Source organism: Panthera tigris, chromosome D2, assembly GCF_018350195.1.
Source record: "Panthera tigris isolate Pti1 chromosome D2, P.tigris_Pti1_mat1.1, whole genome shotgun sequence".
Taxonomy (NCBI): domain Eukaryota; kingdom Metazoa; phylum Chordata; class Mammalia; order Carnivora; family Felidae; genus Panthera; species Panthera tigris.
This window is the reverse complement of record NC_056670.1, coordinates 77,403,599-77,538,018: the sequence shown is the minus strand read 5'-3', so window position 1 is coordinate 77,538,018 and position 134,420 is coordinate 77,403,599. Positions and strand designations below refer to the sequence as shown.

The 134,420-nt window shown below is 49.9% G+C and overlaps 1 protein-coding gene and 1 long non-coding RNA gene across 2 annotated transcripts; one reads left to right on the top strand and one right to left on the bottom strand.

Moving 5' to 3' along the window:
• Positions 1-21,187: 21,187 nt before the first annotated feature.
• On the top strand, positions 21,188-27,893 carry LOC122232112. The gene is made up of 3 exons (XR_006209473.1): positions 21,188-21,243; positions 24,627-24,786; positions 26,349-27,893. It is a non-coding gene; the product is annotated as an uncharacterized LOC122232112 (long non-coding RNA).
• A 38,910-nt stretch (positions 27,894-66,803) lies between these two features.
• HTRA1 (HtrA serine peptidase 1) lies at positions 66,804-118,276 on the bottom strand. The gene is made up of 9 exons (XM_042960478.1): positions 117,790-118,276; positions 90,893-90,992; positions 90,324-90,528; positions 74,357-74,551; positions 73,136-73,168; positions 71,643-71,757; positions 70,446-70,503; positions 68,874-68,969; positions 66,804-67,520 (listed from the first exon to the last, which is right to left on the bottom strand). The coding sequence occupies exons 1-9, from the start codon at positions 118,274-118,276 to the stop codon at positions 67,352-67,354; spliced, it is 1,458 nt and encodes a 485-aa protein (XP_042816412.1). The 3' UTR covers positions 66,804-67,351.
• Between the last annotated feature and the right edge of the window lie 16,144 nt (positions 118,277-134,420).

Genomic DNA, 134,420 nt, shown 5'->3' with positions numbered 1-134,420 from the left:
GTTCTCTGAGTTTGCCTCACTGATGACCCAACATAATTTGACCGCAAAGGGGTGAAGGTGGTTCGTTTTCCAACCACACACAAGATGTGTGCCTTGAGAAAGATCGTCCTGGGAAATTGGTGGTGTACTGATTGGTGGTGTCTTTCTTATTGTACATCAGTTGCCTGCTGTCTCCAGGAAACCTTAGGAGCACAGGATATCTCAGAGAGGGTTGGATGTGGGCCTTGTAGTATGCAGTGTGTTTGTTCCCATCAAAGACCACTTCAAGAGAGAGCCAGGAATATTTGTTTCCCACCTGAACAGATGACACTGGCATCCTCCCCATGGCCACAGTTGTGTGAGTTCAGCCATTGCGGGGGCAGCTCCACGGGTAGGACTCATGCCTCGAGCAGTGCACATTGTCCAAGACAATTGGCCTTGAGCCTTGACCAGACTGGGCATTTCCTGGGGCTGACATGGCCCAGCCACAGCCCAGCTGCCTACAGACCATATTGGCATCATTGGTGTCCCAGTCATCATCACACACAGTGCCCCAAGAGCCTCAGTACAGGACCTCCACGTGGCCCTGACACCAGTCACCTCTACTCACCAGCCTTAAGACCAAACCAAATTCAGTCCCTAAATGAAGGCATAACATTTCTCTTACATGTTGCCACAAATGACAAAGTCTTAGGACTCTATCATATTCATAGTGCTTCACAGTAGGTGAAGGTCACTGAGAGTTTTAACTAGGCTGGACTCTTAGAGTATCATGAGTTAGAATTCTTCAAGGTTAAAAGGACAGTGACTTCTCTCCCCAATCTAAGCCACTAGAACTTCAAGGGGAAGTAAATGCACCTTAGTTTGTAGCCTTGAGAGGGCTTAAAGACTATCCACAAGTTTTTTGTCTGAGCAAAACAGGGACACAGCTCGACCCATGACTGTCCCATGCTGAAGAGAATTCTCGTCTGATGACACCAGGATGTCTTGTGAGTTCTCATACATATCTTGGGCTCTGAGGTTGGCTTAGAAAACATTTTTCACATGCTCCTTCTGGCTCCATATTCAAGTCTTTGGGGCTAGAATGGCTGGGACCAGTGCATATTTGTGGGATGAAACAGGTAACTCTGTAGTCTAGAGACTGATTCCACTGGTCTCTGACCCAAGGCTCCTAGAGATCCCATATTTCAACTGATTCCTCCCCACCCACTAGGGATGGACAATGAAGGAAGCTCCAACTCAAGCTGGGCCCTGTGTCACAAGGGACCTTCCTTTGTGTTATATGCATACAACACTCTTTCTCACCCCAGTTCCTAGAATTCTTCCTGAATAAGAGTGACACCCATGTATATATTTGGCATCATTACCCACCAAAAAGGAGCCAAATAAAATTAATCATTACCTATTGCACCAGTAGTCCCAGTATCCTCTGTAGTGCTATCTGCATAGATAGATTATAGAAGGAGGGGGGAAAAACATAAAATGTAAAATTAGGTCCCTTCTGAGGAGAATCAATAACTGGAAGTAAAATAGAACCTGCTAAGGAAACATCATTTCTGACCTTGATTTCATCTTGCTATGTGACTTTAGAAAAGGGAACAAACCTGTCTAGCCTCAAGCTCTTTCATTCTAAAAGACTATTTTGGAAGAAATCTCTCTTCATTAACCTACTGACCTTGATTCTGACCATCCCACATGTGACCTATGCAGGGCTCCAGGGGACAGATGTAAAAATAACTTTTCTAATCCTTATGCTTCTAACTGATTTCTCTTGTCTAATTGCATTGGCTAGTATCTCTTGCACAGTGTTAAATGACAGGGGTCCCAAAGGCCATCTTGCCTTGTTTTCTACTCTAGTGAAAATGCTTCTGATGTTTACCCATTAAGTAAGATTATGGCTTTAAACCTATCATTTTCACACTGTTTCAAGGAACTGTGGTGTTCGTCCAAGGCCCCAGCAAGATCCTACCTGGTGCTGGGACCTGAAGAAGAGATGACCTGATTACTCCTCTTAACCCACTCTCACTAAAGCACTCATTTTGTTTCTGAATTCCCTATTGGACTTCTATCTGAGGTCTTTTTGGATCTAGAGAAAGTTGACTCCCACATCTACCCCACACTGGAGGTCCTGACAAGAGTAGGTCTATGTAAGTCCTATATGCAGTCTTGTGTCATAGTCAGATATTTAAGCCCCTGAGTTCCTCACCTGCACCCCTGGGTGGACCAGTTGTACCAAAGAACTTGTCAGGCCCAGCTGTTACTCCTAATACATAGTCAGAGGAAACCACTCTAGAGAGGAGCAGGTTCTCCTCTTACACCTGCTACAAGTAAGAATCTTGGGAAGACATGGCTAAATTTAACAAAGCCAGTGTCCTCCTCAGCTCTGGTGACATCTGTGTCCTTAATCATAGGGAAGAGAAAGAGGTAAAGTCAGACTTCACCCCATGGCCTTTAGGGACAGGAAAGCATAATGCCTGAGGAACACAAATGCCGGACATGTGTACCATTAAGATTCCCAGCTGATCCATGCTGACTCCTAGTCAGGGGCCTTCATGTGAAGGCTCTCCTTCTTTTCTCCTAGGGTCAACATTTCCCATGTGATATGGCAGTGACTTTCCTTCCCAAAGCCCAGGTTGCCAGAAACTCGAGCTGTATTGACTACCTCCCAGCTGTTTCATTGGAGGTGCCCCCAGGGGGGTGCATGGGACCTCTGATGCCCATAAGCTGAAGGACCATGGTTACTTTATACTGAGAAGGAACCAAGTTGGTCTGATATGGGCTCAGGAAAATGCACAAGCACGCAAGGATGCTACCCCAACAGGTTTGCACTTGCCTCTCCAGGCCCTGCAGCCAGAGACCCAGCACCCCAGCCTGGCCAGGCACCAACGTGCAGCGGTGAGGACCACAGGGGTAGGCCCTGAGCATGAGCAACAGGGCCTTCCTGGAGACAAGACGCCAAGCTCCACCTTGGAACTCCTTGGAAGTGCCTGTGCAGGTCAATCCCTCCCCAATCTCAGGGACATGGTCCCTTTGAGGCCTGAGGCCTTGTTCAGAGGTTCCCTCTTTGTTGCTGAGCACCCCTATCTCTTACACCTTTTGCACCTCTTCTGGATCAGAGATGGCCCTGTGAGTACAGTGAGGTAATGAGCCCATAGTGATCCCATATAACAAATGTTACCTTCTACCGCAGCTGTTGCCAGGGATGCCTCCGTGGGAGACAAAGAAGCTAGAGTGGAGAAAGGAAGAGGTAATCAGTATTGGCTCTCATTTGAGAAGGGGTGGACTTCTGTTTCCTTAGCTCTGAAATAAGGGCTGTATGCAGTGATCTGGAAACCCCACCCACTGCTGACAGGCTCCATTTCTTCCTTACAAAACAGAATTCCTCTCTCTGTCATTTCATCAGCCCTTATTCAATGCTGGAATGCCACCAGAGATCTTCTTTGTTCCTACCACCAACCCCCGCCTCCGCCTCCACTGTCTCCATCCAAAAAATAACCCAGTTGACTCACAGCCCCACCTGATTTACAAGGTCGCATTTCCAATACAAACTGCCTATTTCTATAGCTTACCCACACCCTTAAATGACAAGTATCTACCATCACTGAGATATTCCTGAGGAGGTGGCCCCAACTAAGAATAAAGGCAGTTTTTTCAAAGATGCATCCCCAAATGCTGAAATAAACCACTCCAAAGTGACTGCTTGGAGGCCCACACTTTCTGGGGGAAGCCATTCTCAAGTGATGGATTATCTGGGTCACATCCCATGCACGGGGGCATGTGCACACACCAGTCTACATAGCAAATGCCAGAGGTCACTCTAAAGATGGATAATTTATGTAGGAATCCCCCTTTGGGGGACACATTGAGTGTTATCCTCAGGGTTTCTTTGTGGATTAAAAGACCACTTGGTGCTTGAACACCCACCAGCATTGTGTGAACAAGGAGAAACTCAGCATTGGCGTGTGCTAGGTTGAGCCAAGGAGAAGTTCTCTCTTCCACTGTGAGTGTAAATATCTTTTGCTTGTCATTTAATCCCCAGTAAAGAGAATATACTGGTTACTTCCGTGTTTGATTTTGGTATAGATTTAAGTTTTAAGGACCAGAAGTCCCTAGTCCTTTTCTCCTGACTTTAAAAGGAGGAGATAGGGCCACATAGGAAGGCATTTGGTCATCCCAGGCCAGGGATCATCAGAACGATACCACTGGGTGTTGCATTGACAAACTCTGGGGGAGCCTGTGACTGAAACCCACCTGCACCGCTTCCCAGCTTTAGGACTCCAGGCAAGTCACTTGCCTTCTCTGAGCCTGGGATCTCACCCTTTCTGAGTGAAAAGGAACCTGCCCTCTGACATCAAATAAGACATGGCTTAGAGTAAAGCAGGTAAACTGCAAAGTGCTGTGGGCATGCACCGTGATGTAGAGGTCAGCAGGAGCCTCTGCCATCCAAGGGGCACAGGCGACCACACGAGGCGAGGTCAGCTCTACCTGAGCACACAACTCCAGCGTCTTCCCTGTGGCCACATTCATGGTTGTACCACCCGCTGTGGGAGCAGCTCGACAGGTAGGGCTCCCATCCTGAGCAGTATACGGAGCCCAAGAGAATGTTCCCCGAGCCCTGACCAAAGTAGGCCCCGCCCGGGGCCAACACCGCAAGGCCACAGCCGAGCTGCCGACAGACAACATCTGCATCCTGGGTGTCCCAGTCATCGTCACACACGGTGCCCCAGTAGCCTTGGTACAGGACCTCCACGCGGCCCTGACACCGGTCACCTCCGCTCACCAGCCTCAGAGGCAAACCTGCATTGAAAGAGTGGAAAGCTCTCGTCCTCTCTCTGCCCCCTTGGCTTTCACTCACCAGTACCCCCTGTTCCCCTCCTCCTTCTGACCACTTCCCCGTCTCCTTCACCCCTGTTTCTCCTCTCCCAGCACCTTACATATTGCTGCTCTGCCACACGCTGTCTTAGCCCTCTTCTCATGCTATCTTCCCCCTGAATGAGCTCATGTGCTCTGAGAGCTTTCCAGGAGGAGGGACCCCCAAAGCCACCTCTCCAGTGCTGATCAACCCCTACAAGCCCAGCCAAGCTCTAGACCAATATTCCCAGTGACCTTCTGGATAGCCGGGCCCTGCTGTCTGGTACCCAACACAGTCTCTTTTGTCTACTTCAATCATGGAGTCACCATGCTCCACATGAGCGGTGTTGGAAATCTGGTTGCTATATTGGATTCCCCCTCTTCTGTACCTCTTGTATCCAACGTATCAACAGGGTTGTCTTTCCTTTTATTCTCACTGCCATTTTGCTAGATCTTCCTTCTCCTGAACCTGGCCTACTCCAGGGCCCTGTCAGTGGACTTTCCTGCCCTCTGCCCCTCTCTCTTGAATCCATCCCATTGATGGATTCCATAAGCATTTATGGAGAGCTTACTCTATGCCCCCTCCTCTGCTGATGGGATTGATCTGTTTCCCCCTGGAATGTCCCAAGTTTTATTTTCATAAATTGTGAATATGTTCAACTCATTTTCCTGCTCAAAGCACCTCACTGTATTCTCCACTTGATCAGGGTCAAGTCTTGGACGGCATTCATCCAAGAGTGGGCCTCAGGTCACCTTTCAAGCCTCCTGACAGAGCCGGGGTGCCACCGTCATGGGCACCTTGCTCCTGCCTGACATGATCCTGCTGAACCACCTGTGCTATGGGAGGAAAACAGGCAGCAGGGTCTGAGGAATCCAGCCCAACACTGTGACAGCAGGAGCTGGGTCTAAGGTATGCTTTTCAATGGTTGGTTTGTGGTTATGAGAAATTTATGGGGGGGGGGACCAGAGAGGGTGGGATGGGATGGAAGATAAGGGGGCAGGTGGTTGCTATGGTCTTTATAAAGGAAGGAATCAGAGAAAGAGAGAGGAAATGCCAATCGGGCTGTTTCTAGAGTATTCTAGAGGTGCATTCCAGGCCTCCTCAGTCTTTCCTGCTGCCCCTTCACTGCTGTGAATGTCTCTGCAGAAGATCTCTCAGTCTCCCTACCCTCAGATGCCCTTTACTGGTGGTCAATCACCAAAAAACTCCCCTCCAGCCCCTCCAAGGCCACATTTGGACCCTCAGGGCAGCTTCTGAAAGGACAGAGATTGGTCTCAACAGAGCCAAGAACCCCATGGTAGGATCCACTGTCCTAAGTGGTCACATCAAGGACTCTGACATATCAAATTCAGTGGAAAGTGTGCACAGATGCTCAGAGGTTGAGGAAAGATGGATAGATTTAGTAAGAATAGTGAACAGAGAACAGGCACCTGTTCTGGGTTCAAATTTCTGCCCAGACACTTCCCCACCCTGTGGCCTTAGACATATAACTATTGACAAGTGACCAATCTGTGCCCCAGTTTCCTCATCTGCAACTTGGGGGTAATAATACCACTTACCTCAAAGTGTTGGAAAGATTTCATGATAATAGCACTTACTGTGTGCATTAGCTGAGCACATACTACGTGCCAAGCAATATTTTTAAATGATTTTTTTATACATTAACTCATTTGGTGTATGAAACTGATTTTGTGCAAGGTACATAGAAAGTGCTTCAGAGATGTAAGTTATCATCAAGATAACTATCACTAAGAAGAGGCACTGGCTTTTTTTCACCTATCTCTCCTGACACCAAGCTGAAGCTAATCTCACGCAACGAATGAGCGAGAAGCAGAGAGAAGGAAGGAGAATGACAGGTGAGACTGGCTGAGTGCGGATCTGGGACACGCCTAGGGTCTCAGCATCCACTGATCCTTCCCTCTCCATCCCTGCGTTCTAAAGGACAGGTGCTAGCCCTGTGGCCAAGACTGCACTCAGCCTCAACTAGCCAACAGCAGCAGCAACAGCAGCAGAACTGGCTGGCTCAGCCAGTGAGCAAAACCCCAGGAAGACAAGTAAAGAAAAAATGTCTTACCGTAGTCTGTAGTCAAGGGGTTCCACAGACCTAGACAGAAACAAAATTCACCTTGAAACAGAGGTTCTGCTGTTTATAAATGATGTACAGTCACAGAAATTGGCTTGAGCGTTACCTTACAACCATGCCAGGGGGCGCTGTGGCTCACTCTTGGGTCTCTGTGCCGACAGTGTTCTTGCAGTGTTTGGGGTTTTGCAAGAATAGATTACAAGTGGGCTGGATATGGAGTGTTTGATAATTTTAGATGTAATGAAGTACATGCCTCTTTACGCTGCCCACTTACGCTACAGTTTATAGCGTAATCTGTTCGCAGAAAGAAAGGCTAGACAAGAAAAGGCAGCGTAGACGGGTTTCTAGGATTCTGGATGCCAGTTGAATCCTCCTTCCAGTCTGAAATTTGAGTGGAGTCAGCACTCAGAATAGCCACTCAGAGGCCCCCTAAAAAAGTATTTATTCTGGCAGCAGATGACCTCTTCCTTCTGATCCATACCCTGTGAAATTTCTAGTCTATCTTGAAGAAAACCGACATCTAGAGAACCCTGGATCTTTATCATCAGTGAGGCCACTCTAAAGCTCTCCATGCCCTTCGACTTCAGATTAACCCTAAGGACACCTTCAGGGGCCATCAGGCTTAATTTTAGTTTTTGAGTTTCTTTTTTTGAGCAAATCGCATTCTATTTGTGAGGATTGATAGGTCATGACCTTTCTATGTTTTTAGAGGTCTTCCAAAGGACAAAAAGAATATTTATTCATTAGAAGAAAATACGATAGGGGCGCCTGGTGGCTCAGTCGGTTAAGCATCCGACTTCAGCTCAGGTCATGATCTCACAGTTCGTGAGTTTGAGCCCCGCGTCAGGCTCTGTGCTGACAGCTTGGATTCTGCTTCGGTTCTGTGTCTCCCTCTGTCTTTGCCCCTCCCCACTCATGCTCTGTCTTTCTCTCTCTCTCTCAAAAATAAACTTATAAAAAAACTTTAATAAAAGAAAAGAAAACAGAATAAAACTCATTCTTATAGTCACTATATGGGTTCACTGGATCCTTTTAGAAGTCCAAGATACATTATGGGCTCTCAGTGATCCCCTTTTTCCTATATCTTGAGACATTTTGCTATTTCATCATGTGAGAAATTGGTTCATCATTACTCATTAATTATTAACTATCATTAAAAAAGAGTTCTATAATAAAGACAAAGAGAGAATGGTGGCATTATCTAGAAGAAAAAAATGGAATGGTAGGCTTTATCTAGAAGACAAATGGAATGGGTCACCATTTCTCAGTGACCCAAATATCACCGTAGCTTTCAAGAGGGTATTTTTTTAAAGACTGGAGACACTGTCTTTGTAGGATGCTTTTGGCTTTCATTGAATTAAATTAAGAATTCAGAACGTTTCATTACTTGTTATCAATGATAAAGAGAAGAAAATTGACAAAGGAAGATGTTTCACAATAACTAGATGAGTCAGAAGAGGAACATAAAGAGATAGAGAGCAGTCCTGTAGATGCTAAGAGTAATGGTGAAAATGCTTGTACAATTGAAATCTCAGACTCTGAGCCTTCAAATTATGATAACCTAGAGGAACTTCCATAAATGCAAGAATCAAAGAGTCAGTAATATAATTCTAAGTACAAAAACAAAATATAGTGCGCTCACTCACTTCAGTGGAAAGGATTTCATCAGTGATATTTCTCAGCAAGAACTTGGACCATCTCATTTTGCTAAAAGGACATGTGATGGTAACACTTTTACTTTTTCTAATGCTAATGTGCCAAAATCTACTTCATACAGGAGATCTGCTATGTTTAAATTCTTATTATAAATTTTAATAAATTTTCTTTCACGATCCCTTTTTTCTTAACTTCCTGGTACAGGGAAAGTTAAGGCATTTGACAAACTTCTCCAGATTCTTTATAAATGTGAGTCCTGCTGGGAGCAGAACTCAGGGGTTCAGAGATTTGTCTCTCTCTAGCAAAACCAACAGACCAGAGAGGGGACTGGATGCCAGAGAACCACCCCATTTGTCTCAACACTTTGAATGGGGGTTCCACACTGGACTTCTCCAGCTGCCCTGCTTCATATTGTTGATGACCCAGTAACAGGGCCAGTGAGGCCATGTAGCTGCACGCCCCTGAGGATGGAGAAGCAATCCAAAATGGAAACAAGAAGCTAGAGCATTCTTTCAACAGAGGCCACACACCTAGGAAATGTCTGCACCAGAACATCCCCACCTCATTTCTGACATGCCATCCCTGCTCCCACACTCAAGGACATGATGACAGACATGCCTGAGAGAGTCCTCTGTTGAAAACTCTGACATTTAAACACAGTACAGATGACACCACACAATTCTTATTTTCTTGTTCCAGGTATCTTTGCTTAGTCACATGGCAGTCAATAAACATCCAACTCAGAAGCTCTGAGATCCAGAGTCCTGACAACATCCAGCCATAGCACCAAACAGAACACTAAGGTTGTCTCTGGGCTATTTGTGCACAGTCTGAACAGACACTTTTCCACAAATGTACTGAGACCCACTTGCTTTCTTCCAGCAAGCAACCACAGAGCTGTAGATGATGTCAGCTGCCATTTTGGGAATGATGGTAAATCACTTGGAAAGAACAGCTCCCACTTCTTTGTTTTCCAGGAACAGAAATAGTCTGGTCTCTACTGCTGGGTACCATGTCCAAGACAGTTGAACCATCAGAATGAACCAACCGGGAAAAGCTACAAAGAGATCTCAAAAGACATTCCCCCCAAAGACCTAGTCACTTTCCAAGGGAGCTGGTCCCTTTCCATCTAGACTCAACCATTGCCCCAAATCTTCTGGAGTAATTATTGTGTACATTTGAACATGGCATACATTATTGTTCTAGTGGGGGTGAAGAGGGCCTGAAGAAGAGCTTGAGTATAAAAACAAACCGGTGTCATCAAACCAGCCCATATCTACTGGCTAGACCACTCCAGTTATTCTAGAAGGGAAGCCTAAGGGGACTGTGTGGTGACTCCAATAGCCCTCTGGAAAGTGCTCTGGACCTTAAACACATTTACTGAAGAAGTATTACATCTTCATAGTTGAGAACAACACCATGTTTTACTATTTATATGTACTATCTCAGTTCATCTTTACCCCAACCCAGTATCCCCACTTATAGACAAGGACACGGAGTCACAAACATTGAACAAATGAGTCCAAGGACATACAGACTCCACCTCTATTGTCAAGGCTTTCAGCTATCATCCTGCACTGACTTTTGTCACAGCCACTGCCTGCTACCAACCCACTCCTTGTGGTTCTTGCAAGGAAAGTGGTCCACACCAACCTACTTTCCATAAACTCAACAAAATGAGGTTTTCAATATGAAGTCACTCAGCAGCCTTGACTAAATTTCCATATTGTTTTTGTGTAGCACCACTCCAGGATAAGAGTGCTTTCAATTATTGTGGTTTTCATCTTTAAGAAGGCTTTCATCTTACATCTGTCACAAGCCCCCAGATTAGTTCATCCTCTCAGGTACCATCTACTCTGCCGTATAGTCTGCGTCTATCTCAGTGGAGTTAAGGACGTTGTGGATGGAAGCTGTGTATAAGCCCTCTTCATTAAGTCTCACTATCTCCAAGAAAATGGCCAACTTAAGGGGTTGGTACAGGGGGGATAGGATGACACAAAGCAGAGATCGTGCTACACTGCTCATCTTTAATATGTCAGTTCAAGATATGATCGAAGGATGAGCTTCCCAGGGATTTGCTCATGAACGCATCTCTGGCTTTGCCTTCCACCAACTCCATCCATATTTAGACAAGAATTTAGAAGGCAAACAAGAATCAAGTCCAGCTGTGGCTCTTAACCCATTTGCTCCAAAAGACAAATGGTATTCTACCACCAATGGCAGGCAACACTTCAAAAACTCTATTAACTGTAAGTCTCTCTCTCTCTCTCTCTCTCTCTCTCTCTCTCTCTCTCTTTTTTTTTTGTTAGAGCTTTGGAAAATGTGTCAAGGGCAGTTTGGAAAATGGAACCTAGAGATAACCTCCCATCAGGGCAGTACCCTGGCTAGATGGCTAAGCATGGAGGAGGGGAGTATCTAAAGGCAGAAACAGGGTGGCTATCGTCCCTCTGAGTCTGTACCTGTTCCTTCACATTCCTGACAGCAAATGCAGTGAAGAACAGAAAACCACTCTTCCTTCGTGCTCTGTCTGGTGAATTCCTGCACTAGCTCCAGACCTGAGTTCACCTGTGACTATCTTGGAGCTGGTCTCTTTCTCATAGCCTGATCACATCTCTCTCGCCATGTACCTCTTGCTCCAGAATTTCCCACAGCTGTACTTGTAACTGTATGATTACTGTCTATCTTGCCATTAGACCATAAGTCCCTGAGATCGGGAGACACATTCTCCTGAAACACCACACAGAGAGCCCACACTGTAGTCTCTCCTGCATAGAAGGGTCCATGGCAGGACTGGTTCTCGCCAAATGAGGTAGCAAAGATATTGAGGCCATTTGGAAAGGGGTGTAAACGTTCAATGTTAGCAATGCACTTGTTGAAAAGCCTTGATATCAATCAGTCAGACTTATGATGCCGCCATGAACCACTTGGGAAAATGTTACCAACTTAAATGTACTCGACATTGAGCAAAATACAGACATTAAGAAAAAAATAAGTAAAAACAGATAGAACTTAAAATACATATATACGTATCTCTGCCACTGTCTTTGGAAATTCTTAGCAATGTCATGCTTCTGGAATTACACTCCAAACATAAAAACTTAATTCAGTACTGGGCCATGCAGCATGGTTGCTCAAAGTGCGGTCTACGGACCATCTTCATTTTCAGTTACTTTGAAACTGAAGTTTCAAACTGAAACTGAAACTGAAGGAATCAGAGTTCAGATTCCTGAGCCTCAAACCGGACCCTCCAAATCAGGGTCTCTGAAGGGAAGGAAGGTAGATCCCAAGAACTGGCATTCAAAAAATATCCTCATTGATTCTGATGTACATAAAAGTTTGAGGCAAAGGCAAAATAAAATTGAAGAAGAACATAACAGTATAACTACTTGGTCCATTTATTCTATAACTGAAAGAAGCTTCTATTGTCTTTGTATTTCTATAAAGGACACAAGTCATGCTTTTGTGTAGACCTCATACCATTCACTAAAGGCAGTGTTTGTGCTTAAGATGTAAATAACTGTATAGGATAATAATTAAGTTCTAAACCAAATTCAGACATTGTTTTGACAGTACTCACCAGGTGTTGTGAGAAGATCTGATTGGGAAACTACAAAGCAATAAAAGAAAAATCAGACATGAGTGTGTTTCATCTACAGGGATCCTGACCAAGAAATCCACATGTGAACCATTGGTTTTCTTCTGGTTGACTCCGAAGTAGAGTTATAGCCACTGCATGTGGATCAACGTCAACAGATCTGTAATCTGTCTTTGAAACTTCATTCAAATTGATAAAGACTTCTTGCGTCTCTGGTGTGTGGAGAACAAAATGCTAAGCTAGTCCCAAGAGACATGGTGACTTAAAAAAAAAATGGCTTTTTACATCTGAAGAATAAATTCACTGTAACACTCTTTAATAATGTGGGCACTTGTTTCTGCATACTTCCTGTTGCAGATATTTCTGTATTTCATTAAAATAGAAATGAACGTTTCATCCCTGAAGAAAAGCAAATTAGGCTTGTACCTAATTTCGTACAAATGTGGGACCCCTTCCTTTTCTTATTTCTTTGAGGGAACGTAGCCTGGCCGGCTCGTATGAATGGGCATGAGGAGCTGAGAAGGCGGGCTTTGGCTTCTCGGTTCTTGACCGGCTGAAATCACTAAAAGCATAGATTGGCAACTGTTGGGTCCAAAGAACAGTCAAGTGGCTTTGTGTTGACAAAGACAGTGGGGAGGTGAAAATGTCTTTCCTTTCTCATAAAATGACAGAGGTGGTCACTTACTGAGACTTACTGACGCTCGATTAAATTCTCATTTAATCGGGAGAATTAAACGAGAGACGTAGATCGAATGTGTATCAGACTGGCTGGCGTGTTGTCGGCACACAACGGATGTCAGCCACCATTACAGTAAGAATTACAATGATGATAATTCTACAATTTCCAACACTCACTGTCTTTAAGTACGTCACCCACATTGTCTCATTTGGTCCTCATGGCAACCCATGATGGTAGGATTCCCTCCTCTTAGAGAGAAGTAAACTGAAGTTGACTTAGCGGTAAAATAAGTTGGTCAAAGCACTCCATTGTTTGCACTTTCCTGATGGACAAATCAGTTTGGAGAGGAAGAGAGGTCATTGCTATCATGATTCTGCCTTGAGCTATGTAATATGCATTATCTCTTGGAGGCCCCCCTGAGCAGATGGCCCATGTCTTCCCCATGGCCACAGTCATGTGCGTTGTGGGGGCAGTGCCACAGGTAGGATCTGTTTCCTGAGCAGCACACATCGTCCAGGACAACCTGTGCTGAGCCCTGACCAAACCACGCAGTTGCTCAGATGCTATTCAAGAGCTTTCCATGTATCATCCTGGTTAGTCCTCAAAACAACCCATGGAAAAACGGAGGCTCTGGAAGGTGACCCAAGACCAACTGGCTGGTAGGCAATAAGGGGCAGGACTTGTACTCAGGCCAGTTGCTCTTACCCATGGCACAGTTTTGCCTCTTGGCATCTATATATTTAACATTGAACTATGTGACCCAAATCATAAGGTCTGCACTTTTGCACAGGCAGGCACACCCGTGCACACACAGGGCTAGAAGAAGATAAAGAAACAGCAGAAGAAGTTACTATTTAAAGCATCAACCAAGGCAGAGGTATTCACTGTTTTCCCAACACTTGATAAAAATTCTAGAAAAGAAGAGAAATCATAACTGATTATATCCAGAGTCTTAGTCAGATCCTCCTGTCCACACCTGCCTCTGCTGCCTCTCTGAGTGGCTGCAACCCCCAGGGAACACCCTGAGGGGGGAGAGATCTTAGGAAAGGGGTGTCACTGGGCAGAGGCCAGCATGAAGACTCAGGACCTATCTTCTGGTCAGTGTGGAACCTTACGAGGAAGAGGCCCGGGCCCTGGTAGACCCCATCAGAAGAGGCCCTTCCTTGTCCTACATCTAAAACCCAGCAAGAATCTCCATAGCAGGCCCTCCTGAGTCCTTGGGGTGGCTTTGGGCCCCACAACCACCCAATCCCAGAGTTCAGTTACCACCTGCTATCTGTGCCTCTTCAGAAGTGGCTTCTATGGTTGATTCTGTCACTGATATTGCTGAAAAATACAAAGAAAAAGGGCCAAATGAGAACTCTTCTGAAAACCAGCGTTAAATCTCACCTCCCTGCTAATTCACGCAGAGGAGGGGGTGGCATCACACTTTACTTTGGAGGGTTAGCTGGGCCTCACTCATTAAATAATTCACTCAGCAAACATGGACTGATCTCTCACTGCCCATGAGGCACTGCACTGAAAGTTGGGGAGAAGGGAGGACTCCATCACACAGGACAAGACTCCATTCTCTGGAGCTTAGAGACGACTCAGCATCCAGTCTCGGTAGCCAGTAATCCAGTCTTACCCTTGAGAGGAAAACAGAGCACAGGGTGGGAATCTCAAAGTGAACGATTTATGGGCTTAGAAGGAGGGCAGGAAAATTCCAGAGAGGAGCAGATATTTCATCTAGACTTGAAAAAAGGCAACAAATGTCAAGAAAATATGGAGCAGAAGTAGGATTGCCAGACAAAAGTTACAGGAGTCCCAGTTAAGTTGGGTTTTCAAATAAACAAGCATATTTTGTAATGTAAGTATATCCCAAATACTGTATGGGACATACTATACTAAAAAATTGTCTTAAAAAAAGTTTTATTTGAATTTCAGATAAACAATGGGTACTTCTTTAGTGTAAGTATGTCCCAAATAAATTTGCATGGGACACACTTACACGCACACACACACACACACACACAAACCAAAAATATTTTTTTATAAATCTGAAGTTCAAATTTAACTAGGTGCATTGTATTTTTATTTGCAATATCTGAATACTCTGGTGGAAAGGCATCCTGTAGGTGGCAGTAAACACATTCTCTTCACTGACCTTTTTTTTTTAATTTTTTTTTTATTTTTTACATTTATTTATTTTTGCGAGACAGAGAGAGACCAAGCACAAGCAGGGGATGGGCAGAAAGAGAAGGAGACACAGAATCCGAAGCAGGCTCCAGGCTCCGAGCCGTCAGCACAGAGCCCGACACGGGGCTCGAACTCACAAACCGCGAGATCATGACCTGAGCTGAAGTTGGCCGCTCAACCGACTGACCCACCCAGGCACCCCTTCACTGACCTTTATTTAACCCCCTCTCCAAGTGAACTGATGCCCTCCATCCTCCCTGTAAACCTACCAATCACTAGGGCTGGTGCACTGTTTCCTAGCATCCTGGCAACTTCAGTCCTAACCAGCTTAGTTGTACGATCAGCTAGAGGCAGGTATGAACCTCAACCTTGATTACGCCAGTCGTCCTTGGATTAAATTCAATTAAATATTAAGTACATCGATGAAATGTGGGTAAAAAGAAAACGATGGCTTTCTATAAAAATGAGGCTGAAGGCTTTGGAAATAAAATCAAGGTACTAAAAAGAAATCAGACTAGAGAGACACTGAAGAATATAAGAAAGACGTACAACCACAGGAAAGACGTACAACCACATGAGAATGTCTGTGTTCATACCGCTTTGCAAGTGTCTTTCATTTCACACTTCACTTTAGAGAAATGAAGGCTAGAAATTTCAGATATGCAAAATTGGTTTGGTTTATGCAAGAAAGACATTGGAGAACCACCGGAGATCCCTACTGGGAGAAAGTCCTAAGGCAGCAAATTGGTGAGTCAAAGTGTATTTATGCGTCTTAAGTTAAAGCGAAACACTTAAAATATGTATCCTAGCTTATGGTTCCCCATTTTAAACAACATTTTTGAGTAACCAACAAACTCCCTGTTCCAGCTCCATAAGAACAAGTTCTTTTGGAGCAACGGTTCTTCAAGCAGGGGCCACGAGTCAGCAGCAGCAGCCAGCACCCGGAATGTGTTAAAAATGCAAATTGTTAGGGCTCCCCCAGACTTACGCATCAGGAGTTCTGGAAGTGGTGCCCAAATATGTGTGTTTACTAAGCACTCCAGGTGACTCTGACACATGGGAAAACCACTGTGCAACAGCATATGTAAAGGAAACGTAACAGCGAGTTCAACAGTATGGTGAGATACACTTCCTTAGACAACCACTTACGCAGCCCCTATGGGACGCTGGACCCCTCAGGCAGGGGATGTATTGACATTGCGTGATGCCTCCACTGTCCTTTGTAAATTTGCTCTAGCAGGTGAGGCGTCCAGGTAAGCAACTGGTGAACAGGAAACTAAGGGCTCCAGTTGAGGGATGTCCAGGAGTCTAGCGGAGATCATATGTGATTCCCCGGCACAATTCCAGGAAGTACAAACAGATGTGAGCCAGGCAGAGGGGAAGACGTGGGGCAAAATGGGCTCTGAGGAGGTAGGGACACTACTTCTACACTAACTAAAGGGCTCCTTCGAAACAGTCTAATAAGAATAAGAATAAAAAACAGTATTTACAAGAATAAAATACAAACTCTAGGGGCACCTTGGTGGCTCAGTAGGTTAAGCATCCAACTCTTGGTTTCGGCCCAGGTCATGATCTCACAGTTCGTGGGTTCGAGTCCCACGTTGGGCTCTGGGCTGACAGCTGTGGAGCCTGCTTGGGATTCTCTGTCTCCCTCTCTTTCTGCCCCTCCCCCACTTACACACACATACTCTCTCTCTCTCTCTCTCTCTCTCAAAAATAGAATAAGTAAACAAACACACACACACACACACACACACACACACACACACACAAAATACAAACTCTATGCAAAGCTTCTTGGCCGTCTCCTGCAGAGGGAGAGATAGACGAATTAGGTTTCTGGCTGGAAGGACTGAATACAGAAGTGTCATTCACTGTAAACCAATTTGGGTTTACTATCATTCCCATCCAAAGATTCTTCTTTGAGAGGTTCTTTTAAAAAAGGGTTCTGAGTTCATTAGGAAACATTAACAGCCTAAAACTAAGTTCTTGAAAAGGAAAGATCCTGATGGGGCAAAGTGGGGGTGCTGGGAGTGGGACCTGTACACCCAGGAGCTTGGGGGACACAGGAACGTAGGTTTAAATTCTAGTGCTGCTGCTCCTTTGCCCTCTAAACGTGAGCAATCATTAACCTCACTCTCCGTCTCCTTATCTGTATGAGGATAATTACACGAACTACTTCATTAGGTTATTGTGAAGACAAAACCAGAAAAAAAAATACACCAAGTGTTTAAAACAGTGTCTGTCATGTAGCTGGCATTCAAAAAATTAGCTTTGAAATATTCAAAATACTAGCTATATTAGCTATATTCAAAATATAGCTATACGAATTAAATATATAGGGGGAAAAAAACCCTTATTCTAAAATAAAATACTGACTTCGCACCAGAAAGCAACATAATTTTCAGAATGAAAGAACTAGATATTTAAACACACAAAAATAAGAAACTCATTAGAGACCAGAGACGCTGTTAAACATCTTAAACGCTATTAAACGTCTTAAAATACACAGGCCAGAGCCCCACAACAACACTTCAACCTGATCTGAAATGTAAGTACTGCTGAGGTGGAGAAACCCTGGGGTTGGACTAGAAAAAAATGACTTTTCTCTGAGTTCCCATTTCCAAAATACACGTCCTCATTTTATAGATTAGGAAACCGAGGTTCAGAGATGTTAAGTCATTTACCAAAGTCACAGCTAATAGCTCCCCTTCCTTGCCCTATACCATCGATTTCAACTTACAGAAATTGCAAAGTATTTGATTCTTTCCTTTGAATGTTTATTTGTGTATTTTTGAGGGGGGGTGTAAAAAGGGCTGAGAGAGAGGGAGACAGAGAATCCCAAGAAGGCTCGGCGCTCTCAGCACAGAGCCTGATGTGGGGCTTCAACTCACGAACTGTGAAGTTAACAGCCTGAGCTGAAATCAAGAGTCAGATGCTCAACGGACTGAACCACGCAGGCGCCCCGCAAAGTATTTTATTCTTAAACACTACTGTTCAAAGAACACCATATATATATATACGTATATAGTCTGCCAGAAATTATATTTTCTGCTTATTTGTGAGATTTAAATTTCAGCCGACACTTTCACTGGTTCACACATTCTCACACCTTCAAACATCAGTCGGGCTGATGGCATCCACATTTCTGTATCCATCCTGCTTTTTACCCTTTGCATAGGAAAGAATGTATAAGACATAAAAAGAAATAAACCCCATAAATCTTAACAAACGTATACTGTTGTTTCCTTATCACACTTCTGGCCCGGGGACGTGTCTCGTAAGAAAATGCCAAGGCCGATATCAAAAAGGTGGTTGCCTGTGTTCTCCTCTATGATTTTGATGGCTTCCCGTCTCGCATTTAGGTCTTTTCATCCATTTTTAATTTAGCGTCCCAGAAACTATATACAAGGAAACAGAAATCCTGCTCAGGACCTGGCATGAAGTCGTGCCTTTGGGGACGGCTCACAGGCACAATGGCTCTGGCCCAGCTGGCCCCGCACTGGAGCATTCAGGCTGCATCACTATGTTCAGCATGAGCCAGGCACTCGGTCAGGCTCTTGGAAATGCAAGATGTGGAGCCAGGTCCTAAATGAGCAAGACGCTGCCCTCCAGCGCCTCCCAGCATAGCAGGATCCCTAGAAAAATCCACAGATAATTTGGTGCAAGATGCCATGGAAAAATAAGAGTGATAACCATAGGGATGATACACTCTGTGTGTGTATCTGTATATGTGCCTGTTTGTGAGTGTGTGTGTGTGTGTGTTAAGAGTATATGCCAGGGAAAGATTCCTGGACAGGACAGGTATGTCTGCGGTATTTAAAATAGCAGCTAAGGGTGCCTGGGTGGTCAGTCGGTTAAGCATCTGACTTCAGCCCAGGTCACAATCTCGGGTTTGCAAGTTTGAGCCCCGCATTGGGCTCTGTGCTGACAGCTCAGAGCCTGGAGCTTGCTTTGAGTTCTGTGTCTCCCTCTCTTTCTCCCCTTCCCTGCTCATGCTCTGTCTCTCTCTTTCTCTCTCTCTCTCTCTCTCAAAAATGAATAAACATTAAAAAATAAATAAATAAAATAAAATTGAGATGAAATGGACAAATTACTTGAAAAAGTAATTTACCAAAACTGACACAAGAAAGAGAAAATGTGAACAGTCCTGTATCTACTGAGTAAACTGAATTTTGAATTAAAAACTTTCAACACAGGGCACCTGGGTGGCTCAATCGGTTGAGTGCCCAACTTCGGCTCAGGTCATGATCTCGCGGTTCATGAGTTTGAACCCCGCGTCGGGCTCTGTGCTGACAGCTCGGAGCCTGGAGCCTGCTTCTGATTCTGTGTCTTCCTCTCTCTCTGCCCCTCCCCTACTCTCACTGTGTGTCTCTCTCTTTCAAAAATAAACATTAAAAGATTAAAAAAAATTTTTTTAAATAAAATAAGAATAGCAGCTAGATTTAGCCAGGTGAAGGCAAGGGAGAGTGGGAAGAAGACTGTAACCAGATAAAGGGAACAGCATGAGTGTTGTCAACATGGCAGAGAAACAGCATTACTGGAGTGTGGCCACGGACTTTCTCCTTGTTCCAGAACATTGTGCACCTCAACCAGACTGAGTCACATAACTTTCACTGGTGAGTTTGTGCAACAATCGTGCTCTGAAGAAAGGAGAGCTGTTCAGGATGGTGATTCAGGAGTGCCTCCCCATGTCCCACATCCGCCCCCCCCCCCCGCCCCGCCCCCTGTCCAGATGTCACCCACATTAAACACCTTCTCATAATGTCTGAAAACCCCTTCATTCGTTTTCTCCTTATTTCAGGCATCAGTCATTGCTAAATCCCTTGCGAAGCTGTGGAAAGGGTACACACAAGGCTCAGCAACCTGCTGGAATTCATTTGTAAGCAGTTATTACTTCCTCGTTTTGCAAAACGTTGGCCTTCAAGAAATGGGACCAAAGGAAGTTACATGAAAAATTTTCTTGCAGGGGCGCCTGGGTGGCTCAGTCGGTTAAGCATCCAACTTCAGCTCAAGTCATGATCTCACGGTCTGTGAGTTCGAGCCCCGCGTCAGGCTCTGTGCTGACAGCTTGGAGCCTGGAGCCTGCTTCGGATTCTGGGTCTCCCTCTCTCTCTGCCCCTCCCCCGCTCATGCTCTGTCTCTCTCTGTCTCAAAAATAAATAAAAACATTTAAAAAATTTAAAAAAATTTTTCTTTCAATAACTGTAGGCTTCTAGAAAAAGTTGCAGGGCTAATACGGAGATCCCACACACCCTGACCCAACTCCTCTGATGCTACCCAAAACTACCGGGGTGCATTTGTCCTGACTACCAAATCAGTGCTGGTACGTTCCCACTCACTAAACTCCAGGGTTTATTTGGATGTCACTTGCTTTTGCTTTTTCTCTCCCAGGATCCAATCCAAGACACCACTGGCCCTTAGGTAGTTAGGTTTGGATAAAACGTTAGGACAGCGTCTAGAGGCTTAAAAGTGAGCAGTTCCAAGGCGCCCTCTATGGGCCGGACACTGGGCGGTGACTTCCCGTCGATGTGACCCTAGGAGGTTGGAACACGGTCGCATATCACAAACGAGTAAAGGGAGGCTTGCAGAGGCCCCAGAGCTGGCAAACGGCAGCGCCAAAGACGTGGCTAGGAGAGGCAGGGGTTCCACGGCCCCTCCAGCCCCGCACAAACCTGGGGGCACTGAATTTTTCTCAGGAGTTTGTGCGAGGACCAAAGCTGAGGACGGTGCCCGCTGCCATGGCCGGCGGGCACCCAGCTCCCCCACGGGGGCTCCAGCCCCGAGCCAAATGCCGAGGTTTGTCTCCTGGGCTCTTTTCGAGAAGCAGCAAGAGTCGTCGGGCCAAGACGGCTCCCTGAATGCCAGCGGACCGCCTCCAGGGTTCAAACCCCGGCCCAGCCGCTCACCCGCTGCTGACCCGGCCCAAACCGCGTAACCTTTCTGAACCTCAGTTTCCTCGTCTGCAATGCGCCAGTGGTGATGCTTAACTGTGGGGCTGTTGGCAGGTTTAGATCGGAAAACACAGGCACGCTCTCCACCCGAGCACCTGGTACAGAGGGAGCACGTTGCAGAGGGTCATCCCCCACGTCTAAACAGCAAGCACCGGCGCGCGTGCGTGCGCGCACACGCGTTTGCGCATGCGCATGACTATAACACCCGCTAGTAAAACCACGAGTTGCCGCAATCCGCGATCCCTGCGGCCGTAAGCCCCTCTGCAGGTAACAATGGGGGGAACTCGCACCTTGTCCCTCAGGGGCTGACGTGGATCTCGTGTCCCTGCTCAGCCAGTCCAAGTCCAGGGATTAATGTCCTCTAGATAAAAGCCAGAGCTAACAACACCCCCCCCACACCACCATTTGCAAGTATTTTGATGGAGACGAAGTTTCCAGCCCCCAGACTGCCCAGAGCCAGTACCCACTGCCCGGAGCCAGTATCCACTGACGTCCTCCTGACAAGAAAAGAAGGTGGGCGCCCTCGGTCACCATGTAGTCAGTACCCCGTTGACGTAGAACTGGCCCGCCCCCCCATCACCAGCGCGGCGAGGGCCTCATCACGGGGGTGCTGCTTTCACGAAGGCCCTTTCCCAAATGAACCTCTAGCTTGGGAGCTTCCCCTACAAAGCCTGGGGGTAGGCGTGAGAGTTCTAGAAGTTCTCTGGGAATTAGGGTTCTTTGGCCCCGTCTTCTGAAATTCACGAATGGAGCAAAAAGGTGACACCAAAGAAAGGGGGAGGGAGATAGAAGAGAAAAAGGAAGGAAGAGACGAAGGGAGGGAGGGAGAGAAGGAAGGAGGAAAGGGAAGCAAGGGAAAACGGAAGGGAGGAACTGAGGGAGAGACAGAGACAATGGGAAAAGGGAGAGAGATGGAGAGATAGCTAACAGGCAGACTGGCTAACCGGCCTGTTCACGTACGATCTCATACATGGACACCGAGATTCCACAGTCACACTGATTTGCCTGTGGCTCTTTTGTGTCCATTTGACCACCTGACACTCTAAGAACACAAAGATACCCATGAGTTGTTGAGCTTCTAAAGCGGTGAGTGACAGACACAAATTTCGAGTCTTAATGATCTTGTCTGTGCTCAGCTCTTTGGCCTGTAAATATTACCAAGCCAGATATACCTGCAGAAATAAGTCACGTAATGAGCATTTTCAGGGGCAGTCTTACTGCCCGTTTTTATAGTACACAAACCATGTCCTCAACCAACGATCAAAATTTTAGGGCCTCTTAATAATACACACACACTTTTCCGTAACACCAAGGATTTTTCTAAGGCCAATCAATCATTTCCTTAGTTGAGCTACTCGCTGAAAACACTGACATAATGATCGACTTTTTCTAAGTACAACTATTGTATTTCTCAGCCAGAAACAAAAGGGGGGAAAAAAGAGCCATTCCTTCTAAGTACTCGCAATGACAATTATCAGCAAAGACTTGCCTCCTCCTTGATACAAAACTCCCCTCGAGATGGAAAGTCTAACACCAGGGAATAAGTAGATACAATTTGCTATGATTTGGATTTGCAGGAGCGAAATTAATGAATATAATAATTAGATATAATACCTGTAGGTAGAACTGGACCCAGTAAAAGACATATTTGGAAGATGACCGTGGAGATCCCCATTTTGCTGGGTTCTTCTCAACTGGAAGAAAAATACCTTGACATTTATAGGTTCCCAGCTGAAAGGAGGCGTGCCCACTAGGGTGGTATATTTCTATTGCTGCCATAAATCAGTGTAAAGGAAGTGAGGACTTTTGCTAACAGTTGATGGTTAATCTGTGGGAACAACTTAGGTGTGTTAGATTGATTGCTCTGTGAACGATCTGGCCATTCTCCAACTGCAGACACACTGACAGTGATACAATTCCCAACTTCCTTTTAGGTGAACCTGTAAGACTCTCAGGTGCTCTCTGAATACAGGCTTAAGTTTAATCTTGGAGAATTTGAATAAACTTTGGGGAAGTCAGCCCCAAGAGTGGGGCATAGCAGGATGTGGGCTGCTGGGCAAACATAGAGCGTGGTGCCAAAGGGAAATCATCTCTTTGGGATGATTTGTTCTGGCAGTGCATGCCCTTGTTGGCCCCTTGCTTTGGAGAACAACATGATTGGAAAGTAGAAGGTACGAGGGGTGAGTTCATAGATTCCGTGGGCTCGACCTAGCTTCCACCATCTTCTGGCTCTCACACTAATCCCATAGCACGGGAGCTGAGAAACCAAACCTCAGACCAAACCCCCTCCGACCATCTCACAGGCTCTGATTTCTTGGCCCTTGACGTTCACTTTGTGTAACTCTGGGAGCTTGGCAAACCCACAAAGCCTGCCCCTGACCTCCTCCTACCTTACAAACGGTCCCTCTCCTTGGCTTTGTCATGTAGGTATCACTTTTCCCTTTGGGACCCCCAGTCTTTATCACCAGACTTTGGTAAACCCCCCACTCTCCCCAAGGTTGCCTGTCTTGTATTTTGATCAAAGTGCTCTTGGTGGTTGGTAACCCTTGGTAGAAGCATTTGCAGGACTTGCCTGTCATGCTGACCTGGAGGAGCAGTGCCCCGCTTCTCAGCTGAGACACCGAGGCTATCAGATGACACCTTGGTTTCCTTGCCATGAGCCGATAACCTGTGGTCTCCTGCTGTGTCATTCTGGAAGGATACCATGAACTCACGCCAGTCAGGATTCAAGGCTGGGCGTCTACACTTCGCTTCATTCAGATAGAAGATACATTCACCCCGGGGATTTTGTTTTTAATCCTACACCTCTTCCCAAGTTCTACTTCTCCCCTTGATGAAAGTAGGCACGTTTCTGCAGGATAGCCTCATTGATTTTCATTCTCCTGCTGTCAGTCCAAGAATTGGTAGGTCTCAGGGGACTAGAGGGCAAGGATACACATCTCCTAGGGATGCCTAAGACCAGACAGCACATCGGATTCCTCTGCCAGGGGTTATGCTAGTTTGGATCCTGGTGGGCTGGGCCGAGGATGGTCATGAAGCCAGGTCTGGGATCATCAAAACAGGGGAGCTCTTACAGCTTAGTGATGTGTGCCTTGAGCACAGCAGAGAATAGTGGTGGTCGGAGTAAGAAATATCTGTGAGGGAGAAAGAGGGTAAATGTATCCTTCCCTCACCGAACAAAGCACACTGCCTGGTCGTAGAGACAGATGCACATGCTGACAATTACAACAGGGGGCAGTAAGTATTAATACAAGTTGTGATGGGAACGTACAGAAAATGTATCTAAACCAGATGGCAGAGGCAGTTTCTCGGAAAAGGGGACACCTAAACGTAGTGCCGAAGTATAAACAAGGGTCATCCAGTGACCACCAGTGGGAAGACCCAGCGAAGAACAAGGCATGACTTTCTGGACTGCGTGAGACGGGAAGCAGGAGGGTATCCTGCCAGGAGCCTGGGAAGCAAGCTTCATCGATAGCTCTGCCCAGACCGGGAGCATCCTTCTTGAGAGCTTAGTGTGATTTTCCCAATGGCACAGTATCCCCATTTTCGTTATTTTGGTGACTCTGTTCTTCTTCCTCTTTGATCAGTAGTAAAGAGCCAAAAAAAAAAGCAACAAGGGCATGTGTGCTTTTTTTTTTTTTTTTTTCCAGAAGACTCCAGGGAGAGGGAAGTGGAGGGGACCTACCTGTCATTTCAAAGCCACTTGGGGATGTGTCCCAGGTGGGAAAATGGCTAATGTCAGCGGAGCAGGAAGAAGGTGGACGTCCCTAACGTGCAGGATGGACACAATGGGGTTGAGGGCACCACCAGGTAGGTCCTTCATCACCAGAAACCCGCCTTGTCCCAAGGCCCTTTGTTGGTTATAAGACCCTGTTCAGAGAGGCCTTCCTGTGTGTAGAGGAGGGTTCTGGGGGAACCCAGCCCTCCAGCAGCATCTGCTCCCTCTCCCTTTCCCCTGCCCACTGGCTTAGAAGCACCTGCGTGAACAGCACATCTGGATGGAAGACTGGAGCTACGGAGCTGCCATTAAGAACAACAGAACAGGGGCGCCTGGCTGGCTCGGGGGGTTAAGCCAACTCTTGATTTTGGCTCATCATCTCACAGTTCATGGGTAGAGCCCAGTTCATGCATCGGGCTCTGTGACATCAGTGCGGAGCCTGCCTGGGATCCTCTCTCCCCCCCTCTCTGTCCCTTCCTCGCTCGCTCTCTAAATAAATAAATAATTGAAAAAAGAAAAACAGGACAGAGCAGCTCATGAAAGCTCCGAGGCTCGGCACGCAGGCCCCACGTGGGAAGGGCCTTCCCCAGGCAAACCATACTGATGGCCACCTGCCTGCAGACTCCGGAGGTGGAACCAAGCTCCCCACCTCCGTCCCAGAGGGATGGCCCTCACTGGAACCCTGGAGGCGTGCACATGGCTTTTACTTTTTTTTCGGCGCTAGAAACCTTTCCTAAATTGAAATTCGTGGGAAGCCCCCAAATGTAAAACGGAGGAGGAGGGGTCCGTGCCAGTTCAGACAGCTCCTCCTCCTTCCTGTGCTCACCGTCCTCCAGCTTACCACCCCCCCCCCCCACCACCCCCCTTTCCTCCTGCAGGCAGCCTGGGGCAGAGCTGGGAATCCCTTGAGGGAGCTCTGCCCTTCCTTTTACGGAACGGACAACTAGAGGCCCAGTGAGGCTCCGGGCATTGCCAGAGGCAGTGCCCCGATGCTGAGCTGGGGTTCCAGGCAGATTCCCCAGGGCAGGCAACTGCCCTCAGCTTACGTGGCCTCAGCCCCGCTTTCTTTCAAAGATTGGCTCCACCCACAGGCAAGTGCCCTGCCTGCCCCTCTGGGGGGCTGGAGGCAACACAGGTTCCCATCGCCTCTGCAGGGTGTCTGATCTCTGAGCCCAGGGGCCCTGTGACTGGGACGGACCAGGGTCGCTGAGCTAAGGGTGCAAGCAGAAGGCTGGGGAGCCTGGGTGGGAAGGGGTGGGCGTCTTCAGATATTGCTGTTTGTTTCTGGCCACTGGGTCCCAGAAGTCTGTGTGACCACGGCTCACCTTCGGGTGTCAGGCTGACCTCCAAAATCTGATTTTGCCCTTGCTAAGTAACACAGCAGAACTGCTAGCCATTGTTACCATTCTAATAACCCTTCGTGCACAATGTGTATGATGCATACAGTCAGCTTTGATCTCAGAAAGCCCGTCTTCCCAACCAGGCTACAAGGGACCCCCGCCCCATCCAGCCCCACCACGATCTGAAGAGCAAGCTGTCTCAGCGTTTCCTGCTGCTCCTCTGTAATCACGGTGCCTCAAGCAGAGCAGGTGCTCAGCAGGCATTGGCTGTTGAAGGTGGGTTATCAAGAGCAGTCCTCGCTCCTGTTTTCCAGGGTCACCAACATGCGGCCTCGAGCTGGGGACTCTGTGATCCAGAGAGAGGAAGTGACACACAGAGCCAGGCCGGTGTCCAGGACATCTCCCAACAGAAACTGCCTCCCATCAGAAGAATGGAGAGTAGGAGGATTGATACAGCTTGCTGTCCATCAGGACACAATCCAACTGCAGAATCTTCCAGAAAGAAACACTCTAATGACCCTTGAAAAATAGAAGTCTGATCATCTTACTCTCATCTTTCTCAAAATAATGCTGCAAGCCCTGGCATGGTTTATAAGCCCCACAGAGCCAGCCCCCATAGCCTCTCCTCTCAGCACACTCCAGTGATAGTCCAGCCTCAGGGCCTTTGCACTTGCTGTTTTCGCTGCCTGGAAGATTTTCCCCCACAAATCTGTGAGTTCACTCCCTTCCATCCTTCAGATTTTTTCTGATACATATTTCCCCCTTGCAGCCTTTCCTAACCACCCCTATTTAGGCCTCCCTAACCCCTTCCTGGCTCACCATTCTCCACAGTGCTTCTCACCATCTGGCCTCCTTATATTTTATGTCTTTACTGTTTTGCCTATCTGCCCCCACTACAATACAAGCTCTACCAGGCAAGGATTCGTGTCTGCTATATCCCCAGAATCTAGAACAATGCTTAGCACATAGTAGGTATCAAGAAATATCAAGAAATATTTGCAGATGGAATTGACTGAATGGACATGAGCAGATCCGAAAGAAGGAGACCAGGACTGTTCACACAGAGTGACTTCTACGTTAACTGGGTACTGAGTACATGTAAAAGATAATACTGTTTATTCATCTGCTTACTTAGCAAATATGTCCTGAGTACTTACGATGTGCCAGGCACTGCTCTAGGTAATGGGGCTAAAGTCCAAAGCCAGGGAGACATAATCCCTGCCCTCATGGGCTTTATAAACTAGAGCAACACAGACAATAGACAAGAAATGAGTAAGTAGAAAGAAGCATTTCAGATTGTGATAAGAATTATGAAGGAAATGAAAAAGGTGATAGAATAGAGTATCAGTGGTAGGAAGAACTACTTTGAATGAGGTGCCCAAAATAGCACACTAGCTCGGTAACTGCTTCAGAGGAATCTGAGTCTCCGAGAGGTTAGGTAACTTACTCAAATCACACCACTAGAAAATGGCAGAACCAGAGCTTGAGTCAAAAGTGGGACTCCAGGGCCCGGTATTTTTCCACTAAACCCCAAAGCCCTCCCCACCTACCCCTAAGCGATTGTATTTCCAACCAAATGGTGGGTCTTGGGTTTGAGTGCTATCCACCAAAGGACATCTTGATATTCGGAAACATTCAAAGGAATGGGTAGAGAAAGAAAACAAGCTCTGAGGTCCTCGGGACAGGTGCAGAATTTTTTGACACAGGTCCTATGAAAGACACTAAGTGGCCTGTCCCCAAAAGAGTGAAGGGAGAATATTTTTAAGGACAACATGAGATCTAGACCAACACAACTGGAAGCCTCATAGGCAGCTGCTGTCCAGAGTCGGCTCACAACAAAATGGGAAAATAAAAGGAAATCAAACCTGTGGCTTCCCAGTTCCTCTCTGCTACCTGTCTTTCCCTTTCTCTCCCTCCCCTTAGACACCCAGGAGCCATCTCTCCTTCACCAACGATCACCATCTTCCCCAGAGTTATTTCCAACTCTTTCCCACTGAGGCACAGGTTAGTGAAGCCCAATGCACTGCCTCTCCAGGGGGGGGGGGGGGGGGGGGTTATACCTGAACAGGGAACCCCTGAGGGCAAAAGTCCAAGGACAAAGTGAAGGAAGCAGGGGGAAGGAGCCTGGGGGACAGTGGGAGCACCCACACACAGGATGGCAGCATCATGGAGTGTTAGCCTTTTCAAGTTCAATTCGCCCCAGGGCGATCAGATTCTAGTAAATCCAGTTACACTAATTATACTCACCAGACACTAATTGGTAAGCCAGGGGCCAATTCATTCATTTACAATAGGAGTATACTTTGGCTCCAGAACCAGTCTGCTTGAAAGACCAAATTATATACCAAGAGTTTGTTTGGTGAGCAAAGAATGGGAACAAGGAAACTGGATGGTATCCAAAAGAAACTCTTATCAAGATAATGGAACCTGTCATTGTCCTTGGGAAGTTTCTGCACAAAGAACTATTCTGGGCACCTCTAAATGCTTGTGGTTAGGAGTGCGCCCGCAATTCCCCAACGTGAAGCCCCTGCTATGGAAGAAATACGGGAGACTCTTCAGTAGGCCACCTCCAGCCAGAGCATGCGAGAACCGGGGCCACAGCCAATTTGGTTCATGCCATTATTTGTGTTCAATCCAAGTTGCATTGGTGGTCGTTTTGCTAAATTAAAAGGCTGAGATTTAGTTATTTTAGGAGAAGTCTTGGGATCCAAAGGGGCTGATGATTGGTCAGTGTCTACCCAGAGGGCATCCTGCACCATAAGATAGTCCCTCATCCTCGTCTCCTTCAACACCTCTACCCGTGGCTGGGAAAAGACATATAAAGAGGGATGAACACAAACCAAAGATACCACCGGTATGCACAACAATCTAAAAAGACTGAGCAGCTGGTGAAGCTAAACATGATTAAATGCAGCACAAATCAGACTTGTCCTTGAGTCTAAAAATCAACTGCACCAGTCCTGGATGGCGGGATTTTCACCAGGCATCTGTAAGGATAACTGCAGTGTTAGAACGGACTGGAAAGGTAGTAGGAATCCAGTGGAATGAGGCACCACTGAAAGCAAAGCATCTAGGTTCATCCTAGTTGCTGCTTGGGGCCCTGAAGGAGGAAGGACCCGGTTCCCTCCGGATGGATCAGGACATACCTTGAACACTCCAGACATTGATGCACTGAACCACTGGTTCTCAAAGTGTGGTTCCTGAACCCACATCAGCATCACCTGAGGACTGGTCAGAACTGCAACATCTTAGGCTGCAGAGCAGGTCCTAGTAATCCGTGCTTCAGCAAGCCCTCCAGCTCGCTCACAGGCGAGCTGCACAAAACAAACCTCAAGGTGCACCCGCACATGCCTGGCTCGCATCCCCAACCAGGGGCACACATTTGAGTAAAGCACGGCCCTGCCCTGCAGGAATGTGGCAGGGCCAGTGGCAGTGGGGAAGATTTCAGGGGGAACAGGAACTGAAGCCAGGATCTACTGGATGCCGGGGGAATAAGGCAAAGGAGGTGGGGAACCCAGAATGTCCGGCTCTGCTTTGAGTCAATGGGCCACCAACTAAAGGAGCCACTGCCTGAGACAGGGAACTCAGGAGGAAGGGGGGCACTGGGGACAATGGGTGCTTTTCTGGGCTCTACATCAGCCCCCTGCTCTCCCGCCTCCTGATGGACTCCATCTACACCCATGGCTTTGCACCTTTGACCCTGATTCTCTACCCGGCCCCTGCTTCCCCCGTCTTTTGCTACCTGCTGGCCATCTCCACCTGCGCAAAAGCCTAATCTGCACATTCAGTTGATTTAAGCCTGTAGGGGATGGGGGAGGGGCCCTGGAAAAGATGCACTGAAGGTCTAACAAGCAGCCAGTGTGGCTGAGATTGAGCCACAAATCAGAGGGGCCCAGGCCCAGGGGAGGGTGGAGAAAACTGTCCGGTGGTTTCAGGGGTCTGGAAGGTGAAGGTCATGGGTGTGATGAAAGGAAAGAAGTGAAGCCGGGGTGGGGTAGCCAATGAACTTGGGGGGCGGGGGGGCACAGGGGTGCCAGTGAGGTGAGGTCTGGGTCTGTCACATCTGTGTGGAGCTAAGGACAGGAGAAGGTGAAGGCTCTATGCCAGTACTGGGGTCTGGCAGCAACAGGCTGAGGTTCTGGAAGTTTCTAAGGCCCAGGGCATGGCCGTGGGGAATAAAGAAAGGTCACTGGGAAGAGGGTCCAAGAACGGAGAGACTGCTGGGTGCCACGCTTTAGGCAGGAGGTAGGCCTGTTGTCTCCAAACCTTCGCTGTAACGGGCCCGTCCATTTTCAGACAAATTTTATTTTGGGACTAACACAATGCTGCCATCTTTTATTGGCAAATGAAAATGTTTTTAAAGCCCAATTTTCACCACCACCATTTCATAAACTAATGGACATTTAACCACAAAGAGACAAGAGTGACAGAAGCTCAGATTTAAGGACGGTCCTTCCCGAGAAGAGGCCTTGTTTTCCTGCTTTGCCTTGGGCCAGTACATCTTCAGTCTGGTGGTGCCATCCCTGGTCCAGTGGCAGAGACCCACAAGGGCGTCCCCAGCGAAGAAGGGCCAGGGCCCTGGCTGGTGAAGGCTACTCGCTCCACTGCACAGCCCCAGGGCCATCCCCCCCCACCCCGCCTTCAAACCTGGACTGGCCCCACAGTCCCTTTGCCCCCTTCCAATCTGGACTCCATCCAGAAGCTACAGTGACCTTTAAACAACACAGGATGGATCCATTGTTCTGCTGAAGGCTTCAGGGCAATCCTCATGTGTTCTACATTAAGACCAGGCTCACTAGCAGGGCCCAGGCTCACATAGGGACCATGTGTCTAGTTGTCCTGAGGGTCCTGCTTCTTACTTCTTATCCCAGGGCCTTGACTGCTGGAACCCACCTCTGCTCCCACCAGTGTTCTGGTTGGGGTGGTTTGATGTGGGCGTCTACCCTCTGCCCACCACCCTCTTTCACCTTTAACAAGGCGTGTGAGCCTCGGGGCACCTGGGTGGCTCAGTTGGTTAAGCGTCCGACTCTTGATGATTTCAGCTCAGGTCATGATCTCTCTGCCCTGAGCATAGAGTCTGCTTGGGATTCTCTCTCTCTCTCTCTCTCTCTCTCTCTCTCTCTCTCTCTCTCTCTCAAAATAAGTAAATAAACATTTAAAAACAACAACAACAAGGAGTGGGAGCCTTTCAAGCCAGTGAGGCAACACGGGGCAGGGAGGGCAGAGGAGCGAAAGGGAACAAGGAAGAGAGCAGTGTTGGCTCACAGGAGTGGGCGATGCTGGTTCTAAAGGATCCAGATTCAAACCCAGCATGACTATTCCCAGTGCTGCCCGTCTTCATGCTTCACCCCCAGGATTGGAGGTTCAACATGAGGGGAGGCTAGCAGGGCCCCCATTGGGCCCAAGCCGCCTGCCCTCCAGGCTCAGAGATGCTGCCTCTGTCTGGCTCTCATTCTGACTCTGAGGAAGGAGGCAGTGGCTCTGACCTCCAAGCAAAGTGGGCCAAGGGGAGCAGCTCAAAGGACACACATCACCCAAGAGGAAAGCTTTTTATTTAAAAAGGGGATCATCTGTTGCCCACATGGGCTGGAGTCCTGAGTGAGCTCAGGGGACAAGGGTGGCCCTGGAGACAAGGAAACCATCACCTCGGCCCCTCCACTCTGGAGAACTGGTTCACACTGGGTTTAAGGCAGTGGTTCAAATCCACTGCTTTGCTCGCCAACAATCATCAGGTCAGTTTTGGTCGTGGCCTTGACAGGTGGTGTTGAAAACCACAACAAGTCCTATACCTCCAAGGAAATTGGAACAAAGGAAGAGCCTTAAATGCATACGGGGTAATGACAAGCACACGACAGCCAGCCAAACCAAAGAAACAAAAGTGCTGCTGGTGTCACCAGAGCTTAAGAGCAGCACAGCCATAATGGACTTCTTATGCGTGTCCAGTGAAGAAGGAAACCACGGTTGATGGCCTCCACAAAGCTGCCTCTGACTCTCAAGCTAGTTCCTGGAGTGAGAAATGTTTCATTCATATTTCCTTCTTCCTTATTACAACATGAAGCCCAGAGAGCCAGTGCAAGTGTGTGTGTGTGTGTGTGTGTGTGTGTGCACATGTGAGCATGCATGTGTGTGCACAGGCAGTATCCCTAGGAGACCGCTGACCCACCATTTCATTGGATATAATCGGGCGAACACATTTTTTCCATGGCCTTATAGGGTGGTTTTGATCAGGCTGAGATTAGAGCCAGGGGTCCGGCTCTGCAGGGAGCTGGCCCCAGGCCAGAGAGAACCAGCCCTGTGGGAGGAACCGCTCTTACCCAAGGCTGGGGTGGAGCAGCTGAGCCCTCCATCACATCTGGGGTCACTCCCAGCGTGGCTTGGGCTCTGCGGAGGGGCTCCAGACTGGGAGGCGTGCCAGGGTTCAACCTTTTCTTCACGTCAAAAGTCCCAGGGCATGGGATGGGCGGTTAAAACCGTTTCTCATTCCTCCCGGAGAGATTTATTCAAGTTCTCCTTCCTTCTCTGTCGTGGCCCCACCATGTCTCAGAAAACCCGATGAATCTCTCTTGCTTCCCTCCACGAAGACTTTTCTCTCTGATGGCCGCCAGGGTCGCCACCCTCACAGTGGGTCTCTTGCTCACGCGCCGTGTTGGGCTGGGCCCTTGCTCCAAAACAATTTCATGCCATTTTCAAAACCGCATACAGAGTCCCAGCAAAAAAGAAATGTTTGAGAGCACGTATATGGAAAACTAACGGTAAGCTAGGAAAGCAAAGCCAGGATAAAATCACAAACCATAACCAGAAATACGATAAGGCCCTCCACCAGGGGACCGGATTTGCTCCACGTCAACTGAAATTGGGGCCCTGTGCTTCCTAGCGTCAAAGCAAAGAAGGAAACAAGATCAGCACGAGACTGAGCCCATTTGTTGCTCTGAGACGCATTACTTTTCTTATTCCTGAGGCCTGAAAAGAAGTGTCTCCCTGAAAAGAATGGCCTCAGGGACAGATTACCTCGGTGAAGGACAGTGGCTTTCCAACCAAGAGTCCCACATGCCAGAGGTGACAGGGGTGTGACAAGGAGGTTGAGGGATTGGTTGTGCTCCCGTGCCCCCTTCCTCCCCTCCAGCATCAGCTCCAACGAGTGGCTCCTCTCTGGGGGGCCCTTGGAACGCTGAGGTGGCCTGTGCAGCCCAGAGATAGGTTTCTGCTGCCTTTCACTTCCTGCCTGACAGGAATGTTGCCTTGGACTTGATTAAAACCATCCATCCCGCTCTATTTTCTAGCACCCAAAACTCTCGGGAGGCTCTCACTTTTATATGCAGACAGATGTGCAAGAATCTGTCTCATACGAGAGGCCCCACATCTGGATCCCCTACTCCCTTCCTCCTCCTCCTCCTCGTCTTCACCGCTGGCTGCCCAGGTACTGTGTTCAAGCCCTACTTGGGCTAACAAACCTCCTCTGGGAAGGGTAGTTTTTCTTCTAACATTGTTATTCCCTCAAGAATTCTATAGAACAGTCTCTTCTCTCCTCAGAAACCAAGAAGAAGTGGGGGGGGGGGGAAGCCATATATTCGACAAAGAGAGAAAGGCGGCGTCCGCCACATAAAATACGCAGAATATCCTCCCTCACCGTGTGTCACGGGTTCTGTGTAAGTCTTGCCATTGGATGAAGTGACCACGTCGAGAGAGGAAGAGTATAAAATACATTAAAAGTGTATCTCAACTGCAGATAATTCCCAATTTGAGACATGTTAAAAACGGGGCAAAACACATATATGTTAGAATCAACAAAATAGGGGCGTCTGGGTGGCTCAGTCGGTTGGGCGTCCGACTTCAGCTCAGGTCATGATCTCGCGGTCTGTGAGTTCGAGTCCCGCGTCGGGCACTGTGCTGACAGCTCCGAGCCTGGAGCCTGTTTCAGATTCTGTGTCTCCCTCTCTCTCTGCTCCTCCCCCGCTCGTGCTCTGTCTCTGTCTCTCTCTCTCTCTTCCTCTCTCAAAAATAAATAAACATTAAAAAAAATTTTTTTAAAGAAATCAACAAAATAGATAGGTTAGAAAAGGCTGTTTTCTGACATATCTTCCCAAGACAAAAAGAGAATTTAGGGGCGCCTGGGTGGCTCAGTCAGTTGAGCATCCAACTTCGGCTCAGTTCATGATCTCACAGTTCGTGAGTTCAAGCCCTGCCTCCGGCTCTCTGCTATCAGCACAGAGCTTGCTTGAGATCCTCTGTCCCCTTCTCTCTGTCCCTTCCCTGCTTTCTCTCTCTCTCAAAAATAAAAATGAAACATTTTAAAAGAGAGAGAGAATTTCGAGATCGCTTAATCAATGCCCCTTATTTTCCAGGGAGGAAATTGAGCCCCCAGAAGGTGATGTGTCTTGCCCAAGCCGCCTGAGTCTGGAACCCAGTCTCCTGACCCCCTCTAGTCAAGCGTCTTCCCAGTCCGTATGCTGCCTCTTTACAGATTTCTAATGGCCTGTCGCCTTGCTACTTTTCAATAATGCACTGCCAACCCATAGCAAGCTGCAAAGAGAGCTGCTCGATAAAAGTAAAGATAAGAGAGCCAGATTTTTCCAAGTTGGCTTCCTGGTTGATTGAACCAGAAACCACCTTGCCTCCTATTGCCTTGTGGCCTTGTGTCCTGGGGACAGAAAAACAACAAGCTACTTTCTCCAGGTCCTCTGGAAGCTGTCTTAATTGAACCATAGAAACTTACACAGGGCAGGGGCTTGCTCCATTTCCGTTTTGGCTTTTTCTGTAAAAGCTACACACAGTGGCAGGCGGCCGTGGCTACTCATTCTAAGATCGGGGTCACAGAGCTGTGCTGGGTCGCGTAGAAGATAAAACTAGTTTAAAACACAGACGCCTTGGCCCCACACCCTGACGCTCTGACACACTGACTCTGGTGTTGGGCCTGGAGATTCTTCTGTTCAGACTTCCCAGATGATTCTGGGGCACACCCAGAGAGACACTCTGAGCAGGGCCAGGAGGAAATTCGGATTCATTTGAGAAGAGCAGAAAAGCGGTTTGGGCCGCACGGTGAGGGTCTTCAATAACTCCTGAAGGACTCGGTGTCTAATTCAGTGCAAAATGGGGAGCCCTGGCAGGGTCTTGAGGAGGAGAGTGGTGAGAGATGAGTTTTACAAAGACAGACGGAGGAACAAGAGAGGGCAGTGTGCCTGCGTTGGGATGCTTGGAGGCGCACGCATATTTAGAGTGTGTAATCATACCCAGTGCTGTGCCAGGGGTCTGGAAAGCTACTAGGAAGAAGAAAATGATCCCTGCCTGAAGGAACTTACAATCCAGCCGTGGAGAAAGGTCACTGGCACATCGGAAAATAACCCATGAAAACCACTTGGCCCCTTAAAGGCCTCTGCCCCAGAACTGGCACTGGAGACGTGGGCTGGAGCCCTCGGGAGGCATGGGGCTTTAAGAAAATGGACTTGAGTGAAATTAAAGACCTTTCTAAGCTTGGATCTGGGGAATAGATAAGAGTTAAATCTATGCTAGAAAAAGATTTATGAGGTGGCACCTGGCAGTGCCTAGGCATCTACGAATTCAGGCCTTCATCTACGTTACCTATCTGCTTTTGATAAATAGAAAGTCACTGGTTGTTTTGAACTATTATCTTACAAATATTTTTTTATGTAAAAGGTACAAGTGGAATCACTAAGAGCACAGAGGCTGGCTGTGCCGTGTCTGGGGGCGGTATGTGCCAGGGGGCTCTTGGAAGCCAAGTCCACGGGTTTGAGGGACCTATCCAGACCTCACAGAGCAGTTTAGGGCTTCAGCTGGGCCTTGGGGATGCCATCCATCCAGAAGATCCTGGACATTTCTGGGAAAGGTAGCATCAGATCTTGTAAGTGTCTGATCACAAACTACTACTTTAGATAATTCTTGTGTGTTAACAGAACAGCAGCCAGGGTGAGTTAAAATGAGGTACAATTTGAGTCTTGGGCTGTCATTTCTGCACAGATTTAAAAGTCCCCTCAAAGACGAAAATTAAAAAAAAAACAAAACAGTCTTGTCAACAAATGGCTGCACTAAGTGATCAAAATTTAATTTCCAGAGCACTTCCAATTTTTTAAAAAGGAGAAAACGTTCCCTCATTCCATTAGCTGCCTTTTAGTTTTGTTGATTGTTTCCTTCGCGGTGCAGCGTTTTAGCTTGATGAAGTCCCAATAGCTCACTTTTGCTTTTATTTTCCTTGCCTTCGGAAACACGTGGAGTAAGAAGTTGCTGTGGCTGAGGTCAAAGAGGTTGTTGCCTGTCTAGGATTTTGATGGTTTTCTGTCTCACATTTAAGCCCTTCATCCATTTTGAATTTATTTTTGTGTCTGGTGTAAGAAAGTGGTCCAGGTTCATTCTTCTGCATGTCGCTGTTCAGTTTTCCCAGCACCACTTGCTAAAGAGCCTGTCTTTTTTTCACTGGATGCTCTTTCCTGCTTTGTCAAAGATTAGTTGGTCGTACATTTGTGGGTCCAGTTCTGGATTCTCTATTTTGTTTCATTGGTCTACGTGTCTGTCTTTGTGCCAATACCATACTGTCTTGAGGATGACGGCTTCGTAGTAGAGGCTAAAGTCCGGGATTGTGATACCTCCAGCTTTGGTTTTCTTTATCAACATCACTTTGGCTATTTGGGGTCTTTTGTGGTTCCATACAAATTTTAGGATTGTTTGTCCTAGCTCTGAGAAGAATGCTGGTGCTGTTTTGATTGGGGTTGCAGTGAATGTGTAGATTGCTTTGGGTAGTATCACATTTTAACAATATTTTTTCTTCCAATCCATGAGCATGGAATGTTTTCCCATTTCTTTGTGTCTTCTTTAAATTCTTTCAGAAGTTTTCTATGGTTTTCAGCATACAGATCTTTTACCTCTTTGGTTAGGTTTATTCCTAAATACTTTATGGTTCTTAATGCAATTGTAAATGGGATCGATTCTCTTTCTGTTGCTTCATTATTGATGTATAGAAATGCAACCAATTTCCATACATTGATTTTATATCCTGTGACTTTGCTGAATTCATGTATCCATTCTAGAAGTTTTTTGGTGGAGTCTTTCAGGTTTCCCATGTAGAGTATCATGTCATCTGTGAAAAGTGGAAATTTGATTTCTTTGCCAATTTGGATGCCTTTTATTTCATGTTGTTGTCTGATTGCTGAGGCTGACTTCCAACACTATGTTAAACAACAGTGGTGAGAGTAGACATCCCTGTCATGTTCCTGATCTCAGGGGGAAACTCTTGGTTTTTCCCCATTGAGGATGATATTAGCTGTGGGCCTTTCATATATGGCTTTTATGATGTTAAGGTATTTTCCCTCTATTCTGAATTTTTGAGGGTTTTTATTAAGAACTGATGCTGTATTTTGTCAAATGCTTTTTTCGTAACTATTGATAGGATCATATGGTTCTTTTCCTTTCTTCTATTAATGTGATGTATCACACTGATTGATTTGCAGATATTGAACCAGCCCTATAGTCCATGAATGAATCCCACTTGATCATGGTGAATAATTCTTTTAATATACTGTTGACCTAGCATAATACCCTCCAGTTCCATCCACATTGCTGCCAATGGCCAGATTTCATTCTTTCTCATTGCCAAGTAGTATTCCCTTATATACATAAACCACATCTTTTTTACCCATTTGTCACTCGATGGGCATTTAGGCTCTTTCCATAATTTGGCTATTGTTGAAAGTGCTGCTATAAACGTTAGGGTATATGTGCTCCTATGCATCAGCACTCCTGTATCCTTTGGGTAGACTCCTAGCAGTGCTGTTGCTGGGTCATAGGGTAGTTCTATTTTTAATTTTTTGAGGCACCTCCACACTGTTTTCCAGAGCGGCTGCACCAGTTTGCATTCCCACCAGCAGTGCAAGTGGGTTCCCATTTCTCCACATCCTCGCCAGCATCTATAGTCTCCTGAGTTGTTAATTTTAGTCACTCTGACCAGCATGAGGTGGTATCTCATTGTAGTTTTGATTTGTATTTCCCTAACGATGAGTGACGTTGAGCATCTTTCATGTGTCTATTGGCCATCTGGATGTCTTTTTTGGAAAAGTGTCTATTCATGTCTTCTGCTCATTTCTTCACTGGATTATTTGTTTTTCGGGTGTGGAGTTTGGTGAGTTTGTTATAGATTTTAGATACTAGCCCTTCATCCAATATGTCATTTGCAAATATCTTTTCCCATTCCATTGGTTGCCTTTTAGTTTTGTTGATTGTTTCCTTCTCAGTGCAGAAGCTTTTTATCTTGATGAGGTCCCAATAGTTCATTTTTGCTTTTAATTCCCTTGCCTTTGGAGATGTGTCAAGTAAGAAATTGCTGCGTCAGAAAAACACAGATACCATATGTTTTCACTCATATGTGGATTTTGAGAAACTTACCGGAAGACCATGGGGGAGGGGAAGGTGGAAAAAAGTTACAGAGAGGGAGGGAGGCAAACCATAAGAGACTCTTAAGGACTGAGAACAAACTAAGGGTAGATGGGGGGTGGGGAAGAGGGGAAAGTGGGTGACGGGCAGGGAGGAGGGCATTTGTTGGGATGAGCACTGGGTGCTGTATGGAAACCAATTTGACAATAAATTATATTTTAAAAATAAAAAAATAAAAATAGGAGTTCTAAAATTAAAAATATATATATACTGTTGAATTGAATTTGCTAGTATCTTTTTGAGAATTTTTGCATCTGTATTCATCAGGGATATTGGCCTATAATTCTCCTTTTGAGTGGGGTCTTTGTCTGGTTTGGGAATCAAGGTAATACTGGCTTCAGAGAATGCATCCAGAAGCTTTCCTTCTGTTTCTGTTTTTTGGAACAGCTTGAGAAGAATAGGTATTAACTCTGCTTTAAATGTCTGAAAGAATTCCTCTGGGAAGCCATCTGGCCCAGGACTCTTATTCATTGGGAGATTTTTGATAACTGATTCAATTTCAAATGACATATTGGATAAAGGGTTAGTATCCAGAATCTATAAAGAATTTACCAAACTCAATACCCAAAAAACACATAATCCAGTGAAGAAATGGGCAGAAGACATGAACAGACACTTTTCCAAAGAAGATATCCAGATGGCTAACAGACACATGAAAAGATGCTTAACATCGCTCATCATCAGGGAAACACAAATCAAAACCACATAGAGATACCACCCACACCGGTCAGAGGGGCTAAAATTAACAACTCAGGAGACAACAGATGTTGGCGAGGATGAGGAGAAAGAGGAGCCCTCTTGTACTGTTGGTGGGAATGCAAACTGGTGCAGCCGCTCTGGAAAACAGTGTGGGGGTGCCTCAAAAAATGAAAAATAGATCTACCCTATGACCCAGCAATAGCACTGCTAGGAATTTACCCAAGGGATACAGGAGTGCTGATGCATAAGGGCACTTGTACCCCAATGTTTATAGCGGCACTTTCAACAATAGCCAAATTATGGAAAAAGCCAAATGCCCATCAATTGATGACTGGATAAAGAAGATGTAGTATATTTACACAATGGAATACTACTCGGCAATGAAAAAGAATGAAATCTTGCCATTTGCAACAATGTGGATGGTACTCGAGGGTATTATGCTAACAGAAATAAGTCAGTCAGAGAAGTACAGATATCATATGTTCTCACCCATAGGTGGAATTTGAGAAACTCAACAGAAAACCCGGGGGGAAGGGAAGGAAAAAAACATAGTTACAAACTGAGAAGAAGTCAAACCGTAAGGGACTGTTAAATACAGAGAACAAACTGAGGATGGCAGGGGGACTGAGGGAAGGGGGAAATGGGTGATGGGCATTGAGGAGAGCACTTGTTCGTAGGAGCACTGGGTGTTGTATGTAAGTGATGAATCATGGGAATCTACTCCTGAGGCTGAGAGCACACTATATACTCAGTATGTTAGCTAACTTGACAACAAATTATATATTTTTTAAAAGGATAAAATGCTTTATTTTATTTAAAAGAGCAAAATGTATCCCTGTCTTTCACTTTACTTTGTGTAAAATGCACTTCCCTAATAAATGTGTTTAAGAAGGATAATACATTTGTATCTTCAGCACATGCAATGGTGATAAATTGCCCCATAATATTCAGATGGAAGAAATTCCATAGTAATTTTCCTAATCTAATCAAATCCTTACACAAGCCTAGCGTTCACCAATGCTGATGAAAAGCTCAATACTTACCATTCTTCAGGGGCCCTCCTGTCCCCTAGATTGGTCCTAGGCTCTCCCTGAGTGATTGGTTGATACTGTGTTAAGCCCATCCACCCACCACAATAGCTTGTTGAGGCATGTCTTAGTGTATCTACTTCCTGCCCAGGCCAGCTTGCTCACATAGTGGTGGATGACCCTTGTGTCCAAGCCCCTAAGCTGAGTACCCGGGCCTTTACTGACCCACAGGCTACCGGCCCCAAAACTCTGGTTTGTGATTAAAAGCGACCATAACACTCAATTTCTGAAGAAGGTCCAGACCGAGTTTTCTTACTGGAACAGGGAAAGAGATCCTCAATGAAAAAACATTTAAGGGACAAAGACAAAAAGTAAACTTGTGTTTTGATGACGTCATGGGTTACGCTCATTTAATGTATCACACGAGCAAATTTCTAAAGGACAAATACAATTTTTAAATAAATTATAAAATAAAAAAAAAAGGAATGGTTTCCCATCATACACAGGCTCCCACCTGTTCTCAAAGGATTTATGAGTCACAAACCAGCCCCAGAAGGAATCTTAACTACATTTGTCTTTACCCAATGGAACTGCTCTTTGAACTTCATGAAAAACCATTGTGTGAATGGAACCCTATTTATACGGCACCTGGGGAAGTTGGTTAGTTAAGGCAATCCATCAGGACCCTTCTAATACCTTAAAATATCACTTCCTAGTGATTTGGGGAGGGGGGAATCAGACTTTTTTTCCCAGTTTTATAGGGATAGCAGACACGCAGCACTTGTAAGTAAGGTATATGGCATAATGACGTGACTTACCATATAGCATGGAAAAACTATAGTTAAGTTTAGATACTAGCCATCCTCTCATATGGGTGTAAAACCAAAGAGAAAGAAGAAGAAGGAATGTAGTTTTTACTCTCTGAGCAGCTTTCATATCTCCCACACAGCACTAGTGACTGTCACTGTCATGCTGTGTGTTCCATCCCTGCTACTTGTTTATTTTATAACTGGAGCTGGGGTGGTTTTTTTTTTTAGTTTTTTCTTCTTATTTATTTATTTGAGAAAGAGGGCGGGGGGGGGGGGACAGAGAGAGATAGGGAGACAGAATCCCAAGCAGGCTCCACACTCAGCGAGGAGCCCAACGGGGGCTCGATCTCACCAACCGTGAGATCATGACCTGAACTGAAATCAAGAGTCAGTGGCTTAACCGACTGAAACCACCCAGGCGCCCCAGAAGCTGGGCTTCTTAAGTGTCAGGTCACTCAGAGGTTTAGTTTACTTCTCTTTACTTTTTTACTTTAGTTAAATTTTTCTTTCATTTCGGCTGAGAAATGGGAATTAAAGAGGCCAGCTGATTGGCCTTGTAACCAAAGAGCAGGAACACACAAGCTCCAAGGACCTCTTTGCTTCTCTGCTTATGAGCTCCCACCCAGCAGCTGAAGATCCGAGGACCAACAAGGACTCAGGGAACATTCAGGCCCAGTCCTTCCTCTCCTCCCCTCCATTTCACAGACGAGACAACAGAGCTTCGGGGAGGTCAATGGAGTAGACCCAACCCCTCCTCCTCCCACTGGCCCACTCTGCCTGCGAACAGGCCTCATGAGGAAGGGCTGCTGTGGGCAGGGGCAGAGGGCTGCTTGTCCTCCACAGCAGACAGGAGGGCCACCAGGGCGAGGGAGGAGCATCTCAGGCAGCTTCTGCTCTATGCAGGTGCCACTGGCCGTTAGTGTGTTCCGGAAGGACTGAGCAAAGTCTCTATTAATGAGTACCCACCTCGGCCCCCAGTGTGCCCCAGAAGCCCTTGTACAAGGGGCAGATTATCTTAGCGCGCTTTGTGTGGCAGCGGCTATGGCAGAGGTCGCCGAGGAATCAGGGGGCAGCTTCCTGTTCGTGCTGCCAACACGGATTGCCCAACTCCCCTCTGTCACCTCCGCTCGGTCACCTTGTGCCTGTTTTTCCACGCTGCGGGTCCTTAATCTTTTCCAACCTCTTCCTGGTCAGTCTCCCTCCTTCTCTTTTGACGTGCCCTTCTGGAGCCAAAGCAGCACATGTCCTAGCTTCTCCTTTGCTTTGCTGGTTTTCAGGGCCTTCTTCTTCCTCACCCTCTGCCCAGCCTACTCTGTGGCTGGGCAGCCGCATCTCAGAACTCGGACTTGGTCCTGCCAGAGGGCCTTGGGTTTCTTGACCCTGGCCTGGCTGCCAGGCCGGAGACTCTCCCACTGCATTGGTACCTGCCCGTCTCCCTCCTGATTGACTTCCTGTTGGCTTGTGCATGGAACAGTGTTCCTCCCAGCTGTCTCCTTCACAGCCTTCCTATACCAGTCCCTCTCTGTTTTTCTTTGCCTCAGGTTGTGTCCAGAGTGTTGCGGCCATCTGTCATCATGAGCTTGTGAGGTGACACCCAAAGCATCAGGGTGAGCATTTAGGTGTCCTCTGTCAGGGCATTTGGCCAGGATTTGCTGGCTGCACCGTGTTTATCACAGAACATGCAGATGTCATATCTGGGGATCTCTGGCCAAGAAGGGACTCGCTAAGAAGCCAACCTATTCACCCGTCTTCTAGTTAGAATACGTCTCTGAACCAGCCCCAGGTGGTGAAACCTACATATTGTGCAAGGTGCTCAAAAGCCGAGGCCCCGCTACCCTTGGGCACACTTTCTCATGAAAAATAAATTGTACAGCCATGAGAATAAAAGTTGTTCAACACTGCCCAAAATAAGGAAGAGAAAACACCCATTTCCCTTTGTCCCACCGCTGCTGGGACAATAATTTTCTTCCCATCCTCCTGGGAAGCCTGCAGAAACAGGAATGGGCCGGACTGGCCTGCGTTCATGCCTCTCTACCACTTACCTGGCCGGCACGTATCCTCTGCCCTCCATAAGCAGGCATGCACGCGTGTACGTGCACAAATCCGCACAGAGAACCAAAAGAGATTCAGGTAGGAGTCGTATATTAAACCAAGCCCGTCACTGAGGATTTTTTCCAAATTCATTTTGAACATTACATTTCAGACAGCGTCATCTGTCCGGCTCGCATGTTACGTGAATTCACCTTCTACCAAGTAACATAGTTCATGGCTCCTTCCCTTGTTCTGAGTGGACCACTTCCATGGACTTCAAAGAATAACTCCATGGGGCGCCTGGGTGGCGCAGTCGGTTAAGCGTCCGACTTCAGCCAGGTCACGATCTCGCGGTCCGTGAGTTCGAGCCCCGCATCAGGCTCTGGGCTGATGGCTCAGAGCCTGGAGCCTGTTTCTGATTCTGTGTCTCCCTCTCTCTCTGCCCCTCCCCAGTTCATGCTCTGTCTCTCTCTGTCCCAAAAATAAAATAAAAAACGTTGAAAAAAAAAAAAAAAAAAAAAAAAAAAAGAATAACTCCATTTTGTCATTTCATCCTCCCTGATTCCAGAAACTTCTTCAACCCCACTTCAGCTTCATCTTCCTATTCCAAAGCTTCTTCCTTTGTCTTCCTTCAGGTGGTGGCATATCTGTGTGCAGGAACATCCTAGTTTCTTGACCGTGCCCAGTCCCACCAGTCCCTGAAAGGCAACAATTACAATTCTAAAAGTCCTTTTTTTTTTTTAGATCCTCACAGAAAAAATGGAAGCCATTCGTACTTTAAGCATAAAGGGGATTTTCCTCCCTAAATGTAGGTGCTCCACTTGACCATCTAGGCCCTTCTGCCTGCTCACACAGCCTCCTGACAGTTTCATGCACTTTCTCCTTTTGGTTTCCTGACGAGTCAAGTGCCATTCAGTCACGAGACTTTTGGAGGGGTTTTGTTCTTTCTTCATTCTCTTCCACTGAGGACTGGAAGAATAGTGCTCACAAGACTCATGCCATACACGAGCCATCCCAGTGTCTGTGACTAGAGAGGACAAGCCCTCTTTTTTTCTGTTCCCATCCAACAAAATCAGGGAAGGACTCTGATTGGCCTAATTTAGGTCCGATGCTCACCCCGTAGCCAATCATCAACGGGGAGTTGCTGGGGTCGGTCTCAAGAACACGGCAACTCCCACTCAAATGGATGAAGCAGTTTCCAGAAGCAAAAGGAAGGCCATTTTCAAAAGAATTAAAGACAAAATACTCAAAACAGTAGACATCCGCAATAAAGTATTTCTGAGCGTGCATGTAGATGTAGTGAGTTATGATGACATCACTGTCTAAAGACATGTTTACACATAATAAATGCATTAAACAGATGTTATCAAAATGCCAATAGCTATTATAAGATGGTAAACCATAGATACTGAATAACTGTATTGTTTTTAGAAAAAGTTAGAGTTAAGTATTAAGTTTGGAAATTTAATGGCAAGAATTAAAACAAGAAATACAGAACTTATACCCTCCACATCAGCAAAAGAGGAGAAGGAGAACATCAATCTAAGTAAAGGCAGGAAGGAAAAAAAAATATGCAGACAGAAAGGATGGTAAGCACAAAATGTAAGATAAGATGTTTAAAATCAGTTCAAATATATAAGAAATCACAATAACTATAAATAGGTTATGCTCACTGTTCAAAAGAAACAGACTATCCACTTGTGTTTTTTTTTTAAATCAAGCTATATCTTGTCTATAAAGTCATGCCTAAACAAGATGACATAGAAAACATTGGAGAAAGCCACACACCCCATGAAAGTACTAAACCCAAATCGGCGTGGTGACATCAATTTATAGCACAATAGTAAAAATCGCTAGCAGAAATAAGAGAAATGCTACATGGTAAGAAAAGAAATAGTCCACAAAACGTAGGTGCCTTCTGCCAAAATAATCTTGAAACGTATCGAGCGAAAACTGGCACAATTGCAAAAAGAAATTCATAAAACCACAACTGTGGTGAGGGTTTTAGCAGGTCGTTCTCCATCACTTACAGATCAAGCAGCATAAGCATAAGGCATCATCATTAAGCATGTGGAAGAGCAGTGTATGGAAGGGAGACATTGGTCACCATCCGTGATGAGAAGTCAGCCACTGGGGCGCCTGGGTGGCGCAGTCGGTTAAGCGTCCGACTTCAGCCGGGTCACGATCTCGCGGTCCGGGAGTTCGAGCCCCGCGTCGGGCTCTGGGCTGATGGCTCGGAGCCTGGAGCCTGCTTCCGATTCTGTGTCTCCCTCTCTCTCTGCCCCTCCCCCGTTCATGCTCCGTCTCTCTCTGTCCCAAAAAATAAAAGAAAAAAATAAAAAAATAAAAAAAAAAAAAGAAAAGTCAACCACTAATGCAATTTCAGGAAAATCATACAAGGCGTAAGTTTCCACGCTGTGATTGTGAACGTCCTTGCTCTTGAAAATCATTTGCCCGTGAATAGCATGACTGACAAATAATTGCTACTGGGAAATGATTAAATATCCTGGAATACAAGACCCATTTGTAGAACTTGCCAAAGGGAGACGATTTTATAAAAACAAGAACAAAGCAGTCCTTGGCTTTTAATCATTTCATCGGTTTGAAAAAAAAAATGGTGTCAGCCTTAGGGAACAAGAAGGCCACCAACATTTCCCAAGGTCTCCGCCCTAAGACCTGTGACCTACTGACTGGAGGCCTAGTCACCATTGAGGAACATTTTGTAGGGCAATGGCTCCCATCTAGATTTTTGGCAGGAACTCGAAGAATACAAAATGCAAACAACACTAAAGATTACGACAGAATTTCCATCCTGTCTATAAAAGCACACAGTTTATGTGATATTCACTCAATCGCTCTTTACCACCATGTTCTGTTTGATCAGGAATGTTTATTACCCTGACTATACTTTCTTACATACTCACATCCTCACATCCACATCTGTCTCTGACCCAATTTCACACTAGGCCCCCCTGGAGTAAGATCAGGGAAAGAGCTACTTCACTTCAAAGGCCCTGCTTAGTTCACTGAGCCTGCAATCAACACGACAATAACGAGATAAAACAGCAATGTATTTCAAATGCTCAGCCACCTCCACTGACCCTTCTTGAGAAGAGTTCATAACACGTGGAGGGGCCACAGCCCAACACTTGAGAACCGCAGTTTTAGGGTCTCGCTATCTTTACATCCCTTCATAATGCTCTGCTTGTGTTCAAGTCAGTTCCTGGGAGGGAAAAGGGAATAGTTAATCTGCATCATCTATTCAATACGAATGTAGAGAGTGATTGTTCCATGTCAATTCCTGGGCCAAATACTGGGATTCAAAATGCGTTGGGGCACCTGGGTGACTCAGTCGGTTAAGCATCCAACTTCGGCTCAGGTCATGATCTCACAGCTTGTGAGTTTGAGCCCCGCGTCGGGCTCTGCGCTGCCAGCTCAGAGCTTGGAGCCTGCTTCAATTCTGTGTCTCCCTCTCTCTCTGCCCCTACCCTGCTTGTGTTCTCTGTCTCTCATAAATGAATAAATGTTAAAAAAAAAAAATTCAAAAAAAATGCGTAAAAGAAGGTCGCTGCCCTTGAAGAGTTTATGATGCAGCGGGCAGACCCATATAAGCTGGTAATAACAATATAGCATGATAAGATCACAAAAGAGGCTATGTGGACACCTAGGAAAGACTCCGTGCCGGAGGGAGTGGCACAGAGCGAGAGCATTGGTCATAAAGGGTATGCTTGAGCCAAGTCACGAAAGAAGAGTAGGCAGTGAGGAGGCAGGGGGCGGGCTGGCAGGGGGGGAGGGCTTTCAGGGCAGGGGGATTAGCGAGTCCTGGCCATGAAGATAAAACAAAGCACGGACGCACTGGGAGAATTGCCAGGGAAGCATAACGGAGTGGGAGGCAAATGGTGAGAAGTTGGGGCTTCAGAAGCACGCAGGGGCCAGACTGTGGGCCTTGTGTGTGCACCCAATCCGGGAGACATGGTGCATCTGTTGTAGAACGAGGCTCAGCTTTATCCCTACAGAAATTTTGAATGGATCTAGAGGCCTGTAATACCTACCTCTTTGCTTTGGGCTTTTTCTTTGGGTTTTGAATCAATTCTTTAGCCCTTTGACCTGTTTCCAGCGGCTATCAGACAGTCTCCTGGAAGTATTCTGTGCCCAATGTCTACAGGACAGACTTCCAAGTTTGACATTCAAGTCCCTCCACTTATCTCCATTCAATCTACCAGCCTCTGTACAAATTTGCTGCTGGCCAACCCCTGTTCCAGCAACAGCCTTATCCTGCTTCAGCTCTTCCCATTTGCTTACAACAACCCAGCTCTAATTCTGCAACTTTATTCATCCCCTAAGACCCACCTGAAGCTGCTGCCTTTGATGGAGCATGAGAAACTGTCCGCTGATCCGGCATTTCATATATATATATATATATATATATATAGTATTGTCCAATTTCTTATACGTTTACTTCTCATCTCCTGGGCTTAACTGTGAGCTCCTGGAGGCAGGGAATGTGCTCATGAGGACATACTCTGCTTTTCAAAATATAGATTGTGTTAACACGGATCAGAACCCGAGGTTTGTTCTATCATTGTAGAAAGAGGGATCCATGATTGTGAAGGCGATACTAAAAGCCTAGTACCGACCTAAGACATCTTGACTTAACAGAGTACAGGAGACCAGACAAGGACCCACACTTTCACTATGAGATCCAGACTATTTCATACTGGTTCCTGCATTGCCAAAGTCATCTCCTGGCCCTTCAGTCATATCAGCAAATGTGAACATCCATAAAGGTCTGAATCACTAAACAGCAAGATGTGAAAAATATTTACCTCTGAAAGTGGCGATGTGAATTTATGAGGGGACTTTCCCTTTCTACTGCCTAAACTTTGACATCGTTTAAATCTATTGCGCATGCATAAAATATAGTCACAATAAAAACAATTAACAAAGCGTCGACGCAAAATGACCAAAAAGCTTATAAAAACAGTCTCGTGTTTGCATGGTGTGTTCCTTGCCAAGGAGTCAACAACAAATTAATCATGGATTCAGCAAATGCTACTAAAGCAAAGATGACCACGACGACCACGACAGAAGCATTTTAATTAGCATTGTGTCTGCCTTGTTAGAATTTATGAGAACTTCGGGAAAGATGTATCGGGCAGCTCAATGTTCTCTATGAGCCTATGATTTCTCTCCTAATACATTTTTCTACCGCAAATAAAGAAGCCACAATCATTCCATAGGTTCTTAAAATACCCAATGGAAGCACTTCTACTAGTTGACGGAGTTTCTGCCACAGGACAACAGTTGGAGAATCAGAGATCGTAATCTATTCCATGAATATTTATTGGGGCTACTATGTGTCAGGCGTTCATTGTGCAGTGAGCTACCACCGCAGGGGCACAGGGCAGCAGTAAGCTCTATCAGGCTCTGTGCATCGTGCCGCGTATCTTAGCGACGACTACCTCATTTATTCTCATGTAGTCTATAAGACAAGTATTAATATGGTCACAGGCTCTTTGCAGAAGCCTTCCTGGGGCTTCCAGACTAGAGGAGGAACAATAAACAAGCAAACATGTGGGCAAAGAGGGACTGAACCGACATTTCTCCCCTTTATCCACTCCTAGTTTATTTTTGTCACCCAAGTAATGTGTTTGGACATATTTCATAACCGCCAGAAAAGAACCATGTGATCTGTTCCAGATTTGCCTCATCCCTTCCCATAAGGTGCTTATTAGGATGGCTTGCTTGAACTTGACCATAAAAATACTTCTAATGAGTTAAGAGCCATGAAGGCAATTCTCATTAGTGTGGGTATTCTAATCTGAGCACCCAGACCTTTCCCTGGGAAAGACATCCGAGGGATGCTCTCCTCCAAGGAGACCTAGATTCTGACCTTGGCCAAATGTGTGATTCAAGGAAGAAGACTGGGGTTAGCCCCCTGGACGCCCAGCTTCGAAAAGAGTAAAGGGCTGGTGAAAAGTAGTAACTACCCGTGCCCTTCTGCATCCTGCCGGACTTCAAGCATAGTTCACTGGAAGCGTTCCGTAACGCCTTTACTAGTAATTTCCTTTAAGCTACAAGTTCCAAAACCTAGTCCCACAGACCTATGGGCTTGAGGGCCCATGGACACTTAACGTGCAGGGTATGAGTGCATTTTCCAGACACTACAGAGTTCATGGTTTTCCTCCAATTCTCAGGAGAGTTTGAGCTTTACAGGTTGATGCCCAAAGTGTATGAAAACATGTTCTGCAGTCATGGTCACCCACAGGAGGGCACCAACCTGCCCTGGAAGACCAGATGACATGGCAGCAGTAAGTTCTATCAGACTCTGTGCGTCATCATACGTATCTTAGCAACAACTACCTCCTTTATTCTCATGTACTTCCTAAGACAAGTATTAATATGGTCACACCTCCTTTGCAGAATAATTACGGGGTCTCAGGCCTGCAGGATTAACCACTAATTACCTTTGCTCTTCCTATGGGCAGAAGCACTTGCTATCTCCCATGGGAACCCAGGATCGCTATGATTACAGAGATGCTCTACTTACTCCCATCGCTGTTAAAATCAGATCCAGAGCCAGAGGCCAGAAGGCCCCAAAGGTGTCTCCGGCAAAATCTGACTGAGAAAAAAGGGAAATCCAGACGGGTTCCCAAGACCTCACGCTGCTAGGAGCTGTGACGCCCAGTGCACGCCTGCTTCAAAGAACCATTGTGCATCTTGATTACAGGTAAATAGATGGACATAATAGTCTCTGTTGACTCTTCAGGTCTAGCCATTTAATTAAGATCGGCTCGCGGATGAAAAGCCCAAGTGCCCCACCCCCTGTCTTATAATTCAACTCCACTGAAGCATGGTCTATGTGACATGTGCCACCTCACAAGGCAGTAGGCCCCAGGCAAGTGTGGGAGGGAGGGTGGTCACATGGGTGAATAAAACATTTCATATGTCTGCCTTGGCAAAAAATAGGGATGTAGGATACATTTTATGTGATCAAGACAGTTCGGAAAATTGGGCACAGATCACTGCTTCCAGTGTTTTCAGGGGTCAGACTGAAGGGTGATTGCAGTGACGAAGATCCACTTGTCCCCCCACTTAACATCAGGGCTGCTATGTCACATGCCGTGTCTCAAGACACCACAAAAATTCTATGAGGTCGATTTTACTGGCCCATTTTAGAGATGAAATAAAGTCGAGAAAAAGGCCCAACGGCACAGAGCTAATAACTAAGCAGCTGAGCAAGAGCTTAAACCCAGTTCTATTCACCCCCAGAGCCCTGCTTGCTTCCCACCGGCTCCCGCTGCAAAGCCTCTGCTGTAATGTGGATTTACTCTCCGGTTCCTCTGTTTCATGGACGTGATCTCCCAAGAAGTATATTTCAAAATAGCAGTTTAAAAAATATAGTGTCATTCTATGTCCATCAACTGATGAATGGATAAAGAAGACGTGGTTTATACATGTAAAGGAATACCACCTGGCAATGAGAAAGAATGAAAGCCTGCCATTTGCAACAACATGGAGGGAACCGGAGGGTGTTATGCTAAATGAAGTAAGTCGTCAGAGAAAGACAGATACCATATATTTTCACTCACACGTGGAACTTGAGAAACTTAACAGAGACCATAGGGGAAGGGAAGGAGAAATAAGTTACAAACAGAGAGGGAGGCAAACCATAAGAGACTCTCAAATACAGGGAACAAACTGAGGGTTGATGGGGGGGGGGGGCGGGGAGGAGGAAAATGGGGGATGGGCATTGAGGAGGGCACTTGTTGGGATGAGCACTGGGTGTTGTAGGTAAGCGATGAATCACGGGAACCTACCCCCAAAACCAAGAGCACGCTGTATACGCTGTATGTTAGCCAACTTGACGATGACTTAGACTTAAAAAATAAATACATAATTAAACAATTAAAAATACAGTGTCATTCTAGACTGGAGCACCACACAACATGGATCCATGATAGGAAGAGGTACAGCCTTCATGCGGACCTTCCTTTTCAATGCCCTTTTTAGGAAATCTACCATTCGCCACTTTTCCATACGTTTTGTCACGGGTAACTCACATCTTCAACCACAAGCCCAGGGCTGGCGTCCAGAAGCCCAGCTACTGGGGAACTGCCTGACCTTAGCTGGTCAAGCTGCTTTCTTTTGCTTGAAAATGAGCATGAGGAATCACACCAGCCTCGGAGCACTCGGCGCAGGGACATTATCCGGTGTGCCCATCTCTCCATGGGAGTTAGTCATTTACAGTATTTCTTCACAGCTTAGACAATGCCAGTAATGAAGAGTAATGAAATAATCTGCCAGAAAGATTAGTTTTTATTGCTCCATTGTGTTATAAAACAACCAGATTGCCGACATTTAGGTTATCAAATGCTTGAAGTGTGGGAATACATCTTGTCCTGATAACGGCTTTATTATTATGGGTAACTCCGATTCCTAAAAGTTGTCCAAGCAAAGTCCACCACCCTCTATGTTTCAAACATCAAGCTTCTAGAGGCCATATACCACACTATCAAGTAGTCTACTGATCTGATGTGACGTGTTGAACAGGTAGCATAATAAATTTTTATTTCGCACAACCGCTGACATATACTGGAAATGCCATAAAATGTCTACTGTTGTTACTCCTAATAATGCTTAATAGAGGGCAATTATGAGATATGATTTACCCTACTGTGCGGTACTCTACAGAAGTCTAAAAAGAAAACCAACCACAAAAATCAGTTGGTCCAGTCCAGGTGTACTAAGGCCCCAAACTTCATGCTAATGAAGCTCATAAAATTGCTAAGATTGTTAATATCTTGAAAAGTCACACTGTTCTCAAATCTTAGGTCGGAATCAAGGGGTCTGGGAAGGGTTTCGGAACCCTAATATGAATCAGGAAATGCAGACACAGGTGATCTTTAGAGAATCGCACATTAAAGGGATGCAGTTGACCTGTCTGGGTCCAGGGCGGTGCCGTCCCTTGGCAGGATGCCCATCAGAGAGGTCCTGGATTGACCCACACCTGGTGCAAGAAGCAGAAATGCTAACAGTTCTAGTCCTTGCTCTCCACTATTCTTTTCAGAGGTGAGGGCTGCGGTATAAGGTATAAGGATAAAGGACACTTTAACCTTGGGGAAGCTGGCTAATTTGTTTAGTTAGCAATTCAAAGGCAGGGATAAGCCATTATACATCATAGAAGGCAGATATAATTACAGGAATTTACCAAGCCCCTCCTCCTTCCAGAACCTTCCAGCCTCTTGGCCTCCACAGCCTTCGTCTTATTTCCACCAGCCTCTCACCAATTCCCCTCTCCTTCACATCTCCTAGGTTCCAGCTGCCTCCCCTTCTCCTTGCTCTTTGTCATTTAGAATTAGATTAAGCTCAAAGACATTTTTATTTTCATGGCTGCTAATTTAAAAATCAGAGGACCCTTGTTTCTAGTTTCATTGATAAAAACTTACGAAATATATTTGTGTTTTCGTTTGCATTATCAATTTTGTTTTCCTTGTATGATGGGGACCCTCAGTCACTCGCTAATTACCGCTCATCTCTTTTGTGCAAGGTTTTGAGCGGGACTTCTGAAAACACAAAGATTCTAGATGTGGTTTCCTTGAGGACAGAGACATGTTTCACTCACATCTGCCTTGCTTTCCACAGAGGCAGTATGCTCAAAAATAGAGCGATGGCTCAAAATATAGCTACTGAATTAAGTGGCTCCAGCCTTCAGAAACTTACATCCTGGCTGGAGAGGTGGCTATAAATGCAGGGAAAAGAAATCCCAACACAGACTATGTTCATTTCTTATTGTTCCTATAACAAAGTACCACAAACTGGGTAGTTTAAAACAACACAGGGGAGCCTGAACGGCTCAGTTGGTTTAAGTGTCCAACTCTTGGTCTCAGCTTAGGTCATGACCTCATGGTTTGGGAGTTCGAGTCCCACACTAGGCTCTGCTCTGACAATGCAGAGCCTGCTTGGAATTCTCTCTCTCCCTCTGTTGCTCTGCCCCTCCCCTGCTCGCTCTTTCTCTCAAAATAAATAGATAAGCTTAAAAATCTTTTAAACAATGTAAAGTTATTATCTTATAGTTTTGGAGGGCAGAAGAACAAAGTGGGTCTCACAGTTTCAGATCAAGGTGTCTGCTGGTCTGTGTTTCTTCCGGAAATGCCAGGGGAGGATCCATTTCCTTGCCTTTCCCAGTTTCTGAAGGTGTTCATGCCCTTGGGCTCGTGGCCCCTTTCTCCACCTTCAAAGTGCACCTCTCTAACCTCGGCTTCTGTGGTCACATCTTTCCTTCTGAGCCTCCTGCCTCCTTCTTATAAGGACACTTGTGATCACACTGGGTGCACCCAGATAGTCTGGAATAATCCTCACATCTCAAGATACTTAATCACACTTGCAAAATCCCTTTTGCCATCAGAAGAAGCATATTCACAGGTTTTGCGGATCAGGGAGATGACCCGGGGGTAAGGGGGCAGTAGGGATGCTCAGCCTGCCTCAAACAGGCACAGACCTAGGAATCCAGGAAACAGGGTTGGGGCAGGGGGAGCCCCTCATGTGGGAGTGGTAGGGGGTTGGGATTTCTAAAACGAAAGGTTTTCCAGCTGAGCCATGAAGGATAGTTCAAGTTGGGGGGTAAGAGTATAAGCTCTGGGGACAGGCAAACCTGTCACTTCAGTTCTCTTGCATGGAGACTAATATAATACCTGTCTCATTTATGGGAAGATTAAATAAGGTAATATATGTAAAGGGCCTGGCTATGCTGCGTAACTAATGCATAGAACATTTGGAAACGTGAGAGATGACACCCCCCTTAACTCGCTACGAACTTGTCCCCTTCGAGGCTGAAACGACACAACAACAGAGACGTCGTGCGTGAAAAACACAGCATTCGAAGAGTCGCCAAGAAAACATCTTCTGGTGCTACTCTCCTTCCCAGAAGTTACAAGTTCCATATCTAGTGGTCAAGGTCTCCTGCCAACTTGGCTATTCCCCTCCAAAATAAAAAGAAGCTGAGGGTGCGGTCGACCCGAAGGAAATGCCCTGGGCTCCGAGCAGGAAACCATTTCCGTAACAACCCAGCCCACACTGCAGCTGGGCAGAGCCATCTTGGGCTGTGCCTGAGTACTGGCTATTGTCCTCGCCCACCTAGGGAAATGTTCCCTCCTCGGGGTTTCTTCAGACAAGGTTTCCTTTTAAAGCATTAGGTTGGGTTGGTGAGAGAAAGAAACAAAAACAAAAAAGTAAATCTGATGGGGACTGTTAAGGATGATGCCGACAGTGGGCAGCTGCTTCCACCATGCTGCTCGGTCACACGTAAGTGTGCAGAGCCAGTGAGTTTGGGGGTCAGCACTAACCATGAGGAGCATGGGAGGCTCACGTTCTCCCTCTCTACATGCCAGAACCCTAGCTCAGGGAGGGGATGAAACCACAGGAACAGGAAAGTCACAGCTACCCAGTATTCTCTGCGTGTGCTACACAGGTGACATTGGAACACGGGGGAAAGTGGAGAGCAGAGGTGACACCTCACGAAGGCGCTGGGTGCCTGCGACTCTTCAAGTCCTTCAGCTTTTTGGTCAATCAGGTCTGTAAGATTTAAAGATTAAGGGGCTCACCGCCCTAAGCCACCTGTTGAGGGTGTCAACACAATCCCCGCGATTTCTGTGGCTCATACTCAACACCACCGTTGGCTCCAGCTTCCTGTGCCCACTGGGCTCCGCGGCCGATCTCATGATGGCATTACCACCTCACCCATTCGTTCCTCTTTGTCAAGCATTGACCTAAAGTTTCGTTAGCAAATCCTCCCTGGAGTCTGGGGGCAATGAAGGGAGTTTACAGAGGATCAAGGGCTTCAAAGAGAAATACCTCCTTCAGTTCCTTCCACCTTCAAGAGTTTCCCACTGGCTTCCTGTTGTATTCTGCGCCTCTTTTCCCCTCTGCCCTTGGTTTTTCTGAGCCTGTTAACCTTTCTCTCAGGGCTGCCCAGGAAAAAACCCCAAATTTCTCTTGTCTTAAGACAGCAGTTCAGCCGTCTCCGCCCTCTTTCTTCTCCTCTTAGTTCAGGGGTTTCGCCTTTGCAGTCCCAAAGGCCTCCAAAGTCTACCCCGAGACAAAGAACCATCTACCGTAGTGCATAGCAGCTCCAGACAGCTCTGGGTTCACACAGCAGTGTCCTCTCTTCCACCAGGCTTGTAAAAGCCACTCTGGCTCTGAGTCTCCGGGATCATCTTATAAAGAGCCTGCACCCACACTGGGAGCCAGCATGATGCTGCCTTCCGCTTGAACAGTGCCTCCATGCCTGTGTGTCTCACAGACCTTGAAGTCAGAAAAGACCGTGGAGTCGACTCCCTGCTCTTCCTAGCAGAGCTCCCTGGGCCAAGCCAGTTAGCATATCTGAGCCTCACTGTGCCCATCTCTGAAATGGGGATGATAATACCCACGCTGCACGTGTTATAAGGATGAAATACAAGAGTGGACACACCTCTGTCTTCAGCAAATGGTGGCCATTCTTGTCCTGATTGTCCCCACTTAGAAAAAACTCTTTCACTCATTATTCTTACTCTTTAATCCTCTCAAAACTCTATGATGTAGGTGGGCCCAGGAATCATTAGACCCATTTTTAAAAACCACAGAAGTAGGGGCACCTGGGTGGCTCAGTCAACTGAGCATCCGACTCAGGTCATGATCCCAGGGTCTTGGGATGGAGCCCCAAGCAGGGCTCCGCACGGAGCACGGAACTTGCTTAAGATTCTCTCCCTCTCCCTCTGCCCCTCTCCCTGGCTTGCGCTCTTTCTCTCTCTCTAAAATAGATTTTTTTTTAATGTTATTTAACCAACAACAACGACAACAACCCACAGAGGTCAGGGTTCCCCTGGCCAAGGTGGCCCAGTTGAGTGGCTGAGTGAGCTAAGACCAGAACCACGGCACCCACTTCCCTCCCCAGCAGAACTTCTACAAAACTGCAAGCCTCCAAGCCGCCACACTGGGCAGCCGGAGGTGGGCCAGGGAGGGGAGTGGACTTTGTCCTGAAGTAACGCGATTTTTCCAGCCATTGGGTGTGACGGACGTTGAAATGGGCCCAGACAGCAGCGTGCTTCCCAAAGCCTCAGACCGGACGGTTCTCTCCTGCTGGCGGAAGCTACAAGATGGGTTCCGAACACAGGTGTTTGCCATCTGGAGAGCTGTTTTCTTCTCTCCGGGCCAGATGAAATGGGGGCATGGGGTCCCTAACAAAGTCCAGATTGACCCTTTCAACAGTTTCCTCTTTTGCTCCTACGTTTTATTAATTCCAGTGCTGTGCCCTTCCTCCTTCCAAGGCAATAGGTTGATGATAAACACACATTGCAAAAGTGGACATTGGAGGACAGCAGCCCAGAGGCCGTGGGGACGGGGGCCTCCAGAGGGCGGGTGTGGCTCTGGAGTGGGTCAGATGGCCGGTTTGGGCAATGGAGTTGGCTTGGCTTCGTGTTTGCATGAATCAAGGCTCCTGTGGTTGCAAGAAACAGAAACTGAGCAGGTTCGAAACTGGCTCATGCCAAAGGCAGATTCATTATTAGCACTTGGGGGTCTGGAGGTCCGCAGGAGTGGGTGGGAACCAGGGCTTGCACTTGTCGAGACACCCTCCTTCCCTCTGCTCCGTCCATGCCCCCCGTCTCTCTCGCTCTCGCTGCCCTTCCCCTCTCTCTTGCTGCGTTTTCTCTGCTCCTCAAGAAACCCGCAGGCTGCCAGCAGTTTTCTCATTTGAATTTGCTCCGTCCAAGGGACCCACAGCTTGGAGCCTCGAATCTCTTAGTTCTGACCAAAAAGGCCAACAAGTGAAAAGGCAGCTCTTGACACAGCTTTTAAGTGCAAGTTATCCAGGGCTGAGTGTCAGCTGTCTTCGTCAAAGAGTGGGTGCCCATGAGAGTGGAGCCCTGTGCCGGGAGACAAGCTGCACTGATTAAGAGGCTGCTTGGAGGCCCATCCCAGGTTCCCTGTGACTTGGGTGAAGGGGCAGTTCCAAGCAAAGTTGTGAATGGGGAGAGGACACGAAGGAGAAAAGCCAGCAGGTGTTCAGTACAATGTTGTCTGTACTTAAGGCAAAAAGCACCCGCAGAGGCCGCCTCCTACTGCTTCTGGTGTATTCTGCAGAATACATTTTAGCTGGAGCTCAACTCAGCCAGAAATTCACCACCTAAGATCGGGAACAGGAACACTTTCAGAGGATGGCCGGGATGGCAAGGGGATGACAGAACATTTCAGAGGAGAGCTGCATTTCCTTCCTCAAGTGTGACGTTAGCCCAGAGGACGAAGGACAGGGGCGGGGGTGGGCATACCAGCTGCCGTTAAATTTGCAACGTGCTGTGGGGCCCCAGCAGGCAGAACTGGGGCAAAACAGTGGAACTTACCAGAACACAGATTTTTGACCCAGTACAAGACTGAGCTGCCTTTGGGGATGGGGGTTCCCTATTCATAGAGGGGGTACAGGCAGGGGTGGACAGCCCATGGTGGTCACTGGTGGAGGAAATTGAGTTAGATGAGTCCTAATATTTCCTCCAGTGTCAGAGGGGAGCTCAGTGTTGACCTTATGCGCTGGGTCACAAGCCCTCCTTTTATGGGGCCAACCTGATAGGCTGCCATCGCTGGAGATTGGAGAAGACATTGAACACAGCATGTCCTGAAACAGCACTCTTCCTGGGGGCTGGAAAGTCACTCCCTCTGGTAGGTCTTGAAAAGGTTCTCTGGCCAACTGCCAAGCAAGGTACTGTCACCTGCACCCCCCCCCCACACATAGGCTCCACGATGTGAGAGAGGTACATCGATTCCCGCTTTACAGATCAAGGCACTGAACCCCATCACCATAAAGGTCCATCATTCGGGAAATAGAAAAATTAACTGGGGCATAATATTCATATTATGGAATACTAACATGGAGCAAAACAGAAATATGTGTGTGTGTGTGTGTGTGTGTGTGTATTTTATAAACACACACACACATACACACACACACACACACACACACACACACACACACACACAGGATAGATCTCCAAAAACAAAGTTGAGTAAAAAAAAAAAAGAAAGTTGTAGGATAATACATATTAGATATCATTAACGAAATCCCTAAAGCCCACAGAAGCCAATACCCACTGCTCATAGATACATATGTAACATATAAATATACGAAAAAAGTGACACGCCAAATACAAGGGGGGTGAGGAGGCAGGAAGGGTGGGATTGGGCGAAAGCAGTCAAAGGAAAGTTCAGATATGTTTGTAGGGTGTTTCTTTTTTTATTTATGAAAAGCAAATACAGTAAAGTGCAAACCATTGTTAAACTGGGTTAGAAGGAAGATGGGAGACAGGAACAAACCGAGGCCCGAGCCAACTAAAGAACGTTTTCCAACATCGCCTGAGATCCTGGCTAGAGTCATTCCCAGGCTGTGCACCCAGCAGCATGTGGATTCTGACCCAGTTCTGCTTGGCTGCTGCCCCTGCCTCACATGGGGCTGGCCCCATCTTGTTCGACAGCCCCTCCTCCTTACTCGCCCCCATTTCTCCCCCCACCCACTGCCTGGAACCCCAGCAGCCTCAACCAGTAACACCAGTGAGGCTCAAGAGGCCCAGGGAAGGGAATTGCTGAGAAAGTATCTGATGATGGCAGGGGCCCAGGGGCCTGGGGGGTGAGCACAGAGGAAGGCAGAAATGACTGTAAATAAACGTTTCTGGCCTGACAGCTGTCACCCTGGAGAAGATCAACTTGTCACCTTGGTTCCCAGCACGAGAAGGAGACGGGTCTGGCGTCCCCAGGCCGGGGTTCTCAGCTAGAGTGCCTGTTAGCAAGCAGGTTCCCAGGCTCTGCTCAGGGTGGGGGTGCAGGGTCAGGATCCCATGGCGGTGGGGGCCTCAGACCAGGTGTGTCCCCACAAGCAAACGCACACTGGCTTAAACCAGATCACAGCCCAGTGCCACGGGGGAAACTAAATCCTGCTAATCTTCAAAAATGGCAGAAATGCTTAGCAATAAAGAGAGCTATGACCAAGGAAGAGAAATACAGCAGGAGAGGAAATAAGGCACCCAAACTGAAGAGCAAAGAGGAGCTCCCAGTACCAAGTGATGCTCCCCTGCCCCTTCGGTCCTAAAATAGTCCCAAATTTCAAAGTGCAGGAAGCCAGAGGCTGCAGGGTGCTTCCCACAGAATAGGCGGGAGCGGCCTACAGCCGCTCTTTCGATCCGCTGCTCTAGCGTGCCTTGCCTACGACACTCTTCTAATGTATGGGGCTGTGGAGAGCCTGCGCGTAAGGTCCCTGCTGTCACAGGGGCTTTTATCTTAGCGGGAGAAATAAGCAATGGACAAGTAAGTGTGGTCCGTGTGTAACATGTAAGAGAAGGGGCTGGTGTGGCCGGAGCATGGAAAGAAGCAGAGAGGTGGGGGGCTCAGAGCCACTCCCCCAGGCCGACAGTGCTGGGCACAGATGGGGCTGGAGGAAGCTGCCCGCTCCTGCCCCCAGCTTCGCCCTCTCTTGGCTGCTTCCTCCAGGCACCCTTCCCTTTCACATCCAGGTCCCCTGGCACCTCCCGGAGTTTCACGAGGCCAGTTCACCCCCTAGTGGACACACCTATGCCGTCACCATGGCCACAATGTTTCGTGGAACCTCTGCTTCTCTCCTAGCCTAGTAGGAAATAATTTAAGTATCCGGGGCTCAGAGGCAGTGTATCTCCCTTACAGATAAAGAAGAGGTTATAAGAACAACCCGTGGGCGCAGAGGGGCCCTGTCTGAACAGAGACCAGGGGGTCCCAAATCTAGCAGCCCAACCCAGCTAAGCCGGCTGGGCGCGGGAGATGCACGAAGGGAAGAGAACACTTTTAGCCAGGCAGGGGCACCTGCAGCAGGTGGACAATACACGGGCCAAAAGGCATCACCCGAGAGCCCAGGAGGGAGGTGATGGTGGCTTCGTGGAGTAGAAGCAGCTCTCTCCGGTCATCAAAAGCCTCCCCATCCTGCGGGGGCCATAAGGAATTCTGTCACGAGGACAGGGCACTGTTTGCAGAAACCCAGGCAAAGGTGGCCCACCTGAAATGCCTCCCTGCGCCACACCAGCCCAAGGCACGGCGCCCCCGGGCCACGTGAGTCAAGAACGGATTTTCTTCCGGCAGAACACAGGTTTCCGTCATAGGAAAAGAATGGGTCAGGTTGTGGGCACAGGGCTTAGAACCCTGGGTGGGCGCCACGAAGGGGCCAGCGGCCACACTCCCAGCGGTGGCAACTGGGTTTTTCATTTTTGTTTCAGGGTCCACTCTGCAGGCTTGAACCTGCTGGGAGATACTCTGGCTTTGAGAAGTTCTTCTCTAAAAAACACTCACTCCTCCCCTCTGCCCAGAACACCTGTCTCGGGTCTGCAACCTGGGCCAAGGGAAGCGGAAGAGGGCCGCTGCTGGAGGCTAGCGGGGGAGGCTGAATCTGAGGGAAGCATTTTTCTGGATCAGACAGGGGCTTCCATTTGGCTCCAGGGCCTGACCTAGAACCTCATATTGTTCAGAAGTTTGCTTTTGAATTTTAATTAACAGCCTTTTTTATTTTTTTTTTTAGAGCAGTTTTGGGTTCACAGCAAAATTGAAGAAAAAGTTCAGAGTTCCCGGGGCCTCTCTCCCACCAACCCCCAGTTTCAATATCCCTCACTAGCCTGGTACATTTGTGATGACTGACGGGCCTGCATTGCCACATGTCCTTATCACCCAGAGCCCACAGACGCATTAGTGTTCACCCAGTGGCGTAGATTCTATGGGTTTGGACAAATTGTGTGTCTGTCATTCGGTATCATATAGAATAGTTTCACTGCCCTAAAACTCGCCCATCCCTCTTTCCCCACTAACTCCTGGCAGCCACTGATTTTTTTTCCTGTCTCCATAGTTTTGCCTTTCCAGAATGGTATACATTTGGAATCACAGCCTCTACAAATGGGCTTCTCTCACTCAGAAACATGCATTTAAATTTCCCCCACGTCTTTTCATTGTTTGATTGCTCATCGCTTTCAGGCACTGGGTAAAATTTTACCGTCTGGATGTATCACACTTTATTTATCCATTTGACTGCTGACAGACATCTTTGGTTGCTTTCAAGGTTTGGCAATTATGAATAAAGCTGCTATAAACATGTGTGCAGGATTTTGCGTGGACATGTTTTCTCTCCCGTTGCTTTTCAGTGTTTTTACTCTTTGCAGGTTTTTAGCTTAACACGCTCAACGTAATTTGTACTGACGGGAAAACTGTGGCTGACACATGTTTGCCCCCCCCCTCCCCACCTTAATCCAGTATAGGGATAGGGCTCGGGGTTCAGACCACTGAGGCAGCCAGGACAAGATTCTGCAGATGCCCACCCAAAGGATGCATTGTGGCCGCTGCCGTGGGAACCAGCTCAGGGGCTCCGGAGGCAGAATCCTGCTTTCCACTCCTGGCTCTGACTTTTTTCGCCGTGTGTCATCGAACAAGGAAAGCCACCTCTCTGAGCTTCAGTTTCCTCCTCTGAGAAGAGGGGCCGCAGGTCACGAATTCAGAATTCGCCGGGATAGTGGCTGTAAAGCCTTTGCACAGTGCCAGGCACAAAACCAGTGCTGGATAAAAGTCACAGGAACGGGCACATGACCAAGACAAAAGTGAAACGGATTCGACTAGCCCCTAACTCAGTTGCCGTAATTCGACAAAACATTCTCAAGAAACTCCATTCACTGCGAACTACTTTCATTAAAGCAAGAAAGCAGCTCAGAATCTTCCACGTCGACTCCACCTTTGTTGATTCCAGTCATTAAATGTCAGTGCAATTAATTTACGAGGGAAGGGACAAGGATAATAAGCCGGAAAATAGCTCTAGAAGTTGAGGATCCTTGATTGCCGGGATTTCCGAGGAGGTTTGAGTTCTGCATGAATGATTTATTAACCCTCTCTTCCTTGAGGTTTCTAGGACGCGTTCTTTTTTTTTTTTTTTTTAATGTTTATTCACTTCTGAAAGACAGAGAGAGACAGAGCACAAGCAGGGGTGGGGCGGAGGCGGGGGGGTGCGGGGGGGAGACACAGAATCTGAAGCAGGCTCCAGGCTCTGAGCTGTCAGCGGGGCTCCAACTCACAAACCATGAGATCATGACCCGAGCCAAAGTCTGACGCTTAACCGACTGAGCCACCCAGGCGCTCCTCTAGGACGCATTCTTTATGCTCAGTATCTGCCATGCAGGGCCTTAGACAGTGAGGTGTGTTTTTACCCTGGCAATCATCTAAGACCCTGTGTTCCCACTCTACTGGCTCATTGGGAGAGAGCACAGGGCAAAAAATACAAGACAGGCGGGCCAGCTGGGAGTTTGTGGGGCCTGGGCATTCTGAGGATGGATGCCGATGGGGGCCCCCAGGCTCCCTTATTGCCCACAGCGTTTATGCCCTTTCACGGCGGTGATGCCCATGAAACGGGGGTGGGGGGGCGGCTTTCTAGTTCTGCAAAGTCATGCTTACAAACCAGCCCTTGAGCCAGCCTTTCTTTACCGCTTCAGAGACAGTCCAATGGAAAGTTCTGTTACAGAGGTCACTGGGCGTCATCAGCAAAAGTGTATAAAGGCCTAGTGGCTGCAAGAGAGCACTCCAGAGCCAGCCATCGAAATTCCAATGCACCAGCTTTACTGTCCTCCTCGCTGTGTGACTTCAGGCTGGTCACTCAATGCTCTGTGCCTCAGTGTCCCCCCATGTATTCTAACAATATCTGCATCATCAGACGGCTCTGAAGCAATGGGCATACAGCACACTCCTGTGGCAGGTGGCGCTGATGACCCTGACCGTGGGGATGCACAAGGAGGAGGAGGAGGCCTGAAAGGCAGTGTGGGTACCTCGGGCAGTGTGCGCCCAAGATCTTACCTGACCCAGTGAGACACGTTGGACAGAAATCCATTTCCATACAGAATCTGAGCTGCGTTTCAGTTGTTTTTAAACTAAAAATGCAATCGTGGGTGTTTACTTCATTTGATCTTCGCTGATCCTTGGCAGGCACCACGCTGAGGCCATCACTTTCACAAGCGCAAAACAAAACAGCTGCCGCACGGCAGGAAGGCCTCTGCTCAGTGTGCTCCGCCCACATCTTGACGGAAGCACCGGAAGGCCACGGCCAGTCCCCTGTGGGAACAATGAGTCAGCCCAACTGGGGTCCAGATGCAGGGCACAGACAGGGTCGGAGGCCCACTTGGCTCCTGCAGAACCAGCCCCAGCACCCTGCGAAGCCCGGGGCCCTCGGATGCGTGCTTCAACACGCGGGGATTATTTGATTCCAAGAACTGGCCTCCCGCTGAGCCAGATTCCTTTCTGTGGACTGTGGCTGAGTGCGCGGCGGGGCGGGGAGGGCCCTGAAATGGAACCAACAGCACGTATTTTAAAACAGGAGACTGACTTTCCAAGCCAGCATCCTGACGGTTCCATCAGACCCACGTGGCAGTCACAGCTCATGAGGCAGTCAGTTCTAGCGAGAGTTCTTTAGAGCCGTGTGGGGTCCGGTCCCTACCGGACAGCTGGTGAGGGTCGTGCGGCCCGGGGAGACAGCTGCAGAGGTACAGGGAGAGGGGGAGCCCAGGCATCTCAGGGCAAGGAGCAGCTGCCTGGAGGGGAGGGGCAGGAGACAGAGAGCAGCCATGACGGCAGGCTCACCCTCCAGCCCACCTGCGTCAATGACGTCACCCGGATGGCTGAGGGTGACATCCAGGCATCAGCTCGCTTTTAAAATGCTTCTGCACTGAGCCTTACCACCTGCTCAGCCCAGGGCCCCAGGGAACTCCGGAAGCCCACTGACCCATCCTGCCACTATCAGACCTCTGGCCTCACCTGGAACCACCTCTGGGGGAGAAGGCAGCTTTCACGTAGTAACCTTGAACCTGCACGGGGCCATTCGTTCACCCACATGTGCCCCCTCTTGCACAACCTCAAGCTGGCCTCACTTGAGTGGCATCTACCGAAATGGGCCAAGTGCCCTTGCCGGCCAACTAAAACCCCACTGTCCAAGGCTCAGGCCTGAGGTGCTAACCAGGTAAAGACAAGCACCGTGCCAAGTTTTCATAAAAACACGTGCTGCCCTTCCCCACACCCACCAGACATGAGCATTCTGCAAAGTTTGCAGCTGAAGAAATGGAGCCAGAAAAGACCAGGACCACGTACAGTTTCTGGGCACAGCACCCACTCGGCGGGGCCCCAGAAGAGACGGTGAGGAGACCCCTTCGTGCCGTGGCCTCTCTCCCGGCTCGTGCATCTAGGGAAGCATCTGGGAGGGTGGGACGGGGACCAATCAAGCCACGTAAACGTGCCCATTGGCATCGCTCAAGGTTTCACACAAGCCGGAAGCAGGGACTGGAGCCACAGAGCCAAGACTGGGTGGGTAGGAATTCCTCAGGGGACAGAGAAGAGGGCGTTGCCAACCCACCAGCCAGCAGGGCCGTTAGGGGACCACGGAGGGGTCTGCAAGGCCCTGGAGGAACCAGAAACCAAGCAGGCTGCAGGCCCCCATGACCACCTTCTAGAAGCGAGATGGACACACGCCTGCCCCGAGGCGGAGGGACTGGGAGTCTTAGTCCCAAGGAGGCAAAGGTGGGCAGGCAGGGCCGCACAGATACCATGGGCTCAGGCCTCCTGGGTTTAAGTCACAGCTGCCCGCTTATCAGCTCCGTGACTTGAGCAAGATGCTTAATTTCTGGGCATCAATTTTTTCACCTGTCAAAAGAGGTAAATATAGCGTCCACCCGAGGGCTGATCTGAGGCCCGAACAGCCAGTAAATGTAAAATGCTCGGCACGACGTCTGACACACAGCAAGCACCCGGCAGATGTTAACTATTGAAATTGTCAGTTGAGAACCAGAAGGACGGCAGGCTACTCACAATAAAAACGGGAGCAGCTGCACTTATCTAGGAGCACAGGCCCTCACGGTTGACGCACACAACTCCAGGGCAAGGGGGGGACGCTGCTCTTACTCCCCACTTGACCGAGGGGGAAACTGAGGCTCCAAGACATCAAGGAACGCCCATGTCACTAATATTTAGAGCGTTCGCTGTGCGCCACTGTGTCACTAGCCACAGCAGACACAGGAAGTGGTACAGATGGAAAAACGGGCACAGAGGGGTGAAATAACTTGTTCAAAGGTCACGCGGCCAGTAAGATGCGGACCCCAGAGCCGAGCCCACATTTACCTAGCTCCAGGAGCGATGCCCCTTCGACTCAGCTCTGCCTCCCGGACCTTAAGGCTAATTGATGTGGCCAAAACCTCCATCAGAACCCAAAGCAAGGTGAGGAAACAACGGCTGGCCTAAGAGGGCCTGAGAAAGCCCGTGTGAGCGCGGGGTGCTCGGGTGAGCGGCCCCCACAGGACACCGGGTACCACAGCTCAGGGCAGCCACGGAACCGGACCCATTACGCGTCGACCGTGCGCCAAGCTGCCCTCTCTGAGGCCTCGTATATACGACCACATCTGCGGGCAACACCCCTCCCCCCTCCCCCAGAGTCCCGTGGCCCTTCGGAACTGCTGCTCAGTATTTACAGTGTTTGCAGAGGGCTGAGCCCGTGGGCTCCAGGCCGATGCCTTCCAGCAGAACCCTCTGTGATCTCCCGAGCGGATGACAGGCTGGAGACAGACGGGCTCCGGCCGGGGCTGCCGCTGACCTGGACGCCACCCAGCGCGCCCTCCCCACCTGCAGTGGTACCTCAGCCCTGGGGCCCACCCAGGAGCAGGCCCGTGGGAAAAACATCTGAGGACGGAGCCATTCTCTGAGTCATCACCTTAGGTGGAGAGGGAGGGGGTGCAAAACCCACACGCAAGTCGGCTCCTTCCGACTTTCCAAGGTCATCTAAACAGGCCGCGAAGGCACACAGCCACCCGGCTGCCTGGCGTCACTACTGATGAGGGTCTTGCTAAATCGGATTTCCCCTCCACTGAACTTGGGCCCTTGTTCTTCTACAGCCTCTTCAGTTATGAACCAGACCTCGGAGATCTACTGGTGGAGGAAGGATTAAGCTCTCCGTCCAGGGACCCCAACCTCCATCCTGTCCAAGGCCCCCCCTTTTACAGCTGACAAGTAGAGAGCCTCATCCTCCACTCCCGGTGTAAAAAGCCTCCTCCCCGGTGTGTGCTCCCCACAGTGACGCAGGCCCGTGCTAACTTCTCAAGCTAAATTTCTGTGGCAGTCTACACGGGTCCAGTCTCCAGCTCTTGGGAGCTTTCCCAGAGACAGAGGGGCGTCTCCGGCCGCTTACGGTTACACTTGTTTGAGAACGCGTCGAGGGGAGCCCTGCTCTAGCCCTCCTCCCCCTCCCAAGGCTTACGGTCTGGTTCTCAGGTCAGAGCCCAGGACAACTGCAATCAACTTCAGCCTGTACTTTCTGGGGACTTAAGATAAGAGAGTTCTTGGGTCACAGAAGGCCTGGGTCCACCCTGCTCTGCGCTGATCCCTCTATACTTAGCACCCTGTCTGGCGCAGAGCGGAGGCCCAGAGAATCTTTCGTTGACTGATTGCGTGATGCATGAGGTCAACACACTCTCGTCAGTTTGGAAAGCTCCAGATGCAAGTACGACTGTCCTCAAGCCCTATTTTATGAAGCCAGAGCGGCCAAGCACAGTTGTTAGTAATGCCGGTAAACCCCACGTGATGATTTGGAAATAACTGGTAAGCCTGCAAGCTCAACCCTGCGCGGACAATGTGGTTTAATGAGGACCTGTTGACCTTACAAGCATTTCCAAGAGACAGCCACCAGCTGTTCACAGGGAACGGGAAAGAAGCAAGCCACAAGGCAGAGTATGAAGAAGTACTTTAATAGCTCAAACTCAAAGTCATTGTGCCCCCAGTTCTGAAGAGATTCCTAAAAGAGGCAACTTCGGCCGTTTGGGAAGCCAACGGTCACCGGCCTGTGGTCTCTGGCGTCCATCTCCTCTGGGTGCTGACCGCGAGGAAAGCAAAACCGTGCCCAGGACCATTCTGGCTCCCGTGGGGCCTTCCTCCACCTATGCGTTATATCAACTGCCTTAGTTGGACTAAGATGACGACTCAGTTAAAGGGAGAGACAAATGTTGACTGTCTAAGCAGGAACGGTCCAAGCCGGCAAGGAAAAGCACACTGCATACATAGGAATACAGAAGGGCGAGCTTCTGCCTACGGATCTATGACATTACATTTGTTTTGCCTGCAAACTATCAAGAAGGATTCTGTTGGCCAGGGTGCTTCTGCTGAACAAGGAACACGGTGGTCCGAAGTCTTGAGTGTCCTGTGCCACCAGCCCAGAGTCATCATGCACCGTCCACTGGAGAGTCTTTGAGGGGAAACATGAAATCCAGCTCATGCCTCTACCTATGGGTCGATTTCTTCAGGAATCACCGTAATCATAATGTCTTCGTTGCCCCTGCGGACAACCATGTTCAGGGTGCTTTCCTTTTTAATGACGTCACTGACGTCATTAGCTGAGACCACCGACTGTCCATTGATGCTGATTATGACGTCGTTTTCCTTGAGCCCACCCCTGCAACACAAGGGGAAACACGATTGTAACGCTTCCATTCCCCCGGGTCTAACTGCCAGGAGAGGGACTCGACTGTGCATTGACAGAGGCACAGTTTAGAACCCAGAAGCCCCGAGCGCATCGGGTGGGGTGATGGCGAACTCACATGACAGTAGCTTCAACTACCAACGGATTGCGTCATTTCCTTTTGAGAGTTTTAGGCCAAATCATCAGTCCTGTCCATTGCAGAAACGCTCCCCAGCACTTGTTATGATTGGATGACAGACTGACCCCAGAGGAGGCAAGGATATGCCGCAGACTGTCTACCACGGATCGTGCCCGTGGCCAGCTTGCTTGTCATGGGCATCACAACTCGGAGGACGGTCCCCTAAGGAGCAGGTGGAATGGTTCCACCTTCTTTTGTGTTATTATTGCTGTAACTTTAGCTCTTACAAATAAGCAAGAGTCAAATAAGTGTCAAATAAGCTATTAAGGTCCTTTAGTGGTCTAGCACAGCGTCAGCAAACTTTTTCTGTAAAGAGCCAGATAGGAAATATTTTGGACTTTGCAGGCCATGTGGCATCCATCACAAGTCAACTCGACTGCCGTGGCCGTCAAGCCACTGTAGGCAGTGTGTAACTACCGAGCTTGGCTGTGTTCCAGTAACCTTCACTTACGGACACTGAAATGTCAATTTCGTACAATTTTTATGTATCAGAAGAAAATACTCTTGCTTAAAAATGTTTTCAGCCGTTTAAAAATGCAGTATCTATCCTTCGCCCACGGGTCATATTAAAGCGGAGCAGTCGGCGGGCCAGATCCGGGCCCCAGGGAACAGCTTGCAGGCCCCACCCCGTCTAGCTCTTCTCCCTGCATATTATGTCCGTAGAAGTAAGACGTGCTGACTGCCTGCTGAGCTACTTCTTTTCATGTTACTTGGATGTTACCTGGGTTATTGTTCTGGAGGTACAGAACAGACAGGTATGGCCTGGTCGGTAACAGACGGAATCAGAGAAGGCAGGCTTCTACGGGAAATGTGTCCGTCTGGCGGCCCAGGACGGGACCACTGCCCAAGATCTCAGGGCCACTGCGCCTTGAACCCTCTTTCCCCAGCCAGGCCTGCCCCAGAGACTCATGAGAGTCAGATGTCGTTCCTTCCACCTGAATCACCTCTCATGAAGTGAGGACTTCTGAGGACAGGAAGCACCCTTTTGCTGATGAGTGCTGAGCTGAACCAGGACACCAAGGGTGTCCAACCCTTTCATCAGGGACCCTCACCACCACTTGAGCCGATATGAAAAGAACACAGCCTCCCCCGACCGCCCCCAGGAACCGCAGGGATAATCCGGCAAAGAGAAAATAGTTCTAACTCACGCTTCCGCTGGAGTGTCAGGAATGACTTCAATGATATACGCTCCCGAAAGCACATCCGGGAAGTCTCGGTGACGGTCTTTTAGCTCTTTGGCTTTGCTGCTCGGGAGGAAAACACCTGCGTTAACATCAAGTAACAAGGGGCCTCTGTTGGCTGAGACTCAGCTCTCACCCAGCTTCTCCTCCTGAAATAAATAGCCCCAGGAGGTCTGATTCTGCTTCGCTTACATGTCTATTAGAGTCAAAGATCTACTGGCTGACAGGAAGTACGGTGCTTTATAATTATTATTATTCTTAATTTTACTAATGATTTAATAGTAGCTATTGTAATGTAAGGAGTGAATACGGTGTAGCGGTTGCCCAGGTTTGGAGCCCCAGCTCTGCCACTTTCTGTGTGATCCTGGGCAGCTGCTTAACCTCTCTGTGCCTTAGTTTCCTCACCTACAAAACAGGAATAATGACAATACTCTATGATGTAGGGGTCGTTTTGAGGATTAGGTGAGATGGTCTGGACGCAGCACCTGGCCCGGTGCCTGGTGCGGAGCAAATGTGCGGTAAATACAGTGGCTGGTGTCACTGTGGCTGGCGACCCGTGCCACCACCCGTGGATCCAAGCCTGGGCACACGTTCAATCACTCGGTCCTCACCACCCACCAAAATGCCTGCACTGTTATCCTGGTCCCGGAGAGGAGGAAACTGAGGCACAGAGGTCAAGTCATTCCCCAGGTCATGAGCCAGGAAGTCGCACAGCTGGGACAAGAACTCAGGAAGCCAGATGCTAGGGTGTATATTCCTTCCCCATACCTTCATCGCCCACGACTCCAAGACAAGTAACTGATTCACATTTGAGTCTCAGCAAATCAGTCCACACATTGTGGAGTGCTAAAAACGACACCACCATTCATAATATGCATCTAAAGGATAGTAATATGGTCACGATTAATAGTAAATTAATTACGATAATTCATATGTTAATGCCTACATGAATACGTTCTGCTCTTTGCTACCTGTACCCGCAAGAGTTTCCACTGTGCCCTTAGTTACCAGGCTCGTGTGCTTATACCAGACGTTTTCATCAAGGGTAAAACACCAGTACGTTATAAGCCTGGCAGCCGCACGCCACGGCTTCCACCGGCTCCGGCAAACAAGCCTGACCCAGCATTCCGGCAGCCACAGCCCACACACGGTCGCACTCCCAAAAGGCAGGGTGCTCTGGGCTGAGGGAGGTGCTGGGGCACTCCTGGAATGTGGGTTTCAACGGAACAAGTGGGAAAAGGAAGGCATGAGGGAGAGTGACCAACACGCCCCACCGTCCAGGCCTGCCTTCAAAGAGGAGGGCAGAATCTTCTAGAGGGAAGGACCTGTTCCCTCCAAACACAAACAAAACCCCCAAAATGAAGCATAAAACCAGAGGCCCAGGGGAATGGCCCCTCCTCTTTCCTGATGTTTCTCAATTATAACCAGAAACCGAGATGCTTAAGGCAGCATGAGGTTTCCCTTTCAGGGTGCCAGTGAGAGCCTTCCTAAGTTTAGGTTTAAGTTTAAGATACACACACAGACGTCCCGCTTACCCACCTGGATGTGAGCGACATCATTCGGATGCCAATATACTTCTTCTTGGTAACGGCTTTGCCTGGTGGGACGACAAAAGGACAACAGGTCAGCCCAGTTGGCAGCTGTACTGGGGACACCAGGAGCTGTGAGGTTCAGTCCCTGCAGTGTATAAAGTCAGGGCCACGGGGGGGAACGCTGACGATGTGGTTCAAATCCTTCTCAGGCCCCTACCTGCCATGGCACCTGGGGAAAGTCCTGTCATTTTTGTTAATGGCCAAAAACTGAGGAGTGATACTTGCTTCCTCTTTGCCTTATCCTGACCTCCAATGAGGGTTCTAGCCCTCCGATAAATCCAGAATCTGAGCCCTTCGTCCCACCCTGGCGTGGATGACCAGGAGAGTCTCTCACCTGGTCCTACAACTTCTGCCCAGCCCCTCCAGTGGAGTCTCCATGCAGCCATGGCAATGACTTTTCAAAGACGTCCACCAGATCATGACCTTCCCTGTTCTCAATACAACCCAAGGCCTTCACCACGGCCACCACGGCACAGAGGTCAAGTCTCCGTGACCCTGGCTAACTGCTTTCTGCATCCATCTGTGTGACCCTGAACCTCACTGCACTCCAGCCACGTGACCCACTCGCTGTGTGTGCTGTGCCCACAACGGAGGCCTTGAATCCACTGTTCCTTGGTCTGGAATGTCTCCCTCCCGGCACTCCCCCAGCTCACCACCCTGCTTCATTTTCAGGGAAGCATCATTGGTATCTGAAACCTTGCATGTTTGTCGAGTACCACCCTCCCTCCCCCTCCAGTCAGAGTGTAAACATCACGCATGCCGGGGACCTTGTGGAGCCATGGAACCCCCAGCCTAACCCCAAGCAGAGACGGGTCAACAAACATGTGTGGAATGAACGATCTCCCTGAATCTCAGTTTTCTTATCACTAAAATGGGACTAATACTTCCCTCCTGAGAGGGCAAAGGAACTTAATGAAATAAAACGATGTATAGAAATCACCTAGGATCGTGCCTGGTACATATTAGACCAAACCACATGAAACACTGACGGCCAAAAAGGGTCAAACTTCTGTGACCCAATGCCAGGGGCCTAACAACGTGTATCCCATTTCCCTTCTCGATCTGAAAAGGCTTATTAGCTGACGTTCAGGGGTGCAGCCGGGCCTGCCTGAACCACCCGCGGCCACGCGGGGCCATGCTTTACCTTTGGCCTGTCGGTCATGGGACTCGGTTAGGAACTTTTTAATCTTATCTGATGGGATTGCAAAGGAGATTCCGGCTGTCACCTTCAGAGTGTTAATCCCAATGACTTCGCCATCCTGAAAAGCAAGATGGAAACAGCCTGTTGGGCCCATGAAGGTTTACCAGAAGACACGCACCAAAAGCGAACAGATAGTCTGTAGTGAAGGAAGTCTTTGAGCTGTGAATGGGTGGGGAGGGGGAACCGGGTGGAGGGGGTCCCGGGGCCGCAGGGGGAGAGGCATCACTTGGGCAGTACGAGCCAACACACATCAGGCTCTGTCCTCAGGGAGCACCGTGCCACAAAAAGAGCCTCAAGAGGCTGGTTTCGAGGTGCTCCTTTGCTCCTTTCCCAGGGAATATTTCCGAAACCTCAGAGTCCCTTAGGTGGCTGTCCACAGCCTCCAGCTTCTTCCATGTTCCATGATCTAAAGATTCCTCTGCTGATACCCAGGGGGACAACCTTAGTGACTAGGGGTTACCGGGAAAACACAGTGCTATCTCCGTGCTGTCTCAGCAGCCACAGATGTTACAGGGGCTGCAGGGTAAGGCCCCGCCTCGCTTCCTCTGCTTGTCACAGACCGGCTTCAGATCACGGAGGAAGCCAGTCTACGGGCTGTGCTCTCGTTCAAGACAGATTCCTAGTTTGGCGAACGCTACTCGTGGAATAACAAGACCCCTTCACCGTTATTCTGCACACCCTTGTTGAATGGTTTGTTTAGCTCAGGCTGATAAGGGACAAGTGCCAAGCGACTACAAATTCTCTCCTCGTACAGTTCCTGCAACACAGGATTCGGTCCCCGACACCGAGAACCTTCCAGCAGGCCCTGCCACCCAGGGCCTCTCTAAAGACGGCCTCAATTTCCCATGGAGGGAAATGAGAACAGGGCTGGGTGACCCCTGAGCTGCGTGGGCCTCACTCTGACAGATTCTAAAGCTTCCCTTTTCATGCTTATGTATTTAAATATAGCCTTATGTGACATCTCTGTGAGCGGGGGCAACTCCTCATTTCAGCCAGGTCTTAAGGGAGGGCTCCTGGCCAAGACAAAGACTGTGGACGAGCCAAGCCAGCTCCTGTGGCGGCCTGGGGACCTCATTTGAAGGCCGTGCCTTTTTGTAACAGGCCAGAGCTGCTGACACCTTCAAAAGAAAGGCCTCCCCCTTTGGCTGCTCCTGGGTTGGACCCAAATTCCACTGAATTTACTTGTAACTTTGAAACCCAAGCATGTCTGCTGGCATAACACTTCCAACCCCGACTCCCACATGCCTTACTCTTTCCAGAAAAGATAAGAAGGGTAATTTCTAAGGATGTGGTACAGACTCACAGATTTCACTGTAAAAGAATCAGATAATGTGCTGTGGCAAGTTCATGTCTGAAAAGAAAGCAAAAAACAGCAAAACAAAAAACAAAAAAACATGTACACAGATTAAAAAAAAAAAAAAAAAAAAAGGCCTTACCAGGTTTACTAATGGTCCTCCCGAGTTTCCATACTGCAATTAAGCAAAAATTAGAAGGTTATGAGTTTATGTCTTTACATGGCCTTGTGCATTTGCCTGCCTGGCAGTTTCTCTCCTTGGATTTGTTCCTGTCAACCTAATATGCTGCTGGAAAAAGGGACCTTAAACATTTTCAGAAAGTTTTAGATGTGCCATAAATGGGAGAAAAAATTTTTTTTTGGCTCCAAAGCCCAGAGGCCAACTATGACCCCCCTCAAACACCCAACACCCACTTCCTTCTCCTGGCAACACACTGGCTACCAACCGGTATTTCAAACCTGCCCCCACCCCACCCCCATCCCCCTATGCGATCCCCGCTTTGCCGCTGTGGCTGGAAATCCACATGGTTTGTTCTTTTTCCACTACTTCATGCGGATCACAAGAAAGTTTGGGAATGAAACCTTTTAGAGCAGCAAATGTACAAAACACACTGTTTCTTATTTATTAGACAGATGTAGGGGGAAACATGTTGCTCTGTAGAAAGGCCGATCCATGGGGCTCCTGGGTGGCTCAGTCTGTTGAGCGACCGACTTCGGCTAGGGTCATGATCTCACGGTTTGTTGAGTTCGAGCCCCGCGTCGGGCTCTGTGCTGACAGCTCGGAGCCTAGAGCCTGCTTCTGATTCTGTGTCTCCCTCTCTCTCTGCCCCTCCCCCGCTCATGCTCTGTCTCAGAAATAAACATTTAAAAAAAAAAAAAAAAAAGAAAGGCCAATCCTATAAGGAGACGGCCAACGGGGAAAAAATGTGGTTTATAAAAGGTTCCATTGAGGAGATGGTGTGGAGCAAGGCCTGGCCTCCTTAGACATGGAACAGTATGGGCCTAACGCTCAGACCATGCCCCAAGGCAGAGCAAGCACCTCTGGGGGTGACAGCACCTGCACCAGGGTGAACGTCCCTCCTGCACAGAGCCTCAACATCGGGTCCGCTGAGCGGCCTGGGGGCAGAGGAGCCACGGCCCCTCCAGTGGGATGGGGAGCTCCCTTGGGCTGCAGACCTTGGTGTATCTGAAGTCCCCTTCACCAGGAGTCCCTGGAGATGGCTGAGGCCAAGGACCAGCCCTCGGCCTCAGCCGCTCTAGGGGTTCAGAGGTAACACCTTGGCCGGCACCTCGAGGATCCTGGCTCCACCCCGGGTTCCTAAGCCCAGCTCTCCAAACACCTGCCCGACCCCACGGGACTCACGTTGATGATGGCATCGGTCTGGATGTAGTCCATGTCCGAGTTCCGGAGCCCCAGCTCTTTGCCACCGCGCTGGGTGGTGCTGACGATCCCAGTGGTGACCGTGTTCTGAAGGGAGAACGGGCTTCCGATGGCGACCACGAACTCCCCCGGCCGCAGCTCGGAGGAGCGGCCCAGCAGCAGGACAGGCAGCTTGCCCTGGAACCACAAGGTTGGCGTTGCTGCGTTTGGTTAACAGAATGGACGACGCGCAGGCGTCGGGGAGTGTCGGGCGGTGACGGGCCTCGTGCGGGAGTGAGGGCAGGCCCGGGGCCTCCCGTCCCCTCCCGCCCACCGCCATCAGCACGTCGCAAGCTGCTGAGGGACAAGTGAGCGTTGGAGCCGCTGACCAAGGAGAACACGGAAGGTCACGAGAGGCCATCGCGGGGTCGCGCCCCATCGTGACTATTAGCACAGACCTGCTGTGAGACCCTGAGACCAGGGGACAGGAGACAAAGTCTGGACTTGGGGCAAGGCTGCCTAAGGAAGGGAAGGCGCACAGAAGGATCCTGAGCCTACACAGCCTTGGGTGGAATGGGGTGGAAGGAAAGGGCAGAGCCACCCCCGCTCATCACAGGTGCTTCTGTCCGAGTCCTGGAGAATCGGGAGCACTGAGGCTGGAGCTGCACGGGTTCGGCTGGGTGCATCTCTGTGCTAAGTGCAGGGCAATTCTGGAGAGGCGCGGGGAGCGGGAGGGGGCGGCGAGGCATCCAGCTCCCCCATCCCTCCACCGGCCCCAAAACCCCAGAAGTAGCCTCTCTCCTCGCCCAAAAAGAGCGCCCCATCGACCACCACTGCCCCGCGCGGCCCTGGTGAACTGACCAACCCCGCGAGCCTGATCCCCAGGGCCCTGTGAGGCTCCGGCAGAGTCAGAAGCTCCAAATAACTCTTCACTGAAACAGGGCAAAATAAGGCCAGCTGGAGTAGCCAGGCCTAGAGCTGGGCTTCCATAGGGACGGCCTGAGGCTCTCCCCCTCCCTTCCTTCCTGAGCCAAGCAAACCTTCCTCTCGCCTTTGTTCCCTGAGTCAAGAGCAGAGTAGCGGCTGCCCAAACAACGGGAACCAGGTCCAGGAAGCCGAGACCCCGCCCAGGCCTCATGCACGTCCAGCCCCCTCACATCCACCTCAACAAAGACAGAAAGAGATGAGGGGGGCCCCCGAGAGGATGGGGTGGGCGAAAACCAGGGTTATTTTAGCATCTGTTCTGACACGGAGAGGGCAGACACCAGCGGATGAGGCGAGGTGCCCATTTAACAGATGGACAAATTGAGGCCCCAAAAAACTGGGTGACTCGAGACAGAGCAGAGATTCACACATCAGACTGTGCCCCCAAACCCAGATTCCCTCATCCTCTGACATGGCGCTAAGCCATAAAGACCCCTTCCCGCCCCCAATAAGGAAGACGCTGGCTCAGAAAGTTCACGGAGGAAGAAGGAATATTGGAGAAGGGATCTAAGACCTCACGCTGACTTCGAGAAATGGCAATGAGAAGGAACGCCCCTCAGAGCACAGACAGCGAGAAGCGCAGTAGAGGCCTGTCAAGGGCACAGATTAGATCCTGATTAGATCCTGGTGCGAGTTCATAACCCCCTGGGTCTCCAGTGTTGTCGTCTGGAAAATGGGAATAATGTGGCACAGCTCTCTCACGGGGGAGTTGTGAGAATTAGGCGACAAGACCCGAACAACACCATGAATACCGCCTGGCTCATGTTAAGTAGCATGTGACTGGGACGTGTCAGCATCGTCTAAGTGTTAGTTATCGTTACTAGCACTGGGATCTGTGCAGACCCAATGGGGGAACCCGGCCAACTAAACTCCCACAAGCTCGTCTGCCGTCGCCCAGCCGGGAAGAGGCAGGTGGCACGGGTCTACACTACCAGTGACCCTTGGGGTCGCCCGAGGCCAGAGCACACGGTGCTGTTCTGGAAGGGGCAGGCCCGCGGCCCCGCACCCCCAAGCTCCTCGGCGTCCAGAGGCACACCAGCGGCTCAGTTCGGCCTGTTTACTCTGGGCCCGTGCCAGCCACCCCTGCCAGGAATGACTTCATCCAGCAGTCACAGCGGGTGGGCGAGCAGGGCCAGTGATGTATACTCAGCCACTCTGGGGGAGGCCTGCTGGGGACACTACCCCTCCTTCGGGGCTGGGCCAGGGGACACGGCGGCGAAGGATCCTGGGGCTGGCTGTGTCTGGCTGCCCAAGATAACAGTTGCTTTTCACCAACTCCAAGGCAAGAGATCAAGTTCAAACAGAGAGGTGGGCCCAGCCCACATCAGCTCAGACACAAACTGGGAACCGCATCAGAAAGTTCCGTGGGGCAGGGCTCGCCGTGGGGCTCTCAAACAGCCTTGGCACACCCTCGATTCCTGCATTCCACCTGTACCCCGTCAGAAGGGAACCAAGCCCAGGCTCCCAGTTCTCGGGGTTCAGGAGGCAGAGGGGCTCTGAAGATGACACCCCTTGAGCTCTTCTTTCCCAAGTCTGAGCTCGAGGCAGAGGATGAGGCAGGGAGACAAACACTTTGGGGTCAGCAGAAGCTGTAAGGACAGAGGAGAGCCCCCTCCACGCCCCCCGCCCCCATGAGGGGAGGAGAATACCAGGGGCCTGGGTGCTGCTCAGCCGTGCTCACTGGGGAGGGCCGGGCCCGGGGGCCTTCAGCACGGTGAAGTCCTCACACTCAAGGGACCACACGGGCTTGGACAAGTGGACACCAGTGGTACTAGCCCAAGTCTCCCCAGGAACCAATCCTCCCTGGAACACAACCGGGGGAAAGAACCCTGGATCCCAAGAGGCCAAACCTGCACCAATGGTACCAGTGGGCAATGCCAACCCTCACCTTGTGTAAGCTGTTACTCACTCGTCTCCTGGATCACGAAGGACAATCGTAGACAAAAATAAGCAAGCGGACATATCCCAAGGGGGTGGGGTTTTTAACACGAAGCCTCTACTGACATGGAAGGGAATGAACCTTCCACCTGCCGGCTGACAAAGCACTTTCACGGCCATCTTGAGAATTAGCGCCTGCGTCCCCTCCATTTCACAGATGTGGAAACTGAGGCCCAGAGATGCAGTGACTCCTCACAGCTCATGAGCAGCCTGGCTAAAGAAGAGAACAGGCTTCCCAACTCTCAGACCTGCGCTCCTGGTACGTGTTACCCTGAAGTCCAAGTGGAGGCAGAGATCTTTGCAAAGGGGTGACGTGGGGCAGGAATGTGGGTCAGGCCAGGCTTACAGCTCTCCATGAAGTCAAAATGCCTTCTCAGGGCCATCTGGCCCCTGCTCCCCACAGGGGCTGCTGGCCCCACAAGCGTCAGGCTCTCTAGCTGTTCCGGATCCAAGCAGGCTCATCTGATCAGTCTTTACCTCGGGTCTGTCTGCTCAATGCAGCTATACCTCTGCTGGCCAAATTCCTACTTGGTAATTGAGCATTTTATCCCATGGCTGTCTAGACACACGGTCCACAGGAGGCCTCGGGGGGGATGAAACGCAGATACGGCTGGAAGCACCAAGACACGAATTGGCCTTGACCGCTCAGCCCGCTCCTGGTTTAACTCCGCAGTGCTGCCGGAAGGCTGGCTCCCGAGACACCCACATCAAAGCCGCCTCGAGGCTCCTGAGCAGACGCTCCGCCTGAGTCTCCTTCTGAAGCGGCCCCAGCTTCACAGGGCCTGTCGGAGAAGCCAGCCCCTCTCCCGACAGTCCCTTCCCACAGCTCACCATCCCGGGCACGCAGCACGCCTGCGATGTTAGGACACAGGCATCTCTCCTCCACTCGGTACGAAGCAAGGGTGCGAGCAGCATCTATTCCCACGTTGGATCCTTTAGCCACCGGGTGGATGAAAACCTAAGTCGGGTGTGCACACCGCAGCAGTGTGTGTGTGTGTGTGTGTGTGTGTGCGCGCGGGGAGGGGGGAGGGGGGCAGTGCGGGGGGTTGAGCTCGTAAGTGGCCGCAGCGAGACTCCAAGGCTCCGTGTCAGAGCTGAGAAGGAGCCCTCGGGCTGTACCCGGAGAGCCTGAGTCTCACGTTTGGCCCAAGTCCTTCGAGGACCGGGGATATTTCATAGCGTGCCCGGTATGCTCCCAGTTCTCAAGGTCACATTCATGCTCATGGGGCGGGGCGGGGGAGCTATCTGGATGTGACTCAAGACCATTAAACAGCATCCTCACAACAGCACCACCGAGAGTGACTTTAAGAAAACACGAGGGGCGCCTGGGTGGCTCAGTCGGTTAAGCGTCCGACTTTGGCTCAGGTCACGATCCTGAGTTCGAGCCCCGCGTCGGGCTCTGTGCTGACAGCTCAGAGCCTGGAGCCTGTTTCCGATTCTGTGTCTCCCTCTCTCTCTGACCCTCCCCTGTTCATGCTCTGTCTCTGTCTCAAAAATAAATAAACGTTAAAAAAATAAATTAAAAAAAAAAAAGAAAAGAAAACACGAAACCCCCTAACTCCTGAGTTTTCAGCCCACTGTCACCCAGGCGGAGGGAGAAACAGCCCAGGTGAGGTTGTCAGAAGTCCTGGGTGTGGACTCCAGACTCAGCAGGTCTGTATTAAATTACTAAACACTAGCCATTGGCAGGATACTGACTGTGAGGTACGTTTAATGCTAGAACTTGGGGGAGGTGAGCGTAGAGTGTGATTAAAGAAGGCTCTCCCATTCATTTAATTACAACAAACAAACAACCAGCAGGCCGGGCAGCACTCCCGTGAAACACCACCACCATGAAAGAGAACTTTCTCAACAAGCATTCGCCAAGCGTCTCCTAAGTGCCCGGCACAGTGAACACAGAAGATCAGTGAAATCCATCCGTGCCCACCCCTCCAGCCGTACTGCCTGATGGGCTGGAGAGTCACACGGCAGTAAAAAAGCACATGGTCCAAATCTCCATTGCCAAGGTCAGTTCAGTCTAGAATGTTCCATAAAGGCTAACTATAGATCAACACGAGAAACGATTTGGGTGTTTCAATTAGGGTATTTTCAGCTGCAAGTATCAGAAAACCCGACTCAAAATGGAGCAAATGTCCAGCTGTTCAAGGGCAAGATGGTGGCAGGGCTGATCACCTCAAAGACTCATGGACATCCTTCCTTCTGTCTGATCAATTTAAGCCACCTGCCTTCCAAGTGTTATGTAAAGACAGGACTATGCCCAGTGGATGTCAAAGGATCTTTTCTCTTCTGTGTGTCTCTTCAGAAGAGCAAAGAATCCAGAGGCCCAGCACATTCTTCTTCCTGGGTCATCGGCCAGCAATTAGTCACAAGATTACCCTCAACCATGCTTTGACAAGGGGAACGTGGCCCCCATGACTGCCTTAGCTTCTCCAGAATTTGTCTGCCTTAGGAATGGGGTGGATCATGGTTGGACAGACCAGGGCTGTAGCAGCAAGGAGAAGGAGGGCTGTGGGGTGGGAGCCATCAGCAACCCCCAAGGCTTAGGGGAAAATGGTTCACTGTAGAGCAGCGATCCTAGGCGCTCCTGGGTGGCTCAGTCAGTTAAGTGTCCAACTCGGCTGAGGGCATGATCACACAGTCCATGAGTTCAAGCCCTGAATCGGGCTCTGTGCTGCCAACTCAGAGCCCGGAGGCTGTTTCAGATTCTGTGTCTCCTTCTCCACCTCTCCCCCACTCACGCTCTCTCTGTCGCTCTCTCAAAAATAAATATTAAACAAAGTTTAGAGAAGCGATCCTAATACCTAACAATGTTTGGGAAGGGCTCTACTAAGTATATGCTCCTTCATGCAGTTTTTTGGTGGGGTTGGGATGGGAGCAAAAGGAGAAATCTGCTTCAAAAACAAGTAATGGTCACGAAATGTCTGTGTTCGTGCAAGACACAAATGGTCCAAGCAGAGCCTGGCCTAACCCACCCCTTGTATGCGTGCCCTACGTGCGTCGTGCTCTGTCATCTGCTTGACGTTTACAACCAGACACTCTGGGCAGCCTGAGTGGCTCAGTCTGTTGAGTGTCCAACTTCAGCTCAGGTCATGATCTCACGGTTTGTGGGTTCGAGCCCCACACCAGGCTCTGTGCTGACAGCTCACAGCCTGGAGCCTGCTTTGGATCCAGTGTCTCCCTCTCTCTCTGCTCCTCCCCTGCTTGCGCTCTGTTTCCATCTCTCTCTCTCTCTCTCTCTCTCTCTCTCTCTCTCTCAAAAGTAAATAAACATTTAAAAAAAAGTTTACAACCAGACGCTCAGTGGGACAGACCATCGTGCCCATGACGACGACGTTCCCACAGCTAGGAGATGGAGGTCCCAGGACCAGAATCCTCCCTCTGCCTCCAACCCAAGTGACCTTCTCTCCGGCCTACCCTGCCCACTGCCCAAATGCTCACGGTGCAGGACCTTCCCACAGGGGCGAGTGAGGGCAGCAGAGATGGTACATGACAGGGCACCTGGGGAGTCGAAGGACAATCAGCACAGAAACCAGCCAGGGGAGGCCAAGTTCACGAGTCCTCGGGGCGAGGGCCTGGGCCATGCTGTTTCTCCAGTGCCGGGAAGCTGAACTATCCTCAGACAAGCCTGGGCCGGGGCCTGGCGGCAGGGCTGTGTGGCCCCACCTGCTTCGAGGACTCTGCGTGGGGCCTGGGCTCCTGCTGAACGTGAATCACAACCACCGGACGCCCCGAGGAAGGAAGGCTGGGTCTGTGCTGGGTAACGTCCTGGGTGATGGCTTCCTTTGGGCTTATTCTCCAGCAGCAGCCAAGGGTTGTGCACAAGTGCACAAGTGCACAAGTGCGCCACACGCACACGCACATACGTGCCCCCTCAGCCGCCGCGTATCCCAGGAGCACAATGTCCCAGGCAGCGGGACAGCCGGGTTTGGACCTGGTTCTGTATTAACTCACTCTGTGACCTTGGGCCACCTGATTGACTTCTCTGAGTCCCGGATTTGGCCACTTCTAAAATAAGGTTGTTGGCGGCCGGTGATGTCCAAGGTCATTCCAGCTCTGACAATTAGGGTTCTTTCCAAAAGACCTGGCTGATTTCCAAAAAACCTATTAGCAGACAACCGTTAAACTGATGAGATCAAAACAGCCACCGCCGTCCTTAATAAATCTCTTTTCCTACAAGTCCCCGACGGGGGCAGATGGTCCTTGCAAGTGCCTGCCTCAAGAGGAGAGGGGACTCCTGGAATTCTCCAGATGCTGGCTCAGCCTGCAGTCATCTAGAGAGGACCTAAAGGCAATGGCCTGTCAGTCTTTCAGCATCTGGCCACACTGGGTTCTGCCTACGAGCCCTTGAATGCTCTCAAACCACTGCACTCCTGCCCTGAAGCTGACAGAGAAGGCCAATGAAACAAACCATAAAACTGAATGGAAAAAAATGTTTTTAACCTAATGAGGCAAGTGAACTACTTCTTTCTCTTCCTTGGAAAGTATAAAGTGCTCCTGTTACAAAAATATTTTCGTTGCCGAGTCGGCGGGAGCCGCTGCCTCTCCGCCGCCCGGCACACTCGTTGTCAAGGGGCTGGAGCCCCAGGCTGGTCCTGAGTGTGTCGGCCACAGTGTGCCTCAAAGGCTAATGTTGCAGCGGCTGGCTGGGACTCAACTGAGTGATTCCATGTGCTTTCTGGAAACAGTTATGCTAACCTTTCATTTTCTTTTAAAAAAATATATATATATGCAATGGAGAAAATAGCACGTCCCCCATACCCAGCGAGAAGCAGAGCCACCAACTTGCCTGCTTACCGTGGAAAAGCAAACTAGGTCGCAGAGGCATTGGAGCGGGGGGGGGGGGTGCCGTCAGCATCTAAGACTGTTCCACGGATGGGAGTAGGGGAGGGTTCAGGTGGGGGAGGCGGGAGAAGTGGGGGAGGCAGAGGGAGAAAGAGAAAGGAACAGAGCATGGTCAAGCCTGAACAGAATGAGAAGGAGCAGGCCAGCAACCCCCTCGTCCCTGTCTGTGAACCCCACCAGAATATTTAGTCTCCGTCAGGCGATAAACACTGGCATCTCGAAAATTCCCTTACTCCTGTTGTTTAAGCCACAAAATGTCAACAGTTCTACATGGGAGCCCAGTGGCCAGTGACTGTACTTATTCCGTGGCATCCAGAGGAGGCAAAACATCGCCTCTGTCAAGCGTAACCCTGGTCTTCACACACCAGCCCCTGGATGCCTCCACGTTTATCAAACACTGACTTCAGCTTCACTGATAACAGTGATTGGCGGCTAAGCATCTGTTATAAAAATCAATGAATAGGAAAGTGAAAAACGGAAGAAATGGAAAAAAACCAGGTCTTTAAAGGCCCATCCCCAAAAACTGATCTCAAAAGATCCTTCCCTAGGGGCGCCGGGGTGGCTCAGTCGGTTGAACGTCCGACTTCAGCTCAGGTCATGATCTCACGGTCTGTGAGTTCGAGCCCCACGTCGGGCTCTCTGGGCTGATGGCTCGGAGCCTGGAGCCTCCTTCGGATGCTGTGTCTCCCTCTCTCTCTGCCCCTCCCCTGCTCATGCTCTGTCTCTCTCTGTCTCAAAAATAAATAAAAACATTAAAAAAAATTAAAAAAAAAAAGATCCTTCCCCAAAAGAAGCGCAGTGGTCCCTCTCTGGTGGATTCAGTGCTTAGCACGCCACAGGCACCCGATGTCTGTTGAACTGAACTGGCTCCTTACTCCCCGTGACCACTTAGAGCTTGTGCCATCCTGTACGCAGAGAAGCCCAAGGAAATACCTTTCCTTTCAATGTTTAAAATGTTTTTTAATATATAACCTCCTCTACGTAAAAATAATCTGACACGGTCAGTGACACGGGATATGTTATACTAAGCTAATTAACATATATCCGTGGCATAAAATGGAGTCACAGAGAATATTCTAACCACAAAGCCAATGGTTTCGATGAGCTGCCTGGTAACCAAAGCAAAGAGGGAAATACCATGAGTCACATGCTGTCATCACCAGATTCTGGAGCCTTCATTAGCAAAAGTGACTTGTTAATTAGCACATGTACTAAAATATTCAGTCCTCAATTCACCAGAATGCCTTATTTCTCCCTTGCCACGGAAGGTGGTCATGATGGTGGTGGGAAAGCAGTTTTGGGCAACGGCATCTACACTGTCGTGGAATGAGGCAACCAGTTCATTACGAAGCCTCAGCACTTTCAGACTCTCAGGAGATTGACTACATGAGAAAGCGGAGCTTTCCAGAGTATGACCAGGAATTCCCAAGAACAAGGCCCATAAGAGATGTAGACAATATGCGGAAAAAGCAGCTAGCCAGAAACGTCGGCTTGTGTTCTGAAGGGCTCCAATAAACTCACTGAGAAGTAAGTTTGCACGAGGTCCGAGGTCCAGAGGCTCCAGGCTTGGCCCAGATCTTCCCCCGGGTTGGCCCTATCTGCCCTTCCTGTCATGTCACCTCCAAATGTAAGCTTCCTTGCCTGCAATAGGTACAGAGGTCTCCCCAGCCCCCAGTGCCTTCTACTTCTTCTGTTTGTTCCTTTTCTGCACCTGTCACCGACTTTTACGCCACCTGTCCTGTTTCCCACCCTCGACTGCCTTCTCACGGCTCTTGCCCAAGTGCTGGTACATCCTCAGCACCTAACACACCGTCTGGCCAAGACAGACGCTCGGTAAAGACGTACAGAATCCATGAGTGAATAAAGAGTAACTGAGGACAGTGAACAAAGCAGACTCTAAAGATCTTTAGGATTTAACACTGGACACTCATTTTCAAAACATCTTGGAATTCACGGAAACGCTGCACTGAGAATACAGAGAAATGGGCAAAAACAAGGCTTCTCTCTGCCTAACCCAGCAAAACCAAAGCTGCGGAAGCAGCAGCAAAACAGAGCAGAATTCACACATGCACACGTGCACACACACGCGCACACACACTCACACACACACACACACACACACACACGCCCCAAGAGAAAAGGCAGATGAAATCAGCCTCTCTGGCCTCTGGTCACCTAGAGCCGCACCTCAATGGGTCTTAGGAGCACAGTCAGCCCCCAGCACACTCAGCTCCTTAGGACAAGGTGTTAATCGCCTCACACTGGGGCTGGCAAGCCTCTTCTGTGAAAGGCCAAAAAGGAGATACTTTCAGCTTCACAGGCCCTGTGGTCTCCATCCTCACTACTGGACTCTGCTGGGGCGGGGCAAAAGCAGCCACAGACTGTGAATAAAGGAATGGGCATGGCTGCTGTTGCAATAAAACTTTATTTACAAAAACAGGTGGAGGGCTGGATCTGGCCCGCAGGCCGCAGCTGGCCAAGCCTGGACTCGAACGCATCATGACACATTCACTACACTGTCAAACGGAAGCAGCGGATGTCCCCCACGCAGTGAAGGGGACAGGAGACACTCCCGATGGGGCACCTACAAATTCAGGGAACTGAAAACCTGGGAACTGCTTTGTCACAACCATAAATAATAGTCTTAATCCAATTCCCTGAGGAGACAGCGCCAAAGTGAAAAAAGGCATTACCATATTAAGAGAAAAAATAGCCAAAGAATTTCCTTAACAATCAGCTAAGTTCTTGAACCGGGGCCAGAGAACACACAAGGGCTCCGGTTTTGATAGTTTGGGGAACTGAAACATTTTCACATTCCAAGAGGAGCTGCAGTCAGAACATAAGGGGCCACGTCCCCAGCAGCCTCTGCACAAAGGCCGCACGGAGGAATGAAGGCCGGCTTCCACCTCGCTGCCCGGGTTTCCATTACCTCATGAGATATTGATTCCCACCCCCTAAAACTGGTAAAAATCAATACGGTAATAGAAGCCTTGGGGCGCCAACAGGGTCTGTGGCGTCTCTGGCCTGGGGAGTTCTGGGAGAGAAAGAGCGAGACCACAGAACGACCAGCACGGAGGGAGTGGGGGAAAGAATCCAAAAGGGAAAAACACAGAAACAAAATAAGAGGGTAGCTATGGTGGTGCGATCCACAGCCCAGGCTCCCAGTCGCTTTACGAGGGCGAGGGACGGGCTCCAAAAGATGGGAGGCCATGCCAGTCCAGGCCCCGAGTTATCTGATTCACTCTCGGACGGCTCGCAAGGCTTAGTCAGCGCCTTCTGACGATCAGGCTGCCTGAGGAGAGCTGGCTGGTGGGCGGGCATGAGTCATGCCTGGCACCACACCACCCCCGGCCCTCGCCACGGTCCCGGGGCCCCCTTGGGCCCTCCTCGGGGCGGATTCGTCGCCACGCACCGGGCCAAATCTTGAGACACGGGCCTGGAGAAGACAGAGCCTGCTGAGCGGCCACTGGGACCCGTGCGGGGAAGGCCCGGGGCCCTCGACCCCGAGGGACCCCTGTCCCGAGCTGCACAGGCTCAGAGCTGGCAGCTCTTCCTGCCCCAGTGGCCGGCTCAGCAGCAAAACGACCCTCTGAAAACCAAGCAGCCCCTCCCTGCCCAGAAGTCCTCCTCTTGGGCCACTTCAAACGAGTCTGGCCTGTAGGCGGCAACCGGCCCCAACGTGGCCGGGGACGGACGTGGGCCTGGGGGCGAGGGAAGAAAAACACCTCCCAAGCCCCAACCTAGCCGCTTCCACATATTTCCCGGGTTGTTGGCGTCAGGGGAAAGCGCCCACAGGAAACCTAACTGCCTCAGCAGCGCGTTGAGTTACCAAAGACCACAGAGCTGCGGGAGCCCAGGCAAAGCCGGGTGTCCGTCCAAAGCAGACGGGCCTCGGGATCCGATGAGCACTGGCTGAGGAGGGTGGGGGGGAGCATGGGCCATCACACCCTCATCTGACAGTGGGACACAGGCCACCACGGGAGCCCTGTGCCTCCCTGCTCTGGCATTCCTCGGAGCAGAGGGCACTTAGATTCGTACTGGGACACGGGTGCCCAGCACATACGACCTGACATGTGAGTGTGACAGGCGTGTCCCTCACGCTCCCGCCGGAGAGGAAAAACTTAAATCAACAAATAAGGCAATGGTAAATTATGCTAAGGAGAGGAGCAGCTGGCGGGGGGGTATGAACAGTGATGCGTGACTGTCCTCAGAGTGACAAGTTGGGGGTTGGGATGTGGGCACCCCCTCGGGTCGTGGGTCGGGGAAGGGCTGTCTCGGGCAGAAATTGGCAGGAGCCCCAAAGAGATGGGAAGGCCAGCTCTGGAGGAGGTGCAGGGAGATACCCCGGGGTGCGGGGGGAGGCACGGCCAAGACCCCCCCCCCACCGGGTAGAAACAGCACTGGTGTGAAAGAGGCTAAGTAGAGTGGGTGGTGGGCGGGCCGAGGGGGGAGATGAGGTTGGGAGGAGGCGCGCCCCATTAGGCCAGGCCTCCGAGGCCCCGGGAAAGGAGCTTAGCTCTCTTCGGAAGAGCACTGGGAAATGCATCAAGGGGACACAGCACACGGTCCGAAAGTCAGAACCAGCGAGGGAGGCGTGTGCTTTCTCGCCTGGTGTTTCGTCAACCCGGCTGGAAAACCGCTGTAACGAAAGGAGATTTCCCCTCAACGCATCCCCAGGGTTTCTGCCCTGGAGTCTGGCCTAGAGAAACCACATTGCTCTCTTTCTACCTCTGCCTCTATCTATACCTACCCCCTCTCCTTCTCGGCCTCTCTCTCCACCCCACTCTCTCTCTCTTTCGGAACCGCTCAGAGAGGAGACTGCACGGACAAAATGCTGCCTGGGGATGAAATGTTTAAATGTTCTGCAAACACGGCCAGTGTCATGTTAAACACACTTGGAAACAGTTTGTATCCGAAGCCGAGCTAGTCTGCCCTCAAAGCTGCTTTCTATTAAAATGTTTGCATGCACCCGCTGTCCCAACTTCCTGCAGCTGGCGCTCCCTCCCCAGGCCACTGCTGGCCCCAGGAAAGAGGAGGTGCAAAACCTAGGACAGAAGCACAGAATGGGCCTGGGGGAGGGGGGGGTGACCCTCCTCCCCCAGCTTAGGGGGTGGGGGGCAGGGGGACAGACCGGGCCACGCGGCTGCTGGCGAGCCTTCTTCCGAAAGTTCTCCCGTCTCCAAACTCAGCAGGGAAAGTGAGCGCACATGTGTCTTCTCAGCCGTGAGAAGCAAAAACAGAGCTCCTTGGTCGCCAGCCCAGACATGTCGCTGGCAATCTCAAGCCAAAGGGGGTTCACTGGAGATGCGAGGGGAGCTCGAAGAATGGAAGCAAAAGTAGACAGACTGGGCTCAGAGAAGGCTGGAACTCAGACAGTGCCTGGGGGTCTCAGCAGCAGGGGCTCCACCCGCGTGGCCCCTGCAGTTTTTGTGAGGGTGACAGACAGGTGCACCCCTGAGGGGAGGGCCTGCTTGATCTAACGGGGCCACGGGGGGGGGGGTACCGTGACAGACGGTCCCACCAAGACTGCCCAACGGGGGAGAAGCAGAGCCCAAAGAAGATGCTAGCTGCTGTTCCCAGGAGATGGCGGCCAGATAGATGACAAGGGGCATGACAACAGATGTCCATGGTAATTTCTATTCCTTAAAAGTGTTGAGAATACCACACTCAGGAAGGACAAGAGCTGTTTAAAGTCATGGAGAGCCTCCAAAAGAAATCATGATGGGGGGGTGGGGCGGACGCCGAGTAAGAAATGGCCCCGGGTCATGAGCCACCAAGTTAGCTACCCAGCCCACATACTTGGCGGGACATCACATCAATTTCATTGGGTTATTAGGAAACAGCCCCGGGGGCAGCTGGGCCACAGTCCCCCGAGGCACCATTTGGAATGATGTTCGATCCTCAGGCCCAGTTTTTGCCGATTCTGTTCCTCCTTGCTCTGAGTTTTCGCACTGGCTTTCTTCTCTTCTGCTATTCCTGAGAATGACTCAGTGCAAACTCACATCCCATCCACAGCCTGCAGGTTATTAAATCGTGCGCTGGGGCGGATTTGGGTTTGCCCAGAGGAGAGGCTCCTTCCAAATTGAGCCTCCTTCCAAGTCAGTCTCTGACCCCTCCTAAAGAATCAATCATCAAACTACGGGAACAAAAGGGAAAGAGCTGAAGAGATGGTTTTACTCTCCCCGCTTCCCACTCCTATCAGCAAAAAATAAAAAAAGCAGTTTAGTAAGTGGAAGCGAGTCTCTTGTGTGGGTGTCTGCAATTTAATATCCATTCATTTCCGATTCCTTTTTAAAGAGCCACATTTGGCTCAGCTTTTAAATTGTAAGCACCTTTCTCTTGAGCTGGAAACACATGGCAAACTGTGCTGCCGGTCGAAGGGCCGGACCCCCGACGGGGGGAGGGGGGTGGGGGGGGGCACTGCAAGGGCTGGGTCAGAAACACCGCAAAGCTGGTCTGTTGAGATGTTTCACGTCCTGCCTGGACATGTCAGGGATGACACAAGGATACAGTCTCCACCTTGGCTCAAAATCTGAAAAGAATATCCCCCTGGCCAGAGGCACATTATGTGCCCACGCATTCCAAACACAAAATTACTCAGCGGCGGCAGCTCACTTAGCATCTGGGCCAGCACCCTGCCTGCAGAGAGCCCCGACTGCTGGCTGCCTTCCAGGAGCTTGGGGGGGGGGGGGCTAAAAAGTCTTGCCTGTGGCCACAGGATGTGCTATTCTGGCCAGCCTCCTTCCGATGAGACTACCACATCCTGCACACCTTTCGAGCAGCACGTTCCTAAATAGGGAAGTGCCAGCCTACCCATGGGCTATCTGAAGCCCAGCCATCTGGTCTCCCCCAAAAGGCTGGGTTCCATTCTTTCGGTAAAGGCCACGGCCTTGGGCAGTTGAGGGTCAGGAGCCTGGCTTGGCTTGGAAGGTTAGTTTCACGGCAGCATAGCTGTGTGACTTCCGGCAGGTTATTTCCTGTTTCTTCCACTATAAAACGGGGATGATACAGCTATCTTGTTCATTAGGTGGAAGTTATGCATGAAGGCAGAGGCTGGATCGGCACTGGAGCTCACTGAGTAGAAGTTATTATGATTGTATCGTGACGAATAAACACATCTTCAAAGAGAGATGTTGCTAGAAATTCCACAGCTACCTAATAGAAATAATATCCAATCGAGACTTTGCTAAAGGCCACCAGGCACGGAGCCGGAGAAACAGCACAGACAACAAACGGCCTGTGTCATACTCCACTGGTCTGCCTTCAGAGCCCACAACCAGGCAAAGGTGGGTAAAGAGGTGGGAAAAAAGACCCCTCCTGGCTCTCAGTCTAGGACCTTTTCCTGGGCCAACAACAGGATTCCAGCCTCCCCAGAGTCTCCCTTCCCTATGAAGTCTGCAAGATCACAAGGGCACGAAGCAACCAGAAAATGCAATCTCACTGCACACACCACAGAGCAAACCAAGCCTCCCCACCAACACACCATCAAGCGGGAATTGGTGATGGCCCCTAAGACCTGGGTTTGATTTCAGGTAGGAAGACTTGGCAGACAAATCAACAGGGCAAAAACGACGGCAAGGAGAATAAATAGAGAGCAAACCGCTTTCAAACACAGCATTTCCCAGACTGAGCTCACTATGTCTCAGTTTTGCCAAAAAAAAAAAAAAAAAAAAAAAAAAAAAAAAAGTCCTAAGCTCAGATGATTATCATTCGGAGTATACACCCTTTTGGGGGAGACTCCTGTGCCCGTGAGCATATTAAAAGTTCTGAGAAGTTCTGTAAGGAAGAAATCCATCAGCGCTGCTTTAATTCAAGGTTTCCAAAACTTTTTTAAGAATGGAGCATTGTTTTAAAACACTTCTAGTAACCCTGAAAAAAAACCAATCTGGGAGACCTGGTTTGTTTTCAAAGCTGCTGAAATGCACAAATGAAAACAAATCTGTAACAATAGTTGCCTGGAGGTCAGGAATGCAAGGGAGCCTCAAGGTTCACTGCTTACCTACTAATGTCTTTATAAACCTGTTGCTTTCTTTTATAAAAATGTCAGCTTCTATTTTTTAAAACTCTGATCTTATAGTCTGCTTATTAAAGAAGCTTCCGTGAGCCCCCTTTGCTCGCCCAGCCCAGGCCATACTCCCAGCATCTCTTAAACGCTCCCAGGTTTCCGACCTGGGAACTGAGTTCTGCAGATGGGGAGCGCACTTACCTCGTGGTCAATTTTGATAAGTGCAATGTCTGCCTTTTCATCCACATCCTTGATTTTGGCTTCGTAGGTGGCACCATTTTTCAGCTCAACCTTGACCCGATGCTTGTTGGTCACCACGTGGGCGTTTGTCACGATCAGTCCATCTTCGGACACGATAAAGCCAGACCCACTGGCCACTGGCACCTCCCTCTTAGAAAAAGGAAGCCTAGAACCCAGAGGAGAACCCGGTTAAGCCTGAAACACCTTACAATCAACGGTCTATTTAACATTCAAAACAATGGAAGGCTACTGACTTTTGCGAGCTCCAAAAAACTCCACTTACAAAATATTCTTAGGGGCTCTCTTCAGCACTAGAGGTTCTTAACTCCTCTAGGCGGGTCAAGAATGTAGCTTTAAAGAGTCAAAAGGGAAAGCCCACTAAGGGAGAAACATTATCTTCCCGTAGGAATATAGTCAATGGCACTTGGACAAATCCAAGTGCCTCAGAGATAGCTCTGATGCTTTGCTAACGGCAGTGCATCTCGGTGGGAGCATCAGAGGTCGTGGGAAAACAAGAAGGCCCTCTTTACTTGCGGAACAACTCGATGTGAACCACAGCAGGAGCGATCTTCTCCACCACATCGGCGATGAAGTTGTATTTATGGCGCAAACTGTTGGGGTCTTCCTGCCCTGGGAACAAAGCAAAGACGGGGCGCTTCAGGACCTTGTTGCTCTGTGCTGTGGGTTCCTGGGGAAGGCATGGGTGAGAAGGAGCCAAAATATATGCCCGGGGCCTTTGGAAACCTGGACAAGCGAGGATAAGACCCCAGCCCTGAGCTCCTTTGCAAAGATCCTTGTGGCTCTCAAGGAAACGTCCACTTAGGTAAGAAGCAACACCCATCACAGAGCACCTCTTTGTTCTGCTTCTTTCCTTCCAACAGCTTCGCTACAAAAATGCTGAGCCAGAGGCACCAGCCGATACCTGGACCTCCTAGCGGCCCCCCTGCAAAGGCCGTGGCACGCAGGGTCACCGTCCCGGCGCCACCCTCCGCCACAGCCCTGCCAGCCCTTCCCAGCACATCGCCACCACCGAGGGGAGGGCTGAGGTTGCTTTGGAGGAGATGCCCATTAGACATCATAGACTGAAAACACTATCATGAAAAGGCATTAAGGCAAAGGCACAGATCCTGTCTTTCCCACTGATACCACAAGGTGAACAGAGGCCACCGTCTGTCCCCAGAGCAACTTTCCATTATGCCTGGTTTCTTCCAACACCCTGGGACATCCCAGGCCAGAAGGCACAAGAAGTGCCTTGATACTGTTGGGGGGAAAAGAAAGAGAGAGAAATCAAACGACCGCAATTTCTATATAAACATACACCCTGTAATTAGCGAGCCCCCATTTCAAAGCTACTTTCAGACAAAGCGATCCCACATCCCAGTGTAGGGCTCTCACCCAGCAAGGCCAGAAAGTTGGTTTCTGCCAACACCATGGCATCTGGTGCAGAAAGGAGCTGCTAGAGACTCAGGTCCCAGGACACCCGTCCTGCTAGCATGGGTGGTGACAGAGGCAGGGTAGCCCCAGGAAGTTATTCCCTGAGCCTGCTGCTCTGGCCCCAAATTCATGCCACCTGCTGATATCCCTCGACATGTCTCTCTGCCCTCACGGACCAGGGCGGTTCTAGGCTAGTCTGCCGCAAAGAACCCCTTCCTGGCTCTCTCCACGCCTCCCTCGGGCCAGTCGCCTAGCCCAATGCGACACAAAGCAGGCTCCAGGGACCAGTGGCCCTGCCGGCGTCATGGCCCCTCGGTCCCATGCAGACACTGACAGGCAATCTGCAGGAGCCCTTACAGCGGTAACCTTCCGTCTGGCGCATCCAAACATTTTAAACTGAGGCTTATATTTTGTGTCCTTTTTACGACATTTTGGTAGGAATTCACTTTAATTGATCCATGATGGATAGGGAATGAAAGGAAAAGAAATCTGTTCCTTTGCCACAGATGGTCTAAGAAGCACGGATCTGTCCCCCTCACCTGTCACTCCCTGTCACAGCTCACTCAGCGGGATTCACAAACCACCCTGCAGCTTAAAAAGAAACCACTGGGGGCGCCTGGGGGGCTCAGACAGTTGAGCAAACGACTTCGGCTCAGGTCACGATCTCACGGTCCGTGAGTTCGAGCCCCGCGTCGGGCTCTGTGCTGACAGCTCGGAGCCTGGAGCCTGTTTCGGATTCTGTGTCTCCCTCTCTCTCTGACCCTCCCCCATTCATGCTCTGTCTCTCTCTGTCTCAAAAATAAATAAATGTTAAAAAAAAAATTTTAAAAAGAAACCACTGGCCTGCAAAACCGTCCGTCACTAACCCAAGATAGGGCCTGTGTGCCCCACTCCCAACACACATGCACAGAGGTGCACACAAACACACCCACAGGTACACACTCATACCCATGAGCCCGCACATACACATGCACACTCAGACATTCACGCACAGACTCCGTCTCTCATACAAACCCACGTATGCCCGTATACTCTCACACCCACTCGCATATACGTGCATATACGTGCACACATATACACACTCCCACACACATACACTCACGTATATGCACACTCTTAACATACATACACTCACCCACATTTGCACATACACTCACATACACATATATATGTGCACACACATACACATACTTATACACACACACAGAGACTCACACGCCCACACGCCTCCCTCCCCGTGAGTAAGGGCTGCAGCCGCCTCCCAGGCTCCGGGCCGGCAGTGAAAGCTGTGAGCCTTGCCAGTGCCTGTGGCTCTCAGAGTTTCGTCTCCACAGGTTTCCCCGGTGGCTCCCTGTACAGACTGTGCTGAACCCACGGCTGCGTGTCCCCCCCAGAGACCTCAGCAATGCAACTCAATACCGCTGGGCCCCGGGACATCGAGGGGACCAGCCTGCCTCTCCCACGCTTCCCCTCTGAGAAGTGAGAGACCATCGATGAGCAAAGGGCCCCTCTGTGGCCGGGCTGCCGGGCTCTGAGCTGCTTTACTCCAGGGCTGGAATCCACTCTCTTTTTGCACAGCTGGATTTTCTAAGGTCAGAAGGTCTGCACCCACCAGATAAGGAAAACTAATTCAACAAGTTCGTGGTAGCATCATTTTATCATTTTTGCTTTTAAAGCCCCTTCATGCAGTACCCTACTTTTATTCCCCCTGCCTCCCTAAGGGCGAGGAAAATCAAGTATTGTTCCCATATTATATTTAGGGAAACTGAGGCTCACAGACCTTAAATGACTTCTCCACAGACACTACATGTTCTTTTTTTTTTAACATTTATTTATTTTTGAGACAGAGACAGAGCATGAATGGGGGGAGGGTCAGAGAGAGGGAGACACAGAATCCGAAGCAGGCTCCAGGTTCTGAGCTGTCAACACAGAGACCGATGTGGGGCTCGAACTCACGGACCACGAGATCACGACCTGAGCCGAAGTCGGACGCTTAACCGACTGAGCCACCCAGGTGCCCCGACACTACGTGTTCTTAATACAGAGTATAAATAATGGGGAAATATGGGCAAATCTACAACTTTTTCTTTTTTAAAAAAATGTTTAGCTTTGAGAGAGAGAGAGCATGCGCGAGCAGGGGGCAGGCAGGGAGAGCGGGAGACAGAGGATCCGAAGCAGGCTTCACCGCGACAGCAGACAGCCCGATGCGGGGCTCAAACTCAAGAACCGTGAGATCATGACCCGAGCCGACGTCCGACGCTCAACTGACTGAGCCACCCCGGCACCCCTACAACTTTTCTTCTTAATACCAGCCCCAGACATATCCGCCATCTCCCAGGTTTCCAGGTAGTGGCGGTTAATTGATTGGTCTGTCTCCCCAAGGGCTCTCAAGGGAGATATAAATAAGGGGACAGAAACATTCCTTCTGACCACAGAACCTGGCGACCATCACCCAGAGACAGCTGTAAACAAACGCATCTGGGCCTCCTCAGGCCAGCTTCCTGGGAAAGGCCAAAAGGAGGTTTAACGCCAAAAGGCCAGCAACCTCCAGGTCAGCATGGCGTTTCAGGGACCCTCTCAATCACAAGAGTCTTACCAGCAAGGATCCTTAATTCACTTCCTCTTTCTGACTTCCCAGAGTAGGCATGGGAGAATTTGGCTGCATCAGGGGTAAAAATGAACATGGGTTTTTCCAGGTCCTGTGAGAGCCAGCTGCTTTGTCACATAAACTAGACAAAGTGGCTCCGGGCACGGTGCATTCCAGAAAAACAACATGGGAGATCAGCGAGGACACAGGCCTGGGCACTTAGAAGGCCCAGGGCCCATCCCATCTTCTGGGTGGCCTTCATTTCCCCATCTGTGAAATGGGGCCGACTGCCTCTAGAATGAGCTGCAAAGTCCATCCAGCCCAGTTCCAACATTCTGTGATCTAATCCCCGTCTCTCCCTCTCACCCCAACGTGCTATGGCAAGATAAAGAACTTGTGGAATTTGAGGCCGGGCACAGGACTCTCCAAACTCTGCACATGAGTACTCAGAAAGGAGGAAAAGCGGGAGGACGGACCATAATGAAGAGCCCAACTGACAAGGCTTACTTGTGAAGCTTTGATGAGAAAACCACCAGTGCCCCCCCGCCCGCCCCCCGCCATCACCAAGGGGACCCGCATCAGCGGGAAAATGAAATAGAGCAGAAACAATGATCATAAGGAACATCAACTGATTGTTCAAAGATGGGCAAAATGTGAAACCAGAGAAGAAGTGTTTGGCTTCTCAAAATGCTATTTCAGAACGAGGAATGGAAATGTCTCTAAGACCAGCATGGCTCAGGGTCAGAGTCCCGCTCCATGTCAAAGGCTGTGCATCAAACTAGAGGAGGCTGGCACGGCCCCCTGGTCGTTCCAAACCCTGGCTGGCTCACCTGCTCACATCTCAACTGCCAGCCAACTGTCTTCCTTCCAGAGGGGTCACCCGAGGTGGAGAATTCCCCGAGGTGGACCCCGGCTGGCTCTGCCACAATCTAGGTGATTTTAGACGGATGGAGGGCCGGGGCGTCCAGGCCACTAAGCCTGGGGAAAATGGCTAAGAGCCCAGGCTGTGGTCTCAGCAGAGTTGAGCTCTGCACAGCGCTCGGCACAGCAGTTACCTGCTGTGTGACCTTCGGTATGTCATCTCACTCCTCCAAGTCTCATCCCCCTTGTCCAGAAAATGGGGTTACAATAAACCTGCCTCAGTGCGGTTCTGAGGCCAAGTGTATGAGCTACTGTATATGAAGTGTTTGGCCGAGTCGCAGTGTCGAGTTTAAAAATAAAAATAAACAGTGCTGCTCTTTTTACGGTAAAGGTGCTCAGGAGACAGCTCTGGACAGGTGTGAACACCACACGCCTCGGCGGTACAGCAGAGAAGTTAAGGGGAGACGTGAGGGTGTCCACAGAACCAGGCTCCCCACCTCAGCGAATTTGTTCGGGTCCTGGAAATTCCTCCTCCCAGGGCCATCACGGCCACCGCTGCAGAGGCAGAGATCAAGGGCAAGTTGTGTGGCAGGCCAATGTTTCTGGCCTGGATGTTGACCTGTGCTCCCCAGCGTACAAGGCTAACCCGCACAAAGGGTAGCAAAAAGGATGATATATCGTGACCAGGCGGGGCTTGTTCCAGAAAGGATCGATAAGACTTAACATCAGAAAACTAATCAATGTGATACTAAGAAAACTCAAGCGAGTATCCCAACAGTTGCAAAAAGATGGGACAAAACTGAACGCCCACTCGTGACAAAAACACTCAGCAAACTAGAAAGAGAACTTCCTTGACCTGATAAAAGGGATTAATAAAAAAAACCTGAAACCAACATCATTCTCAATGGTGAAAGACTGCATGCTTTCTCTCTAAAACTGGGAGCAAGACAAGGCCATTCAGTCTTCCATTCAGTATTGTATTGATGTCCTAATTGGAACAGTCAAGCTAGAAAAAGAAATTAAAGGCATAGAGATTAGAAAGGAGAACCTAAAACTGCCACTATTTGAAGACGGCACGACAGTCCATATGGAAATTGCTTAAGAATCTGAAGTACACCTGCTGGAGTGAGTTTGTCAATGTCACAAGCAAACACAGGTCAATATACACAATCGTATTTCTATGTATTAACAATAAACTATCGGGGACACCTGGGTGGCTCAGTCGGTGAAGCGTCTGACTTTAGTTCAGGGCATGATATTGTGGTTCACGGGTTCGAGCCCTGCATCGGGCTCCGTGCTGACAGCTCAGAGCCTAGAGCCGCTTCAGATTCTGTCTCTCTCTCTCTCTGCCCCTCCCCTGCCTCTGCTCTCTCTCGCTCGCTCTCTAAAAGAAATAAAACATTTTTTAAAAAAACAATAAACCATTGGGGTGCCTGGGTGGCTCAGTCAGTTGAGTGTCTGACTTCAGCTCAGGTCATGAACATCTTTTTTAAGTTTTTTTTTTTAATTTTTCTAATGTTTGTTTATTCTTGAGACAGAGACAGAGCGCGAATAGGGGAGGGGCAGAGAGAGAGGGAGACACAGAATCTGAAACAGGCTCCAGGCTCTGAGCTGTCAGCACAGAGCCCGATGCGGGGCTCGAACCCACGAACTGTGAGATCATGACCTGAGCCGAAGTCGGACGCTCAACCGACTGAGCCACCCAGGCGCCCCATGAACATCTTTTAAAAAAAACAATAAACTATTGGGGCGCCTGGATGGCTCAGTTAGCTGAGTGTCTGACTTTAGCTCAGGTCATGACCTCATGGCCTGTGAATTCAAGCCCTACGTAGGGCTCTGTGCTGATAGCTTGGAGCCTGGAGCCTGCTTCGGGTTCTGTGTCTCCCTCTCTCTCTGCCCCTCCCTCACTCATGTTCTCTCTCTCTCAAAAATAAATAAAAACATTAAAAAAATTTTAAAATACTGTTGGAAATTAAAATTTTTTAAATACCAATTATAGCATCAAAAATATTAAATACATAATAGGTAAATATTTCACTTTAAACTGAAAAACTATGAATAACTAGGATTAGAATAATGAGTCACAGCATTTTACAGGACAGGCCTTTCCATCTACCTAATAAATATTTATCATTACTAATGTTTAACACAACAAATGACCCATTAAGAGCAGCCAACATTTCCTATTATTCAATGAGTTTAAAACTGCCAGGATTTCATCCAAAGATAATAAATGATTTTTCTTTCCTCTGTATAAACTACTAGGAAAACACACAACTCCGTAAATGCTGCTTCCTTGAACCCCATCTTCCCCGGGGTTTTACAGATAATACTTACCTACTTTCAAAAACTTCTACACAGGGGGGAAGAGAGAGATACACACAGCCTGCTCAGTTTCATTAATTAGTATCAAAATTAGCATAACAGACACTTCCATTATTAAGTGTTTGCTGAAAAGTGCCAGGCACTAGGTTAAGACTTTGACATACGTGATCACAGTGAAGAAAAATGTGTTGCAGTGAAAATGAAAAATCACAATGTGGGGGCTATGAACCAACAGGTAGACTTTTATCTATGCTCCTGTCCGAAGATTTAGCACCGAATTAGACATGTGCTTTAAAAACATCAAAGCGTGCGTGTGTTCCTATTTAAGGCAAAAATGTCTGGTAAAGATTAGATGTGGGGCAAGAGGAAAAGATCAAACTCGTATACTTCCCTCCTGCCAGCTCCTTAGTGCAGGCCAGAGGTTGTACAGGGTATGAAAGTATATGGGAGCAGAGAAACATGCCAGAGGAAAGACTAAATTAATAATAATCACAATAGGGCACCTGGGTGGTTTAGCCAGGTAAGCTGCAGATTCGATCTCAGCTCAGGGTATGAGCTGAGATCAAGCCTTGCATCGGGCTCTATGCTGATGGCACAGAGCCTGCTTGGGATTCTGTCTCTCCTCCTCTCTGCCCCTCACCTGTTTGTGCTTTCTCTCTCTCTCTCAAAATAAATAAACTTAAAATAATAATAATAATAATAATAATAATAACAATAAAGAATTCTATTCTCTCCATAGGAAACATTACAAACTCACTGTCATATGAAAGGTGATCCAAGACCCTATAATTTTGAACTTTTTCTTTCTTTTGTAAATTTTTTTAAATCTTTTAGAGCACACACGCACGCACACGCACGCACAAGCTGAAGAGGGGCAGAGGGAGAGAGAGAACCCCAAGCAGACTCTGCGCTGTCGGCACAAAGCCCGACGTGGGGCTCGATCCCACAAACTGTGAGATCATGACCTGAGTTGAAATTAAGAATCAGATGCTTACCAGCTGAGCCATCCAAAGCACCCCTTGAATTCTTTTTCTCAAAGAGGTTCCCTGAATTGTCTATGTCTCAGGTCCCATACAACCTAGACCTGCCAGCGGGGAGGTGGGAGGACCAGCTCCTAACCGAGTAGCAGGCCTGAGTCCCACTCATTCCCCAGCTCCCTGGATTTCTGGAGCTCGTGACTGGCTCGCCGTGTAAGGCGAGGAGTGGGGGACCCTTGAGCTACATCTGCAGGATGTGCTGCCTCAGTCACCAGGACTCCCGGTCACCGTCCAGACACCATGGCTAGCAGGGGAGGCATCTGCTTTAGGAGGACCAATGGAGCCCTCCTGGCAGTCCCAGGAGAGCCCCGGGGCCGCCCCGGTGGGCAGCTGCCACCGCAGACCTGGCTCCAGGAATCCCAGCATGGATCCCAGATGCCCTGACCCTGTTCTCGCCTCCACGGTTTCCCAATCTGGCCTGGCAGCTCCGGGTCGCACCTACAGGGAATAGATGGGATGCCGGGCTGAGCTCCAGCCCCAGAAGATTCCTAGCAGCGTCAGCAACGCTGGGAAAGATCACAAGGCTCCCGTTAGTGCCGGGATGACTGCAGAGCCAGACTTGGCCTCAAATCCTGATGCTGCCCCTTCCAGCCGTGTTAACTTCCGGCAGTGGCTTTCTCTCTGTCCGAGCCTCAGTCTCCCGTTCTGCATCCTGAAGATAGTACCACCTCGTCCAGGTGGTGGGGAGTCCAAAGCGGGACAGTGCCCACAAAGCCTGCCCTCAAGGCCATTATCATCTCCCAGCTCTCAGCCTGCGTACCACCCAGGTGCATTTCGGGGCTCCCAAGCGCCTCCTCCCACACTCCTAAGACTTCTCAGAATCCCATTTCTGCATTCTAATTCAGGCATGCCCGGCCCGTTTTCAGTGTCGCCCCCGAAATGACGGTTACCACCTGGGGGGTGTGAACTTCCGGCAGGACCCCCACGCTGGTCTGCATCTCCCGAGCACAGCTCCCCACTGCCCTGATTCCCCAACTCGCTCTCCCAGGACCCCTTGAGATATACCCTCCGCTGCTGCAAACTTCTCACCAGCCTCCGGGCCCACTACGCTCCACCCCACCGACCCCTGCACTCACCCTATTTTCCTTCCTGCCTGGAATCCTCATTCTCCTCCCATACAGCTGGGCCAGTCCCACCCAACCCGCAATATTGGCAATAAAATAATAACACCAATGAGAATAATACCAGTACCCATTTACTAAGCATCTACTACGTGCAAGCAGAATGCGAGGCACTCAACAAGCATTATCTCTAAATGTTCCTGCAAGCCTCTAAGGTGAATCCCATGCCCGGTCTCCGGAAAGATGGAAAAATGAAGGATGTGAGATGTAAGGCCGAGAAGCGAAGCATGTTGCTCACGTCCTGGGAGCTGGCAGGTGGCACGGGCGGGAAGCTTCCCCCTGTGCTCTGCTGCCGTAGCCTCCCTTCCAGGCGCCGGCCCCTTCCCTCGGCCTCCAGCCCCCTGCGGCCCCATGACTGTAGGAAAAGGCTTCCCACTTCGTGCCTGAGAGCTCAGGGCCAGAACTCGGGACTAACAATCCAGCCTTGGCCTCCGACAAGAACAATCGCGCCTTCCAGTTTCTCAAGAGAATCGAGAAGTAGAGCTAATTTGGAAAACAGAACACAGTGTATTCGAGGGAAAAGAAATGAATCCCCCTTTATTCACAGGGAACAGCATGTTCCCAAAATTCAAACCAGTTGCAAGAGGAGATGGATCAAATCATGGGCATTTTAATGCCCTGTCCTACATTCAGGACCGGAGAGGCGACGTGGGGCTCCTTGCTCCAGAATTATCGAGAAGTCCAAGACGGTGGCCACAGGGCGTTAACCCGGGTGTGGGGTCCGTCGGAGCACGGACTGCACGAGAGGCATGCCCATGACGCCGGGCCTGTCTGCATTTCATTTCATTTGATTTAAAACCCAAAGTGCAGAAGTACTGAGAGGCAGCACCCGCTGCCCAGGAGCTGATGGAGATACTGAGTCTGGCAGAGCCCAGGAGCCCACAGGCAGCCGTCAGGGGTGATGGGCGCTCCGTGTGCCGGGAGGCGGGCACTCCCGTTCCGTGGTCCAACGTGCCGGGCACGCCTCACACGTGGGTGAGACAAGTACGCAACCACAGGCAAGGCCCTGGGGCTGAAGGTTCTTCAACTTTAAAATAAGGAGGCGTGGGGTCACTGGGTGGGGCTCAGTTGGTGAAGCATCCGTCTGTCGGTTTCGGCTCAGATCATGATCTCACACTTCGTGAGTTCGAGCCCAGCATCCGGCTGCGTACTGACGGTGCGGAGCCTGCTTGGGATTCTCTCTCCCTCTCTCTCTCTGCCCCTCCCCTGCTCTCTCTCTCTCTCTCAAAACTAAATAGAGTTTTAAAAAGATAATAAAATAAGGAGGCTCAACTGGGTGGCTTCCAAGGTCCCTCCCAGCTCCCGAGGAGAAAGGGAAGAAATCCCTTGTGATGTGTCACCTGATTGCTTCCACTTTAAGTGCCACCAAAGGTACCGGTCCTTTCAAGCCTACAAATCCCAGCACGGACCAGCTCCAACAATCGGCAGGACGCAGAGGAAAAGACGGAATGTGAAGAGAGACACTCAGCCAACTGGGCCAGAGTTGGCCAGAGCCTTCTCTGCCAAGGGACTGCGGGAGGGCAGGCGGGGATAGCTGGCCCTCCTCCGTTCGCCCCTGCTTCCCTCAAGCTTCCGGTCCAGCCTTTCTCTTCCTTCTGTCACACGGGCCTGGGCACAAGTGACAAAAGAAACGAAGTCCTTTCAAAGGCAAGGGCACAAAACGCACCATGCAGAGGTCGGAGATGAAGGCCAGAGGAAAGCCTGTTCCCGTGTTCACCTGAAGGGACACCCCGGGCCCCGGGCCAGGTGATGACCAGGAGAAGTAATCACCCCTGAGACAGCAGCTTGGACCCACCATGCTCTAGATTCAAGGCCAGCCCCAAAGCCTGGGGAAATGTACTCTGGCCACCAGCAGAGGCACTTCCAGCCAGGCTCCCACGGGCTCAGAAACCGTCAATCGGCCCCCAGTGGGGTGTCATGAAACGTTTCAATGGTCTTTAGGAATGGCTCAGTTGCTTGCGGGGTCTGGGACACACTCTCAGCTGTCATCAGCCACCCTCCCACAGCCCCAACGCTCGAACAGGAGCCCCCCACCCCAGATGAGTTCCAGCCTCCGGAGCCCCCTTCCTCCAAGTAGCAGCCACAATTCAGGCTGACGATCCAGGGACACCCCCAGAATGTATTGCCAGGGGGCTGCATGCTGAAGGCTGGCCTCTTTTTCACCTTTTGATGGTCCCAGGGGCACATCTGAACTTTTCTTCGTCCCTAGCACGGCTAGATGAAGAGTAACTACCAAGAGGCTACTTGCTGGGTAAATAAATCCGGGCTCAAATCCAGAGGGGACCTGCAGGAGGAAATTCCACTCCTGGCACATCACCTGCACATGCCCGGGGCCTGCTCTCCCACCTGCTCTGTCCCGCTCACAGTCTGGCACCTTCACAGAGAGGCCAAGTGGAGCCTGGACAGGGGGAGGTGGCGGGGGGGAAGTGGGGGGGGGTGGGTAGCACACGCAGTCAGGATCCAAAGCTTGTCCCACCGATGCTCCTCCTACTTCCCCAGCGCTGCACTGCCCTGCGCCCAAGGTCCCCGCACTTCTGATGGGGTGAGGACATCAATCTCAGACAAAACAAAGCAGAGAATGAGAGGGCTGCAGCCAAGGCCAACACGTATGAGGGGCCTGCCATGGCCCGACGCTATGATGGCGGGGACACTGTGCTTTTGCTCAATGACGGGTCCCCCCGCCACCCTGCTTGCCACATCAGATCTTTTTTTTTTTTTTTTAAAGTGGGCTTCACCCAACGCGGGGCTTGAACTCATGACCCTGACATCAAGACCTGAGCTGAGATCAAGAGTCGGATGCCTCACCAACTGAGCCACCCAGGCGCCCCAACACATCAGGGTCTTTTGATGTCAGCATTGGAACTGGGCTCCACAACTCTGCCGAGTGCGGGCCCCTGAAGCAGGAGCGGGCCACCTGTTCCCACTTGGGTAGGGGCGTGGAGACGGGACCAGGAAGCAGGCGGTTAACTAACCTGACACCGTGCAGCTGGGAGAGGTGCTGGTCCACATTCAGGGAGGGCAAGGGGGATGATTTTTCACTAAGAAAAGCTCTCTTTGTGAGGTTGCATGATGAATTCAAGAATGACTGTGAGAGGGGTGGGAGAGGCCAGACCAGCCAAGGGGGGGGGGGGGGGGGGGGGGGGAGAAAGAGAAGCAGCAGGCTGCATTACAGGAGCCAGACGGCGGGCGGGCAGAGAAACAGAAGGAGGCTTCCTCGCCTTGCAGTGAACTTTCACTACTTTCTCCCTGAGGGTCAGCAGAGAATCAATTAAAAAAAAATTTTTTTTTAACGTTTATTTATTTTTGAGACAGAGAGAGACAGAGCACGAACGGGGGAGGGTCACAGAGAGGGAGACGCAGAATCTGAAACAGGCTCCAGGCTCTGAGCTGTCAGCACAGAGCCCGACGCGGGGCTCGAACTCACGGACCGGGAGATCGTGACCTGAGCCGAAGTCGGACGCTTAACCGACCAAGCCACCCAGGCGCCCCCAGAGAATCAATTTAAACAGGTTCCTAATGGGTAATGAGTCACGATGTGCAAAGGGAATGGGGCCTCCTGTTTGCAAGCGGCTTGCCTGGGAGGAGAAGAAGCATAACCCAGTGGAGGCAGCAAAGATGCCCCGAAAAACTCATTTTCTCCACGTTTTCAGTTTGAGCGACTGCGATCTGTCTGTCCCACTCCATTAAATTCCAAGTAAGCTTGTCAGGAACAGCTCCAACCCAGAGGCTGGCCCAGCGCTGGTCTGGGGTGTGGAGGCAGCAGAAACAGAAGCGAGACTTTGCACATTCCGGGAAACCAGACCCCCATTCTAATCAGTGCTGTGACTGCAAATTCCAGGACGCTGGGGGCCTGACGCAGAGGGGCCCCTGCACAACGAGGTTGCTCTGAACCTTGCAGAGAAAAATGCCCAGGAGGGAGACAGGTATCACTTGGCTGTGGCCACGGCAGCAGAGGCTGAGGTCTAAAATAAACTTGAAAATCCTGTGCATCATCAGGGCCACCGTCTGCAAATCTAAGGAAGAAGGAAACGGAAGACACAGTTCTGGAGTCAAACTTCTCAAGGCCAAAGGCCCTTGGACCCCTCCTTGTTAAAATAAACTGAATTCACGGGGCGCCTGGTTGGCTGGGCTTCTGACTTCGGCTCAGGGCATGATCTCACGGTTCGTGGGTTCGAGCCCCGCATCGGGCTCTCTGCTGTCAGTGCAGAGCCCGCTTCGGATCCTGTGTCCCCACCCCCCCCCCCCCCCCCCCGCCTCTCTATCCCTACCCTGGCCGATCCTGCACACTCTCCCTCTCTCTCTCTAAAATAAATTTAAAAACATTTTTAAAAGTCATAAAAAAATAATAATACACTGAATTCACAAGGAGCCAGTTATTATTACTATTTTTTTTTTAAGGTTGCATGATGCACTCCCATGCTCCCTGTCTTCTGCACAGAAATAAAGAAATGAAATTCAGGAGAGTCCGGGGTGACCTATTTCTCTCCTCATAATGAAGAAAGGAGGAAGAGGAGGCGGAGCCTGGGAGCCTGGCCTCAATTTCCAGCCCACACTGGCGCTTCCAAATGCTGGCAGCCCCCCTTTCCGGCGCAGTCTCCCAGACGGCCGAGGGTGGGAAAAGCTCGCCTGACGCCAGCCCTCAGACCGCGAAGGTGCCCCCCAGCCCCACGGGGCCCTGAGCACGGAGCCGCCTGCAGAGGCCGGGCAGCGGATGATGCAGGGGTAAGGCGAGGGGCGCGCACACTCTGACCCTGCCCCAGACAAGCCTGAGCCCGAGCCCGCCTCTCCCGACCGACAACGGGCTCTGGGGGTGGGGGGGCACCTGGCCAGTTGGCTGCAAACCCCTAAACGTGCCGTCAGTCACAAGGGCGGCTCGCTGTTGCAGCTTCAACTTTACTAGCAAAGAGGTGCCTTTTCCAGAACAACGTGTCTATGTTTTCATGGCGCCTGTCATTGATCATTACTTTTCAGTTTCATCGGCCAAAAAAAAAAAAAGCCCTTCCCTGCGCACCGCGGTGAATGCTCGGGTCTGGTCAGTATTGCGGCCTCTGACAGTCTTTCCCGACCTATTATTGTCCGTGCTGGGGGAAAAGGGTCCGATCCATTCCACGGCACGATTTCCGCCCCCCCCCCCCCGAAGTCTCCTGAATGCCCAGCATGATGTGTCTTTTATTACCTTCAGGGAAACGGCTGACCGCTCAGTTCACAAAAACACTATTAATGTTCCTCTTGATAAGCATCTGGCTCCGGTCTTGACCTTCCCAGATTTGTCATTTGGGTTTTCTTCCTGCACCGACTGCTCCTACTTGTTATGTCTGGAGCGGCCAGGGCAGCTCTGCCTCCGTAAGCAGTGGGGCTGGGAGGCGACCGCGGAGTTGCTCAAGGGGCCCCCCCGGAACGCACCCCTCAGCGGTCATGGTTCCCCTCCCACGGCCCCCTGGTGGAGGAGGGTGGGCCTGGGAGCCAGGGGAAACCGGGAAGGCACAGGGAGGGATGTGACGGTGAACCAAGGCCCTCCATCCAGAAAGGGGACAGTTCCTCCCAGGAAGTACCCCATACCCATCTGTGATGAGCCCGATACAAGGAGGAGAAGGAGGGTAACTTGAGAAACCGAGACAGAAGCCACGGGGAATCTCTGGCTCAAGGAAGAAGTGAAAGGTGGGGCCTGAGACCCGAGACAAGCCACTTCCCCTCTCTGGGCCTCAGTTACCTCAGCAGTAAGATGATGAGGGGGTGGGCTAGACCATTTCCGACATCCTTTCCAGCTCCCAACAAAGTTATATGATCTAATAAATCTGAGAAGTGCATTTCCTGATCTCTTCCTGTCAGCATATAATTCCCATCCATATAGAATATTCCCGGTTTCCTTTAAGAGACAAAACAGATGAACATAGGGGAAAGGAAGGAAAATACTATAAAAACAGAGGGGGAGACAAACCCTAAGAGACCCAACAAACTGAGGGTTGCTGGAGGGGCTGTGGGAGGGGGGATGGGCTAAATGGGTAAGGGGCATTAAGGAATCTACTCCTGAAATCATTGTTGCACTATATGCTAACTAATTTGGATGTAAATTTTAAAAAATAGAATTAAAAAAAAAAACAACAGAGGCAGGCAAACCATAAGAGACTCTTAAATACAGAGAACAAACTGAGGGCTGCTGGAGGGGTGTTGGGTGGGGGGATGGGCTAAATGGGGGATGGGCATTAAGGAGGGCACTTGGGATGAGCCCTGGGTGTCATATGTAAGTCAGGAATCACTGGGTTCTACTCCTGAAACCATCACTAACTACACTGTATGTTAAATAACTTGAATTTAAATAAATTAAAAAATACATATATTGCTGTTTTCAATGCTGGCTTCCTGTGTCACGTGCTCTGGTTTCTTCCAATAGAACAAGCCAGGGCCACCTCAACAGTTCAGACTTTCAACGTGACTTTCCCGGCTGGGATTAGGACTCCCCGTCAGGGAGAATCGATACAATACAAAGTCTGGCCTTCCTATATCCACACAAGAGAGTCTGATGTGGCCATAGAATGGACTAAGGCACCGGCACATGCTACAATGTGAATGAGCCTTGAAAACATTATGCTAAGTGAAAGAAACCAGTCACCAAAAACCACATGGGGTGCAATTCCATTAGTAGGAGATGTCCAGAACAGGCAAATCCAGAGGGACAGAAAGCAGATTTAGTGGTTGCCTAGGACTGGGCAGAGGGAAAGTATGGAGTGTGTGCTGATGGGCACTGGGTTTCTTTTTTTTTTTTTTCCTTACGTTTATTTAGTTTTGAGAGAGAGAGAGATGGCACGGAAGGGGCAGAGAGAGGGGGGGGACAGAGAATCCAAAGCCGATTCCACACTGACAGCAGTGAGTCTGATGTGGGGGCTCGAACCCACGAACCATGAGATCATGACCTGAGCCGAAGTCGGACGTTCAACCGACCGAGCCACCCAGGTGCCCCTGGGTACTGGGTTTCCTTTGGGAGTGATGAAAATGTTATAGAATTCAACCACGGTGATAACTGCACCCCTCTGAGAATATACAGAAACTGTGAACCACACACTTTAAAAGGGTGAATTTCATGGCATGCGAATTACGCCTCAATACAACTACAATAAAAAAGAAAAAAATGTCATTTGTACCTTTTTAACTCTTTTAATGGGGCTACTAGAAAGGTGGATTTTATCTACGTGGCTCATGTCATATTTCTGTGTGTACAAAACGTTTGAATAAACATATTCTTCCCTTTGCAAAACAAACAAAAACATCCTGGCCTCCTCCTGCATCCTGGGCAGAACTGGATTATCTGGGAGGCTCAGTGCAGAGAGGCCTGGGCTGGGTGTCCAGGGACTCAAGTCCTCGGTCACAGCCTGGGTTGTGACCTCGGACCTTCACATGCCCTGGCTGGTCCTGGCTCCTCACTGAAAACAGTAGGGTCAGATAAGATGACCTAACAAACACAGGACCGCTTCCAGGTCAGACAGTCTGGGATCACAACTCTATCACTGGGTAAAAACCAAATTTTTGAAGTGTTCACTCTACCCCAAACATTGATTATCTCTTAAAAGCATCCACCTGAAAATAAAAATAACTTAAAGACCAGGGTGCCTGGGTGGCTCAGTCGGTTAAGCGTCCGACTTTGGCTCAGGTCATGATCTCACGGTTCGTGAGTTCGAGCCCCATATTGCGCTCTGTGCTGACAGCTCAGAGCCTGGACCCCGCTTTGGATTCTGTGTCTCCTTCTCTCTCTGCCCCTCCCCTGCTCATGCTCTATGTCACTCTCAAAAATAAATAAACATTATAAGTAAGTAAGTAAATAAATAAATAAATAAATAAATAAATAAATAAATAACTGAAAGACCAACCAGGTGATGTATTCAGTGAACAGAATGACTCACTGGGCATCATCCTGTTCCATTTATCTTACAGGTTTTCTTTTAGGGGAATTTCTTGTTGCCCGTCTCAACTTTCAGTGACTTAAGACGCTGCTAATTCTACAGCTGATGGCAACGAACACGGGTACAACCCTCTAGGAAGACAACTTGGCAATATACACCGAGGGGCATTAAAAAAGCCTTATTCCATCCGGTCGTCGCACTTCTTAATATCTGCCCTGGGCAATAGCCCTAGATACGAAAGTAACCAAGAGCATGAAAATGTTCATTTCAGTATCCCCTGCCACAGCAACCACAGCTCAGACAGACACAAAGCGGGGACTCGGTAACCAGACGCTGGTAATGCTCGGGACAGAGATGATGGAGACGCCAAACTGTGGCTCTTTTTGCCAGTTTTCTTTGTTCGCGATGTAATGAGACTATATTTATAATTTTTAAAAACTGATACGGTAAAATGTGTCATCAAATGTATGAATTCATGTCCTGAGACGTCTACAGAGTCCAGTAAGAGAAATAAAAAGGAAAAAGAGCCTTGATGCTAAAAGAGGGAAAACTTGGTATAGTCATCTCAAAGAAAATCTAACCGCAGCTTAAAAGACAAGGAAGCATCTCAGCCCCGATCTATCTGGCGTGTCCACCATGATATTTGTACTGGTTTTTTTTTTTTTTTCTTTCCCCTCAGCGAGAGCACTATAATTATAGTTCAGAGGCATTAATAATATGTGCTTAGAACTCTTGAGAGGAGAAATCAGTCATTACGTGCATGGCTTTGGGGTCATCTTCCAACTGAAAGAGATCATTCTTTTGGAGGGGAGATCATTTTTTTGGGGGGGGGCAGTTATCTTTAGCATCATTTTGGGAGACTAAGCCAAAGTACCCACTGCTTCTCAGCCTCATGGAAAAATCATGTGGATGGACCCTGTCTTCTCCCAAACACCCACTTGCTTCCAGCAGGAAGGTGTGGTTGACGTGGGAAGGGCCTCAGGATGGAGTCCACACTGGCTCCCCACTGATGAGCTGGGCAGCTCGTGAGTCATGTTCCCCTTAGGTGCCCGTTTCCCCATCTGTAAAGGGAAGGGTTGGCCTACGAGACCTGCAAGGCCCTTCCACACTCAGGCTGCACGCTCTGGGATTCGGTCCTCTCTACAAGGCACTCGGGGACTATGGCCAGCCCTCTGAAGGGAAGGAGTTGTTCTTGTCCACAAAACCCCAGAAAACATGAAAATGAGGTGCGGCCGTGGTCAGAGATGGGCTGTGGAAGCCCACAGTATTTTTCAGAGGACGAAGGACTGTCTGGCTGGCCAGTGATGGGCATTCCAAGGAAATGGCTGTGTCTGAGAACACCGCAGAACCACTCCCCCCCGCCAAACACACACACACACACGAAGAAATCAGGGCACATGGGTCCTTTCTCGACGGTCTCCAATCCTTGCCCTTCCTCCTGTGCCTTCTGTGCTGTTATCAGACTTCTGGGTTTCTCCGGTGAGAGCTGAACCCATACTGGGATCTAGTTTTCAGAACCAAAAATGTCAAAAGTGTCATATCTTGGAATACGGATTCATATATTTGATGAATTTCTCCAGCAATTTCAAGCTGGAGAACCTCAATTCAGGCCACTTTTTGGCCAGCAGATGTCCGACAGAAACTCAGCCTGAGGAACTCAGAACGCACGCCACAGGCTCCCTGGAGGCACAGTGGAGATGGCAGTATGCTCGGTATAATTAATTCCCAATTCCTAGTGGTTTGAGCCAAAGTGTTCTTCCCTTAAGAGCTGATGGTAGTGGACTTGGCCTTTGGCTTCCCTGAAACAGAGCATCAGTGCTTACGAATAATTCAGTCGCCCTGGCCAAGGGCTATCGTGTCTCAGTGGGATGGGGGGACACGCCCAGAGGAGACCCATGTCCTAAACACACAGGAAGCATATTACTTTTTCCACCCTTCTGGCTCCACCGCTTGGTACTGGTTGTACCAGGAGCCCCGGAAGAGTCCGGAAGTGCCAATTCAGGGCCCTAACTCCTTGCAGGTGCAATGCTCCAGGACTCCCAGATGACCACACAGCTTCACAGCCACTCTCTCCTCTGACTCTCACAGTGTCCCTCTGAGGTCTCCTAGGCAGCATCGTTATCCCCATATTACAGATGAGGAAACTGAGGCTGCAGGGAGTTCAGAACTCCCCCCAAAAGGTCCAAGCAAGTACGAGAACCCAGGTCTCCTGACACCAGGAGGTCACAAAGGAGACGGCGGGTCAGGGCTTTGGAGCAGACTCAGGAGACTTTGCCACACCTGTGTCGCGAACTGACAGACCAAGCAGGCCAAAAATCAGTCAGGCCAGGGTTGACCTGAACAGCACTATCGGTCCACTAGACCTAGTTGGCATGTATAAAACACTGCATCCAACAACCACAGCAGAATATTCTGCTGTTTGCATGGAACACTCGCCAAGACAGGCCACATTCCAGACCAGAATACACACCCGACCAAACTTAAAAGAACAGAAATCATACCAAGTATGTTCTCAGACCACAGTGGAACTGAACTAGAAATCGAGAACAGAACAGAAAAGATCGCTGGAAACCGCACCCCCCCCCCCCCCCGCCAATACTTGGAGATTCAGTAACAGTCTTCTAAGTAACACTTGAGGCAAAGAAGTCTTGAGGCGCCCGGGTGGCTCAGTCGGATACGCGTCCAACTTCCGCTCAGGTCATGATCTCACTGCTTGTGAGTTCAATCCCCGCATCGGACTTTCCGCTCTCAGCGCAGGGCCCGCTTCGGACCCTCTGTCTCCCTCTCTCTCTGCCCCTACCTACCCCACTTGTACTCTCTCTCTCTCTCTCTCAAAAATAAATTAAAAACATGGATAAAAAAGAAGTCTCAAAATGGTTTGGGAGTAAGACAGAGTTGGGTCCCAGTCCCAGCCCTGCTTCGTCCTGCCAGGGAGCCTTGGTCAGTTACAACCTACTGCTTGGAGCCTCCTCTTGTTTCCTGAGCCGGGAAGCGAGGACAATGCCATTCCCTCCCTGGGTGGCCCTAGTGGCCAAGGAGGCAGCAGGCCCCTAACTCAGGGTGCACAGTGTCCCCTCCCAGAGCGCACCCAGCGGCAGTAGCTCTTTGGGGGTCACTGTTTCTCCAGGGCTGTGACCCACCACCCGGCCGTCCTGGGGTCCCTGGGCCCCCCGGCTAGCTCACTCTGCCGGAGAAAACTAGACGTGACCGCTAGACGCTGAGCCTTCTCTCCTCCGTATCTGGCTGGCAGCCGCCTGCCTGGGCAGCCCCAACTGGCAGAACTCTGTGTCCATCCATCCCCACCAAGTGGTGACTGCCACCTGGAATAGTGGCACCGAAGACAGGGTTTCTCCCAGTCACGGGGTGCAAGATGACTCAAGTGCTAAATGAGCCGGTGAAATCTCACCCGAGACTATGTGAAAGGGAACCGTCCCGCAAACCTCGCCAAACCCTGAGAAGAAAACAGCTCGTCACACACACAGGCCTACCGTCTTCTTCTCAAGATCTGATTGCACAACTAATGAAAAAGATGTTTCCTGAGGCCTGAAGGCATTGCACAAGCCTCTGACTCACTTAGGGTTTATTCAAATCTGAAAACTATCAAACATTCCAGCCACAACAACGTGCCCTCCGAAACCACCATGTGCCCAAGGGCGCAGGATCAGCCCCCGGTGAGGGAGTGGGCCACGGTCACGTGATGCTGGGGAGGACCGTGTTCATGCAATGCGCTTACTTGACAATTTGTCCCAGGAATCTCAAATAATAGGGTACCCGGTAGGCTCCCACACTTAGATGTGGCAAATCTTTCCATGTGAGACGCTCCCAAAACAAGGATTATTCAAGAAGCTCTCAGGGCTTCTAAACACTGCCATCTCCTGAGCGTCACAAAGTCCCTCCAGGCAGGGTTAACAAGGGGACATCTGTAAAAGCTCAGGTGTCCCAGCTCTTCACTCAAGAGAAGTCACACAGGGGCACCTAGTGGCTCAGACGGTTAAGCGTCCGACTTTGGCTCAGATCATGATCTCCCTGCTAGTGGGTGCAAGCCCCGCATCGGGCTCTGTGCTGACAGCTGGGAGCCCGGAACCTGCTTCGGATTCTGGGCCTCCCTTTTTCTCTGCCCCTCCCCCACTCATTCTCACGCTCTCTCTCTCTCTCTCTCAAAACTAAATAGGAAGGAAGGAAGGAAGGAAGGAAGGAAGGAAGGAAGGAAGGAAAGAAAGAAAGAAAGAAAGAAAGAAAGAAAGAAAGAAAGAAAGAAAGGAAGGAAGGAAGGAAGGAAGGAAGAAAGGAAGAAAGGAAGAAAGAAAGAAGTAGAGAGAAAGAAAGAAAAGTCACACACTTGTCAAATGATACTTAGGCAAGGACCAGGGGGTTCACGTGGTAACAGGGACAGTGGCGTCTGAGTCCCTCTGCCCAGAGAAACTTTCAAACATATTTACCGGCAAATTCCAAGTCAGCTTCCAGGACACACGTCCCCCACCACCTTCCTTCTCTGCGAAGCCTTCTGTAACCCACCTGCCCACCTCACCCCCAGGAAGACATGATCCTTACAGCACTCCCCCCGCCGAGCTGACTCCCTGTTAGACGTCTCAAAAATGATGACTTTCTATTATTACAGCCAATGCCGATTGGGTCCTAGTAACGCAGCAGGTACACTTCTAAGCACTTCATATAATTCGAAGCTTCCACCCCCCAGCAACCCAAGGGCATATGTACGCGGGTACTATTGTTTTTATTATTATTCCACTGATGAGGAAACTGAGGCTTACAGAGATTACGTCACACACACGAAGTCCCACGTTTAGAAAGCGCTGCTCCGACTCCTGAGGCCGGGTATCGCGTGATCCAGCACGAAGTCCTTGAGATGGTGGGCTGCTAGCCTTACTCCCTTCGACCCCCTTCTGAGTACACAGTAGGTGTTCCATAAATGCTCTGAAGAAACTTAGAAATAGAATCCACGTCACTAATTCCAAACGCTAAATTCTGTACCCTCTGAGCAGCAAGTGGCCTGGCCTCTTCGCTGCCACTCATTCCCGTCTGGTGCTGTGTTATCCTAGCTGGTGACCATCGGTGGCTCTAGACACACGTCACCCAGCAGCACTGGGTCACACCAACTTCCCTATCACTTCTGGGGGCCTTTTGGAAAAGCATTTGGAATTGGTACACGTCTCAGTTCCTCTGTTGATGTTAATTCTATCTCCCTTTCTTTCTTTGCCTTCTTGCCTCCTTTCTTGCCTGCCAGCCTGCCTGCCTGCCTGCCTGCCTTCCCTTTTTCCTTCTTCTTTAATGGCAAGGAAGGTGGGAAAGAAAGATGAAATGACTCGAGAAGGATCCCACTCCAGCCCAGCCGTGGGGCCTCTGGGAAAAGCAGGGAGAGGCACCAGGTTCACTGGAGCTCACATCTCAGGGGTGGGCATGTCACCACGATGGTCAACCAGGGATTTTCCCCAGCCAGCAAAAGCTAACGTACAAGGGAACCAGGCCCAAGATGGGCCACGTGACCACGGGTTTTCAGATTAGTTTTCTTACAAGAATCACAGACCATTCCAGCTAGAAGGGACCTCAGAGATCATCTGGCCCAATCCCCTCATTGCTGAGGCTCTGAGATGTCAGGAGCTGGTCACCTGGGTGAGGTAACAGTCTAGGAAGGGTCAGAGCCAGGGGCCAGCCCGCCAGTCCCTCCACACCAGCTGGCCTTCCAAGGAACCCTCAGCCGCTGCCAAGCTTGATTTCTTCTTCAAACTAAGCCTGACCAGAGCTATTTATTCACTTGATATACAGGCCCATGGAAAGTCTGATCTCTCAATCCAAGGCACGAAACAGTGTCCAGGATCACACAACTCCAAATGGACTCAGAATCCAGCCCCGCAGTCCGGAGGCTGTCGGACGCCTGACCACAGTTAGCTCATGGTCCCCACCAGAATCGCTTACTGAATGCGGTTATTTTAAGCTCTAATGCAACCTATTTACAGCTCTTCTGGACGGAATGAAATAACTCAAACGCTTGGCTTTCGATACTGTTAATGTACTAATTTTGTGAAACTTTAATATTTTAACTCTTTAGCAAAACCGACAAGAGAATAAAGGCAAATAACCAACCGGAGAGAGCAAAGCCTTCTAAACCGTGGAAAAGACAGTTCTTCTTCCAAGCTGGTGGCTCTTTACCAGGAATGCACAGCCAGGCTCCACCTCATCGGGGGGGGGGAGGAGAGATTTGGGGGGCGGGGGGGGCGGGGACGGCGATGTTGGGACCGGGACCAGGACCAGAACGAGGACGGGAGAGCTCCAGGCTTGTCTGGGCTGCTGTTTGAGGTGGGGTGGGCTCTCCTGGGGTGGGTACTAGGGGTAGAAACGGAGTAGCCTGCTGCTTTGAGAAGTCTTTTTCAGGCCTCTTTCCTGGCTTCTCGTCCATTTTTAGCAGAGATCTGTAGTGCTGGCTAGTCTTTTGCAATGTCTGGGAATCCAGAGGGGACTTTCTCTCCCCAACAGCAGTCTGGGGCCGAGGGTTCTGGTTTGGATACATCTTTCTTCCAGCCCCTTCTGTTCTTTTGCTTTTCTGTAGCAAAAGTTGCACTGACGGCAACTGGGGCAACCATGTCCTCCAACTCTCGTGCCTGTGGAATGAGAGCTGGGAGGTGTCCTACATTTCATCTCAAGGCCATGGCCATCTGGAGCACTGTTTATTCCAGCTATTAGCCGCGGCTTAGCTGGAGCTGGCTTATAATCTTAGTTTCTCTGTCAACAGCACAGCATGGTGATTATGAATGCGCCCTGGACCAGATGCATGGGTTCAAGTCCTGGACAAGGAACTTCTCTGTGACTCTGTCTCCCAGTTGGGACACAGGGAAGATTAGAGCACACTCCTCACACGATTCTAGGCGGGTCAAATGGGTTGACACATGCCTGGCACAGAATAAGCCCTAAATATATGTTAGCCTTTATTATTATACTGTTATATTACTTGCAATTCCTTTCTCTGTTATAATTTCCTGACAGCAGCGAATTTTTGCTTTAAATGAATCCAAGCTGCTAGTGGTGAAAGACGAGAGATCTTTGTTCTCATACTTGGACACTTTCCCATCCAAACCCTGACAGCAGCATTGAGATTTTTTTTTTTAATATTTTTTTAATGTTTATTTATTTTTGAGACAGAGAGAGACAGAGCATGAACGGGGGAGGGCCAGAGAGAGAGGGAGACACAGAATCGGAAGCAGGTTCCAGGCTCCGAGCTGTCAGCACAGAGCCCCCACGCGGGGCTCGAACCCACCGACCACGAGATCATGACCTGAGCTGAAGTCGGCCGCTTAACCGACTGAGCCACCCCGGTGCCCCGAGACTTCTGAAATAGATGATTTGCCTTCACCTCCAGAACCATTTTTAGGAGACGCTGTTTGAACTCTTCGTTAAACAGCTTACAGATTAAAGTGCTTTCTTTTCAGTGGTGACACGTTCCCCCATCCAACCATCCACCATGACTCTAAAGAGCCGCTCAACTCAGGGCCCGCTGGTCTGCGGGCATTTCCTCCTGGCTCCCCGCTCGCTCTCTGCTCCAGACAAACCCTCCAGAGGATCTCGGAGATCATGGAGCCCGCTCCTGTCTCGGGAGCTCCTTCCCCACATCCGTGCACGGCTCCCTCCAACTCCAGGCCTCCCGCGATCACCCCAGCGAAAAGAGAGAGCATTCCCGCCAACCCTCTCGGCCAGAACTGGCTGCCAATTTCACCTCATTCAACAACGACGTCAAGTGACCTGCTTGCCGGCCGGGCTTCCACTGAATGAAGTCTTGGCTCCCAGGCTCCGGTCCGCAGAGGCACCTCTGGGAAGTCAAGGGCGGAGTGCTAGATGGCAGGAGTGGAGCGCGGGTGGGCACCAGATGGGAAAAGCAAGGCCTTCCATTAGGGGAAGTCTGGATGGCCCTGTGTCTCAGGCACCTCTTATTTCCTGATGCATTCACTTATTCATTCATCACCTGCCCACATATCTACCGGGTGCCTCCCGTGTGCCAGGCAGAGAAGCACACGGCGTCTGACACACCGCAGCGCTCAAGAAATACTTGCAGAGAGAAGGGTGAGAATAGCCTCGCCCCCTCTTGTCTCTCTCTCCTCTCAAGGCCGCCACCCACGCTCATCCTCCTGTGACTGTCCCCACGCCGGCTGTCTGGGAGCCTGCTGTGGGCCTGATGGCCCACGGACAAGGACCTGTTTCTCTCCACACGGCGACTATTAATGCCTCTGCCAACTGCGAAGCTCGCTAAGTGACTCCACGGGCAATAAATCAGGTGCTCAGACGGTGCCAATGACTCAAGACCCCGAGCAGTGAGACTACACGCAGGAACAGCTGGCTTGTTTTTGACAAAAATATGCCAGATGCTTTTTTCAATGTCGTCACCCCACACCCAGACTATTGCCGTGGCCCTCACTCCGCACCCTGGCGAGTTCTGCGCTCCGGTGCTAGGTGAGTCCTACGCTGGGATTTCTTTAAGCTGCCCCTGGTCCAAGAACATCCAAATACACAGCACAGCCGGCCTCTTCAGGCCCGGGACTCTGTGCCACCAGCCTGAGTCACTCTCGCTGCCCGCCCCTAATGTCCCCAGCCACACCAATCTATTCACCAGCTCCCAAGCAAGTTTCAGGCTTTGCCCAGACTGAGCAGGCCGCCCGGGATGCACTTCCCGGCCTTCCGGAAACTTCCGTCACCCTGTCTGACCTCTCTTTCTCAGCCTTGGGGTTGAGCACTAGGCTGGCACCAAGGAAGGCTGTCTGGGTTCAAATTCCAGCTGAGTGGCCGTGGGCAAGTAACTGAGCCTCAGTTCCCCTATCTGTGAAACGGGAATCTCACACCTGTGCACTGTCACAGCCATACCTCAGTCGCTGTTGGACCACTTCTCTCCGAGGGAAGTCTCCTGCCTCCCCCCTGGCTAGGCTCTTTCCTGAGGGCAGGCCGGGCTCCCTGCTCCTGTGTTGCTGGAATACACAACCTCCAATTTCTCCTCCACGGCTCTGGCACCTTTCTCTGCGTGGCAGCCAACCTGTGCCAGGCCCTAGTTGGTCATGTTGGACCATATTTCTCCAAAGAAAATCTAGACCACTTCCTGGCGCTGGGCTCCCCTGCCTCCCTCCCTCTCCATGCACTGCCCGCGGTAGGAGGCTGCGGCCAAGTGCGCTGCCAAGCACAGCCGGCCCGTCCCTACACCGCTGGATTGGCCGCAGCTGAACTCCGTATTGTTTTTCCACATGGTCTCTCCGCCTGGAGAAGCATCCCTCTGGAAGGTCCCGCGAGAGAGACAATTTCCCCACCCTTCGCTGGGTCACCGGCACCTCCCCAGCCAGGACGGGTCTCGCTGAGCCAGAAATGATGCGAAAGTAAGGAGGAGGGGTTCACTTCTTCATCCCTAACCGCCTCCCCCACCCCTTCCCCGCCTCAGATTCCGAGATCCAAAGTTCCGTTCCGCTTATTTAAAAAAAAAAAAAAAAAAAAAAAAGCGCCACTTTCATTTTTGTAGGATTGGCTCAAAACACGGGAAGCAGGCAGGCGGCCACGCCGCTGCAAAGTCTGCGGGGCTCAAGCGGTGCCAACCCAGCGAGATCATCTGGGGGAACCGCGGAGCGGGCGGGAACACCGTTCCTTTCAAATACAAAGTTACGGGAAAGTTTTCCGGGACAGGATCCATAATAAGACGAACGCACGCTTAACTCTAAAGGCGCCGGGGGGGGGTGGGGGGCCGAATGCAGAGAAGTAGAAGGAAGGCAAAGCGACAGAAATGAGTCCTGGCGGTCCCGACGCCTCGGGCACAAGGCACCTTTCCCAATCCCTCTCAACTCTACGCGCACGCTCCTGTCTCGTTTGTCCGCGTTCCCCCGGGGCGCTGTGGTGCCTCGCGGGGCACCCAGCAGCCGGCCAGCGGGCGGGACGCCCCGTCACCCTGGCCCGGGGCTGCCGCCCAGAGCGCGCGGGGCACCCGCCGGGCGCGGAGCCGGCCCCGGGCCGGGCGCAAAGCTTGGGTCCCCAGGGGGCCCGCGGAAAGTTCCCCCACCGGGGGTCCGGGGCCCGCCTCTCGCAGCAGGTGGGAGCCCCAACACCCCGCGACGCTTCGCCGCCCCTCGGCTCGCCCGGCCGGCCCGCCGGGGCCGGGATGGCGAGAGCGGGGAGCCCCGGGCGCGCAGGTACCTTGGCCGCAGGCGCCGCGCTGCAGGACGATGACCGGCGGCTGGTGCAGCCTCTCGGAGCGGCGGCTGGCGGCGCGCAGCTGGCACAGGTTGGCGTAGGTGTTGGCGTCGCTGCCGCACACCGGCTCGCTGCTGGCGCACACGCAGAGGCCGGCCTGCGAGCGCCGCCGCACCGTGGCCGAGGCGGGCACCCCGAAGGGCACCACGCACTGCAGCCCCTCGCCGCACGGGCCCTCCTGCAGGCCGCACGCCGCCCCCTCGGGCGCGCCGCACACCTCGCAGCAGCCGCACGCGTCGCGGACGCGGCCGCCTTCGCAGTGTGCCGGCGGCGGGGAGCAGCGCGCGGGCTCGCAGCGCTCCGGGCACCCGGCGGCGGCGGCAGGCGCCGAGCGTCCGGCCCGGGACGGCTGCGCCGGGGCGGGCGCCGCGAGCAGCAGCAGCAGCAGCAGCGGCGGCGGCGGGAGGCACGAGGCGCGCGGGGGCTGCATGGCGGCTCCGACGGCGGCGGCGGCGGGCTGGGCGCGGGCCGGAGAGCGGCGCCGGGGAGAGCGCGGGAGGGACTAGGGGGAGCGGGTGCGAGTGCGCGCGGCCGCGCGGCCCAGCCCATTGGCCTCGCGGCGGTGACGAGCCGTCTTGGGGACGGGCACGGCGGCCGGGGGGGGGGGGGGTGTGCGGACGGGGGGCGGGCGGGCGGCTGCAGCGGGGACCGCCCGCGGCGGGGGCAGGGCGGGCGCGCCCGGGCACGGCGCGGCTCGCGGGGCGCGGGCGGGGCGGCGCGCGGGTCCGCCCTCTCGCGGGGCTCGGTGTCCGGCTCCGCGCGCCCCTCCCGCCCCTCCCGTCCGCGGGTTCTCGCACGCCCCTCGCCGGCCTAAAACTAAAAGGGAGACTCTGCGAAGGGGAACCTGCGGCGGCCCCGCGCGCGCGCGCGCGCGCGGGCCCGAGGAAGTTCCCCAGATTGCCGAGCCGGGGACCCGCTGGCCCTCGGTCATGCGCTCCAGAGGAGGGGGGCGGGCACTTCCCTGGAATTGACCCCCGCGTCCCGCACGCGCGACCGTGACCGCGGTCCCGGTGCAGCCTTGCGAGGAAGGCGGGGCTGGCGGAGAGCCCGCGGCCAGACCCACGGTTACGTGAAAAAAGCAAAGAGCCGAAGTAATTAGAGTACAATCACTCGCGTCAGATTCCTTTGGAAAGTTGTTACGGGTGGGAGGCGTGCTTGTGCATGCACGGAATAGCTCCGGAGCGTAGACGCGAGAAGCTGGTAGCACCGGGGCGGGGGGGGGTGTGGGAGTCCCGGGTGAGAGAGGGGCTTTGTAGCGCCTGAGTTTTTCACCACGTGCATGATTATCTCAAAACGTTGTTATTACCTACAGGAGTTCATCTTTGATCTTCCACCTGAGAGTCTTCGGTGCTTCCTTTGGGACAGATGCAAGTCAAGGCATCACCTGGAGGGGCAGGGGCGACTCCGGAGGTGGATCCGCGCGTCCCGGTGGCGCCAGGCCCTCGGGCGTCGGCCTCCGGGCCCGATACTCAGCAGATGGACAAAGCTTACACCTGAGGCCCCGGGAGGAGACCGGTTCGCACACGCCCTGCCCAGGCAGAGATGCCGAAGGAAGGACGGGCAGGCGGACTGGGAGCTCTGACCTTGGGGTGGAGTAGGTGTGGGAAGGGGCACAGGAGGCTTAGGGATTTTACTTTTTTTTTTTTTTTTTTTTTTTTTTTTTTTTTTTTGTATTTGGGTGGTTCCCTTGTGCACGGGATGTTTTTCCAATAAAAATAGTTTTAAAAAGCAAAATCCAAATATTTATAACCGCCCCCGCCCAAAGCACCTCCCAAATGTGAGCCAATAGCATCCAGGATCCAGAGGGGTACCTGGGACCAAGAGTTGGGAAACAGGAGGTCCAGCAGCCTGGACTTCTAGAAGGACATTAGCACAGGATTTCCTAAAGCCACAATCTCCATCCTTGTGTAAAGGGAGACCTTGAGCCAGAATTCGCTCAGTCCCTGGATACTGGAGAGGGGCACAGCATTCTGATTAGGGGTGCTGAGCGCCTGGCTAGCTGTGATTACCCAAAAAGGGGGATGGGGGGGTGAGGGGAATAAGTAGCAAAGTGGATCAGCCAATAAAGCGTCTCCCCACTGCAGCCCAGTGGGCAGATACGATAAACTTTGGCCTGCGGTAGTGACTTCTTTTCGTCCAATACTCTTGCTTTGCAGATGAGAGAGAAAACAGAGCCAGCAAGGGTAGTGTGACTCCCCCAGGGTCACACTACAAGAGCGATACAGCCAGGACCCCATCCTCCACCCTCCAGCCAAGCTGCGGGAGTGAAATCACTGATTAAAAATAAAACTGCATGATGGGTATGGGTCCTGGCCTTTTCCCTATCAGAGGCCAAGTCCCTGCCAGTTTTAAGAGTCCCCATCACCCCTTCCCCCTCACTCCATTCTCCACCCCTTTGCCCCGCCACACACACCTGACTCCCCCAGTGCTGAATAACTTGCATTTTCTGGAACATACCTTCTCCTGTTTAAAGTCTTTGTGTCTCTGCCCATGCTCTTCCCTCCTCCTGCAATGCCCTTCCTCCTCGCCAGGGTGAGTTAAATGTGACCTAGTGAAGCTGGCAGGAGAAGTGTCGTCTGATGAGTTTGGGAGTCAAAGTCCCGCTTCTGGCCCTTAATTCTGTGACTTTGGGCAAGTTATTTAAGAACCTCGAGACCTTCACCGGGAAAATGGGGGTGACTACGCATCCAGTGGCTTAAAAAGGGTGTTTGTGGCAAGGAAACCGCTCCTGTAATGGTTCACAACCCGGAAGTGATGTTCGCAACGGCGGTGATCGGGAAACGCAAGCCAAGGAGTGGAAGGCTGAACAGCGCCCGACAAGCAGAACTGACAATGCCCAGGGTTCTGGAAAGACCGTGATCACATCATACCACCTCCCCCCCAGTGTGACTACAGTTCACTCACCTGCTCTTGCGTTAACGGGGATCCCTGAGAAGACAGCTCATAGGAGGGCCCTCGCCCAAGACCTTCGACTCTGAGTTCGAGAAATTAAAGATCCACTGGATGGATTATGGAGATTTTTTGCACCGTCCACTCAGGAGGGTGTCCTGTGTGTATGTGCCCCTGCGTGTGTCCGTGAGCGTGCATGGGTTGAAGGACACGGAATAATACAATTGAAACCAGGTATTCCCTTACTCCTAGCATTTCCGGATCTAAAACTAATGCTTTTGGTCCGAAAGGACTACTCTTTCTTTTCTTTTTCTCCCCACCCTGATGCCATGTATAATGACAGTTTCTTACAAGATGCGTGTTTCAAATACATCATGAAAACTCATTTCTCACCGGGGCTTGGCACGGATTCCTAGAGAAGATTTTTCCAGGGAAAAGGGAGTCGTTTGGAAGCTACGTAGGCCCTGCTATCTTCTCTGCGGCCCAAATTTGCAGCCATTAAACCTTAATGTTGAACAGAGTCAAGTCTATTCATGAATAATGAACAAATAAAACACCGTGGCTGACAAAGCCTCCATTAGGAAATGAGGTTTCTGAACTGGCACAGAGCAACCATGTCTGTGCTGCCCCCAAAGAGAAAGATCTCCCACTTTGGGGGCCTCCCAAAACTACGAAGGACCTAGAATGCTTGGGGACTCGAAGTGCCTTTCCTAATCCACAGGACCTAAAGCCTAAGGAGCTGTAGCAATCATTTTGACTTTTCCTACAATCTTGCAATTGCCCTACTCAGTCATTTTCAGGGGCTCGAAATCTTAGTAAAAGAAAGTCCAAACTTCTTCACCTGACACCCAGAATGCTCCATGCTGTCACCCAAAGTGCCCCTCAAGCCAGGTTGTTCTCTGCTGCTATAGGGTGGCAGAATCCCCCAGTTGCCCCTAGCATCTAGTCCCGCCCTCTCCATAGTAACAGCCTTGGCTGGGGACAGGCTGCCCAGGTAAAAGGTGACTTCTGAGCCAGTTTCGATTCCCTTCCCTCTGAGAACCAAGCACGCTCCCATTATGTCCATCGGGAAGTCATGACCTCCTTTGACAAAAGACACATCTGCTCCTTCCTGCCTCTCTGAAGATGGTCCCACATCGGTTCAGTTTCACTTAGAGGAATTTCTTGAGCATCTGCCAAGTGCTGGACACTCTGCTAGACACTGGAGATGCAGCATTAAACGCAGCTCAAAGTCTAGAATTTTCTGCAGTGATGGAAACGTTCTCTACCTAAGATGGTTGCCACTATGTGTAACTAACTGCTGAGCGTTATTAATGTGGCAAGTGCAGCCAAGAGACTTTGTATTTGTATTTCATTTCAATTCTTTGAGCGTAACCACACGAGGGCACCCCCTTAGCGGTGTGAGACTGGTGCCTATCACACCGGAGACAGCAATAAGAAGGCAAGCACAGGGTGACGGGAGGGAACTCTATGAGGGGGAGGAATTAGGACTTTAGAGATGCTAACTGGGCTGCATCTCGAGGGATGGGGAGGAAGTCACCAGGCGGACAGGAGCAGGCAGCACACGGGGCACCCTATGAGTCCACGCAGTTGGGGAAATTCCAAGCCGTCCAGTGTATGTCTGGCAGGAAAGGGGCCCCGTGATCAGGAGAGGCAGCTGGAGGGGAGGGCCAGGTTCTGAAGGACTCCTGTTGTCCTCCTAAGGAATTTGGGCTTTGCCCCGGTGCTGATGTGGAACTCCAGTGGGCTTTGAAGGAGCTGGGTTTTGGCAGAATCACCTTACCGCAGTAAGGACGGTGGCTTGAAAAAGAAAATGGATTCAGCAACATACATTTTTAAATACAGACACATTATTAGAGTCTAGGTTAAGAAGCACTTTGAACTACATTGAAGATGCAGTTGACGTAACCCAGTAAGATAAGAGGTAGAGAGATTCCAATAGCTTTGTGACAATTCATTTCAGCATGACCTCTTCCACGCGAGCCCCTCCTTCAGAAATCATGCAAATGGCGAGGATGTTTAAAATATGTTTGAGAACTTCAGAGGCACTTTAGAAATACTAGCATTTCTCGGGGGTCTGGGCGGCTCAGTCAGTTGAGCCTCCAACTCTTGATTTCGGCCCAGGTCATGATCCTAGGGGATTCTAGGGGATCCTAGAGGATTCTCTATCTCTCTCTCTCTCTCCCCCATGTCCCTTCCCCCCCCTCTCCTGAAATCTCTCCCCCTCTCTCCCTCCAAAATCATAAAAAGAAGAAATACTAGCATTTCTAATATCAAATCACCAAACATTCATGTCTCTTAATCAAAGGAGGACCCATAGAAACCAGTCCCTGGCCTGCCTGCTGTTCTGTGTTTCCTTTCAAGCCTTCAAGATCTATAATTCAGATCTTTCATTAATCTACCCTAACATGTCCCCTGTCATTTGCAGAAGACCAATGGTCTGTGTTTGCATCAATCGGCTCTTTCCAACATATTTGCTCTAAGAAATTAAAAGTGCATGCATGCCATATGACTGGATTTTTCCACTCTCATCGACCGAATATCTGACAGATGCAAGTTCAAACAGAGCCACAGGCAACCGCCAAAGTGCAATGAGTGACAACTTGTCAATTTTGTTAGGAGCAGCATGAAAATAGAACAAGGTCACTTACAGAACAGACTGCCTTTTAGGCAAGAATGTTTGAGTTTGAATAAAAGAAATTCTGAACCAGAATTTTAAAGGTGCTCGTAAAAAAAAAAAAAGTTTTTAAATGGAGGAGGGTGTTCAGTCTTAGAAGTATTTCATCATCTAGTTATATAGGCACTAAGTTACACACAAAGGGCCACAGGTCTAGAGTATTAAAAACTATTCACTGAATGTATTTATCAGTAGGGGGGTGCTTGGATGTCAACATTTAAAAAAAAATTTAATGTTTACTTTTGAGAGACAGAGAGCACAAGCAGGGGAGGGGCAGAAACAGAGGGAGGCACGGAATCTGAAGCAGGCTCCAGGCTCTGAGCTGTCGGCACAGAGCCCGACGCGGGGCTCAAACTCATGAACCATGAGATCATGGCCTGAGCCAAAGTTGGACGCTTAACCGACTGAGCCACCCAGGTGCCCCTGGATGTCGACATTTTAAGCGAACGTGACCTAGAAGGCCCAGATTCTTTCTCTACAGACTTGCGTTGTTATCTTCTTACATTTACAGCCAAATGTGGTTTCCTTTGAAATCCCTATACTAATGGGACCATGAGAAACGTGAAGCCGTGGGAATATAAAGGTGGTGCCCCTTACCTAATGGCTACTCTAGAAGCCTTGGCCAGAGGTCCCTGAGGGCTGAGGTCTCCGCTTCCATCAGTGTAACTCCAAACCCAGTCCAGCAGCTGGAGGGGCCACCCAGATGGCCTTCTATGGGCTTCGGGTTTCCCCCACCCGCTCCCACTCTCCCACCCAGTGCATCTTCCTGTGTCCTTTGTCCGGCCCATACTAGGTGCACTGGAGATATTGGTTGATATTCTTGACTTCCCAGCCGTGGAGAATATCCACCTTGAATTACTTGAACCCAGGGAAGGGCTGAATTGCCCCTGATTCTGGCTGCGAGGCCAGTGGTTCTCAAGCCCGAGCCAGCATCAGGAACACCTGGAGGGCTGGCCAGCTGCCAGGCAGGTGGCTGAGCTCCGCCCCAAATTTCTGATCCAGTGAGTCTGGGGCGGAGCCTGAGGATGTGCATTGCTAACAAGTTTCAGGTGACGTGATGCCCGTTGGCCTGGAGACTCCGCTTGGGGTAACAAGGCACTAGGCAAATAACGTGTGTCCCCCTCCCGTCCCTTGTCCACCGCCCATCCCTGCTCCACTGACACATCTCCGCATACACACGCTGGGTCGTATTGTGGGAGAGACGCATGGCATCATTTGCGGGAACAGATAACCAGCCTCAGAGGGGCTTCTGCAGAGAGACGCCAGAGTAAGTCTTCCGGGTGAGTAGGAGTTAGAGACCAGGGGGCGGGGAAGGGCCGAGCAGAGACGGCCGCTCTTCCCATTTATTGCATATGGAGGAACTCTGGCTTCATCTAGTGGTTTTAATCGGGAAAGGGAGGTGGTCAGATCTGTGGGTTGGAAAGACCACCAGGACCAGGGTGAAATCTGGTTTGAGGGATGGGGGAGTGGAAGGAGGGAGAGTCTGGAGACAGGTTTTAGCAGGAGAGAAGACTCCCGATTTTGGCAGCTCAGATCATGGAATACAACAAAGAAACAGTTTGCCCCTCAGCCTATAACCAGCTCCTCTCCTTCCCACTCAATGTCAAGCACAGACTCTCCAAGGGCAGACAGGAAGGGCACGTGTCCCACGATGCAGAACAGACTGACAGTCCCAGGCCCTCAGGAGCCCTGCCTCTCCCCTCCCCTTTCTCAGCTATCCTCAGCCCTACATAGAGAATGTGCCTGGTGCTAGGGTACAGAGGCCTGACACGACAACAAAGGCACCGTCCCCTCGCCACGCAATTGCCCATCCGGTTCAGCTCTAGGAAAGGCCTCTTTTCCTAAGTCATAGAAGATGCCTCAAGGGCTGGACACCCTAAAAACCCTGCCCTACGTTGCCGGTGACCTCAGGGAGGGCATTCTCGTTTCTACGGTCCTTCTCCACAAGAGGAGGAGACAGATGCCCCTGGTGTCTATTGGAATCACCTGTGGAGCTGTTTTAAAATGCCGACATCTGGAATTTGGCAAAATTTGATCAAATTCTGTAAACAGTATTGAATCAGTATCGGTTTTCTGATTTTGATCATTTTCCTATGGTTGCATAAGAGCAAGTTGGTTTTTAATCTTGTTTCTTAAGAAAGATACATGGAGGGGCCCCTGGATGGCTCAGTCGGTTAAGCGTCCGACTTCAGCTCAGGTCATGGTCTCGCGGTTCTTGAGTTCCAGCCCCGCGTCGGGCTCTGTGCTGACAGCTCAGAGCCTGGAGCCTGCTTCCGATTCTGTGTCTCCCTCTCTCTCTGCCCCTCCCCGGGTTTCTCTCTCTCAAAAATAAATAAACATTAAAAAAAATTTTTTTAAACCCATGGGGTGCCTGGACTAAGCCTGGGGCTTAGTCAGTTAAGCGTTCGACTTCGGCTCAGGTCACAATCTCACGGTTTGTGAGTTCAAGCCCCACGTCAGGCTCTGTGCTGACAGCTCAGAGCCTGGAGCCTACTTCGGATTCTGTGTCTCCCTCTCTCTCTGCCCCTCCTCTACTTGCGCTCTGTCTCTCTCTCTCTCTCTGAAAAACAGATAAATATTAAAAATAATAATAATAAATTAAAGAAGAAAAGAAAATACACACTAAAGCATTTAGAGGTATAGGGCCTTCCTGTCTACAACTCACTCTTAAATGTCTCAGGAGTGCAGAATGAGCAAGTGTGATCGACATGTGGGGAAGCTGGGTTTGGGAAGCTGGGTGCAGGGTAAATGAGAGTTTCATATGATTGTTACGACTTTTATCTAAACCAAAAATTATTTCAAAATAAAAAAGTTTCTTGAAAATAAATCACCCAGATCAATCGAATCAAAAAGTCTAGAGGCACCGGGGTGCCTGGGTGGCTCAGTTGGCCAAGCGACTGACTCTTGGTGTCAGCTCAGGTCTTGATCTCCGTGAGATCGAGCCCCAAGTCACGCTCTGCACTGACAGCGCGAAGCCTGCTTGCGGCTCTCTCCCCCCACCTCTCTCTGCCCCTCCCCCACTCATGGTTCCACACATGCGCACGATCTCTCTCTCAAAATAAATAAACATAAAAGAAAAACCTCTAGAGGCACCAATAATGAAAAGATGCTCAACATCATTAGTCATCAACGGATCAAAACCACATGGAGACACCACACCCACTAGAATGGCTTGTATAAAAAAGAAATCAGATGATAACGGGAGAAGGCAGAAATGTTGAGAAAAGGGAACCCTCCAACGCTGCTGATGGGAATGGAAAATGGTGCAGCCACTTTGAAAACCAGTCTAGGGGTTCCTCGAATAATTAAACACAGAGTTACCATGTGGCCCAGCAATTCCATGCCTTGGTACGCACCCAAGAGGGACAAAAGCATACGTCCACACAGAGGCTGGTACGCGAATGTTCGTAGCAGCGTTATTCACAACAGCCAAAAGGTGGAGATACCCCCACATGTCCAGTCGGCGTGCCGTATCCATGCCATGGAATCGTCCTCAGCCGTGAAAGAGTGGAATCCTGACACATGGTACAAAATAGATGAACCCTGAGTACATTATTGCCAGATGAAAGAAACCAGTCACAAAAGGCCGCATATCGTACGATTCCTTTGGAATGAAATGTCGACAACATCTGGGAAATCTACAGAGACGGGAAATAGATTAGTGGTTGCTTAGGGCTGGGGGGAGGATGGTGGGATAGAGAGGTAACAGCAAAAGGAAAGGGGCTTCTTTTTGAGGTGATAAAAATGTTTTAAAATTGTGGTGATGGTTGCACCCCTCGGAACACGCTAAACACCATTGGCCTGGACCTTTTGAAACGGTGAGTTGTATGGTATTTGAATGCTACCTCGATAGGACTGTTCGAAACGAATCCTCTAGGGGGTGTGATTGAGCATCCCTGATGCTGAGTTTTCAGAGCCCTCCCAGGGACTCCAGGGAGCAGTCAGGCTGGGAACCACAGGCGGACCGTTACTCTGTGTTGAGGCTATGTGAATACGTGTTTAAACCATCCTGTTGTTTCACAGCCAGGGAGATGTCCTTCGGGATCCAAAATTCCGCGACTCTGGGAATTCTATTCGTCTAATTCACAGCCTGTAGTTTAATCAGCGGTCTGTGTTCAGATGGGCCACCGCATTGCCCTCCGCCAGCAGGCTGGGAGTTGTCTGGAAAGGGAAGCCTGACCTGCCCATTGGACCAGACAGTGCCGGCCACAATGGTCTCAGGTTGTTGAGTTCAACAGACAGCTTGCAGCAGAGGCCAGGTATGGCACAGAAGTAATACATTTTGTGTTGATTTTCATCGACTTTCTTCCCTTAAACTGATTCCTCTTATTTTTTTTTTTAATTTTTTTGGAATCTCTTAATCCCTTCACCCATTTCGCCCAAAATTGGTTCTATTTTTGATGTGTCCTCCAGCCGTCAGCTGTCGGCACTCCTGGATGGCGTGACACCAGCAGAGCATTATCCCCGATGAATCACAGCCGAGGTACTTTTCCACTGCCCGCCCCCCATCCTTTCTTAAAGCCCTGTCACCTCGCATTGTGGAGACCTGTGTCCCTCTTTCCCGATGGCCTCCACCGCTCGTAGGTGGCGTCTGGGCGCTCAAGCCTAGCCTAGTTCCTGGCACTCAGTCATTAAATGACTTCACTGTCGCTTAAAAAAGAAGAGCCGCCACTTTAGAGATCAGGCCTGAAAGGCGCACCAGCGTTCCCCGTCCTGAAGACCTGTGGCTGGAGAGAGGGGAGGGAGAGATAACCCGACCCCTCAGCTACAGGAAGACCCAGCCCAACCACCCTGATCCTTCAAAGGGGATTCAGGAAATCCTCACTAATGGCCCAACTTCCCTAGTTTGAGATTCCAGAGGAAGCACGGTAGTGACCCAGAGAGATGCGAATACACCAAGCAAGAAATGCAGGATACAAACAAAAGTGTGCGTGGGGCTCACCCCGCCCCTGATTGTTAAGAAACTGACTGTCAGGCTCCAACGTGGGCAGAACAAAGCCTGAGGCTAATTCTGGGTGGAGGGGTGGAGGGGTGGAGGGGTGGAGGGGTGGAGGGGTGGAGGGGTGGAGGGGTGGAGGGGTGGAGACTGATTGGTGATATTTTCTGTACTGAGCAGCCATTCTGGAGGAGATAGGCAAAAGTAAAGGAAGAGAAGGTCAGAAAGCCGGAGGCCTTTGCCATCAGTGAAAGCCAAGTTCCCGGGCATGCTCTCCCTGCAGCGGGGGCTCCCCGTCTGAGGACCTCCGACACTGGCCCATGCTCCTGCCTGTGGTCACTCCTTGTCCCTCAGGCCCTTCAAACCCACCCTGTCCCACCACTGAGCTCAGCACCTGCTCCTGATCCTTTGTGGACGCGGCCCATGCCTGCCTTTTACATAGCCAGCAACCAGTTGAGTGTGCACAAGTGCTGAGCCCTGAATAACGCCCCAAATTTATAGATTGTTCCAAATCTGTATTTTCTGATGTTAAAAGAAAGTTTGTTAACGTTTATTTTTGAGGGAGGTGGGGAGAGGCAGAGAGAGAGAGGCTCCGCTCTATCAGCGCAAAGCCCGACTCGGGGCTTGAACTCACAAACAGAGAGAGCAACCTGAGCCCAAGTGGGACACTCAACCAACCGAGCCACCCAGGCGCCCCTGTTTTCTGACATTTTAAAACGAGGATGCTTTTTCAAGTTTTTAAATTCAAGACATCTTTTTGGAGTCTTCAGTGAAGCTCTGTCTGGACATTAGCTATTCACTCCCTATTTCCCCCTTTCTGTGTCCCCATTTCTAGTGGCCTGTGCCCTGCTCCCTGGCACAAGGAAATAGCCGTGCGGATGCTATAGAGGTCACGACTCCCAGGTTACCTTTAAAGGTGGTGTTTAAACATCACAGCGTAATTTAAAAATAATCAGGACAGGGGCTTAGTCAGTTAAGCGTCTGACTTTGGCTCAGGTCATGATCTCATGGTTTGTGAGTTCGAGCCCCCTTCTTGGGATTCTTTCTCTCCCCCTCTCTCTCTGCCACTCCTGGCTCATGCTTTCTTTCTCTCTCAAAATAAATAAATAAATGCAAATAAATAAGTAAACAAAAAATCTCTTAAATTATAAAAATAAAAAATCTTAAAAATAAAAAATAAATATAACAATCAGGACAGTTTGATCCGGGCATACAGACAAACATATAACTCACTGGAATAGGAGGGAGCCCAGATCAGACTCAGACATCAAGCAGTAACCTGATTTAACAAAAGCATAACTGAAGTAGGGTCTTCTCAATAAATGGCACTGAACCATCTGGCTATTGATATGGAAGAAAAATGAGCTAGGTCCCATGTCAAAATTAAAATTATTCAAAGTGGATCATAGACCTAAATTTGAAAAGTAAAAACAATGCAGAGTTCAGGAGAAAGGTTCCCGATAGGAAAATATCTTTACGACCCCAGGGTAGGCAGAGATTTCATAAACAGGACACAGAAATCACTATTTAAAAAACTGACAAGTATGACATAATTAAAATAAGTAATTTCTGTTCATCCAAAATGAAAATCATCCACTGGGAGAAGATACTTACAATACTGTATCTAAATAAGGACCCATACTCGGAATATACAACTCCACAAAAAGAAAGACAAATGAAGAGAAAAAAAAAAATCTGAGACAAAGTCTTCACAAAAGATGATCTACAAATAGCCAATGATGTCAGGAAAATACAGAGTAAAACAATGACACACGCCTACAAGAATGGCTAAAATTAAAAAGGCTAACAACCCCAAGGCAGGAGGAATTCTAGGGTGACCTCCAAGCTTTCCGGCCCCTGGTATGCACCCCCGGAAAATCCCCTCCCCTGAAATATAGGTAGGACCATGGATATGCTGCTGCGATTAGGTTGTATTAAATGCCAAAGTCAGGGGCGCCTGGGTGGCTCAGTTGGTTGAGCGTCTGACCCTTGATTTCGGCTTAGGTCATGATCTTGTGGTTCATGAGCTCAAGCCTCACGAACTGTCTCTCTCTCCCTAAATAAATAAACTTTTTTAAAAATGCCAAAGACAGAGGGATGTCGCAGATGTAAAAGTAATCACTCTGACCTTGAGTTAATCAGCAGGAGGAGACCCTGGTTGGCCTGACCTGATGAGGCATGAGCCAAGCTTAGGGATTCTCCAGCCGCCCTTGAAGGAACCACCGTGAGTTCTGCGGCTGCACAGAAACGAATTTGGCCACAACACTGGGCTTAGAGAAGGACCACAAGTTGCCACAGCTCCCCATGCCCCTGCCTCCTATCTACAAATCATCCGTGCTAGATGCCGGGGCAGAAGCCAGAATGTGGGCTCCCTGGGGACAGATGCCTCTATCCTGCCATCTCTCATAGAACCCGACACATTGCAAGGGCTCAGCAGATTTTAAGTTCCTTGTTGACACATGGAAGGGTTGGTTGTATGTGTGCAACTCAAGTGAAATACAGGATTTTTGAATTTTAATTCTTTGCATATCCTCATCTGAATTTAAAAGACAATTTTTTTTTTTACTATTTGCAACTTTGCTGGTACATCTACGGGGTAGATTCAAATATTCCTTGCCCTCCCGATAGGAGGATTATAGCATCAAATAACATTATAGCAATCAAATAACATTGCTGATATTTGGTCATTTTTTGACTTACTAAAGAGGCAATCTTACATGGTTCAACCTCATACTTCGCTGCCCTTTTGACGTCAGGCTGGATCGTATCATTTTCTCTGACCAACGAAACGCGGGCATTAATGGCATGTGTCACTTAAGTCTTAGGAGGGGTTACATGACTGCGTATCTTTTCCCTCTTCCGTGATTTTCCCTCTTTCTCCATTTTCCACATAGAGGTTGCCCGATGCGGGGCTCGAACCCGTGAACCACGAGATCATGCCCTGAACTCAAGTCAGACGCTTCGCTGACTGAGCCACCCAGTGAAGAGCACAGCTGTTGGACACGCAGCAGGATCAATAAGCCTGTATGGTTGGTTATAAGCGTCTGAGGTATTTGCTGCAGCAGCAAAACCTAGCACATTCCATGAGACAGTCTGCCATGTAATAGGGGTAACTTCTGTGTGTCTCCCTCCCTCACGTTTCTTTTTTTTAATGTTTCTTTATTTATTTTGAGAGAGAGCGAGAGCGCGAGCTCTCACACAAATGGGGGAAGGGTGGGTAGAGAGAGGGAGAGAGAGAATCCCAAGCAGGCTTTGCACTATCAGCGATAAGCCTGACTCAGGGCTCGAACTCACCAACTGTGAGATCGTGACCGGAGCCGAGGTCAAGCGTCAAGACACCCAACTGACCGAGCCACCCGGGCGCTCCATCCCTCTTCTTTCTTACGCTCCAGAGTTGGCGGCAAAATGTCTTGTCCCCGGGGAAACCCTTGGGAAAGGATGATAGCGTTTTTTTTGTTTTTTTTTTTAATTTTTTTTTTCAACGTTTTTTATTTATTTTTGGGACAGAGAGAGACAGAGCATGAACGGGGGAGGGGCAGAGAGAGAGAGGGAGACACAGAATCGGAAACAGGCTCCAGGCTCCGAGCCATCAGCCCAGAGCCCGACGCGGGGCTCGAACTCACGGACCGCGAGATCGTGACCCGGCTGAAGTCGGACGCTCAACCGACTGCGCCACCCAGGAGCCCCGAGGATGATAGCGTTTAATCAAGTACAGTCTTTCTTCTGATGGAAAAAAACTGGCTGAGCACAACCAAAGACGTTTTGTAACATTTATTAATGCCTGCTCTACCTTTAAGCCTAAGGACAAGAAGCCGTCAGGAGCCAAGCTCTATTACGTCAGCAAACATTCCAGAACAACTAAGGCCCCTTGAAGGCTGAAACGGAACGGTTTCCAGAATCAGAGCGAAATGCAGTTGTCAGCACGTATCTGTTAGCTCCTCTTTCTGGGCTGCCCGTTACTCCAGGCAGGGGAATGTGATGCCTCCTATAGCGCTGACACCATACCCAAGGCAGGAGAAGTAAAGCCAGGACTAGACCATGAAGGGTCTTTGTAGACCATGGGATATAGTCATTGCCTGAAGAACAATGGAAAAGTATCAAAGGTCTTCACTCAATGAGTGAACAATCTGATATCTGAACTGGGAGAAGAGATTGTAGGGAAACAGGGGAAACAGGGATGGAATAGAAATTTTCTCAGAAATCACAAATCAGGGGCGCCCGGCTGGCTCGGTTGGTAGAGCGTGAAACTCTTGACCTCAGGGTTCTACGTTCGAGCCCCACTTTGGGTGTAGAGATTACTTCAAAATAAAATATTTTTAAAAAGGCAATGAACATTGAAAAATATTTTTAAAGAAATTACAAATTGCTTTTTTGACAGAATTTTTAAAAATCTTAAGTAAGCCAGCATCTACAGAGCAAATGAAATGTCTGTCAAAACAAACAAATAAAAATCACCTCTGAAAAAATTCTTGAGGCCAACAGGTTTCATGGTTGAATTCCTGGGAACTTTAAGTAAACAGATAATCTCATTTTCTTTGAGAGAGAAGGTTGGGGGGGAGAAATGAAAAACTTCCCAATTCATTTTACAAAGCGGACACACGCCGATACTAAAACTTCTAAAAGAAAGCACCCCTTCTCCCCCTGAAAAAAATATACAAGTCAATATTACTTATGGGTACAGGTATGGGGCCACTAAAAACAAGCAAATCATTCTGCACTGCATTAAAGAATGGAACAAGCATGCAAGAATGCTGTGTTATTCCGAATTGTATTAATATAATTTTTCATATCATCCCAAATCCCAAAAAGTATCTCATGAAATTCCATATCCATTCCTGAGAGGATTTTTTTTTTTTTTTTTGGTGTCTAAAAAATAAGGAACTTCTTTAACATGATGAAGAATACCGTAAGTCAACAGCCAGCATCATATATAATAATAAAACACCAGAGACAATCCTATTAATATCTGGACTAAAACGAGGGTGCCAAGCACTAGATGTTCAGGGCAATTCAATATTAACTACGAGTTCTTTGGGGGGAAAAATTTACTATAAATTTTACTGATTTGAGAGATATATAGCACATGATTTACAAATAGTAATACAATATACAATACTCTTTATTGTGAATTCCATATAGGCAACTGGTTTTCACAGAATGCTTTTTTTTAAATTTTTTTTTTAAATGTTTATTTATTATTAAGAGACAGAGCGAGACAGAGCATGAGCAGGAGAGGGGCAGAGAGAGAAGACACAGAATCCGAAGCGGGCTCCAAGCTCTGAGCTGTCAGCACAGAGCCCGATGCGGGGCTCGAACTCGCAAACCCCGAGATCATGACCTGAGCCGAAGTCGGACGCTCAACCAACTGAGCCACCCAGGCGCCCCCAGAATGCTTTCTTAATTATCAACCAGGGGTTAGCAAACTGGCCCGCAGGCCAAATCAGTCCATCTCCTGGTTTCCTACAACCTGCAAACTAACAATAGCTTTTACACTCTTGAATGGCTGAAAAAAATCAAAAAGAATCGTATTTCGTGGCACCAGAAAATTATATGAAATTCAAGTGGCACAAGTTCCACAAATAAAGTTGTATTGGAACACTGCCTGACTCAATTCTGCGTCGTCCGTGGCTGCTTTCCCTGTGCAACGGCAGAGTGAGTAGTTGTGACAGAGGCCTATGGCCTGCAGAGCCTAAAACATTTACTATCTTGCCCTCGACAGGAAGAGGTGCCAACCTCTCGCCTAGACGATCAACGGAAGAGTAAGTCAAGCCCTCCTTTGTAGCACCTGCCAATTTCCAGGGTAAACATTCCCACTGTGGCCGGTTACCAGTGTGGCGTTGCTGAATTCAGAGCAGGGAGAAAGGCACCGAGCACAGCGTCATGTAGTGTTTCAGCCTTGCAGGTACACAGCGTGAATAACTGCCAGGGTACAGATAATAATAAGGTGCAGTAAAATAACCAGGACGTGAGGACTTGCACTTAGTACCTTTCTCCTGGATGTAACTTATTTTTTATTTTTCAAATGTTTATTGAGAGAGGGAGAGAGAATCCCAAGCAGGCTCCATACTCAGC

Coding starts and splice junctions, on each gene's coding strand:
- HTRA1 (XM_042960478.1), bottom strand. CDS start 118,276: ATGCAGCCCCCGCGCGCCTCGTGCCTCCCGCCGCCGCCGCTGCTGCTG. Junction 74,552..90,323: donor TTATCAAAATTGACCACGAG/GTAAGTGCGCTC, acceptor TTGTGGTTCCAG/GGCAAGCTGCCTGTCCTGCT. Junction 71,758..73,135: donor GAGGACCATTAGTAAACCTG/GTAAGGCCTTTT, acceptor CTTGCTTTTCAG/GATGGCGAAGTCATTGGGAT.